Below are 122,927 nucleotides of genomic sequence, written 5' to 3' on the forward strand. Positions count from 1 at the left end.
TACAATTTCTTTCAGGTTTCCAGCTTGATCACAAGACGCATATAGAGACAATTTGTACGATTCTGGCTTAAATATTGACAAAGAACTGATTTTGGTGGAAAATGCCCAACCTGCCTGATGGAACCACATTGCCCCCTAGTGGTCTGCAGTGTGATTAGTTGAACATTTAAATACCAAAGGACTCAGTAAAATGGACAATATATGCAACTAGTAACTTCTAACGATGTCCCTTCGGTATCTATTTGGTATTTGTTTAGTGTCCCCATTGTTAACACAGAAATTAGCATTGTGTAATTCAATATTCATATGTCACGATTTCATAGATATTCATCTGAATTTTGAAAGTCATAATTGTCTTTATCATGTGTGTTATTTTGATGTCTTTATATTACAAGTCTATGTTATATCTTTAATCTGCATATCTTAACAAGCTGTGGTGTTTTCAGAATCACCGAGACAAATGTTCTATGAGATGGGAGTAATGGAGAAACACAGAGTTCTTTGTCTAAATCCAGAAATCCCCCTAGCACAGATCACCTTACACAGACATGCACACAGTTCAAGCATGTCATTGGCTGAAAAAGTAGTGTAAGCCCCGCCTCCGAGAGTCAAAACCCGGAACAGCGGAAAACACAGGCCTCTTGCCCTCTTCCTCTCTTCCCCTCTTGCGCTCGTGTGCTCTGGCTCGCTTCAGGCGTCTGCCCTCCCTTCTTGCCTTTTGTTCCAGAAGGGTTCCAACCCAGAGTTTCAGAAGGAGATTTGAGCAGAAAACAGCTGCTCAGAGACTTTTAGAGATGATATAAGCAGAAGAGAAGAGCTCGCCGGAGTTTGGGAGTTTTCCCATAATCTCAGGAGAGAGCGGAAGGAGGCGTGGATAACGATGCAGCGGACGACCGGAGGAGACCCTCCAGAACCCAGTGAGACCCCGGAGACGAGAAAGAAAGACCCGAACAAAGAAACAGATTGAAATGCTCTGAAGATGCACGTTTTACGTGTTTGTGTTCGTCCCTCGCCATCCACGTCTTTCTACGTCGCACGTCCTAACCTCCGCTGTTTCACGCCATCATCACCTTTTCCTACCAAGAAAGCCAACTCCAAGCAACCTTTTATTAATCTTCTGTGAACTTAAGTTCACTTCATCAGAGAAAGCAGCAACGGACCAACTCTGACACAACGATGGATTTGATCATCCCACAGTAAAGCCCTCGACATCATCGTCCCCGTCTCCCGGTGAAAGAAGCAACTGAGCAGTCCGCTAAAGTCAGCCACCACAGCCAGGAAGGCCCAGAGAGCGGAAGAGAAGTCCCCTCAGACCCCGCGTGGCCGCTGCCGTGGTCCGAACCGGCTAAGCACAGTAAGACCGACCCGTTTTCACCTTAAAGTGGGTTTGATGGATGTCTCGAGGCTTTCACAGAATGATAAATTAATCCGAAATGTCAGTACAGTATTTAGATTCAAATAGTCAGCCAACCCAAACTATTTGAATAAATCCAGTATCTTCCCATTCCCCATATTTTATTTTATATTCACTAAGTGTTTTATATAATCACCCATATTCAATGCATCTCCTGTTTGTTTAAAGGTTCATGTCTAAGATCATATCATTGTAATAAACAGCTCATATATCTATATATATGTTATAATCACAGATTGTGTCGTATGCTTTCTTTACGTAATGTCTGTCCAACCAAACGAGAACTTCACGAAAGTAGCGAGATATGAGACTGATTAGGCTATTAATTGAATATTAATTTAACACCAGGATCGTAAGATTTCGAACAGTTTTCCTACCTGACTGTGACTTAAAATTAAGTCAAAACCTAGGTTGGTGGTGCCCCTGAATTCGAGGTAAGGTTTATTTGAGACTGTAAGAACATCTCATAAATCCTTATATTTAATAGGTATATAAATACCCGGTAACGCTACAGATGTCACATGAATATTTGAAGAAGTCAGCTCTGCTCTTTGGCTCTGGTTCTGGTTCTGGCAGTAAAACATCCACTTCAGTGACTGTCAGTGAGATGTTGGTCCATTCCTCTCTCAGGATGTCCTGTAGTTTATCTCTGAGCTCTGACAGCTGCTGTCACATCCTCAAAGTGCCTCAGAGGACGGATGTTGATGCTGGATGAGTGTGTAGCCCCCCTGAGTGCTGACACTGAGGGGCAGCTGTGCAGAAAGTGGGTGTGATCCTCTGTGTGTGAGAGCTGCTGCAGCTCAGCATCTTTCCTCTTCAGCTCAGTGATCTCCTGCTCCAGCTTCTCTTGAAGCTCTTTGACTCGACTCACTTCACTTTGCTGCTGGGATCTGATCTGCTGCTTCACATCAGAGCTTCTTTTGTGGAGGAGACGGATCAGCTCAGTGAAGATGTTCTCACTGTGCTCCACTGTTTCATCAGCAGACTGATGGATGGCCTCCACCTGCTGCTGAAGCAGCTTCACATCTTTCTCTCTGTCCTGGATTCTTCATTCACCATCTTCTGTGTCTTCTGTGTCACTAAGAACAGCAAATGAAGAAGTAAAGGAAGTAAATCAGATCCTGTATGTGTCCAATGAGTGTGATCCTGACCGTATCCAAACCAGTCAAACTTCTGCTTAGTTCAGCTTAAGTTGAAGGTTTAGTCAGTGGTGTTATTTATTTAGTCATTTACAAATCCTCTGAAAAGCAGATCATAAACCAACTGAAGTTTGGTGGATTAAAGCCTGCTGTTTAAAGCACAGAGCAACGTCACCTCCCAAACCCAACCCTGCCACTGGCTCTAAAGGAGAGGAGCCTGTTAGCGGAGGGCCCTGCTCAGAGTCCTGCTTTAGTGAACTACAGCAACCAAGTAAACCTGCCAGACTTCTGTTGGGATCAGACTGATCTATGAGGGCTTAAAGATTCCATAAAGAGAAACATGCAGCTGGACCTAAATAAAACTTGAGCAGAGAACTTACAGGAGAGGTTTTTAATGTTTTTATGCATCAATCTTTACTTCATTGGCTCCCTCCATGGGATTCAAATTTGGAACATTTTTCTAATAAAAGAAAAAAATGTCAAGGCTCAGAAAGCACCTTTATTATTGTTTTACTCTGTAATATGTAGGATCCATAAACTCATTTATCACCAGCTCTATCAGCATGGAGAGAATCCCCTTTTCTCCCAAAAGATCCCAGGTGCTGCTCCTGAGGTGTTTCTGTAAGTTTATCACACCAGCTGGTGAAATGATATGAGTCCCTCTACAGTTGTTGGAGATATCAGCTGAGATTCAAACTAAAAGACACATTTTGTGTCTGAAACTGTGAGAGACTGTTCAGGTGGGACTGAAAGCAGATTCAGAGGGTTGTGATGTATGTGTTTCCACCCAAATGATCTGATAACTGTCAGAGATGCAGCAGTGCTATGAAATCCACTTTAGAAGCTGCAGTTATTGGACACAATGAAAGCTGAGCATCTCTGTGGCTCAGAGGAAAACTGAGCAACAAATGTTGTCAGTCTAAAGCTGAAATACTAAAGAATACTGCTCCTTATGTGGAACACACCAAACTCCAGAGAAGCTGGAAGCACCACTGCGACTGAACTTGTGACATCATCACAGTTTACGCAACTTCCTCCAACATCTATGTCTCTTGAGGCCTTTACAAAATATATTTCTGACACTGATTTTTCTGATGAAGTGCTTTGTTTTATTGCCACTTAAATGAAGCAAACAATGCCCTTGTTGTTTAAACTGCACCAGCGTTGATTTATCTCTGTAATGTCTTGTGTTCTGTTCTGGGTGTTCATTCATTACAGATTGTCCAAATAGTGAAATCTAAGTGAAAAGAAGCCCTGATTTAAAGCAGAGCTATTCATGATAAATGCTCTTAACCTGTTGTAGTTTCAGTGAATGTGATCAACACTCTGCAGCTGGTGTATTTAAGGTGATTTCTATAGTTTACATAGAATTATTCTATAGTTTATATAACTTACAAATGAGGATATAATGATGCGGCTAACAGCAAAGCTAACAATAAGCTACATAGAAGGAAAAGCATCAGCTAGGCTCTGTCAGAGGTGACAGTGTAGAAACAGAGTGCAGGCATAGAGGGAAGTACAGGTTAAGTGGTAAATTACATTTCTACACCTGAACAGGGACTTGAACCCTGGACCCTCAGATTAAAAGTCTGATGCTCTACCAACTGAGCTATCCAGGCCCTATGAGAGTGTGTCTGAGTGACAGCTGACATCTGAAACACTTCCTGAGTCCAAAGCTGTGACGCTGTTTTCTGAGCAAACGCCTGGTTGATGTGAACTTGTGTTGCAGCCACTGAGCATAAAGAAGAAGGCCTTCATGGAGGGAAACAGGGAGTTAAGGAGGAGTGTGAAGAAAAAAGGAAGAGAGCAAGTCGGTGGGAAACTATCTGCAGCAGAACAGTGTGAGGGATGTGTGGTCAGGAATGGAAAAGCTCACAGGCTTTGGGATAATGTGGGATCAGACAGATGGAAGAGTTCAGACAAACTCAGCATGCTGCTGCCTCCTGCTACAGACCTCACATCCTCCATGTACCAACAGCTTCCCTGTCACACCTCAGCACATCTACATGAAACTATCACATCTATAGGAAACTAAACTATCGCCTCATCTGGATACAAACAAAAGAGATGATTGTGGATTTTAGGAGGAGCAGCAGTCAGCTGAACAGCGTCTCCATCCTCGGTGAAGAGGTGGTTGAGGATTACAGATACCTGAGGGTTCACCTGGACAGCAGACTGGACTGGAAATGCAACACTGAGGCTGTCTACAAGATGGGACATTCAGTAAACTATTCCTATAACTGTATGTATGCTAACTGAGTTGGCATGGGTTGGTGCACTAAACACATGTTACAGAGTTTAATATTTCTGCATCTTTTAGTAAAAACAGGAAAGAATGAGTGTATATTTCCAGCCAAATTCCCAATAAAGCTGCTCTCATCAGCAGTTCAGAATATTTGATCGTTTATATTTATAATTTAATATTTATACATGTAAATAAAATACATAATACTCACAAGAGTTCCTGATTATTATCTATTTATTGACATAACACTGAGATGCTGCACATGTTAGTCCATTGTTGCCAGTTAACTGCAGCCTTGCACCTTTCAGCAGCAGCTGTTACCGCTGAGCAATCAGTTCCCTCTGCACTGAGGATCATATGAAAGCAGCTCCTGCAGCTTCAGGTTAGTGTCACAGGGCTCTGAACTTTGTGTTAGTGCAGTTTGGCAGCAGCAGGTCCCAGGCAAGCTGTAATTATATTGCACCAGAATGAGGTGAGTAACTGCTAGTCTGTCCCAGTGCTTCTAAGTGGTGGCACTGAACCTCTGCTGCCTTAAATGTCAGAGGCAAGCAGAACCTCATTTGGTCGCAGCATTACACTATGAATATGCAGTTAAGCTCAACAGGACTGGGCATGTTAAGGGGAGGTGGTGGTTGGACCCCACTGGTCTCTAAATGTACTCAGAACTTCATATGAGATGTCCCTGTTTCTGCAGGGTTTTGTGGATTTCTTGTGTGCTGATTGGAAGCATCACCTGCATTCCTGCACAAAGCGGTAAGCTGATCCCAATCAAAGCTCAGCAACTAAAAGCAGTTTAAATTGACTCGGGGTGTAAATGGAAGGCTGGTCTTAATTCTTCGTTTCCTCACCCATGTATTCAGTTTATGGACAAGATCTATCTAAGCCAACGTATCAGAAAGCAGCTGGAACCAGTGGTTCTGCAGCACAGCAGCATGGCGCTCAGGGAGGTCAGTCTGGAGCTCCTGGCAGCAATTACCAGTTTGAAGATGGGAGCTGGAGCCTTTCATCTGACACCAGCGGCGAGGACGAGCCAGTCTTCACTCCTGTGACCGACGAGGATCAAGTCTACGCTTACAAATCTCGGTCCCGCTACAACCAGAAGCGTGTGCTGTTCAGCCAGTTCCGCTACAGTAGGGTGACCATACGTCCGTATTTCCCGGGACATGTCTGTATTTCACTTCCTGTCCCGGGCGTCCCGTGAAATACGGACATGTCCCGGGAAATACGGACGTATGGTCACTTTACGCTACAGCCCAACAGAATCTGAGCCAGACCACGGCAAAACATCTCAGCACAAGGTTCAAGTTCAGAGGGGCTTCTGAGGATCTTTCTGGTGAGGCTCATTTTCCTCTGCATGTGTGCTCTCTGTAGCTGCTGGTAGGTGACTGACTTTCTTTGTCTTGCAGATCTGCATATTCTAGAGGCATCGCTGCTGCTGCCGCTTGAATAAATGGCTTTAACTTGAATACCTTGTTGCTCCATCAAATGGCTCCTAGCTGTCTCTGGGTCATCCAGTTGAGGGTTGGAGGGGATAGTTGAGGGCCTGACAGGTTGACATGACTTAATCCTATAAATAAGGTGTTGGCATTAACTTAAGGACAGTTTCTGCTCAAAGGTGAGCTTGTGAAGGTCTTGACGGCTTCAGCTTGGAATGCATTCCCAACTAAAAATGGCTGAAAAGCCAACTGCAGCTCTCTGACAGCAGTGGGTAAAGGTGTGGCCTTGAGCTCTATCAGAAGATTCCACTGCTGCATATTGTGCTGAGGGGGAAACCTTTGAATACTTGTAATGAAGCTTGTGCTGTAAAAATGAAAAGATGTGGCAGCTACTTTAAGGCCACCTTTATAGAAACAAATATTCCCCCCCCTGTTTTCAATATCGTGCACACAACATCGTTTTAAAAAAAAAAAAAAAACTTGTCATTTACAGCAACCCGCATAAATACGCCGTCAAGCACCATAATAACTATGCCAAACCTATTGGCGGCAGTGTAGGGAAAGGAATGAAGCCATGCAAGCCAATCACAAGTCATCCGGAAGGAAATGTCTCCCAACAGTTCCGTCCATAGTGTGTAAGCATACATATGAAAAAGTAGATGAAGTCACATCAGTCGTCCTCATGTGCGGCGAAGTGTTGTACAGTTTCCAATGGTAAAAAAGATTTCCTGTGTCTCTCAGATGTATGCCTACATTTTGAGGAGATTAGCCTTTGAATGAAGCATGTTTTAATTTCTGTATTCCTATAATCTGTTGTGAATCGTGACGTCATCCATGATAATCCTGATCAGCAGTAAACATAAGGCGCTCGCATGACGTTAAGCATTTTCTGGCGCATAATGTGACGTTGAACCTAAAACGCCGTTTCTCCCAGTTGACAAGGCAACACATCGGCGTTATCAGAAATCTCCACTTTGGCCGGAGGTTTTAGAAATAATCGTTTTCTGTGATTAAAAACGGGGTTTTGGTGTAAATGAGAGGCCAAACCGCAGGAAAATATCTGCATCTTCCTATCGTGTAAACGGGGCCTAAGTGGCTTGGGAACAAAATTTATAGGCTCAATGTTGTCACTTACTACCTGGAAGTAAGTTTGGGCAAGCATCTATTTTGTTCTACATTTGGATGCAAGAAGGCGAGCCAGGTGTTGGAATATATTCAGTTAAGTCGTGAGCTGTACAACCACACAGTGCACAAAAGCATTCACTATCCTGTCTGGAACATGAACAAACATGTCTGATTAATACTGGGCATAATGCAACATCAAATGTTCCATCTATATGTGAGAATCAGATGTCTTACCTGGTCGTCCCTACAGCAAGGACACTGCCTGTGGGGACTACTTGCACATAGTGGACATATAATTAAAAGAAAAACTTCTGTGGACTTGTTCCCACACTTTAAGTCACTCACGTTGTTAACCTGCAGGTTGCAGTTTAAATATGAACATGATAAAGTCTGGTCTTTGTTGGATTTTATGAAAGTAATTATGAGGACAGATGATGTGAACTACTGTAACAAATGTTAGTTTTCAGAATTAAAACAACCTGCGGATATAAATATTCTCATTTTCATAAATAAATATAAAGTTCAGGTGTGACAGTCAACATTTTACAGTAAAAAGACTTTCTCAGAAACTTAGACCCATATTAAAAAGGAGCATTATTCAAATAGACACATTTTCCCTTTTAAATGAGTTAAAAATGTAACTTTAACTTCAGTGTATTTTCAGTACAGTTCCACCTCACTGATGGCTGGTAAAGCCTCCACAGTACAAAGAACAGAAAACAGTCGCCTACAGACTATAAAGTGCTCAAATGTCACATTTCCCATGTTGGAAGTTTGCTGTGTCACAGGGAGTCTGTGGGAGTCTTTGGTTGTTCTCACAAGGCAACAAGTTTTCAGGAGGAATGATGGAAATCCACAGAAATCATCAAGACAAATTTGAGAAACACTTCCAGATATGAACAAAATGATGGCACAAGGTGCTTTAAACATTTAACCTCCGTTATGTCCTGTTTAATCAAGTTCATCTGAAATAAATCTAAGATCTCCTCCATATCACTTAATAAAAGAACAGCTCTGCATCATGTTGTCTCACGTTTCTACATCTCAGCTCAGATATTAATCTGAGCTTTAAACATCTCAGAGTGCGCAGAAGGCAGTTAGCGTGACTTTAGGAAGAATACACCCTCTGCTATGTTCCAAACACATCCATGCTTCTAGATCCTCTGGATGAGAGAGCTGCAGAGCTCCTTATTCCTGCCAAGGAGTCAACATTATGTTAGAGTTATTTCCAGAACTCAGCAGGTTAACTTACTAAGACTCCAGTCTTATGTCACGCTGAGCTCACTTTTTTCCCCTTGAAACCCAACTAGCAGCTCCCACTAGTGAAGTGGACAAGTGATGTGTTGGACCCCAATTTCATGACTGTGACGTCTTTGTGACGTATTAGAACCGAGGTTATAACCTGGAGTCCTTCAGACCAAATCTCTGTCACTCCCCTCACACTCCCCAGCCAGAGATTAGGGGCCCACAGTGATCTGCAGGACTTTGGTCCAGATGTTTAACACCGTATCTGACCAAGCGTAATTCACCTTCTGTAAAACATCCCATGTTCATTCCTCACATGTTGCAACAAACCTTTTTAAATGTCAGAAGTGTTCATTTTCAGAGCTGAATTGAATGCAGCACGATCTGACTGGGTCCCAGGTGAGGTTTATGAGTGTAATTAGAGCAGGTAGAGCACCAATATAAAGTCAGCTGCAGCCTCAGATGAGTTACAGCACAAATCTTCTCTCAACAGCAGTCACTAGATTGCTGTTTTTGACCAGTTTTATCTGAATTGTGTTGCTTCTGTTTTGTCTTGTTCAACATGATGTTTAAGGTTTTCTTCAGGTGAGTCTTCATGTTTAATGGTTTAGGTTTTTGTTCTCCTATATACTAAAGTTTCTTTCTTTTCTTTTGAAATCCAAACAGGATTTCCTGGCTTTGTGTCCTGCTCTTCAGTATTGGAACATGTTATCCCCCCCAGAAAAGCAAGTATATCAACGTTTAGGTGCAGTTTATATAAAGGCAGCCAACATGGGAAGTTGTTTAGTCTGGACATGCTCAACCCATGATGTTGGTAGGAATGAGAGGGAAGAGGGTCTGCAACTATATTAATCATGCAGCACCAAATCTCACAATATATTAGACTTCAGGTTTAATGACCCACTTGAACTGCAAATACTCCTTTAGCTTTGTTTTTTGTTACTAAACATATTGGCAGTGACACAGAGGCTACTGACAGCATGACTAACCATGCTGTCATACTTTGCTTCAACTAATTTCTGGGCTCAGGTCAAAACAGTGGCTCCTCTGGCTCTGGTAGTAGCACGTCTGGCTACGGCAGCGTCTCCTCTGGGTCTGGCTATGGCAGCGGCTCCTCTGTCTCTGGGTCTGGCTCCGGCGGCGTCTCCTCTGGGTCTGGCTCTGGCTACGGCAGCGGCTCCTCTGGCTCTGGCTACGGCAGCGGCTCCTCTGGGTCTGGCTACGGCAGCGGCTCCTCTGGGTCTGGCTACGGCAGCGGCTCCTCTGGGTCTAATGCTGGCTTTACTGCGCAGGACGCAGACTTTGCTCGTTTCCTTGCTGCCCTAATGAACTTGAAGATCGACAGTTCTTTCCCACAGTCTGCCTGGACCTCTGACCAGGTCCCTAAGGACACATCTGAGATGCGCACTGTATACCCTTCATCCCACATCGTCCAGTCCAGCAATGGCTACCAACGAGCCCGCGACTCCAGTTCGTACGCCAAATACTCCCAGGATGCTTTTGACCACGCTGATGCCAAGACTGGGTCTAAAGGGCAGAAGTTGTACTAAGGTAAAGCTGGACTAGTGTCTGAAGTATTGAGACTCCTGTATCAATACTGACCCCTTCTGTTTTCTGCAGGTGACTCTCATGGACACTTCCATGGAGATTCCAACATGTGGCTGAACTCTGGCAAAATAAACTTGACCAATAAAATGAGGTCTGTGTATTGAATACTTGATCTCAAGGTTTGTTTTCACTTCATAGCTTTGAGTCTTCACCACACCCACTGAGGCTGACTCTGCTTTTGAAGGGCAAACTGAATACTGCTGCTTTAAATTCCACCACTACATGTTTCCTTCTCCTCATGGTTGCATTGTATTACACAAACCCAGACTAAAATAACTTGAAGCTCAGTACAGTGGCCCTGCTTGACCTTGCACCATGAAGGTGTTTCAGTTAAATCTGCACTCGCTGGCCTTTTCCAAGCTTTAATTGCATGTGACTCGTTAGCCTATGCTACGTAGCCTTGCCCCTCTGCTTGGCACCACTTGGTGTCTTCTGTGTGCCTCATCAGAGCCGTACATCCCTCTTAACCAACTGTCTCGACTTGCCCTCTGTGTGTGCGGCCTTTGTTCATCTCACCTGGGACACCAGCTGGAGGGCTATGACACTGTGCTTCATACAGACTCGGTCCTTAACATGGCATCACATCTTCCCATGTTGGTTTTCATCCTACACAAGACTTAAATATCTCCTCTGCTTTTGTTTTCCTGATTCTACCACATGTGGAAGATGCGTTTTCAAATTCCCTCGAGTGCAAAGCTACATGATCACTTTGCAAAATATAACTCCTTCGATTCAGATCACTTGCTATTAAACTAGCAATAGTTGGCACAATCAAACTTTCAAAGTACTCTCCCACAGTAGGCTCTCAGATATGGCCCTCTAGAAAAGGTCTCCAAACAGTTCTAGCAGAGTCTCAGTGAATGGAAGTGTGGAAATTATTAGACCTTTTGCAGAGTGGACTGGAGAGCTGTCCAGGGTGTACCCTGACTTTCAATTGGCAGCAGGGATCGGCTAAAGCAGAGATACTCATTATGCGGCTCCTCAAGCTTTAATTGGTGGCTCGCACTCGCATAGTAGCTTATAACAATATGGTAACAATAGCAAATTTTGTCAAATAACATACAGCGAATACTGCACAGTATGAAGTATTTTTATTAAGGCTTAATGGTGTTTCCTAAAGGGGGCTCTGTTAAACCTGGCAACGCAGCTCGCTTAAACCACCGTCACACTTGACCGCAGTGCACGCTAGCTCCATTAGCGAGATGCAGGCACAATGGGTCGGTTTTTAGTTAAAAAAGGACTAAACCATGCTCATCTTGAATGTCTCACTATGATTGCAACAAACTACAAATACAACATGAAGAAAGTCAAGGACATGCATGCCAGCTTCCAGTATTGAGTATTAAGGATTCCAGTATTCAGGTAAATGCGGTCTTAATTGAAAATGTATTGGCTGTGTTTCTTTTTTTGTGGGATGTTTTATATGTAGAAATGCATATTTGCAAAAGGGGACTTAGTGTGTTGTCATAAAAGTGGCTCTTCCCTTGATTTTGCTCTGCCAATGTGGCTCTTGTGGAAAAAAATAGTATCACTGGGCTAAAGGCTTCCACTACCCTAAACTGGATTCATTGAGTAAAGTAAATGGATGGTAAGATAGTTCCAGTGAGGAACCTTGGAGTTATTTTTTTACCAGAATTTATCATTCAATGCACATAAAACAGGTTTCTAGGACTGCCTTCTTTCACCTTTGTAATATTGTTAAAATCAGGAACATCCATTCTCAGTGATGCAGTAAAACTGCTCCATGCATTTGTTACTGCAGGATTTGACTACTGTAATTCTTTATTATTGCATTCAGAGGATGCAACATCAGTAAGCATGTTCTGGCACAACCTGCCATTACAGAGTGGAAAGGCAACAAGTTGCCTATTAAAGCACAATAGTAGAGTGGCACAGGGTAGGGTTGTCAAAGAATATTCTACATTTGAATAGGTTTTTAAAAAAAAAAAAAAAAAAAGTGAAAATTAATATTCGAATGTTGAAAAACATCTGCGCAGCCGCCATCTGCCTTGAGTCGGCACACTGCATGACAGGGTCAGGTCACAGGAGTCACATTGTCTGGTAAAGCGTCACTGCTGAAAGTTGATTCACTTGATGGCAGAAAGTTTAGGGCCCAACTTGACTCCAGGCACAAAGAAAGTTATTTTAACCCCCAATATATAAAGGCCCGCCTGAAAATACTTCAGATTTTGGTCAGTTGATGGAAAAATTTAGAAGCCTTGACAGTTGTATACGAGCTACAGTTAGCTTATCAGTCGACCACCAGCAACATGAGGTTACATCTTGAAAATAACATGAAACAAATTGAAGGTTTCAACTTGAATAAACCACCTATATAAGTAGTCAAGTCTGTTAACTTTAGCAAAAAAAAAAAAAAAAAAACCCTAGGCAAGGTCATCATTTGACAAGACTGCTGAAGACAGCACTGGCTGTGGCTCAACTGTAGAAGAATATTTAAGGAGTATCCAGCCAAGTATTTCAAGCACAACGTTTGTTTGGCAAGCCTTCAGGTTTGCTACCGTGCACTCAGCAACCTATAGAAGGGGTTGTGTCTGGCTGCCATGTACAGGTGTAGAGAAATGGCTGTAAAGGATGCTGTAGCTGATCGCTATAGTCAATTGAGCAACTATTTAACACTTCCATAGCAATTCCTCTCAAGATGCAGAGCTTTGAGACGCCATGTTTGAAACCGAAAGCAGAATGTCCGAGTCAAATATGACAGGCGATGCCTGCCATTTACCTTGAACCCAGATGGTGTACACAGGACATTGTTTCCCTTAGTCAATCATTCTGAAGCGAGATCATTTGACAAGATTTTATTCAAAGACTAAAAAGAATCTTGTGCCGTTGGGATTCAGCTTTCCAATCTGAAACAGAACCAGATTAGTTAGAGCATTGAGATAAAGACATTTGCAGGTACCACTCAACATACCCTCTGCACATCATGTTCAGCTCTAGCGGGCACTTGGGAAGAACTTTTTCTGCTGCCCAGAACCATGGCTGTCAGTAATATGCTCCTTCAAGTAGTGGACATCCTGAAAGTAGTCTTTGCCCTTCTCATGCTGCTGGCTGAAGGTGCTGTAGGTTCCAGAGGGGTACAAGCCATACAAAAGCCTGTAGTCAAAGTCAGGAGATCCACCCACACCAAAGCGTGGCACCAGTACGGTTGCGGATCCCGGTCCAGACCCTTGGCGGTCATCCGGGTAGCTGAATTCCTCCGTCTGCTGCTGGTAATTCCCGAGTTCAGCTTCCTTGGTGACACTGGAGGTCTCCCCTGACTGGAGGACAGGGCCAGGTGGTGACAGAGGGGCTGCAGGGAGAACGTCAGTGAGGCTGAGGGCTTGGGCTGACGCATCCTCAAAGACTGAGGGAGCAATAGCCCACTGGGTTTCTGTGTGGAGACATTTCACAATTAGTCCTTTTCACAGCAGAAGTTCTGAAACCACAGAGTCTTAACTAAGCAATATTTGCTTGTGACTACATGAAAACACACAGACACCTTTAGGCTTCCAAACATATTTTGGGCCATCTACACTCCAAGCAGAAGATTTACCTTGTGGTCCAGATTGGGCAGCTCCAGGTTGCAGAGCGCCAGCGTCAGATCCTACATCAACAGGCACATAAGTGACAGTAGAGTATCCTGTTGCAGGCAGGCCAGAGCCCAAGCTGCTCAATGCTGGACCCGTCTGAACAGCCTGTGGGACACCAGAAGCTTGCACAGCCATTTGCACGGGCACAACGGAGCCAGAGCTGCTGAATCTTGGGTCTGCCTGAAGAGCACCTTGGACAAGGCCAGGAGCTTGGACAAAACCGGGAGCTTGGGCAACCAGTTGCGTTGGCACAAATGAGCCATAGCCACTGAATCTTGGGTCTGCCTGAAGAATAGGTTGACTTACACCAGAGGATAGCACAGGTGTCGCCATATAAACGTCACTGGAAGCAGTGTAGGGCACGGTCACCGGGCGGCCAGCGGCTGCTCCCTGGTAAGAGCCAAAATGACCTGCAGCTCTTGTGCCGCTGCTGCTCTGGCCTGCTGATTTTGAACCTGGGTGCATGAGAACAAGTTTAGCAGAAGCTAATTCAAGCAAGCATGTAATGTTTTACCACAACAGATGATAGCACACCTTTAGTGGGAAAACCCCATGTAGCAGCAGTCAACAAGGCAAAGAGGGAAACCCTGAAATTATGTACAACAAAGAGTAAGAATGCAATATAAACTAATGTTTCCAATCAAACAAAAACTGTAAAAGACAGCTTGTGCTTATACCTCAGGAAGAACCCAGCAGCTGTCATGGTGAAAACAAGCTATAAGAGGAAACAGCAAGGGTGAAGGTTTATAAATAATGCCACAGACCAGCCCAGACCAATCAAAGCTTAACGTGCTAACAACAGACAGCTGCTTGTGAGGGACTATCAGGACAGGTGGACGCTGGAGGCTCATCTGGTTGCTCTGGTATCAGCCTCATTGTCTCCTCTCGCCTCCACCCTCCTGTCTGTGCTAAAGGCACTTAGTCACTGCCAAATATTTTACTGTCGTAAAATAGCTCTACCCAAATTTCAGTTAAACGTAGAAGCTGGAAATAACATCCTCGATGTTGAGTTTTTACACCAACCCACTGACACATTTAACAAGTTAACTGAGGCCTGTAGAGTCTGAGATGTAGCTCTTATTGGTCCTTTAAAGGAGACATGTTTTGCCCTTTTTGGTACAATTTCCCGAGGTCTTACTGAAATGTGTGAGACAGGTCAGGAGCTCCTGGTCTTATTGGCCAAGTTTTTCCCCAAAAGTGTATTTTATTTCCTAAACATGATGCTTTTCTAACTTTAACCCAGTACTTTTAATGTTTTACACCTTTCGACCAAGTAGTTTTGGAAAAAAAGCTGAAAAACGAATGAAGGAAACAACGGTCTCACAGCAGTTCAAAGACTGGTGTCAAACACAAGTCCCGTGTTTAGGAGATGGCTGACTATCCTCTGCATCCTTTTTAATCTCCTGACTTGGTCAGTGTTACTTGTTGATAATCCAGCGGTGCAGGATGATGTTTCCTGTTAGTTTTGGCAGAACTGGTGCTCAGCTGCTGGCACAGAGGAATAACTGGCCCAGCAAAGAGCCTCCAACAAATAACCAACCGGCTGATCCAGAACTTCCTGCAGCTAAACAAAGAGAAAACAGAGGTCATTGTCAGCTGTTAAAAATCTGAGCTCAGCTCCAGTCTGTGATGTTAAAAAGCACAAACCAAGCAGGAATCTGGGTGTTATTATGGACTCAGAGCTGAGCTTCAGCAGCCAGATCAGGTCAGTTAGGAAGTCAGCCGACTATCACCTGGAGAATATTTCCAGGATTAAAGGACTTCCTTCCCTGGTTACCTGTCAGATTTTATTACTCATTTTAAAAGCTTTGAATAGTCGGACGGTTGCCTCTGTCTATGAGCTGTGAACTCCTTACTCCCCTGATTGCTGCTCACACGGCCCACTGTTTAATATAACTGACCTGTTCATTAGATGGAAATGAATCCCTGCATACTCCTAAAAATCACTTTATTTTGAGGCTTTTTCTTCTAATTAAAACCCCACTTTCATAATTACTCGGGACTCTTTGTAAAATGCAAATAAAACCAGAAAGATATGATCTTAGAACTATTAAAAAGTTCTATCTAATTAGAAATAGTGCAAGTTCGGTGCCATCTGTTGGTTTCTCTAGCGAGGAAATAGTTTTTGAATTGCTCTGTATGTATGAATTGGATTAATTCTGAATTGAATGAATTGAATTATAATTACAATGAATTGAACTCCAATGGCCTGAATTGGACTTTATTACTGAAGTGCCCTGAGATGACATTTGTTGTAATTGTAATAGTTTATTTTGGCAACATTAAAAAAAACTGACATTATTCTGTCTTGGGAAACACTGCTGGTGGAAAACATGATACTGGCTGCTGAAAAACTGGCAGAAGTGGACCTTCCAACGTGACAGTGACAGGAAGTAATCAGCTGAAGTCGTCCAGAGATTAACAGAGAACACAAATCAACATTCTGGAATCCGGACTTCACTTCCATCCAGAATCTGTGGTTGGAACCACAGACCAGAAGAGACAGAACAGAAGCCTTCTCAAAGTTGTGATGTCATCACTGTAGTGACATCACAATCGATGTCATCTCTGATCTTGTTTGACATCACAAAGTTTATACAGGCCAGACATTTTCACTGCTTTTTCACAGCTGGTCAGGAGTTTATCTGAAGAAACACGTCCAGTTTTTGAAGCATATTTGAAAGTCACAGCAAACGGTTTTCACATCACCTAAAAAAACCTTAATTACTATCTTAAATAATCATTTCAACAATCACTTAGAAACAACGCTTACTTACTATCTTAAAAAGTAATTTTGTTTTTAAGTACTTCAAACAACAAGCTAAATGTTTGCTTTATTCTTTCATCAGTTCAATGAACCATGTGGCGCTGTGGCTTAGTTGGTCAAAATGTATGGGATCAAATAAGGGTCAGAAAGATTTTGTACTTGTGCAATGATGTTCACATGTGTAATAAAGTTTTGAAGTTGTAAAAATATTTTGTGTCTATGTAAAACCGTTTTGTGCATGTGTAACAAAGTTTTGAAGTTGTAAAAACATTTTGTGCATGTGTAAAACTAAATCCGACGGACACACAAATTTCCAACCTTCAAGTACAAGTTTACAAAACTCAAGTTACGAGTACGAATTTTGACCCTGTTTTGACGCCTGAGTGAATAGGCAATCAGCACGTTGCTTACTGACTTGCCAATCAACCCGGTGCCCACCCACGCGCCAACCAACCATCCAATCAAGGAGCAGCAATTTTTGCCGGCCGGGATCTGAGCGCCAACGACACTCAGTGGGCACACGTTGGTACTGATGGAGGAAAAACAGGTCAAACGCTTCTGCTCAGGTAAGTTAATTATAGATATCGGCAATTTCACGATGTAGCAAAAGTTTCTCAATGAGGTAAAGGGAAAACAATATTTTATTTACCAATGTTGTGGACAACAGCCATGACAAATTTTGCACTGTTTTAGGTGCCCTATCTTCCAGACGTGGCAATGACAGACATTGGTCAAACTGGAGTGCAGGTGCCTGAACTGGCATGTCCCTTGAGTATGCAAGAACTGGAACGATTGGATGAACTGTTCAATCCAACTGCACCTTCCTCGTGTTTTGGGGCAGACATATATACTGCAGTAGTAAACTATGTAGAGAGAATTCATGAACTACGACAGGAACCATAAGGTAAGGTTGAGACACTGTTTTGTAGAGAATCTTATCTGTGTACAGTGCCCATAGCCTGGGACCTGTAACACAAACTATCATTACTTCCCCTTCAATGCACATTCTAGCAAATCACTTTACATCCTAATGCACATCTGGTTTTAACAATCCAAAAAAATCATACGAACAATAAATAATTAATTCAAACTTCACATTACCACCATCATCATAGATTGTTTCTCCTGATGATGTCACCAAGGTTATAAAAGTAGGCAGTATGGAGTGCTTCCTCCTTTTGTTCCTGGGCCACAAATTAAACTCAAAGTAACTTGTCTGAAAGAATACATAATTGTATAATGAACTTAATTAAACCAATAAACTTATTGTAAAATATACTTGTATGTTTTGTTTTTTTCATCCACAAAAGCTGATGTATCTGTAACCAAAATAATGCAAGTCAGTATTCAACGTGCTGATTGGCTATTCACTCAGGCGTCAAAACAGGGTCAAAATTCGTACTCGTAACTTGAGTTTCGTAAACTTGTAACTTCAGGGTCGTACTTGAAGGTGGGAAATTTGTGTGTCCGTCGGATTTAGTTTTACACATGCACAAAATGTTTTTACAACTTCAAAACTTTGTTACACATGCACAAACTATTTTTACAACTTCAAAACTTTGTTACACATGCACAAACTATTTTTACAACTTCAAAACTTTGTTACACATGCACAAAATGTTTTTACAACTTCAAAACTTTGTTACACATGCACAAAATGTTTTTACATAGACACAAAATATTTTTACAACTTCAAAACTTTATTACACATGTGAACATCATTGTACAAGTACAAAATCTTTCTGACCCTTATTTGATCCCACAGGAGGTGCCTGTCTTGTAAACAGGAGATCCTGGGTTCAAATCCCAGCAGAGCCTTAAGGTGTTATTATGTACGTCAACATGGTGCCATAGCTGTTTACAGCAGTGCTTCGTGCCGGACTTCCAAAGCAGTCTGTACTTGGAGGCACTTCATCTCATGGCTTTAACTTTTCTTGAGGTACAGAAGATTGAACTGGGACTTAATACAATGTTTTCACATATAGATATAATTTGAATAACATCAAGCCCTGATTTATGCAGAGATCACATGAATATTGGAAATAAATCACAAAAACCACTTCCTGAGGTGGATCCAGTTCCTGCTCTTTATTCTTTCATCAGTTTCATGAACCATGTGGCGCTGTGGCTTAGTTGGTCAAAGTGCCTGTCTCGTAAACAGGAGATCCTGGGTTCAAATCCCAGCAGTGCCTGTGGTCCTTCAAAGCAAGCTATGACTTATCAGCTTTCTACTAAATCCGTTACACTGGTCCACTTAATGAAAGTGCATGTAAATAGCACACAGCTTCTAAAGTCTCATTTCTGCTTTCAGAGTGTAATTTTCCTCCGTTCACATAACAAGTCAAATGGTTAGGGTACAGTACGGTGGAGGTTCTCCTCCTGTCACACTACATAACATCAAAATAAACGTACAAACCGTGAAATAGTCAGAGTTAGAGTAAAAGCTGAGGGCAGGACGTCATTTCCTTGAAATATGTAGCGGAAAATAATGCGCAACAGCATAAAAAAGCCTTGTAAAAACACAGTAAATGACTTGGCGTGTAATAAGTACACCGCTTCATGAGATCTGGCTGTAACTGGTGAAAGTGCCTTCCTCATGAACACCAGGGTCTGACTTGAAAACCCAACAATATCTGCAAGATATGATGAAGTTTTGAACCAATTGGAGGCACTTCTACTCATGGCTTTAACTATTCTTGCGGTACAGAATCACAAAAAACATTTTCTGAGGTGGCTCCAGTTCCTGCTCTTTATTCTTTCATCAGTTTTATGAACCATGTGGCGCTGTGGCTTAGTTGGCCAAAGTGCCTGTCTAGTAAACAGGAGATCCTGGCAATGGCATCATGAGTGTAATTAATAAAACGCTGTTGGTTATAAAAAAGATAATTGATCCAGTCCACATTTTTGTTAATAGTAGGCCATAAGAAAATGGACTCAAACCAGCAGCTATCTGATTTGTGGCTTTGTATTTGTCAGGGACACCTCTGGGAACTCCAATTGCATCAACATGGACACGATCATCAAAACTGCCAGGAATAGAGTGTTTGCGTACTGAGCGGGTGGGTTGAGGAGCAAAAGGGTCAACAGCAATACGGACATTATACACCAACATCACATGGACACACCTACCAGTCCAACTGGCAGGCAAACTGGAATGTAGCTTACTGTGACGGCCACACAGCCAAAACATGTCAGGGACAGGGCGAGTGGAATGCAAAGTGTCATTAAAAATCCAATGAGACGTGGAGGGAGAATCAAATAGGCAATTAGTAAAAATACAATGAAAAGCTACTGAATTCTGAGTACTCCTTCCCCATGTGACAGGGACGGAGTAGTAACATTACACATGTCAGGGGGGACACTGCCCAGGGCATGTCTGCTGAATTCATTTGCAGGTTCAGGTTGGGATTCATAGCAAACTATATAAGTATTTTGTGCTCTAGATAACTTAAACTGTGGCGGTGGTGGAATAATGCGACATTCAGTACTCCAAGGATAATGGTCTCCCTTACTATGATATTTGCCATCCACGCCCTTAAAATAACTTCCTCTCATCAGCCAACAATGTGTCAAACACAGGTGAAAAGTACAATTCATACCATGGAATGGAGACGTTGTCATCTCAGGGGCAACTTCAGGCAGGTACAGCATCACATTACGACTGCCATTAGAGCAGATGGCATAGGCAGTACAAGTTAAAGGATCAACTTCCCCAGGCACTCCTGTAAAAGCAACAGGCTGTGCGTCTTTCATACAAACCACACAACAAGCATCGGTGACAGATTTAACAGAATAATTCGCCAATTGGTACCAAATGTTGCGTGTCCCCATTGTTCTTGTAAAACATTTCTGGACTTGCCACCAGGAGAGGCATCTTTAAGCAGGCTGATCTCAACGTGACTGCCGGGGGACTGAGGAGGTTGGAGAAGGGATCCGTACCGGTTTACTTTTCTTGGAATGGGTACGAACTACCTGCGCCCAGACCAAGTGTCTGGGAACGGCGTCCGCGGGCCTAGAGTCCTGCCCCAGAGTCAGACTCGGACTCGGAGATGGAGACCGAAAGGGCTCCAGATCACGATTACTGTGTAGTCCCTCAAACCGGAGCGAGGGCGAGTAATTTAGCCGACGAGAATGAAGCTCTACGTCGTCAGGTTAGGGAGTTACAGCAGCAATTAAAAGTCCTCAAACATCGTCAGCATTTTGGCATCGAGCGTCTGTCTGCATCAGATGATGACGTGCGGTTTTATACCAGGTTTGCGTCCTACAGGAGTTTCATGGCATTCTGGACATTAATCGAACCTGCTGTGACCCACAAGATGGTGCGCATAACTAGCGCCAAGACAGCCTCTGCCAGCAGCAGCACAGTCCATCACCCAGCAACGGTAAGTGATGACGTAACGTGACGTGATATTAAAAGGTGTAGGCCTTTTTTGTTCATATATTTTTTATTGCTTTCACATAAAAAAAAAAAACATACACACCAAACAGCAATGCATAATGTAAAACGTTACTGAAAACAAACAAACAAACAAAACAACAACACACAAAAACAAAACAAAACGAAAGTTTTCTGATTCATGCTTTGTAATAATAATGTCAATGTCAAGGTAACTAAACAGAGGCCTTTTGTTTTTATATCTCAACAGAAACTGAGACCCACTGACGAGTTTCTTCTTTTCCTGATGTACCTGTCAGTGGGTTTTCCTCCCAGGGATCTTGCAGAGAGGTTCAGCATTCACCGCACTACTGCAAGTGGAATCATCTCCACATGGACTCATTTCCTGTACTGCCTGTTAGGAAGCCAGCGCCAGCGACAGTGAGAGCTCACCTGCCAGTTGAGTTTGCAGCTTTTTCTGACACACAGGCGGTCCTTTATTGTACGGAGATATTTTGTCAGACGCCATCCTCTCTGCTCCTTCAGAGTGAGGTTTTTTCCACATACAAATCTCACACTACATTCAAGGCCTTGATTGGCATGGCACCCCACGGTGCTGTCACCTTTGTGTCCGGACTGTATGCAGGCTCTATGAGTGATCGCAAGATCTTTAAGCAGTCCGGGATTGTAAAGCTGCTGAAGCCAGGTATGGCCATCATGGTGGACAAAGGGTTTGTTGTGGACAACCTTGCTCCTTGTAAGGTGTACCGGCCGGCCTCTCTCAGCAACAAACAACAAATGAGTCGAGAGGATGTCGGACAGACGCAGTCAATTGCATGGCTGAGAGTGCACGTGGAGAGGTGCATAAGGAGAGTGAAAGAGAACAAACTCTTCGACAAGGAGATACCACTGTCTATATGTGGGAACATTGACGAATTGTTCAGTGTGGCCTGCTTCCTGGTCAATTATCAGAATGGGCCGTTAGTGAAGGCATGGGCAACTCAGCAATGAATTGGGAGCACTTTCAATAAGTTCAATCAGCAGTTCTTTTAGTCAGTTCAAATGATCAGTTATTTCAGTCAGTTCAAACCATCAGTTCTTCCAATCAGTTATTGTTCATTTTTAGAAATCTATACAAAACCTGAACTGATCTTTATTGTTTGTTTGTGCAAATCTCTACCAGTGTAGAGGTTGTATTGTTCATTGTTGTAATGAGATGTGTATATCTTTTGAATATGTAATAATAAATTATTCATTCAAAAACAGTCTTGGTGTCATTGTCATCGTTACATTAGCTTCGGGTTTTTCCTGACTTGAAATTAAAATGAAAACGCACAGAGATGACATTACAACATGTAGAATTTACTAAGTAAATATTGAACAACACTTATTCAATAATCCAATATCAACAATCCACATAGATTTTTACACTCGGGCACTCATTTCAATGAGTACAAAAGGTATGGTCTCAGGTCAGTTGTAAGCCTTCATTAGTGACCATTATCACTTCAGGTTTTGTATAGATTTGTAAAGATGAACACCACCACAACCAAACAAGACTGTGCTTGTATAGCTGTGTAAACCTGATTGAATCGTTACCTCTAGTTCCGAAAAGTTTGTACTTTTCAGGGTGCTGAAAATCTACAAATCTAAAGTATCTACAGGACAACTGTCCTAAATGTTATCTACACACAGTACATAGTTACTACTATAAATATCACAGAGAGAGAGAGAGAGAGAGAGAGAGAGAGAGATCTATCAAGCTATACGTGTCTGGCTACTGCTAGCTAGTTAGCGATAGCACCGGAAGGAGTGGATCACACACTCGAGAGAGAGCGGAAGTAGAACGGGAGTAGAGTCTTGCACAGAGCGAATTATTCACAGAGCGAATTGGCTAACAGACGAGCCTGGGACGCAGTGCACGTGAGCAACATGTTTAGTGACAGCAAGTGGACAGTGACAACGGTGAGTTCATACACTAAGAGTGACTTTAGTTTTCTCTTCTGACCATCATGCAGCTATTCATTTAGTCATAGAGAGAAATTGGTTGCATAGTTGAGCATCTAGTGCTAACTAATAGGCTACTAGACGAGCCTGGTGCTCGCGGCGGCTGCGTGGGCCGGAGGACAGAGGACAGCCGCGGTTGTCCTCCTCTGTTCTCCTGGCCTCCGGCTCACAGAGACTCCGCGGAGCACCAGGCTCGGCCCCGTGGCTCACGCTCCTCGGCGACTCCGTCACGAGCCATCGATGGGCTACCGACGGAGAGGCTCCATTATTGATTCAGGGTTGCTAAAAGTTAACCTGGAAAGAAGCACAAGTTCCTTAGACCATTTGATTAAACAAAACAAAGGCCAGACGTGTGGTTGATCACATGAACTTCTGCACAGATTGATCTCTGAAGAGACATCTCCTTCCTCTGACCCATTTCGAAGACTGACCATTTCTAACAAACAAAATATAAGCTTTTTCTTGATCGCCATTACTTAGGTCTGTCTCAGGAGTTGAAGTCCTTCATGAAAATGATGATTTGTAACCGTTGAATGTCAAAGGTGAACACAAGTGTATGTGGTTGTCGTGGCCGAGACGTTAAGGCGATGGATTAGAAATCCATTGGGGTCTCCCCGTGCAGGTTCGAGTCCTGCCGACAACGATAACATTATTGACCCAGGGTTGCTAAAAGTTGACTTAGAAAGAAACATGCATGGGTTCGAATCCCATTCAAGTTGTGTGCTGGTGTGTTGTTTGTTAATTCTGATTCCACTTCTTACAAGCAGGCTTTTCAAACAATGCTTTTGTCGCAATATTTTTATTTGCTTGCACTCGGTTCATTTGGGCGATTGAATCTATCATGAAGAATTTTGAGTGTGACTTCAGGCTAATGTGAAAGAGCTGTCTTTCTTTCAGTTTACATCCACCTTTGCCACATCCAGCTGTTAATCATTTCCTCCACAGAGGACAAAGGAAAGACAACTGGAGAATGTGGGCGTCGATCCCTCTACCTCTCACATGCTAAGCGAGCGCTCTACCATTTGAGCTAATTCCCCTTCGGTTGATGTATTCTTAGCGCTTCCAAATTAACGAACCATTTCCGACAAAACAATCTATTCCTTGATACATCAAAAGGAATAGATCTCACAACTGAAGCTTGTTGGTTTTTCTCAGTGTTTTTCAGAGTGGTTGAATGTATCAAGTAGAGTCTTGCGTTCGATCAGTGAGACGTGGAAAATCCGTAGTGTTTCATGGTTTTGTAGATTCTGTTTTCTTTCCCTTTTTAAACAAATTTGAATTTGCACATTGGTTGGTCTTTATAAGATGACCATTAAGGCCTCTCACCAGAATAGCACCTAAAAGATTTCTGAGGAGTGCGGACATCAATCCCGCCACATTTTGCCTGGAAAGCAAGCCCTTTATAATTTGACATAATTTGCCTTCCACATTTGGGTATATTCTGAAGAGATTGTAATAACCCCAACCTTAAATTTGACTTATCCTAAGTGCAATTGCTTTTGTTTCGCCCAATCTTAAATCAAACAACCTCAAACATCCCTACATGGTACCACATTTAGATAATAATGATTCTATTTTTGTGAAAGGAGGATAAATTCATATCCTCTGCACGCAAGGCCATTGTATCTAATGAGGCTTCAATTTGAGATTGAAATTATACCAGCTGTAGTTTAAGATGGAAATTTTTATGGTCAAACTTATAAGAGAGAGGACGAGGTGGCCGAGAGGTTAAGGCGATGGACTGCATAATTTATATATATATATAAATTATGATAGGCTACAAAAAAGTGATTGTAATTCCTCCAGGTACCGACAGACACAAGTGGTTTCCCAACTGATGCAATTTATTGAATCCATCTTGTTTTAGAATCATAAACACACCGTGAAAACTAAAAAAACAGAGAGGACAACAATTAGCTTGCTTGAAATAAAAGACAGTTGGCAAATAAAACTACTTCTACAACATAAAACCGACAAAATACCTCGTTGGCTGAGTACCACATAAGGAATTAGGCTTTCTTCTTATTTTGCTTGGCTTGCTTCGTTTCTTAAACCCGTGTCCATACTTTTCCTTTTCTTTTACCTTTCGAGATCGCTTCTTCTTGACTTATTGCTACTCAGCACAAGCACAATCTGACATCACAGTGCCCTCTAGTGGCGCTTCGCAAAATAAATATAAAAATACAGAAAACATGTAGAAATAGAAATGTGACAGTTACAGTGATCACAGCCAAATATGACAAAAGATTAGGCTAGCCTTTCATATCTGACAGCTGAACATTGCACATCTACTAACCTTAAAACAAAATAAACGAGAGCAACAACCGTCTTGTTTTTTCTTCTTAAAAGATGTTTTATAATATTTTCATATAATTTGCTGATGGCAATTATAGAATGTGAGTGCTTGTGTTATATTTAAAGCGAGGCTGGGTGTGTCTGTGAATATAGACAACAGTGAGGGTTTTTTTTTAGGTGCTGTACAAGCAAATCATAGCGTCTCTGTACAATGACAGAGACCTTTAGGTAACACTTCACAATACTGACTGTGTATTAGAGTGTACATCCCGTTCACTTATTTCCTACTTTGCCCGGACTTCCAGTGTAGCCTAACTCCTGGCCAATTCCCACCTTCTCCAGTCTTACAGCATAACTCGCCGCCAACTTTTTGCTCATGGCGGTTGTGTATGTATACATGTCAGCGGACAAGCTTCACCCTTATTCCAGGGATTTATTATGTTTGTCTTACAGCCTTGTATGATTGGGAATAAGAATATGTTGAAAAATAGACAAAACAAAGTGTTCCACAGATTTTTCTTATTCATGTTGTTCCTTCATTTAGCTAATACTACTACTGCTTTGATTACCCACTGAAGCCTCTTCCTGTCTGCCTCAGTGCAGGTCCCAGCGGGCTCTCCATACAAGGTCTTCAGCAGTTTGGTGTCTAGATTGTTCAATCTGGACAATGTGGTGGTCCTCCTCACTGTTGGGCCCATGTCAGGATTTCTGGAGATTACAGTAAAATACACCCTGACAAAGCCTACAGTTAAGAGTGAACATGTCAGACCCTGTAATGTGACCTTGCATTTTGCTATTTTGAAGCCAAAATGTTGCAGGTGTGCGGAAAAAGTGGAGTACCATTTTAATGGTTTGAATGTGTTAAAACAAAACAACTCATGTCTGTGTGGCATGTGTTTAACTAATAGAACTAGCACTTGAACCCAAACGCACAACTCAGGAACAAAAGGAATACACAGTAAACAAAATAGTACAAACAACAACAAACACTTTATTCAAAACACATTCTCAACAGAACTATATAACACGCACACACACTGGTAGCAATTCAAACATTCCCTTTCATAACTATAACTAACTAACTAACTAACTAACAGAATAACCACAAAAAGAAACCATCAACAATTATGAACCAAAAAAGAAAATATTTTCAGTTAACTAATCACGTCATCATGTGATTGGCTGTTGCAGAATCAAACGTCTTCAGGCTGCTCTGATTGGCTGTCGCAGGATCGAACGTCTTCAGGCTTCTCTGATTGGCTGTCACAGGATCAAAGATCTTCAGGCTGCTCTGATTGGCTGTCGCAGGATCAAACATCTTCAGGCCGCTCTGATTGGCTGTCGCAGGATCAAAGGTCTTCAGGCTGCTCTGATTGGCTGTCGCAGGATCTAACGTCTTCAGGCTGCTCTGATTGGCTGTCGCAGGATCAAAGGTCTTCAGGCTGATCTGATTGGCTGTCGCAGGATCAAAGGTCTTCAGGCTGATCTGATTGGCTGTCGCAGGATCAAAGGTTTTCAGGCTTCTCTGATTGGCTGTCGCAGGATCAAATGTCTTCAGGCATCTCTGATTGGCTGTCGCAGGATCAAAGGTCTTCAGGCTGATCTGATTGGCTGTCGCAGGATCAAATGTCTTCAGGCTTTTCTGATTGGCTGTCGCAGGTTTAAAGGTCTTCAGGCTGCCCTTATTGGCTGTCGCAGGATCAAAGGTCTTCAGGCTACTCTGATTGGCTGTCGCAGGATTAAAGGTCTTCAGGCTGCTCTGATTGGCTGTCGCAGGATCAAAGGTCTTCAGGCTGCTCTGATTGGCTGTCTCAGGATCTAACGTCTTCAGGCTGCTCTGCTTGGCTGACGCAGGATCAAAGGTCTTCAGGCTGATCTGATTGGCTGTCGCAGGATCAAAGGTCTTCAGGCTACTCTGATTGGCTGTCCGGTCTGGGTACCAAAGTATAATCCGTTTTTCTGTCAAAACGAAAAAACGGAAATACCTGTCCTTTTTCAATTATTTTTTTTAAACCAAAAACAGATTTTTCTGTCTTCCTAAAAAAACAAAAAACCAAAATCAAATAACGGACAAAATTTGGTTTTTGGAAATTACTTTTTTCATTTTTCGTTTCTTACATTCGAACATGACGGCGGGCAGACCGGAAGCGGAAGTAACGCCAAAATAAAAGTAGCGTGCTAATTTAATATCAAACATATTTTCCGCTTTTTATACACCCATTGTAGGTAGTAGACTGCATTTATTTTAGTTAATTGAAACTACAACAGCTGGTTGTTTGGGAGAACGTCATAGGCTATATAAATTCTGATAGGCTACAAAAAAGTGATCACAGCCAAATATGATAAAAGATTAGGCTAGCCTTTCATTTCTGACAGCTGAACATTGCACATCTACTAACCTTAAAAAAAAATAAACGAGAGCAACAACCGTCTTTTTTTTTCTTCTCATAAGATGTTTTATATTATTTTCATATAATTTGCTGATGGCAATTATAGAATGTGAGTGCTTGTGTTATATTGAAAGCGAGGCTGGGTGTGTCTATGAATATAGACAACAGTGAGTTTTTTTTTTTAGGTGCTGTACAAGCAAATCATAGCGTCTCTGTACAATGACAGAGGACTTTAGGTAACACTTCACAATACTGACTGTGTATTAGAGTGTACATTCCGTTCACTTATTTCCTACTTTGCCCGGACTTCCAGTGTAGCCTAACTCCTGGCCAATTCCCACCTTCTCCAGTCTTACAGCATAATTCGCCGTGACACTTACCATGTAATACGCAAAACTACCCCAACTTTTGCTCCGTAGTGTAGCGGTTATCACGTTCGCCTCACACGCGAAAGGTCCTCAGTTCAAAACTGGGCGGAAACATTACTTGGTCCTCCTTTATTTATTTCATCCTTGTGTGAAGATGTATGACTGCACGTTAATGATAGCAACATCAACATATTCATAATTATGGATAGGAGGGGAGCCTCATCTACTATTCTTGACATGTAAAGTACATTTTTGTAGGTTTTTAAAAAGATTTTCTGATGCGATGGTGTGAAACGGACTTTGGCGAATCCTTAGCTGCTGAGCGAAAATGGCAGCCTTCGTTCAAGGAATCGAACCCTGTTCCTCCGCTTGACAGGCGGATTCTAACCTTTGACCATTGAAGAAGATACAGAATGTGTTGCTTGACTGTCGTGCCAATTCTGAGAATACAAGCTGTAAGAGTATCACTGAAAAATTGACAAAAAAAATCACGTTGCTAAAACCCTTTCATTGTCAAGCATTTGCATGACTGAGAGCGTAAATTGACTGTGGAAGGGGTTCCATGGTGTAAAGGTCAGCACTCTGGACTCTGAATCCAGTGATCCGAGTTCAAATCTCGGTGGAACCTTCAGGTGTGTGCTGTCATGGTTGTGTTTTGGAAAGAAGATGAGTTGAGTAGGCTAGTCAGTTGTGAAATTGCACGATTGATCAATTCCAGCTGAGAGGATCTGTGGTATGTGACGTCACACCTCTGTGTTGCTAGTTGAATCTTTTTTGGTTTCCTCTTGCATATTCATTTACGATGATTCTATTTATCCATGCTCTCCCAGAGGAGTGTGTTACAATCCCACTTCTGACTCAATTTGTTGCGAATAAACAAACTCTTTCCGCTAGCAACAAAATTTGGGAAAACTTACCCCATTCTTTGGTTTCCGGAACACTAGTGAATAGGCATGGAGCCAGTTTCCGTAGTGTAGTCGTTATCACATTCGCCTCAAACGAGAAAGGTCCTCAGTTCGAAACTGGGTGGAAACATTACTTCTCCTCCATTATTTATTTCACCCTTGTGTGAAGATGTATGACTGCACGTTAATGATAGCAATATGTACACTCATAACTATGGATAGGAGGGGAGCCTCATCTGCTATTCTTGACATGTAAAGTCAATTTTTGCAGGTTTTTAAAAGATTTTCCGATGCTTTGGTGTGAAACGGACTTTGGCAAACCCAGAGCTGCTGAGCGAAAATGGCAACTTTCCGTCAAGGAATCGAACCCTGTTCCTCCGCTTGACAGGCGGATTCTAACCTTTGACCATTGAAGAAGATACAGAATGTGTTGCTTGACTGTCGTGCCAATTCTGAGAATACAAGCTGTAAGAGTATCACTGAAAAATTGACAAAAAAACACGTTGCTAAAACCATTTCATTGACAAGAATTTGAATGACTGAGAGAGTGAATTGACTGGAAGGGGTTCCATGGTGTAAAGGTCAGCACTCTGGACTCTGAATCCAGTGATCCGAGTTCAAATCTCGGTGGAACCTTCAGGTGTGTGCTGTCATGGTTGTGTTCTGGAAAGAAGATGAGTTGAGTAGGCTAGTCAGTTGTGAAATGACACCAGATTGCACGATTGATCTATTCCAGCTGAGATGATCTGTGGTATGTGACGTCACACCTCTGTGTTGCTAGTTGAATCTTTTTTGGTTTCTTCTTGCATATTCATTTACGATTCTTCTATTTATCCATGCTCTCCCAGAGGAGTGTGTTACAATCCCACTTCTGACTCAATTTGTTGCAACTCCACAATCTCTTTCCGCGAGCAACGAAATTTGGGAAAACTTACCTCATTATTTGGCTTCCAGAACACTCGTGGTGCCAGTTTCTGTAGTGTAGTGGTTATCACGTTCACCTCACACGCGAAAGGTCCTCAGTTTGAAACTGGGGGCAAACATTACTTGCTCTTCCATTATTTATTTCACCCTTGTGTGAAGATGTATGACTGCACGTTAATGATAGCAACATCAACATATTAATAATTATGGATAGGAGGAGAGCCTCATCTGCTATTCTTGACATGTAAAGTCAATTTTTGAGAGTTTTCAAAAGATTTTCTGATGCTATGGTGTGAAACAGACTTTGGCGAATCCCTAGCTGCTGAGCGAAAATGGCAGCCTTCGGTCAAGGAATTGAACCCTGTTCCTCCGCTTGACAGGCGGATTCTAACCTTTGACCATTGAAGAAGATACAGAATGTGTTGCTTGACTGTCGTGCCAATTCTGAGAATACAAGTTGTAAGAGTATCACTGAAAAATTGACAAAAAAACACGTTGCTAAAACCATTTCATGGTCAAGAATTTGAATGAATGAGAGCGTAAATTGACTGTGGAAGGGGTTCCATGGTGTAAAGGTCAGCACTCTGGACTCTGAATCCAGTGATCCGAGTTCAAATCTCGGTGGAACCTTCAGGTGTGTGCTGTCATGGTTGTGTTCTGGAAAGAAGATGAGTTGAGTAGGCTAGTCAGTTGTGAAATTGCACGATTGATCAATTCCAGCTGAGAGGATCTGTGGTATGTGACGTCACACCTCTGTGTTGCTAGTTGAATCTTTTTTGGTTTCTTCTTGCATATTCATTTACGATTCTTCTATTTATCCATGCTCTCCCAGAGGAGTGTGTTACAATCCCACTTCTGACTCAATTTGTTGCAACTCCACAATCTCTTTCCGCGAGCAACGAAATTTGGGAAAACTTACCTCATTATTTGGCTTCCAGAACACTCGTGGTGCCAGTTTCCGTAGTGTAGTGGTTATCACGTTCGCCTCACACGCGAAAGGTCCTCTGTTCGAAACTGGGCGGAAACTTTACTTGCTCCTCCATTATTTATTTCATCCTTGTGTGAAGATGTATGACTGCACGTTAATGATAGCAACATCAACATATTCATAATTATGGATAGGAGGGGAGCCTCATCTGCTATTCTTGACATGTAAAGTCAATTTTTGCAAGTTTTCAAAAGATTTTCTGATGCTATGGTGTGAAACAGACTTTGGCGAATCCCTAGCTGCTGAGCGAAAATGGCAACCTTCGGTCAAGGAATCGAACCCTGTTTCTCCGCTTGACAGGCGGATTCTAACCTTTGACCATTGAAGAAGATACAGAATGTGTTGCTTGACTGTCGTGCCAATTCTGAGAATACAAGTTGTAAGAGTATCACTGAAAAATTGACAAAAAAACATCTTGCTAAAACCATTTCATGGTCAAGAATTTGAATGACTGAGAGCGTAAATTGACTGTGGAAGGGGTTCCATGGTGTAAAGGGCAGCACTCTGGACTCTGAATCCAGTGATCCGAGTTCAAATCTCGGTGGAACCTTCAGGTGTGTGCTGTCATGGTTGTGTTCTGGAAAGAAGATGAGTTGAGTAGGCTAGTCAGTTGTGAAATGACACCAGATTGCACGATTGATCAATTCCAGCTGAGAGGATCTGTGGTATGTGATGTCACACCTCTGTGTTAGTAGTTGAATCTTTTTTGGTTTCTTCTTGCATATTCATTTACTATTCTTCTATTTATCCATGCTCTCCCAGAGGAGTGTGTTACAATCCCACTTCTGACTCAATTTGATTCCATTATCTGTTGTAGAAAAAATGGAAAGATTAGTTAGCTTTTATATTAGGAAGTGGCTAGGTGTTCCTAGATGTTTAAGTACTGTGGCACTGTATGGGAAAGGCATACTCCAGCTCCCAGTATCTAGTCTAGTAGAGGAGTTTAAATGTACTAAAGTTAGGACAGAGCTCCTGTTAGCTGGGAGTAAAGATGTGGTAGTTAGTAAGGTGGTTCCAAACCCAACCAAGGGGAGGAAGTGGAAACCAAGATTGGCAGCTCAGGAGGCAGAAGCAACTCTTAGACATACAGAGATTGTGGGCAATGTGCAAATAGGCCGGGGAGGCTTGGGGCTTGGCCCAGGCAAACTAGTGTGGAGTAGAGCAGGTCCCAAGGAGAAGAGAAAGCTAGTTGTTGAGCAGATTCGTAGACAGGAGGAAATGTTAAGGGGTGCAAAGGCAGTGGCTCAGGCTAAGCAGGGACGGTGGGTGAACTGGGAAGGTGTAGAAAAGAAAAAGCTTAGTTGGAAAGAACTGTGGAGTATGGAGGAAAGGAGTATTAGATTTTTGATAGGGGCAACATATGATGTATTGCCTACTCCCCAGAACCTAAAACTCTGGGTAAATGGAGACCCGTTATGTTCGTTATGTTCAGGTACTGCAACTCTAAAGCATATTTTGTCAGGTTGTAAGGTTAGTCTGTCACAAGGCCGGTATACATGGCGACATGACCAAGTATTAAGAAGTTTAGCTGCAGGTATTGAAGATAAACGAAGGCAGGTAAACTTAGGAGGGTCCAAGGTACAGAGAGTTGCAATTCAGTTTGTTCAACAGGGGGAGAAAGTTAAAAAGACGATAAGGAGGCACGGCAGCTTGGAGGATGCTTGTGATTGGGAGATGCAGGTAGATTTAGGAAATAAGCTTGTTGTTCCCCAGGAAATAGCCTCTACAAACTTAAGGCCTGATATAGTCTTGTGGTCTAGGAGTAGAATGAGAGTCTATTTCATAGAGCTGACTGTTCCTTGGGAGGAATTGGTAGAGGAAGCATATGAAAGGAAAAAGCTTAGATATGTGGAGTTGAGGGCAGAAGCAGAGCAGCGAGGATGGAAGGTTAGAATTTGTCCAGTGGAAGTAGGATGTAGAGGATTTGTTGCAAAGTCTGTTGTCTCATTGTTGAGGGAGCTGGGTGTAACTGGACAGAGTGTGAGAAAAATAGTGCAGGAGGTTTCAGATAAAGCATTACAATCCAGTCAGTGGATTTGGATAAGAAGAAGCAATAGCAGCTGGGGGCCCAGCAGGGGGAGCACTTAGGGTAAACAGACTTTTGAAAAAGTAAAGAAGAAGTTCAAGCTATTTAAAGGCATGGTTGGTAATCCTGTTCAGAAACACATTTTGTAATACTGGGTGAAATGGTCCGTCTGTCCTGAGAGAAATCTATACAAGATGTATTTAGAAAAAGGGACGAAAATAATCAGACCTCTGTGGCAGCTGCAGGACTGAGAAAAAGCTGACCAATCCGAGATCAGCGTCCCGCTGATCTCGGATTGGAGCGCCTACAAAAACCAATCAGATGCCTCTGCTTTCTGCCTACGCCCCCCTCTGTTGGCTCCCTGCTCCGTGTGCGCATGCGGTTCTACCGGCTTTGGATGAAGCACTGACGGAATGGGGAGGGGGGGTGGAGCTTAGAGGAGGGGACACTTTCGAATCTTGCTAGCTCTCTTGCTAGCTCTCTAGGATTACCTACCATAGCTTTAAGTGGTGGGTTTGGCACATGTGATCCTTTTGAAACCAGGCGGCCATTTTGGGTGAGTTGGCTTGGAGTGAGTTGTATGGATTTATTTTTGCTGGTATTTTAGTGATTATAGGACTATTTAAGTGAGTTTGTCTGCTGAATCTGCTAGTGTGTCTTGTCCTTCCTCCACCTCTGGCACCCTCTATATTTTCACTACCCCTACCCGAACCAGGGTTTGAATCCCATTCCTGCTTTTCTTACCTCTTTTATTTCTTCCCCCTACCCGAACCAGGGTTTGCATCCCCACCCCGCTGTGACTGGTGTGCAGTTGGTGAGAGTGAGTTGTATGGATTTGTTTTTGCTGGTATTTTAGTGATTATAGGACTGTTTAGGTGAGGTTGTCTGCTGAATCTGCTAGTGTGTCTTGTCTTTCCTCCACCTCTGGCACTCTCTATATTTTCATTACCCCCTACCCGAACCAGGGTTTGAATCCCATTCCTGCTTTTCTTACCTTTTTTATTTCTCCCCCTACCCGAACCAGGGTTTGCATCCCCACCCCGCTTTAACTGGTGTGCAGTTGGTGAGAGGCTGAGGTAGATTATGGTCGTTGTGGTGTGAGGGGCAGTGTTGGCTGGCATTAGGGGGGTGACTCTGGGACGCCAGTGGTCATTGTCTAGCCTCCTGGAGGTGTCGTGGGCCCAACTAGACGAAACACTGATGAAAGGAGGTTCCCACCTGATGACCCCAATGATATGTTGGTCAGCACTGCTCATTGATCTATATAATACGGAGTGTAGGGAATTATTCACTGAGTCTGGTCCTTTATTTTATTTTATTTTATTTTTTATTTTCTTTAGCACAAGTTTCTTGTGTTTATATTGAATTGTTGTGACTCCACAATCTCTTTCCGCTGGCAACAAAATTTGGGAAAACTTACCTCATTCTTTGGCTTCCGGAACACTCGTGAACAGGTATGGTGCCAGTTTCCGTAGTGTAGTGGTTATCACATTCGCCTAACACGCGAAAGGTCCTCAGTTCGAAACTGGGCGGAAACATTACTTGCTCCTCCTTTATTTATTTCATCCTTGTGTGAAGATGTATGACTGCACGTTAATGATAGCAACATCAACATATTCATAATTATGGATAGGAGGGGAGTTTCATCTGCTATTCTTGACATGTAAAGTCAATTTTTGCAAGTTTTCAAAAGATTTTCTGATGCTATGGTGTGAAACAGACTTTGGCGAATCCCTAGCTGCTGAGCGAAAAGGATACAGGTCGTTTAGGCCATTGGCGTTTAGGCCGCAGTCGTTTAGGACCCCCTGCAGTCGTTTAGGCCAACAGAGGAGTCATTTAGGCTAGGCTACCTGAGCAGCTGAAATCTTTATTACTGTACATTCGTTATTATAAGATATAAGTCAGCTCTACTGGTCTGTCTGGGTAGCCTACATAACTATGGTAAATTATTTAATAACCAACTTTAGTGTGGAAACGTTTTTTTTTTTATTAAATAAATGGTGATTTATAAATTCATAAAATTGTGGAAATAATCATCCGCATTGCCACATTCATTGGACAATAATGCTGTATAATACAAATTCGGTTAGCTTAACAATGCTAAATCGCGATCATGCTAACGAGCAGAAACGGACATTTTAAAGAGTGCAAATACACACCAGGAGCAAGAAAGGTAAGTAATATGTATACATTCATTTCACATCAGTATGAACATAACTTACATCGTCAGTGAGTGCCGCACCGGTGTAAACATGTCGAGTGGTGAACGTGAAGAAAGGAAGAGGAACTGCACAAACCGTCTTCAAAATAAAACGCCCACTTCAAATAATGACGAATGTACAATAATAAAGATTTCAGCTGCAGGTAGCTTGGCCTAAACGACTGCAGGGGGGCCTAAACGACTGCGGCCTAAACGCTAATGGCCTAAACGACCTGCTCCCAGCGAAAATGGCAGCCTTCGGTAAAGGAATCGAACTCTGTTCCTCCGCTTGACAGGCGGATTTTAACCTTTGACCATTGAAAAAGATACAGAATGTGTTGCTTGACTGTCGTGCCAATTCTGAGAATACAAGCTGTAAGAGTATCACTGAAAAATTGACAAAAAAACACGTTGCTAAAACCATTTCATTGTCAAGCATTTGCATGACTGAGAGCGTAAATTGACTGTGGAAGGGGTTCCATGGTGTAAAGGTCAACACTCTGGACTTTGAATCCAGTGATCAGAGTTCAAATCTCGGTGGAACCTTCAGGTGTGTGCTGTCATGGTTGTGTTCTGGAAAGAAGATGAGTTGAGTAGGCTAGTCAGTTGTGAAATGACACCAGAGTGCACGATTGATCAATTCCTGCTGAGAGGATCTGTGGTATGTGACGTCACACCTCTGTGTTAATAGTTGAATCTTTTTTGGTTTCCTCTTGCATATTCATTTACGATGCTTCTATTTATCCATGCTCTCCCACAGGAGTGTGTTACAATCCCACTTCTGACTCAATTTGTTGCAACTCCACAATCTCTTTCCGCGAGTAACAAAATTTGGGAAAACTTACCTCATTCTTTGGCTTCAGGAACACTCGTGAACAGGTATGGTTCCAGTTTCCGTAGTGTAGTGGTTGTCACGTTCGCCTAACACGCGAAAGGTCCTCAGTTCGAAACTAGGCGGAAACATTACTTGCTCCTCCTTTATTTATTTCATCCTTGTGTGAAGATGTATGACTGCACATTAATGATAGCAACATCAACATATTCATAATTATGGATAGGAGGGGAGCCTCATCTGCTATTCTTGATATGTAAAGTCAATTTTTGCAGGTTTTAAAAAGATTTTCCGATGCTGTTGTTTGAAACGGACTTTGGCAAACCCCAAGCTGCTGAGCGAAAATGGCAACCTTCGGTCAAGGAATCGAACCCTGTTCCTCCGCTTGACAGGCGGATTCTAACCTTTGACCATTGAAGAAGATACAGAATGTGTTGCTTGACTGTCGTGCCAATTCTGAGAATACAAGTTGTAAGAGTATCACTGAAAAATTGACAAAAAAAATCACGTTGCTAAAACCATTTCATGGTCAAGCATTTGCATGACTGAGAGCGTAAATTGACTGAGGAAGGGGTTCCATGGTGTAAAGGTCAGCACTCTGGACTCTGAATCCAGTGATCCGAGTTCAAATCTCGGTGGAACCTTCAGGTGTGTGCTGTCATGGTTGTGTTCTGGAAAGAAGATGAGTTGAGTAGGCTAGTCAGTTGTGAAATGACACCAGAGTGCACAATTCCAGCTGAGAGGATCTGTGGTATGTGATGTCACACCTCTGTGTTAATAGTTGAAGCTTTTTTGGTTTCCTCTTGCATATTCATTTACGATGCTGCTATCTATCCATGCTCTCCCAGAGGATTGTGTTACAATCCCACTTCTGACTCGATTTGTTGCGACTCCACAATCTCTTTCCGCGAGCAACAAAATTTGGGAAAACTTACCTCATTCTTTCACTTCAGGAACACTCTTGAACAGATATGGATCCAGTTTCCGTAGTGTAGTGGTTATCACGTTCGCCTAACATGTGAGAGGTCCTCAGTTCGAAACTGGGCGGACACATTACTTGCTCCTCCTTTATTTATTTCATCCTTGTGTGAAGATGTATGACTGCACGTTAATGATAGCAATGGTTCCATGGTGTAAAGGTCAGCACTCTGGACTCTGAATCCAGTGATCCCAGTTCAAATCTCGGTGGAACCTTCAGGTGTGTGCTGTAATGGTTGTGTTCTGGAAAGAAGATGAGTTGAGTAGGCTAGTCAGTTGTGAAATGACACCAGATTGCATGATTGATCAATTCCAGCTGAGAGCCTCTGTGGTATGTGATGTCTCAGGATGTTGTATATCCTGTCCACGTCCAGGACCTGTCGTGCCCTCTTATGCAACCCTGTTTCTGTGAGTTGGTGCTGGCCACAGGCAGGGTTGGGACAGACCACCTTCACCTTCCACAACTTATACGCCATCCAGGCCAGCAGTGGATGCACAAAGAAGCCGTCCGGTGTAGGAGCCTGGTGGTACAGCTGGCTTGGCTTTGGAGGATAATACCAGAGCTTCAGGTTTTGCTGAAGCTCCAGTTTCCCCTGGGGTCCCACCTTCAGGACGCTCTTTGCCATCCATTTGTGATCTGCAGTTGGCAAGCCCTCTTTCCACCGGCGGGGCAGCTGGGGAGTCGCTGAAGCTTCAGGTGTGTCAGTCCTGGGGTCTGCAGTCTTGGCAATGACAAAACAACACATGAACATACTTGATACTTGTAAAAATCACTGCAGATGCTCTATGCTTTATAAAAATCTTAAATGACTTACTGACACAGAAGCACACACTGCTGCAGGAACCGGTACAGCCACCTGAGCAGCTGTCTGAGGGACTGGACCCTGTAACAGCAATGCAAGGAACACACACATTAAAACATTCATTTATTATTCTACACATCTACATAATTATTTAGCTGATGTACTTTTATATTTTAATTTTGTTTTCCAATTCTTAATAATCTGGTATAGAAACACTGTAATAGACTGTATTCAAAGAGGTGTAATTTCTCACTGAGACAGCAATGCTGGCTGCTGAACTGGAGCCTGCTTCAGCAGAGTCTGTGACTTGGCTCTGTAAAGCATTCAGTCATAAGTAACTTGCATTAGAACACAGCTGCATTAATAAAACAGGTTGCTCTTTGATCTCTACTTATCTGGGTTACTTTTTGGGCTCTGCTCAGATCTGGCTTTGCAGCAGCAACATGAGCACCACCAAATCTCTGCTTGCTGAACTGGAAGGAAATAAAAACAAAGGACTGTGTCATTAGAGGACTATATTGTGTAACTATAATCCAGTGAGTCAGACATCCATGGTCAGTTATGAGTGTGTAAGTGTCCAAATACCATTGCCAAATTTAATGATGGCCGCTGCTTCGGTCCTCCTGCTCCCAGAACCTGTCCCACAGCTGGACTCTGCTGCCCCATGGTACTCTGTACCGGACCGGCTGCTGAAGTGCTGCTCTGGGTCAGACCCCCCGCTGCACTCATTGCTGTGTGGGCCCCTGAGCAGCACTCGCTGCTGTTTGCTGTTGGTTAATGGCAGAATAGATTTATCATAATTAGCATGTGTACTAATATGCACACACACACACACACACACACACACCTTCACTGCTGAATATTGAACTGAACTAAATGGTTTTTATTGTTCTTTATGTGGTTCTTTATGTGGATTTTGCCATTTACTGATATATTGATGATTTAAAAGGTTATGTTGGGTCAAGTTTTTGATTCTTGGTTTGTAGAAATTGTAAGTGATCCATAATAACATTTCATTTTCAGATGTCTTGGTGCATGTAAATAGTTTTGTGAAGTGTGATACAGTGACATGGACATATATAACAAGGATAAGTGAAAGGAAGGCTTATTGAGTTTGTTTGTTCAAAATGAGCGATGATAATAAATGTTACAAAACACGAGTAGCTCTCGGCCGTTTTTATTTTGTTAAAGCAGCTCTCAGAGGGAAAAAGGTTGGATACCCCTGCCCTAACCATTTGACTTGTTATGTGAACGGAGGAAAATTACACTCTGAAAGCATAAAATAGGTATAAATGAGACTTTAAAAGCTGTGTGCTATTTATACGCACTTTCATTAAGTGGACCAGTGAAAAGGATTTAGTAGAAAGCTGATAATAAGCTGTTTTCTTTGCTAAGTTATAGAAGGACCACAGGCACTGCTGGGATTTGAACCCAGGATCTCCTGTTTACAAGAGAAGGAACTTTGACCAACTAAGCCACAGCGCCACATGGTTCATAAAACTGATGAAAGAATAAAGAGCAGGAACTGGATCCATTTCAGGAAATGTTTTTGTGATTTATTTCCAATACTCATGTGATCTCTGCATAAATCAGGGCTTGATGTTATTCAAATAATCTCTACATGTGAAAACATTGGATTAAGTCCCAGTTCCATCTTCTGTACCTCAAGAATATTTAAAGCCATGAGATGAAGTGCCTCCAAGTACAGACTGTTTTGGAAGTCCAGCACTGCTGAAGCACTGCTGTACACAGTTATGGCACCATGTTGATGTACATAACAACACCTTAAGGCACTGCTGGGATTTGAACCCAGGATCTCCTGTTTACAAGACAGGCACTTTGACCAACAAAGCCACAGCGCCACATGGCTCATAAAACTGATGAAAGAATAAAGAACAGGAACTGGAACCACCTCAGGAAGTGGTTTTTGTGATTTATTTCTGAAATTCATGTAATCTCTGCATAAATCAAGGCTTGATGTTATTCAAATTATCTCCATATGTGAAAACATTGGATATAGTCCGAGTTCAATCTACTGTAACTCAAGAATAGTTAAAGCCATGAGATGAAGTGCCTCCAAGTACAGACTGTTTTGGAAGTCCAGCACTCCTGAAGCACTGTTCATGATTCTAGGATCTTCCGAGCATCCTCACTGGCACAGAGGTTTGCACAAGGCACAAGAATTTTACTTACCCGAAGGAGTGCACTTTTGAAGTAAGGTGTATGTAGCATAGTCATACTTTTGGTAATCTAATGGAGGCACGTCACCAGACACTTTTTACCGGGGCACGTGCCTCTGTAAACATGCGTTGTGCCCCTGTAATAATTCCCAAATACATCCTTTAGACTACGCTACCACTGATATGTGCCAAGGATGAATAACATAGGCACGATTTTCCCTACTTCAACCACGTAACCTACTTTAGCCAATGCTGCATAGGTCTACCAAAGAGTGAAGTGAGGAGGTTGTATTCGCAGGCATTGGGTGCGTCGCCTGTTCAGCGAATGGACCGTGTGTGACGCGTAGCGCGCGATTTGGAAGTTAAGATGCTGCGGCCCTGCTCGTCATATTTATCAGCGGATAGTAGCCCACACATTTTGCCAATTGAAGCGTAGTAGGCTATATGAACCACTACACACTGATGGGTTGCTGTCATCGTGGTCATGGACATGAGGAAATTCTTACAGAATCAGAAGCAACAAGGAGAACTGAGCATGAAGTGGAGGGAGGTGAGAGATTTGTTTTCTGTTGTGTCGACGCCCACCCCTACCTATAGGCCACTCTAATTTCTTACACCAAATAAACAGTGTCTGGTTCCATGGCACATGAAAAACTCGAGACAATATCCTATTCTGCCAATTATAGCCTATTTACTAAACTACCTTAGGCATTAATAATGGGTAAAATGTGGGTAGGCTAGTTTAAAAGGCTTCTCAATCAGGGGAATAACTTCTCAGACCATATAAGGAACTCTTAACTTAAGATTTTGACTTTTTATTTAGCAATATTCCCTCTTGTAGAAGTATTTATTGACTGTGCCACAGTGAGATTAAAACATGTTTAGTTCCTGGATTGAAATATTGTTCATTATTTTGTATCTGTTGATCTGTTGAAAGTTGTAACACTGTGCATACTGTGTTTTTTAGTAATATTGCCTCTTGTTAAAGGCTTACTTGATTGTTTGATGAGCTACAGAAGGAGGAATTGAAAAGCTAAATGGCTGAACTCAGCTGTTTTTATTTGCTTAGATAGCCTGTAGCTCTGTTAAACCTGTTGAAGTTCGTGCACATTTGAATAAATGTTCTTGTACTTCCAGTACCGGCTCATTTTCTTTATACAGTAAGGTAGAGTTGGTGGAGGGGTTCTGGAACCCAGGTTCAAAGAAGAGCTTTGGGATGTCCTTCAAGAAGCCTGGAGAACTGTTCCTGAAGACTCCTTAAAGAAAGGACAGAAAGCTCGTCTCAGAGGGTTCAGGCTGTGTTGGAGAATAAAGGAGCTCAGACCAAACGTCCACATTCAGTCTTGTTGGAATTATACAAACATATTGTCTTCTCTGCTGTATTTCCATTCATGCTTGCATGTGTTACAATAAATTGCTCCATCTTTTTTCCCATTTTCCTGGCAAAACATAAAGGAATGAGGTGTGTTTTAAGACTTTAGACCACTTTTAGAGGACTTTATAAAAGCACATACTTTATGCTTTACTGAAGAAAGGGATGATATGTATTAGTTCAAGGTGCTCTGTATTTAGTCTGACCCACAACTGGTCACCACAGGACCATCATCTTCAACATCAGTGCTCAGTGACAGCTGCAGAAGTATGTGTAGAAACCTGATCTGTATTTAGACTGTTTCTGTCCAGTCCAGCTCTCTGAGCCGACAACAAAACTCCCTCTGAGTGCTGCCCACAGAGGGAGCGGGACGGCTTCCTGAATCTGTAAACTCCCTCTGAGCGCTGCCCACAGAGGGAGTGGGACGGCTTCCTGAGAGGGAGTGGGACGGCTTCCTGAATCTGTAAACTCCCTCTGAGCGCTGCCCACAGAGGGAGTGGGACGGCTTCCTGAGAGGGAGTGGGACGGCTTCCTGAATCTGTAAACTCCCTCTGAGCGCTGCCCACAGAGGGAGCGGGACGGCTTCCTGAATCTGTAAACTCCCTCTGAGTGCTGCCCGCAGAGGGAGTGGGACGGCTTCCTGAATCTGTAAACTCCCTCTGAGTGCTGCCCGCAGAGGGAGGGCTTCCTGAATCTGTAACCTCCCTCTGAGTGCTGCCCACAGAGGGAGCGGGACGGCTTCCTGAATCTGTAACCTCCCTCTGAGTGCTGCCCACAGAGGGAGCGGGACGGCTTCCTGAATCTGTAAACTCCCTCTGAGCGCTGCCCACAGAGGGAGCGGGACGGCTTCCTGAATCTGTAAACTCCCTCTGAGCGCTGCCCGCAGAGGGAGCGGGACGGCTTCCTGAATCTGTAAACTCCCTCTGAGTGCTGTCCAGAGAGGGAGCGGGACGGCTTCCTGAATCTGTAAACTCCCTCTGAGCGCTGCCCGCAGAGGGAGCGGGACAGCTTCCTGAATCTGTAAACTCCCTCTGAGCGCTGCCCGCAGAGGGAGCGGGACGGCTTCCTGAATCTGTAAACTCCCTCTGAGCGCTGCCCACAGAGGGAGCGGGACGGCTTCCTGAATCTGTAAACTCCCTCTGAGCGCTGCCCGCAGAGGGAGCGGGACGGCTTCCTGAATCTGTAAACTCCCTCTGAGCGCTGCCCGCAGAGGGAGCGGGACGGCTTCCTGAATCTGTAAACTCCCTCTGAGCGCTGCCCACAGAGGGAGCGGGACGGCTTCCTGAATCTGTAAACTCCCTCTGAGCGCTGCTCACAGAGGGAGCGGGACGGCTTCCTGAATCTGTAAACTCCCTCTGAGCGCTGCCCACAGAGGGAGCGGGACGGCTTCCTGAATCTGTAAACTCCCTCTGAGCGCTGCTCACAGAGGGAGCGGGACGGCTTCCTGAATCTGTAAACTCCCTCTGAGCGCTGCTCACAGAGGGAGCGGGACGGCTTCCTGAATCTGTAAACTCCCTCTGAGTGCTGCTCACAGAGGGAGCGGGACGGCTTCCTGAATCTGTAAACTTCCTCTGAGCGCTGCCCACAGAGGGAGTGGGACAGCTTCCTGAATCTGTAAACTTCCTCTTGCCGTGTGGAGCTGCAGAGGCCTGGGGATGATTCTGCAGGAGCTGGACATCCTCTGAGTGAGGAGTCCCAGCAGCAGCAGAGACCTCTGACTGCTCCTCTAACAGCAGCAGATTTTCTGTGTTGGCTGTGTTGGAAGCAGCAGAGACCTGGGACTGATGGTGTTCTGAGCTCGCTGTTACAGCTTCTGGCCTGTTGGCGGGTTCCTCACAACTTTCCTCTTTGCCACTTTCAAAGGAAAATATGTAGAAACCCTCAGACTCATTTTCCACAATCTCTTCATCTACTATGTCACCCCACAGAAGTGCAGGAGAGGATATTCTGCTTTGACTCGTTTTGCTTGTTGTTTTTTAGCGTTTGTCTAAATGACTTTTTAAGTACGTGTTGTTTTTCAGGCGCTTTGTCTTTCAGGCTTTTAGAAACTACAGTGATGTCATGTCCTCTGGTGTCATGTTTCCACTGTGATGTCATGCAAAACTGTGAAGTCATAATCAGTGATGACATCACTTCTTGTGATGTCAGAAGCAGTGGTGCTCTGTTCTCAGTCAGCAGGCATCACGTGTGCTGTTTTGCTCTCTGTTTCAGGTTTCTGATCTGAACTGTAAATAATATGCAACACATGTTCATAGAGCCCAGGCAATGGTGGCAAACATGGGTTGTATGAATGCTGTATGAGATGTAAATGAAAACAGAAGCAGAAGTCCTGGAAGTGTCTTTGAAGCTGTTTTGTATGTTGTCTACACTGACTGTGAAGCAAAAGTAACACAACAGCCACATCTGCAGCTTGTTCTCAGTGTTTACAGCACAATCATTCAGCTGCTTTCATGCATCAACATAATACAGTAATAACAGTGCAGTCATGCTGGTTTCTATTAAGAGCTGCTTACAAGCAGAATGGGATTATTTCTACGTGTCAGCATACAGTGTATAACATGGATTCCAGTAAGAATCTGACTTTGAAAGACAGAATCAACAAGTAAATGATAAAGTGTCTTCCTGTGGATGTTCTCAGATATGTACTGTATGAACACTGTGATCCTTTCCCACATGTCCCAGTATGTCTGATTGTGTTCCAAGTGAGGGTCAGACTGGAGAAAGTGTCATGAAGCTTCCACCCTTAAAAACCCTTAAACAGGCAACGTGCACCAGGAGATACACACTCTTTAACATCCTGTAAGGGGTGTGCTGGGAGGTTTTCACTAATTAAGTTGGCATTTATCAAAAGTCTTGTCTGGTATTAGCATCTAGATCACATGATTTGGTTCAGGCTATCTTTCATCGTTTCGTCAGCCTGATCAGAAAACAAAATTGCCGCCAGTGGTGGAGAACCTTCTTCCTTGGGGGTAAGTAATCATATATTAGTCTACTTATTTTCAATCAAACAACAATTTAAATTCCTAATATTAATTTGTCTAAACATTCTGATGAAGAAAAAATGTTTCAACTGTGTTTGTGGTGCTACTTAGCAGCTTTTGAAATGTATGTATCCCCTGAGATACTTTAACAGATTAGGGGTAGAAATTTGGTCAATGTGCATTATTCAAAATTTTGTTTTGGTCTGGATGGGATTTTGGGAGACTGGGGAGCGATGACAGTTAAGGCGGGAATAGCTATATTGTTGATAGTGATAATGGTCTCCCTATTGGTGTCTTGCATTATACCCATTCTGAGAAGGTGTTTGCTGCAAGTGATGTTCAAACAAACAGTGGAAGAAACCAGGAGGCAGATGACCATGCGAGACCGGGTCTGAGGACCAACGCATGGGAGAGCTGGTCAACGAATGAAGGTTATCAACTGACGGTTCACAAGATTCTTTCTTCGGGTGTGGAACCAAGTATAGCCTGACAGGAAGAAGAGATGCTGAAGATCTCTTTGATTGGGAGTGACGTACTGGCGACCTCTCCTCCCAGAGTTAGCTTAGCAGTTCCAGACCCAGCCGGACAGATGTTCGGCCAGAAGCAGACGACTCCAGAGTACGGGAGATGGGACGGGACTGGAAGAGCGGCATTACATTGCATTTTATTACTATTGTTGTGTGATAATCCATAATTTTATGTATTGTACTTGGTACAAAACTGTGATTAATTCATTTGATGGCGGTGTATTCATTCTATGTGTATTATCAATCAGAACTGATCACTGATATGTCCATTGCCAGTTGTGTTAGTCAACTGTTCGGAGTGCGACCTTTGGTAAAGTGGTCGGTCGCCAAGTGGGGTGGGGCCGTAGGTGAGTTTTCCCAAAATAAGAACATGAGTTACGAAAGTAGCGGCCAGTGGGTTTTTCGCTCCTATGCACTGCGAAGAGTTGACAAGTGTGATGGCAATGTTAAAATTTGTATTGTTGTTGAATTCAGTATTGTTTAATTTCATCATTTAATGATTTAATGTGATTCGGGTACATATATATATTCCTTTTCATTTATTCAATATGTTCCCTTTGACTTAGAATGTAGAATTATTAGAATAATTTAGGACTTCAACTCCTGAGACAGACCTAAGTTATGGCGATCAAGAAAAAGCTTATCTTTTGTTTGTCAGAAATGGTCAGTCTTCGAAATGGGTCAGAGAAAGGAGTCGTGTCTTCAGAGATCAATCTATGCAATAATTCATACGATCAACGACACATCTGGCCTTTGTTTTATTTCATCAAATGGTCTAAGGAACTTGTGCTTCTTTCCTAGTTAACATTTCGCAACCCTGGGTCAATAATGTTATCGTTGTCGGCAGGATTTGAACCTACGCGGGGAGACCCCAATGGATTTCTAATCCATCGCCTTAACCTCTCGGCCAAGACAACGACATACACACTTGTTCACCTTTGACATGCAACGGTTACAAATCATCATCTTCATGATGTACTTCAACTCCTGAGACAGACCTAAGTTATGGCGATCAAGAAAAAGCTTATTTTTTGTTTGTCAGAAATGGTCAGTCTTCGAAATGGGTCAGAGGAAGGAGTTGTGTCTTCAGAGATCAATCTGTGCCGAAGTTCATGTGATCAACGACACGTCTGGCCTTTGTTTTTTTAATCAAACGGTCCAAGGAACTTGTGCTTCTTTCCAGGTTAAATTTTAGCAACCCTGGGTCAATAATGTTATCGTTGTCGGCAGGATTCGAACCTACGCGGGGAGACCCCAATGGATTTCGAATCCATCGCCTTAACCTCTCGGCCACGACAACCACATATACATGTGCGTTCACCCCTTAACATTCAATGCTTACAACTCATCATCTTCTTGAAGGACTTCAACTCCTAAGACAGACCTAAGTTATGGCGATCAAGAAAAAGCTTTTTTGTTTGTTTGTTAGAAATGGTCAGTCTTCGAAGTGGGTCAGAGGAAGGAGCTGTGTCTTCAGAGATCAATCTGTGCAATAATTCATACGATCAACGACACGTCTGGCCTTTGTTTTATTTCATCAAATGGTCTAAGAAACTTGTGCTTCTTTCCAGGTAAACTTTTCACAACCCTGGGTTAATAATGTTACCGTTGTCGGCAAGACTCTAGCCTGCGCAGGGAGACCCCAATGGACTTCTAATCCATCGCCTTAACCTCTCGGCCACGACAACGACAACGACATACACGCTTGTTCATCTTTGACATGCAACGGTTACAACTCATCATTTTCATGAAGTACTTCAACTCCTAAGACAGACCTAAGTTATGGCGATCAAGAAAAAGCTTTTTTTTTGTTTGTTAGAAATGGTCAGTCTTCGAAATCGGTCAGAGGAAGGAGCTGTGTCTTCAGAGATCAATCTGTATATCAATCTGTTCACGTCATCAACGACACGTCTGGCCTTTGTTTTTTTAATCAAACGTTCCAATGAACTTGTGCTTCTTTCCAGGGGCCCGTTGCACAAAAGTAGGATAAGGGATTAAGCGGGGATATGTTGGCTATCCTGGATCAACTTATCCGTGATCCGGTTGCACAAAAGTAGGATAAGGGAAGTGGGATATGTTTGTAAGTTACCATGGAGATTTATTCTGTGAAGCTAGCCTGCTCCAGACCAGGCTAAGTTCCAGGATCTGTTTAATCTCATTCCTTATCTCAGTCAGCGGTCGCCACAATTGGAAACCAATATTTATTCCACTGCCTAGAACATATTGTTAAGACATTTAACTATACTGTAAGGGAAAAATGAATTCATATACATTGTATGAGTGTTACTCTGTATCACCCGGTAATAACTCATTTAAGACACTTGTTTTTCTCTTTTCTCCCTCTTTCAATGAGGGTATTGTGCTCTTATGATTTAACAACTTTAAGGACTTTGACAGGGAAGATGGCACGATACAGAGGTGCCTTGGCTGGAGAAAGGGAGGAAAGATAGACAAAGTCTTGAACATATGAAAGGAGTGACTACGTATTAACCTGTATATTAAATGACTTGTTTTCGCCTAAGAGTCAGAGCAATTCTGAACTCTGTTCTGTGTTGTTCTCTCTTGCAAGATATTATTAAAAGCATCTTATCTCCTCAGAAAATAACTGACTCTGTGCCTTACTAAAATTTCCACAACAATCTCCACTATCATTATTGAAACATTTGTGATCATTAATTACAATAATTTTAGGTGACTGATGATTTTAGATGAATCACCAGATAATTTAGTTTCCCACAGACTACACATAAAGTACATCACCATATAAATATAAATACACATTAGAGAGTACCACGATGTTCCTTTATTGAACAAGCATGAATCAAAGCAAGTAAACCATCAGCTCCTTTCAAAACTGAAGTCACACAGTGCTCTACAAGACAAAAAGCACAGAATCAAAGCATGCAGTTTGAGACAAACTGTTTGTAAAAATGGGCTATACAAATAAAATTGCCTTGCCGATACAGCACAAAAACCTAACAAAAATTCCTCTGCCATTGCAGGCCAAACTTAAATCAACATGCAATATTAATTAAAATAATTTAACACATATTGGTCTCTGACCAGCCGACCACAGTCGTCATCCGGGAAGATGTAGGGAATGTCCCAGTCTATGAGAGCTGGCACTCTGGGGGCCCTCTCCTTTCTCAGGCAGGCCACATTGTGGAGAACAGCACAGGCCACAATGATATCACCTGCCCTGTCTGGGCTGACTCTCAGGTGGGTCAGACACTGAAAGCGTGCCTTCAGTAGGCCAAATGTCATTTCTATCCGGCCCTTGTTCTGGCATGGGCATGGTTGTATGCCAGTTGTGCCTCCAGAGGGTCTGCAATGGGAGTGAGCAGAAAAGGCTGGCAGGCATACCCTCTGTCACCCAGCAATACACCCAGGAATTCACCTGTGAATGCAAAATGTTACCATCCCAACCTCATAAGTAGTGACAGTCTTAACACAGCCATGATGTTAAAAGTGGTTATCAATAGAGGTTCTGTGGCTCACCTTGTGATAGGTGCCGATAGATCTCTGAGTTCCGAAACACTCGGGAGTCGTGGACCGAGCCGGGCCACTTTGCCACAACATTACTGATCAAATAGTCAGCATTGCAGACCATCTGAAATGATAAGATGTTAAACCAATTAATGCACATCACAGGCAATGTACAGTGTTCATTAATTAACTTTATCAAAAGTCATGTTCACCTGTACATTGATGCTGTGGAAGTTTTTCCTGTTCACAAAATCCCCCTCATGGCCACCTGAGGGGGATTTTATTTTGATGTGTGTGCAGTCCACTGCACCAATGACATTGGGGAAACCTGTAATACGATGCAATGAGTATCTTACTCTGAATATTAATATTGTAATTGTAACTGTAATTTTTTATTTTAAATTCTTACCTGCAATCCTATAGAACTCCTCCTTGATGTCACAGAGTCTTCTATGCCCAGGGAAGGAGATGAAGATGCTTGCAAGTCCTTTAATTGCGTTTTTTATTTCACTGCTAAAACAGTACAGGCAATGTGTGGGCAGGCACATTCTTAATAAAAAGTTGCTGCCATGTCCATTTTGGTTGCTTCCTTGCGCTTGACTCAGAGCGCGGATCTCGAAAACACATGAGAAGCTATAGCCTACAGAATCATACGCGGCGGACAGCACAGCTTTATGCCAATTACGCACACAGGCTCCACACGCATCGCGTCTGCAATCATAACTCATCAGGGGAAATCACATTTTGCCAATATTTTAGAGACCCCCCAACATTTCCCAAATCATGTTTTCGGGGGGGTCTCGTGTCAGTTTCAGGGGGTCTCGGATCCCCCGAGTCCCCCGTAGTATTTCCTTTTTGTTTTATTTTCTCCGTCACCTCTTCATATGCTTCCATTAATCATTATTGCTCCGCTGGGGTACCCAGGCTCCGCCCCCGCAGTGACGCAACACCTTCGGCTCTGCTACACTTACTCAGGCAAACTGCTCGTTCAGGTGGATTCGAGTTCCCGAAAAACATGGGAACTCCACCCACTTTTTCGGGAAGCAATCAACTTTGAGCAGCGCCAACGGCCCAGGGTAGAGGCGTGTTCAAGGTAGTGACGTGGTTGAACTGCCACTCAACCCATGGATTGTAAACGGAAGCGCTTCATTCAATATCAACATGGAGCAGCGTCAAGCTTTTGACACTGCTGTAGATGCTGTAATGAAAGTGTTTGACGAGAGATTCTTGTTTAAAATCGAGCAAAGAACAGCCCTTGAATCATTTCTTGACAGGAAAGACGTTTTCGCCTTGCTCCCTACTGGCTTTGGTAAGAGTTTAATCTACCAGTTAGCCCCGCTGGTAGCTAAATCATACGTCAGAGGAAAGAGTGGTGTGATTGGTTTAAGCTTAGGCACAGCCTTTTCTGGCCTCAACCAGTAGCAACCCGAGGGAGGCGGGTTGACCAGGCCATTTCGAATCGTATTCGTTATGGTCTTGGTCAGACCAGAATCTCGAAGAGATTTGAAAGTCTATGTTAATCAGGCTACCGCTGGGGAGAAATACGCCGCCCTTGTTGCCATGGTGAATCAGTGACTCTATGATCGATCGTGGGGTCTATTTAAGAAAGCCGTGTGCAGCACTTATCCAGGATCGCTTTCACCTGGCTTGATGAATCCGTGTCTGCTCATCCTGTAATAAGTAAAAATACAATGAAAAGCTACTGAATTCTGAGTACTACTCCTTCCCCATGTGACAGGGACGGTAACTGAAAAATACGGTTAGCTCTTGGAAGCTCTCACCCGTCTGCACGGTTGGTTAATGTAGCCCTCACCCGTTGTTAGTGGTTAATAAAGGATTCAAACACGCTCCGGGATGTCCAGCAAAAGACAGACGAAGTTGAAGTTGACTTTGAGAATGTTTATGTAGAAGCTTCGTCACCATCTACAAAATCCACACACTGTCACCAACAGAATATCCAAAGTGCATTAATGTGTGTGGTTCTGAAATGAAAATAATAAACATTGCTGAATATCAGATAATAACTTCTGAATATGCAATAATTACAACTTCACCCATATGCACATTTAAATTAGAGCAATGTACAAATAAGGCAAGGCAAGGCAAGGCAATTTTATTTATAGAGCACAATTCATACACAGGGCAATTCAAAGTGCTTTACAGCTACATAAAATCACAAGAAGGCAATAAAACCATTAAAAAGGAATAAAAAAAATAAAAGAAAGAAATTAAAAAAAGAAAGAATATTTAAAACCCATTAAAATAATCATTAATTAATTAAAAAGTGAAGAGTGCAGATAAAATACTTTCAGGTGTCATATGCACAGCTAAATAGAACTGTTTTCAGCCTGGATTTAAACATTATCAGAGCTGAGGCCTGTCTCACATCTTCTGGAAGACTGTTCCAGATTTTAGGGGCATAAAACTGAAACGCAGCCTCACCTTGTTTAGTCCTGACTCTGGGCACCAGCAGGAGACCCCTCCCTGAGGTTCTCAGAGCCCGAGTTGGTTCATATGGCTCTAACATGTCAGAGATGTACTTTGGTGCTTGACCGTGAAGAGACTTGTACACAAGCAGAGCTGTTTTAAAGTCTATTATCTGAGCGACAGGAAGCCAGTGCAGAGACCTGAGCACTGGACTAATATGGTCGTATTTCCTGGTTCTAGTCAGGACTCGAGCAGCAGCGTTCTGGATGTACTGCAGCTGTCTTACAGCCCGTTTAGAGAGCCCAGTGAGCAGGCCGTTACAGTAGTCTAACCTGCTGGAGACAAACGCATGGATCAGTCTCTCTAAGTCTGGTTTAGACACTATTCCTTTGATTCTGGCAATGTTTTTTAGATGGTAAAAAGCTGCTGATGTTACAGATTTAATGTGGCTGTTAAAGTTCAGGTCTGAGTCCAATATTACCCCGAGATTTCTAACTTGATAGTTAGGTTTTAGAGAGAGAGTCTCAAGGTGACTGATAACACTTTCTCTTTGTTTCTGTGGGCCACAGACAATGATTTCAGTTTTGTCTGAGTTTAGCTGGAGGAAATTGTTTTGCATCCACACACTTATCTGTTCGATGCAGCGACACAGTGTATCTACAGGCCCGTGTTCTCCTGCCGTCAGTGACACGTAGATCTGAGTGTCATCTGCATAATTGTGGTAGGACACATTATAGCTGCATATTAGCTGGCCTAGTGGAAGCATGTACAGATTGAACAACAGGGGTCCCAGGATTGACCCCTGGGGAACCCCACAGGTCATAGCCATTTGGTCTGAGAAACAGTCACTGATTTCAACAAAATATTTCCTGTCCTCCAGATAGGACTTGAACCAGTTTAAAGCACGACCAGAGATTCCCACCCAGTCTTCTAACCTCTGTAATAAGATCGCATGGTCAACTGTGTCAAAGGCAGCACTCAGGTCCAGCAGAACTAAGACTGTGACTCTACTTGCATCTGTGTTCAGGCGGATGTCATTTGTCACCTTGATCAGAGCTGTCTCAGTGCTGTGGTGGGGCCTAAAGCCTGATTGGAAAGTATCAAAAGCATTGTTAGACAGGAGAAAGTCACCAAGCTGTTGGTATACAACTTTTTCTAGGACTTTGCCTAAGAATGGCAGGTTTGATATGGGCCGGTAGTTGTTCAGTACTGTGGCATCAAGATTGCTCTTCTTTAGAAAAGGCTTAATGACAGCAGTTTTTAAGGCCTTTGGAAATGTTCCAGTCTGGAGTGAGATGTTGACTAGATGAGCGAGTTGTGGTAACAAACTGCTCAGCACAGACTTTAGGAATCTAGTGGGCAACTCATCAAGGCAGCACGTTGATGAACTCAGACTGCAGATGGTCTCTTCGACTGTTTTGTCAGTAACAGGTGTGAAATGTGTCAGCTCTAGGTGTCCAGCTGGCTGCAGAGTAGTTATTTGTGTTGTGGAAATTATTGCATTTTTAATGCCTTGAACTTTGTCATTAAAGAATATTGCAAACTCATTACACTTAGATGTAGAAATGAGTTCTAAAGGCAGTGAAACTGGAGGGTTTGATAATCTGTCTACTGTAGCAAACAGGACACGAGAGTTGTTACTGCATTTTTTGATGATTTCAGAAAAATAACTCTCCCTTGTTCTACGCAAAGTCTGGTTGAACACACATAGCTTTTCTTTGTAAGTCTCATAATGAACCTGGAGCTTTGACTTGCGCCATTTCCGTTCGGCTCTCCGGCACTCCCTTTTCTGTGCCCTGACCGACTCTTCTTTCCTCCATGGCGCCCTTTGCCTACTTTTAACCATTCTAACCTTGACAGGAGCAATGGTATCCAAAACATTTAAGAGACTTGATGTGTAAGAGTTCAACAGATCATCAACATCAGAAAACAGGGTGTTCTCTAACCTAATCATTTCCATAAACTGTGTCCCTGTTCTGTCATTTATGAGTCTTCCCCAAACAACTGCAGACCCAGCTGGTGTTTTGGGTAAAGTAGATAGGTCGAAGAAAACACAGAAATGATCAGATAAAGCGGCATCAACGACATTCACGTTTGAAATAACAACACCCCTTGAAATGAGCACATCTAGAGTGTGCCCTCTGTTGTGGGTGGGCTCAGTCACATGTTGAGTTAGACCAAACATTTCAAGGACAGCAGTGAGCTCTTTAGCTTCCTTGTTATGCACTACGTCCACATGCACATTCAAGTCCCCTGTTATGACTAAACAGTCAAAAGCAGTGCACACAATTGAAAGTAGTTCAGTAAAATCATCAATAAAACAATTCTGTGGTGGTTTATAAATGGTGATATAAAGTATGGAAGATTGTTTTATCTCCATTTTGAATGACACATACTCAAATGATGAAAAAAACCCAAATGACAACTTGTGGGTGGGTATATCGTCCCTGAACATGGCACAAACACCCCCACCCCTCTGGTTTTCTCGTGTTTCAGACACAAAATTGAAGTGAGGTGGACTAGACTCAATCAGGACTGCATTAGCTGTGTTTTTGTTGAGCCACGTCTCAGTTAAAAACATAAAATCAAGATTGTGAGAGGAAATAAAACTATTAATTAAGAATGATTTGTTACTTAAAGATCTGACATTGAGTACTGCGTGTTTGAGATTAGTTATAGTTGAACTGGATGCTGTGTTCTTGCAAGGGATATGGATAAGATTTCTCTGATTGGACAGTCTGATTGTCCCTCTCTTCACTCCATCCTTGGACCTCTGGTTGAGATGGTGTTTACCAACACAGAGGCCCTTAGTGTCCTAGACAACAGCATTGACGCTGTTGGAAATGACAGCTGTGGGCACCGGTGGTGGGGGCCAAGCTGGGGGGGCTTTGGTCGATGGAGTAGGCTGGGGAGGGAGAGGGGCTCCATGCTTCTTTGAGGATAGAATTCTTGATCTTGCCATGTTTGGCGTGAGAGGAACCATTTTAATCCCTGATTTCACCAAGCTTTCAAGGTGATCAGGAAATCTCCTGGGTGACGGTGGAGAAGAGAACGATGGTGAAACGTCTCTGGAGGGTGTAGATGCAGCAGGTGGGTCCCAGGCCTGTGGTGAGGCCCGTGGTGAAGGCGATGGTGGAGCTGCTGAATCCTGTGTTCGGGATGCTGGAGGTGCTGCTGTGGCTGCTGTGGCTGCTGTGGCTGAATCCTTTGCTGGGTCCTTGGGTGGCGAGGCAGGAGCTCTTCTCTGGCTCGTCTTCTCTCTCTGCGGCAGCACAGGACCCGGTCCTGGTCCTGGTCCTGGTCCTGGCCCTGGCCCCTTCTGATGCCTCAGAGCGTGGAGAAGATTATCCGTCAGTCGTCTCACTCCACCTCTGTTCAGGTGTGGGCCTTTTCTTTGAAAGAGATCATCTCTTTGCCAGAAAAGATTTAAGTTCTCGATGAAATGAGGTCCTCTGGACTCACAGACTTTGGACAGCCATGTGTTCAACTGAAGCAGCCGGCTGAATTTGTTGATCCTCCTGTCGATGTTTGGGAGAGGTCCACTTATGAATGTTGGTATTGTCACTTTTTCAAGACTCTCAAATAGTTTCTCAAAGTCTTTTTTTATGATTTCAGACTGATTCTCTCTGATGTCCACTGCACCCACGTGCACAATCAGCTGTTTCACCCCTTGGTGTTTTGCCAGTACCTCTGGTAGTAATCTTGTGATGTCAGAGACAGTGGCACTTGGATAGCTGCATGTAACCATTCTGTTTATGTTTACATTAGATATGGCTCCGTCTCCAAGCACAAGAGTATCTTTGACATTGACACTCGGCACAGTTTCTCTGTCCATCTGCTGCTTTGTACCGTCTCTCTGTCTGTTACACTCAGTCACACTTGGCTCTGACAGTGGTGAAAATCTGTTTGTTAATTTTATTCCGGGTGATGTTACATATTCTCTGTTGATACCAACAGTTTGACGATTCTTCGGCTTTGCACCAAGTCCATCATACGTGCCTTTACAGAGTCTTGGAAAAGACACAGTATCATTTAGCTTTAAGTTGGAGGTAGCAGTTTTTTCACCCTTTCCTTTGGAAGTAAATGTGGACTTCTTACCACTGGATTCCATTGGGAGCGTTTCATGAAGTCCCATTTCAGTTTCTAAGGCAAAAATCCTTACTTGTAGCGCCCAAATTTCTTGTTGATATATCCGACAGCTTTCACAGGGCATGTTGAAAGGATTGTAGTCGCTGGCTCGTCAGATAAGATGTAAAAAGAATAAAAATGATTTTAAAAAGTCTTGGTTCACTTAAAAGAAAAAGAATAAAATTATATCCAAGACTTGTGGAAAGAAGTAAAATGATTTAAAAGCAAATGAAGCGAAAAGCAGCAGGAGGAAGCAGAGACACGTCTGCACTCTTCAGAAGCAGGAAGCGACTACCTAGTGCCTCTGCTTTGCAGGACTGTTTTTCAGTTGATTACTAACCATAGTCTTCTCAGTCTTTCCTCCGTAGTGGGGGTGATTTAGCGTTACTCATAACTTTTGATAGTCTTTTTGTTTTTCCTCCTTATAGTGGAGCGAGTATTATTTTGATCATTTTTATAGCTATTCTTCTCTTCCATTTTTGGGAGAAGTATATTTAGATAATTCCATAGCCTGTATTTTCTTCTCTCTCGGAGAATTGATCTTCTGCTTTTCAATAAAGCTTGTTATTGGAAAACCTTCTCCCTGCATCTGCGTCCTGAGTTCCTGGGCCTGACAACACTTTCCATAAAGCTTATTGCTGACAGACGCTTCTAAAGTATCTATCTGTTGAGTTGTAAATACATTTTATGATAGTTAGCCCATATATACTCTGTTTTCTTATAAGAGTTTTGAGCAAAGTTGTGCCTTGCTTATTTGTGTGAAGGTGGTAAATTCCACTGTTAGGAATGTGGTCTGGTCCGGCCTGAAACTGAATCCCCCTTCCCTTCTTTTGAGAGCTTTTTGTACACACCCATTTCCGAATAAAATGGAGGAGGCGTGATGGAGAAGCTTCAGAGTGGTTAGGAGATTGTAAGGAGCTGTCTCCTCACCAGCTCTCCTCAGGAGTAAAAATCCTTGACGTCTCTCTCTCTATCTTTATGAATTTCTAGGTATTTGAACGTGACACTATCCATAGATTATGACATTAAAAACCAAACAAGTTTAACAATACTGTACATCCATGTAGGCCTATTTATTAAACATTAATGTACCTGTAACCTGTGATGAATCATTCATAATACACTAACAACGGTATGCACTAGCCTATCAACTGACTAAGAACGTACACTCATGCAACTTTCATGAGACAACTAAAGGAAAAAAAAGAATATGGACAGAAATAATGACAGAAATAACAAACCATATTCATAATATGATTTTGAACTTAAATGGGAAAATATAAGTTTGATCCAGCTTAAATAGGTAGCCCCTATGGGCAGTATTGGTCGGTTAGAGAAGTTGTTTATTTGATGTTATATCTAATATTGCAGAACATCAAAGCCTGTGGAAGAGAGAAGTGTTTGAGGCCCTGGACCTGGTGCGCTCGGTGGTGGAGCGGCGTTTTGATCAGGAGGGACTCCGCGGAGCTGCAGGGCGAGAGCAGGCAGTTCAGGGGAAACGAGTGGATGTGGGTTCCCCGGAACTGACCCCCTTTCCACGAGAGCGGCTAAGCCTTGAGCTGGACATACTGAGGGATGTGTGTGGGGGTCCATCCTGCAAACCTTGCAGCACCAACCCCGCTCCATGCTGTCAGAGGTGGAGAAGCTCATTAGGCTTTCTCTGGCCCCGCCCATATCTGTGGCGGCATCCGAGCGCTCTTTCTCAGCCTGAAAACCTGGCTGCGCAACACCATGACGCAGGAGAGACTAAGGCTAGGCGTCCACTATTCCGGCACGTCAATTTAACTCGCCGGATTGGATGCCTAGTTGTCGCCGTGTTGCTACTACAGTGGGTGTGTGGGGCGTGTAGAATGGCTCCGGGGGAAAGTAAATAACTTGTGATTTTAACCAACCGAAGTTTCTCCCTCTAAAAATTTGAGTTTTGGAGGGAAATTAATGTGTATAAATCGTCAGCAATGGAACATTATTTCATATTGTACCATGGATCCGGATCTCCGAGCGAGGAGAGCTGCTGCTGCTGCTGCTGCTGCGACACAGGAGAACACATGATCTACTGTCATTGGATAACGCACTCCGTTTGCCGTGGCAAATTTGCATAAAGTCCGGCCGAGCCCAACTTTTTGACGTGCCGCAGGTCCGCCGCTTGCCGTGCCGGAATCCCAGCATGCTTTGCGAGCACGGCGACAACGATCGGCCGGATTTCATTGAAAATGAACTGAATGCGTTGGATACGGCTTGACGTGCCGGAATAGTGGACGCCTACCGTAACACATTTGGCCATTATGAACGCTCACAGCGACCTTATGGATGAAAGCCATGTCTCGACCCTGCTTAGAATTTTCATTAGTAGGTCAACTGAGAGAAGGTCCACTTTTGGAAATGTATGAGTCATGAGCGCAGACTTTTCTTTTTTCATTTGTGGTGTATTTTATGCTGTTATGTTCCTTAAATGGCTTGATTTAGTTATCAAATTTTTATTTTCTGAACAATAAAGATGCCGTGTTCATACATTGTATTTCTGTTATAACTGCATGTTATTATAAAATAACTTCAAATCAAATCCTCAATCATTGATAAGTGTGCGTGCTTCCGCCGCCCCTCCCAACAAAAACCCCGCCGCCCCAAACAGAACAGTTCCAACATCTATGGTGTCAACTGTTTGCTCTCTCCCAACGTCTCAGCTGATGGAAACATCCCTCACACACATAGTAAACTCACTCAGTTACTCGTATAAGAAACACACAGAAAAACATGTTGCCCTGAACTCGGTGCCCTGCACTTGCTCGCTTGCTTGAGTGAGGAGGTGCTACGGTGGCCCTGAAGTGCCAATCACAACGGCAAAAGAGAAAGCGACAACGGCAAATTAAAAATTCATTAAAATTTATATGGAGGAACAAAAACCACTATATTAAAAAAATCTGTAATAATGAACTGATACGATAATGGTGGCCTTAGCTTTTTAGACTTTTACACTTTAAATAATACTTTCAAAATAAATCGGCTTAAACAATTTATCAAGAACACATCTTCAATTTGGAACTTCATACCGAATTTAATTTTCTCTAAATTAGGAGGCCTAAATTTCTTTTGACTTTGTAATTATAATGTAGAAAAAATCCCCTCAAAACTATCCTACTTTCATAAACAGATGCTTCTTTCTTGGTCATTGATCTACAAACATAAATTTTCCCCACATAGATACTACATATGGAACAATAGTGGTATGAAGTTCCAAATTTAAAAAGGGTTCTTGATAAATTGTTTAAGCCAATTTATTTTGAAAACATTAATACCACCTCAAACCAACTGGGTTATGTGTCGCACACGGAGCAAGACACCTGAGCTCAGCCACTCTGCTGGGAAATAATATGGGCACAGAGCGCAAAAAGAGCGAGATGAGGAGGTAACTGGGCTATTTAGTCCATCCCACCTGCAGTAAATGGCTACACCGGTGTGCAATTCTGTCCCCCCCCCGTCCTATATTAAATTTGGGATTTTTTTTACAGGCTACGTCAAATGCAAAACTAGTCCCTGTTTGACTTTTTGGAACTTGTCCTTTCTGAGGACAAAGTTAAATGTATGAGGATCAAAGCCAACAATGGCCTGGGACATCTCAGCATATCCAGGATCAGCAACATGGAGACTGAGAGCCAAACAGAAACAGAGGTGTGTGCCAACCAATCAGCAGCAGCCCAAGCTGGTTAACTTCCTGGTGTCTGTGTGGCACACGGTGATGGTCAGATGTTACATGCAGGCCGCAGAGAGAAGAGAAAAAAGCTTACAGCACCTGGTATTCCCAAGCGGACTCCCATCCAAGTACTAACCAGGCCCGACCCTGCTTGGCTTCCGAGATCGGACGAGATCGGGCGTGTTCAGGGCGGTGTGGCCGTAAGCCACAGTCCCTGTGACAAATATATGTTATATAGGTGCTGGAACCATACGTTTCCCCTATTTTTACCAGAGAGCTGGCTTGAGAGGCTGCTGTTGAGCCTGCACGTTGACTTCCCTGATGTGATTGTTCTCTGCAGCTGAAAATGGGACTCTCAGATAACTTAGTGTCTGTCAAAAGCCTCTGTTCCCTGTGTGTAGTTTTGTGTCCGTTGTCATATAGAGAAACCAGGGAAGCTCAATCCCACGACATGCTCATAAACTGCGTCTTCTCTAAACAGTATAGTTCTATTTTACAAGTCGGAATACAATAACAGATTCTGTTTCAGAATCTATAAAGAGCTGGTTTGTGATTCCATTGCTGGCTTACGGCCACACCACCCTGAACACGCCTGATCTCGTCAGATCTCAGAAGCCAAGCAGAGTCGGGCCTGGTTAGTACTTGGATGGGAGACCGCCTGGGAATACCAGGTGCTGTAAGCCTTTTGGCTTCTCCAGGCGCATTCAGTTTGGCTACGTCAAATGCAAAACTAGTCCCTGTTTGACTTTTTGGAACTTGTCCTTTCTGAGGACAAAGTTAAATGTATGAGGATCAAAGCCAACAATGGCCTGGGACATCTCAGCAGATCCAGGATCAGCAACATGGAGACTGAGAGCCAAACAGAAACAGAGGTGTCTGCCAACCAATCAGCAGCAGCCCAAGCTGGTTAACTTCCTGGTGTCTGTGTGGCACACGGTGATGGTCAGATGTTACATGCAGGCCGCAGAGAGAAGAGAAAAAAGCTTACAGCACCTGGTATTCCCAAGCGGCCTCCCATCCAAGTACTAACCAGGCCCGACCCTGCTTGGCTTCCGAGATCGGAAGAGATCGGGCGAGATCGGGCGTGTTCAGGGCGGTGTGGCCGTAAGCCACAGTCCCTGTGACAAATATATGTTATATAGGTGCTGGAACCATACGTTTCCCCTATTTTTACCAGAGAGCTGGCTTGAGAGGCTGCTGTTGAGCCTGCACGTTGACTTCCCTGATGTGATTGTTCTCTGCAGCTGAAAATGGGACTCTCAGATAACTTAGTGTCTGTCAAAAGCCTCTGTTCCCTGTGTGTAGTTTTGTGTCCGTTGTCATATGGAGAAACCAGGGAAGCTCAATCCCACGACATGCTCATAAACTGCGTCTTCTCTAAACAGTATAGTTCTATTTTACAAGTCGGAATACAATAACAGATTCTGTTTCAGAATCTATAAAGAGCTGGTTTGTGATTCCATTGCTGGCTTACGGCCACACCACCCTGAACATGCCTGATCTCGTCAGATCTCAGAAGCCGAGCAGAGTTGGGCCTGGTTAGTACTTGGATGGGAGACCGCCTGGGAATACCAGGTGCTGTAAGCCTTTTGGCTTCTCCAGGCTCATGCAGTTTGGCTACGTCAAATGCAAAACTAGTCCCTGTTTGACTTTTTGGAACTTGTCCTTTCTGAGGACAAAGTTAAATGTATGAGGATCAAAGCCAACAATGGCCTGGGACATCTCAGCAGATCCAGGATCAGCAACATGGAGACTGAGAGCCAAACAGAAACAGAGGTGTCTGCCAACCAATCAGCAGCAGCCCAAGCTGGTTAACTTCCTGGTGTCTGTGTGGCACACGGTGATGGTCAGATGTTACATGCAGGCCGCAGAGAGAAGAGAAAAAAGCTTACAGCACCTGGTATTCCCAAGCGGTCTCCCATCCAAGTACTAACCAGGCCCGACCCTGCTTGGCTTCCGAGATCGGACGAGATCGGGCGTGTTCAGGGCGGTGTGGCCGTAAGCCACAGTCCCTGTGACAAATATATGTTATATAGGTGCTGGAACCATACGTTTCCCCTATTTTTACCAGAGAGCTGGCTTGAGAGGCTGCTGTTGAGCCTGCACGTTGACTTCCCTGATGTGATTGTTCTCTGCAGCTGAAAATGGGACTCTCAGATAACTTAGTGTCTGTCAAAAGCCTCTGTTCCCTGTGTGTAGTTTTGTGTCCGTTGTCATATAGAGAAACCAGGGAAGCTCAATCCCACGACATGCTCATAAACTGCGTCTTCTCTAAACAGTATAGTTCTATTTTACAAGTCGGAATACAATAACAGATTCTGTTTCAGAATCTATAAAGAGCTGGTTTGTGATTCCATTGCTGGCTTACGGCCACACCACCCTGAACACGCCTGATCTCGTCAGATCTCAGAAGCCAAGCAGAGTCGGGCCTGGTTAGTACTTGGATGGGAGACCGCCTGGGAATACCAGGTGCTGTAAGCCTTTTGGCTTCTCCAGGCGCATGCAGTTTGGCTACGTCAAATGCAAAACTAGTCCCTGTTTGACTTTTTGGAACTTGTCCTTTCTGAGGACAAAGTTAAATGTATGAGGATCAAAGCCAACAATGGCCTGGGACATCTCAGCAGATCCAGGATCAGCAACATGGAGACTGAGAGCCAAACAGAAACAGAGGTGTCTGCCAACCAATCAGCAGCAGCCCAAGCTGGTTAACTTCCTGGTGTCTGTGTGGCACACGGTGATGGTCAGATGTTACATGCAGGCCGCAGAGAGAAGAGAAAAAAGCTTACAGCACCTGGTATTCCCAAGCGGTCTCCCATCCAAGTACCAACCAGGCCCGACCCTGCTTGGCTTCCGAGATCGGACGAGACCGGGCGTGTTCAGGGCGGTGTGGCCGTAAGCCACAGTCCCTGTGACAAATATATGTTATATAGGTGCTCGAACCATACGTTTCCCCTATTTTTACCAGAGAGCTGGCTTGAGAGGCTGCTGTTGAGCCTGCACGTTGACTTCCCTGATGTGATTGTTCTCTGCAGCTGAAAATGGGACTCTCAGATAACTTAGTGTCTGTCAAAAGCCTCTGTTCCCTGTGTGTAGTTTTGTGTCCGTTGTCATATAGAGAAACCAGGGAAGCTCAATCCCACGACATGCTCATAAACTGCGTCTTCTCTAAACAGTATAGTTCTATTTTACAAGTCGGAATACAATAACAGATTCTGTTTCAGAATCTATAAAGAGCTGGTTTGTGATTCCATTGCTGGCTTACGGCCACACCACCCTGAACACGCCTGATCTCGTCAGATCTCAGAAGCCAAGCAGAGTCGGGCCTGGTTAGTACTTGGATGGGAGACCGCCTGGGAATACCAGGTGCTGTAAGCCTTTTGGCTTCTCCAGGCGCATGCAGTTTGGCTACGTCAAATGCAAAACTAGTCCCTGTTTGACTTTTTGGAACTTGTCCTTTCTGAGGACAAAGTTAAATGTATGAGGATCAAAGCCAACAATGGCCTGGGACATCTCAGCAGATCCAGGATCAGCAACATGGAGACTGAGAGCCAAAACCAAACAGAGGTGTGTGCCAACCAATCAGCAGCAGCCCAAGCTGGTTAACTTCCTGGTGTCTGTGTGGCACACGGTGATGGTCAGATGTTACATGCAGGCCGCAGAGAGAAGAGAAAAAAGCTTACAGCACCTGGTATTCCCAAGCGGTCTCCCATCCAAGTACTAACCAGGCCCGACCCTGCTTGGCTTCCGAGATCGGACGAGATCGGGCGTGTTCAGGGCGGTGTGGCCGTAAGCCACAGTCCCTGTGACAAATATATGTTATATAGGTGCTGGAACCATACGTTTCCCCTATTTTTACCAGAGAGCTGGCTTGAGAGGCTGCTGTTGAGCCTGCACGTTGACTTCCCTGATGTGATTGTTCTCTGCAGCTGAAAATGGGACTCTCAGATAACTTAGTGTCTGTCAAAAGCCTCTGTTCCCTGTGTGTAGTTTTGTGTCCGTTGTCATATAGAGAAACCAGGGAAGCTCAATCCCACGACATGCTCATAAACTGCGTCTTCTCTAAACAGTATAGTTCTATTTTACAAGTCGGAATACAATAACAGATTCTGTTTCAGAATCTATAAAGAGCTGGTTTGTGATTCCATTGCTGGCTTACGGCCACACCACCCTGAACACGCCTGATCTCGTCAGATCTCAGAAGCCAAGCAGAGTCGGGCCTGGTTAGTACTTGGATGGGAGACCGCCTGGGAATACCAGGTGCTGTAAGCCTTTTGGCTTCTCCAGGCTCATGCAGTTTGGCTACGTCAAATGCAAAACTAGTCCCTGTTTGACTTTTTGGAACTTGTCCTTTCTGAGGACAAAGTTAAATGTATGAGGATCAAAGCCAACAATGGCCTGGGACATCTCAGCAGATCCAGGATCAGCAACATGGAGACTGAGAGCCAAACAGAAACAGAGGTGTCTGCCAACCAATCAGCAGCAGCCCAAGCTGGTTAACTTCCTGGTGTCTGTGTGGCACACGGTGATGGTCAGATGTTACATGCAGGCCGCAGAGAGAAGAGAAAAAAGCTTACAGCACCTGGTATTCCCAAGCGGTCTCCCATCCAAGTACTAACCAGGCCCGACCCTGCTTGGCTTCCGAGATCGGACGAGATCGGGCGTGTTCAGGGCGGTGTGGCCGTAAGCCACAATCCCTGTGACAAATATATGTTATATAGGTGCTGGAACCATACGTTTCCCCTATTTTTACCAGAGAGCTGGCTTGAGAGGCTGCTGTTGAGCCTGCACGTTGACTTCCCTGATGTGATTGTTCTCTGCAGCTGAAAATGGGACTCTCAGATAACTTAGTGTCTGTCAAAAGCCTCTGTTCCCTGTGTGTAGTTTTGTGTCCGTTGTCATATAGAGAAACCAGGGAAGCTCGATCCCACGACATGCTCATAAACTGCGTCTTCTCTAAACAGTATAGTTCTATTTTACAAGTCGGAATACAATAACAGATTCTGTTTCAGAATCTATAAAGAGCTGGTTTGTGATTCCATTGCTGGCTTACGGCCACACCACCCTGAACACGCCTGATCTCGTCAGATCTCAGAAGCCAAGCAGAGTCGAGCCTGGTTAGTACTTGGATGGGAGACCGCCTGGGAATACCAGGTGCTGTAAGCCTTTTGGCTTCTCCAGGCGCATGCAGTTTGGCTACGTCAAATGCAAAACTAGTCCCTGTTTGACTTTTTGGAACTTGTCCTTTCTGAGGACAAAGTTAAATGTATGAGGATCAAAGCCAACAATGGCCTGGGACATCTCAGCAGATCCAGGATCAGCAACATGGAGACTGAGAGCCAAACAGAAACAGAGGTGTCTGCCAACCAATCAGCAGCAGCCCAAGCTGGTTAACTTCCTGGTGTCTGTGTGGCACACGGTGATGGTCAGATGTTACATGCAGGCCGCAGAGAGAAGAGAAAAAAGCTTACAGCACCTGGTATTCCCAAGCGGTCTCCCATCCAAGTACTAACCAGGCCCGACCCTGCTTGGCTTCCGAGATCGGACGAGATCGGGCGTGTTCAGGGCGGTGTGGCCATAAGCCACAGTCCCTGTGACAAATATATGTTATATAGGTGCTGGAACCATACGTTTCCCCTATTTTTACCAAAGAGCTGGCTTGAGAGGCTGCTGTTGAGCCTGCACGTTGACTTCCCTGATGTGATTGTTCTCTGCAGCTGAAAATGGGACTCTCAGATAACTTAGTGTCTGTCAAAAGCCTCTGTTCCCTGTGTGTAGTTTTGTGTCCGTTGTCATATAGAGAAACCAGGGAAGCTCGATCCCACGACATGCTCATAAACTGCGTCTTCTCTAAACAGTATAGTTCTATTTTACAAGTCGGAATACAATAACAGATTCTGTTTCAGAATCTATAAAGAGCTGGTTTGTGATCCCATTGCTGGCTTACGGCCACACCACCCTGAACACGCCTGATCTCGTCAGATCTCAGAAGCCAAGCAGAGTCGGGTCTGGTTAGTACTTGGATGGGAGACCGCCTGGGAATACCAGGTGCTGTAAGCCTTTTGGCTTCTCCAGGCGCATTCAGTTTGGCTACGTCAAATGCAAAACTAGTCCCTGTTTGACTTTTTGGAACTTGTCCTTTCTGAGGACAAAGTTAAATGTATGAGGATCAAAGCCAACAATGGCCTGGGACATCTCAGCAGATCCAGGATCAGCAACATGGAGACTGAGAGCCAAACAGAAACAGAGGTGTCTGCCAACCAATCAGCAGCAGCCCAAGCTGGTTAACTTCCTGGTGTCTGTGTGGCACACGGTGATGGTCAGATGTTACATGCAGGCCGCAGAGAGAAGAGAAAAAAGCTTACAGCACCTGGTATTCCCAAGCGGTCTCCCATCCAAGTACTAACCAGGCCCGACCCTGCTTGGCTTCCGAGATCGGACGAGATCGGGCGTGTTCAGGGCGGTGTGGCCGTAAGCCACAGTCCCTGTGACAAATATATGTTATATAGGTGCTGGAACCATACGTTTCCCCTATTTTTACCAGAGAGCTGGCTTGAGAGGCTGCTGTTGAGCCTGCACGTTGACTTCCCTGATGTGATTGTTCTCTGCAGCTGAAAATGGGACTCTCAGATAACTTAGTGTCTGTCAAAAGCCTCTGTTCCCTGTGTGTAGTTTTGTGTCCGTTGTCATATAGAGAAACCAGGGAAGCTCAATCCCACGACATGCTCATAAACTGCGTCTTCTCTAAACAGTATAGTTCTATTTTACAAGTCGGAATACAATAACAGATTCTGTTTCAGAATCTATAAAGAGCTGGTTTGTGATTCCATTGCTGGCTTACGGCCACACCACCCTGAACACGCCTGATCTCGTCAGATCTCAGAAGCCAAGCAGAGTCGGGCCTGGTTAGTACTTGGATGGGAGACCGCCTGGGAATACCAGGTGCTGTAAGCCTTTTGGCTTCTCCAGGTGCATGCAGTTTGGCTACGTCAAATGCAAAACTAGTCCCTGTTTGACTTTTTGGAACTTGTCCTTTCTGAGGACAAAGTTAAATGTATGAGGATCAAAGCCAACAATGGCCTGGGACATCTCAGCAGATCCAGGATCAGCAACATGGAGACTGAGAGCCAAACAGAAACAGAGGTGTCTGCCAACCAATCAGCAGCAGCCCAAGCTGGTTAACTTCCTGGTGTCTGTGTGGCACACGGTGATGGTCAGATGTTACATGCAGGCCGCAGAGAGAAGAGAAAAAAGCTTACAGCACCTGGTATTCCCAAGCGGTCTCCCATCCAAGTACTAACCAGGCCCGACCCTGCTTGGCTTCCGAGATCGGACGAGATCGGGCGTGTTCAGGGCGGTGTGGCCGTAAGCCACAGTCCCTGTGACAAATATATGTTATATAGGTGCTGGAACCATACGTTTCCCCTATTTTTACCAGAGAGCTGGCTTGAGAGGCTGCTGTTGAGCCTGCACGTTGACTTCCCTGATGTGATTGTTCTCTGCAGCTGAAAATGGGACTCTCAGATAACTTAGTGTCTGTCAAAAGCCTCTGTTCCCTGTGTGTAGTTTTGTGTCCGTTGTCATATAGAGAAACCAGGGAAGCTCGATCCCACGACATGCTCATAAACTGCGTCTTCTCTAAACAGTATAGTTCTATTTTACAAGTCGGAATACAATAACAGATTCTGTTTCAGAATCTATAAAGAGCTGGTTTGTGATTCCATTGCTGGCTTACGGCCACACCACCCTGAACATGCCTGATCTCGTCAGATCTCAGAAGCCAAGCAGAGTCGGGTCTGGTTAGTACTTGGATGGGAGACCGCCTGGGAATACCAGGTGCTGTAAGCCTTTTGGCTTCTCCAGGCGCATTCAGTTTGGCTACGTCAAATGCAAAACTAGTCCCTGTTTGACTTTTTGGAACTTGTCCTTTCTGAGGACAAAGTTAAATGTATGAGGATCAAAGCCAACAATGGCCTGGGACATCTCAGCAGATCCAGGATCAGCAACATGGAGACTGAGAGCCAAACAGAAACAGAGGTGTCTGCCAACCAATCAGCAGCAGCCCAAGCTGGTTAACTTCCTGGTGTCTGTGTGGCACACGGTGATGGTCAGATGTTACATGCAGGCCGCAGAGAGAAGAGAAAAAAGCTTACAGCACCTGGTATTCCCAAGCGGTCTCCCATCCAAGTACTAACCAGGCCCGACCCTGCTTGGCTTCCGAGATCGGACGAGATCGGGCGTGTTCAGGGCGGTGTGGCCGTAAGCCACAGTCCCTGTGACAAATATATGTTATATAGGTGCTGGAACCATACGTTTCCCCTATTTTTACCAGAGAGCTGGCTTGAGAGGCTGCTGTTGAGCCTGCACGTTGACTTCCCTGATGTGATTGTTCTCTGCAGCTGAAAATGGGACTCTCAGATAACTTAGTGTCTGTCAAAAGCCTCTGTTCCCTGTGTGTAGTTTTGTGTCCGTTGTCATATAGAGAAACCAGGGAAGCTCAATCCCACGACATGCTCATAAACTGCGTCTTCTCTAAACAGTATAGTTCTATTTTACAAGTCGGAATACAATAACAGATTCTGTTTCAGAATCTATAAAGAGCTGGTTTGTGATTCCATTGCTGGCTTACGGCCACACCACCCTGAACACGCCTGATCTCGTCAGATCTCAGAAGCCAAGCAGAGTCGGGCCTGGTTAGTACTTGGATGGGAGACCGCCTGGGAATACCAGGTGCTGTAAGCCTTTTGGCTTCTCCAGGCGCATGCAGTTTGGCTACGTCAAATGCAAAACTAGTCCCTGTTTGACTTTTTGGAACTTGTCCTTTCTGAGGACAAAGTTAAATGTATGAGGATCAAAGCCAACAATGGCCTGGGACATCTCAGCAGATCCAGGATCAGCAACATGGAGACTGAGAGCCAAACAGAAACAGAGGTGTCTGCCAACCAATCAGCAGCAGCCCAAGCTGGTTAACTTCCTGGTGTCTGTGTGGCACACGGTGATGGTCAGATGTTACATGCAGGCCGCAGAGAGAAGAGAAAAAAGCTTACAGCACCTGGTATTCCCAAGCGGTCTCCCATCCAAGTACCAACCAGGCCCGACCCTGCTTGGCTTCCGAGATCGGACGAGACCGGGCGTGTTCAGGGCGGTGTGGCCGTAAGCCACAGTCCCTGTGACAAATATATGTTATATAGGTGCTCGAACCATACGTTTCCCCTATTTTTACCAGAGAGCTGGCTTGAGAGGCTGCTGTTGAGCCTGCACGTTGACTTCCCTGATGTGATTGTTCTCTGCAGCTGAAAATGGGACTCTCAGATAACTTAGTGTCTGTCAAAAGCCTCTGTTCCCTGTGTGTAGTTTTGTGTCCGTTGTCATATAGAGAAACCAGGGAAGCTCAATCCCACGACATGCTCATAAACTGCGTCTTCTCTAAACAGTATAGTTCTATTTTACAAGTCGGAATACAATAACAGATTCTGTTTCAGAATCTATAAAGAGCTGGTTTGTGATTCCATTGCTGGCTTACGGCCACACCACCCTGAACACGCCTGATCTCGTCAGATCTCAGAAGCCAAGCAGAGTCGGGCCTGGTTAGTACTTGGATGGGAGACCGCCTGGGAATACCAGGTGCTGTAAGCCTTTTGGCTTCTCCAGGCGCATGCAGTTTGGCTACGTCAAATGCAAAACTAGTCCCTGTTTGACTTTTTGGAACTTGTCCTTTCTGAGGACAAAGTTAAATGTATGAGGATCAAAGCCAACAATGGCCTGGGACATCTCAGCAGATCCAGGATCAGCAACATGGAGACTGAGAGCCAAAACCAAACAGAGGTGTGTGCCAACCAATCAGCAGCAGCCCAAGCTGGTTAACTTCCTGGTGTCTGTGTGGCACACGGTGATGGTCAGATGTTACATGCAGGCCGCAGAGAGAAGAGAAAAAAGCTTACAGCACCTGGTATTCCCAAGCGGTCTCCCATCCAAGTACTAACCAGGCCCGACCCTGCTTGGCTTCCGAGATCGGACGAGATCGGGCGTGTTCAGGGCGGTGTGGCCGTAAGCCACAGTCCCTGTGACAAATATATGTTATATAGGTGCTGGAACCATACGTTTCCCCTATTTTTACCAGAGAGCTGGCTTGAGAGGCTGCTGTTGAGCCTGCACGTTGACTTCCCTGATGTGATTGTTCTCTGCAGCTGAAAATGGGACTCTCAGATAACTTAGTGTCTGTCAAAAGCCTCTGTTCCCTGTGTGTAGTTTTGTGTCCGTTGTCATATAGAGAAACCAGGGAAGCTCAATCCCACGACATGCTCATAAACTGCGTCTTCTCTAAACAGTATAGTTCTATTTTACAAGTCGGAATACAATAACAGATTCTGTTTCAGAATCTATAAAGAGCTGGTTTGTGATTCCATTGCTGGCTTACGGCCACACCACCCTGAACACGCCTGATCTCGTCAGATCTCAGAAGCCAAGCAGAGTCGGGCCTGGTTAGTACTTGGATGGGAGACGGCCTGGGAATACCAGGTGCTGTAAGCCTTTTGGCTTCTCCAGGCGCATGCAGTTTGGCTACGTCAAATGCAAAACTAGTCCCTGTTTGACTTTTTGGAACTTGTCCTTTCTGAGGACAAAGTTAAATGTATGAGGATCAAAGCCAACAATGGCCTGGGACATCTCAGCAGATCCAGGATCAGCAACATGGAGACTGAGAGCCAAACAGAAACAGAGGTGTCTGCCAACCAATCAGCAGCAGCCCAAGCTGGTTAACTTCCTGGTGTCTGTGTGGCACACGGTGATGGTCAGATGTTACATGCAGGCCGCAGAGAGAAGAGAAAAAAGCTTACAGCACCTGGTATTCCCAAGCGGTCTCCCATCCAAGTACTAACCAGGCCCGACCCTGCTTGGCTTCCGAGATCGGACGAGATCGGGCGTGTTCAGGGCGGTGTGGCCGTAAGCCACAGTCCCTGTGACAAATATATGTTATATAGGTGCTGGAACCATACGTTTCCCCTATTTTTACCAGAGAGCTGGCTTGAGAGGCTGCTGTTGAGCCTGCACGTTGACTTCCCTGATGTGATTGTTCTCTGCAGCTGAAAATGGGACTCTCAGATAACTTAGTGTCTGTCAAAAGCCTCTGTTCCCTGTGTGTAGTTTTGTGTCCGTTGTCATATAGAGAAACCAGGGAAGCTCAATCCCACGACATGCTCATAAACTGCGTCTTCTCTAAACAGTATAGTTCTATTTTACAAGTCGGAATACAATAACAGATTCTGTTTCAGAATCTATAAAGAGCTGGTTTGTGATTCCATTGCTGGCTTACGGCCACACCACCCTGAACACGCCTGATCTCGTCAGATCTCAGAAGCCAAGCAGAGTCGGGCCTGGTTAGTACTTGGATGGGAGACCGCCTGGGAATACCAGGTGCTGTAAGCCTTTTGGCTTCTCCAGGCTCATGCAGTTTGGCTACGTCAAATGCAAAACTAGTCCCTGTTTGACTTTTTGGAACTTGTCCTTTCTGAGGACAAAGTTAAATGTATGAGGATCAAAGCCAACAATGGCCTGGGACATCTCAGCAGATCCAGGATCAGCAACATGGAGACTGAGAGCCAAACAGAAACAGAGGTGTCTGCCAACCAATCAGCAGCAGCCCAAGCTGGTTAACTTCCTGGTGTCTGTGTGGCACACGGTGATGGTCAGATGTTACATGCAGGCCGCAGAGAGAAGAGAAAAAAGCTTACAGCACCTGGTATTCCCAAGCGGTCTCCCATCCAAGTACTAACCAGGCCCGACCCTGCTTGGCTTCCGAGATCGGACGAGATCGGGCGTGTTCAGGGCGGTGTGGCCGTAAGCCACAATCCCTGTGACAAATATATGTTATATAGGTGCTGGAACCATACGTTTCCCCTATTTTTACCAGAGAGCTGGCTTGAGAGGCTGCTGTTGAGCCTGCACGTTGACTTCCCTGATGTGATTGTTCTCTGCAGCTGAAAATGGGACTCTCAGATAACTTAGTGTCTGTCAAAAGCCTCTGTTCCCTGTGTGTAGTTTTGTGTCCGTTGTCATATAGAGAAACCAGGGAAGCTCGATCCCACGACATGCTCATAAACTGCGTCTTCTCTAAACAGTATAGTTCTATTTTACAAGTCGGAATACAATAACAGATTCTGTTTCAGAATCTATAAAGAGCTGGTTTGTGATTCCATTGCTGGCTTACGGCCACACCACCCTGAACACGCCTGATCTCGTCAGATCTCAGAAGCCAAGCAGAGTCGAGCCTGGTTAGTACTTGGATGGGAGACCGCCTGGGAATACCAGGTGCTGTAAGCCTTTTGGCTTCTCCAGGCGCATGCAGTTTGGCTACGTCAAATGCAAAACTAGTCCCTGTTTGACTTTTTGGAACTTGTCCTTTCTGAGGACAAAGTTAAATGTATGAGGATCAAAGCCAACAATGGCCTGGGACATCTCAGCAGATCCAGGATCAGCAACATGGAGACTGAGAGCCAAACAGAAACAGAGGTGTCTGCCAACCAATCAGCAGCAGCCCAAGCTGGTTAACTTCCTGGTGTCTGTGTGGCACACGGTGATGGTCAGATGTTACATGCAGGCCGCAGAGAGAAGAGAAAAAAGCTTACAGCACCTGGTATTCCCAAGCGGTCTCCCATCCAAGTACTAACCAGGCCCGACCCTGCTTGGCTTCCGAGATCGGACGAGATCGGGCGTGTTCAGGGCGGTGTGGCCGTAAGCCACAGTCCCTGTGACAAATATATGTTATATAGGTGCTGGAACCATACGTTTCCCCTATTTTTACCAGAGAGCTGGCTTGAGAGGCTGCTGTTGAGCCTGCACGTTGACTTCCCTGATGTGATTGTTCTCTGCAGCTGAAAATGGGACTCTCAGATAACTTAGTGTCTGTCAAAAGCCTCTGTTCCCTGTGTGTAGTTTTGTGTCCGTTGTCATATAGAGAAACCAGGGAAGCTCGATCCCACGACATGCTCATAAACTGCGTCTTCTCTAAACAGTATAGTTCTATTTTACAAGTCGGAATACAATAACAGATTCTGTTTCAGAATCTATAAAGAGCTGGTTTGTGATTCCATTGCTGGCTTACGGCCACACCACCCTGAACATGCCTGATCTCGTCAGATCTCAGAAGCCAAGCAGAGTCGGGTCTGGTTAGTACTTGGATGGGAGACCGCCTGGGAATACCAGGTGCTGTAAGCCTTTTGGCTTCTCCAGGCGCATTCAGTTTGGCTACGTCAAATGCAAAACTAGTCCCTGTTTGACTTTTTGGAACTTGTCCTTTCTGAGGACAAAGTTAAATGTATGAGGATCAAAGCCAACAATGGCCTGGGACATCTCAGCAGATCCAGGATCAGCAACATGGAGACTGAGAGCCAAACAGAAACAGAGGTGTCTGCCAACCAATCAGCAGCAGCCCAAGCTGGTTAACTTCCTGGTGTCTGTGTGGCACACGGTGATGGTCAGATGTTACATGCAGGCCGCAGAGAGAAGAGAAAAAAGCTTACAGCACCTGGTATTCCCAAGCGGTCTCCCATCCAAGTACTAACCAGGCCCGACCCTGCTTGGCTTCCGAGATCGGACGAGATCGGGCGTGTTCAGGGCGGTGTGGCCGTAAGCCACAGTCCCTGTGACAAATATATGTTATATAGGTGCTGGAACCATACGTTTCCCCTATTTTTACCAGAGAGCTGGCTTGAGAGGCTGCTGTTGAGCCTGCACGTTGACTTCCCTGATGTGATTGTTCTCTGCAGCTGAAAATGGGACTCTCAGATAACTTAGTGTCTGTCAAAAGCCTCTGTTCCCTGTGTGTAGTTTTGTGTCCGTTGTCATATAGAGAAACCAGGGAAGCTCAATCCCACGACATGCTCATAAACTGCGTCTTCTCTAAACAGTATAGTTCTATTTTACAAGTCGGAATACAATAACAGATTCTGTTTCAGAATCTATAAAGAGCTGGTTTGTGATTCCATTGCTGGCTTACGGCCACACCACCCTGAACACGCCTGATCTCGTCAGATCTCAGAAGCCAAGCAGAGTCGGGCCTGGTTAGTACTTGGATGGGAGACCGCCTGGGAATACCAGGTGCTGTAAGCCTTTTGGCTTCTCCAGGCGCATGCAGTTTGGCTACGTCAAATGCAAAACTAGTCCCTGTTTGACTTTTTGGAACTTGTCCTTTCTGAGGACAAAGTTAAATGTATGAGGATCAAAGCCAACAATGGCCTGGGACATCTCAGCAGATCCAGGATCAGCAACATGGAGACTGAGAGCCAAACAGAAACAGAGGTGTCTGCCAACCAATCAGCAGCAGCCCAAGCTGGTTAACTTCCTGGTGTCTGTGTGGCACACGGTGATGGTCAGATGTTACATGCAGGCCGCAGAGAGAAGAGAAAAAAGCTTACAGCACCTGGTATTCCCAAGCGGTCTCCCATCCAAGTACCAACCAGGCCCGACCCTGCTTGGCTTCCGAGATCGGACGAGACCGGGCGTGTTCAGGGCGGTGTGGCCGTAAGCCACAGTCCCTGTGACAAATATATGTTATATAGGTGCTCGAACCATACGTTTCCCCTATTTTTACCAGAGAGCTGGCTTGAGAGGCTGCTGTTGAGCCTGCACGTTGACTTCCCTGATGTGATTGTTCTCTGCAGCTGAAAATGGGACTCTCAGATAACTTAGTGTCTGTCAAAAGCCTCTGTTCCCTGTGTGTAGTTTTGTGTCCGTTGTCATATAGAGAAACCAGGGAAGCTCGATCCCACGACATGCTCATAAACTGCGTCTTCTCTAAACAGTATAGTTCTATTTTACAAGTCGGAATACAATAACAGATTCTGTTTCAGAATCTATAAAGAGCTGGTTTGTGATTCCATTGCTGGCTTACGGCCACACCACCCTGAACACGCCTGATCTCGTCAGATCTCAGAAGCCAAGCAGAGTCGGGCCTGGTTAGTACTTGGATGGGAGACCGCCTGGGAATACCAGGTGCTGTAAGCCTTTTGGCTTCTCCAGGCGCATGCAGTTTGGCTACGTCAAATGCAAAACTAGTCCCTGTTTGACTTTTTGGAACTTGTCCTTTCTGAGGACAAAGTTAAATGTATGAGGATCAAAGCCAACAATGGCCTGGGACATCTCAGCAGATCCAGGATCAGCAACATGGAGACTGAGAGCCAAAACCAAACAGAGGTGTGTGCCAACCAATCAGCAGCAGCCCAAGCTGGTTAACTTCCTGGTGTCTGTGTGGCACACGGTGATGGTCAGATGTTACATGCAGGCCGCAGAGAGAAGAGAAAAAAGCTTACAGCACCTGGTATTCCCAAGCGGTCTCCCATCCAAGTACTAACCAGGCCCGACCCTGCTTGGCTTCCGAGATCGGACGAGATCGGGCGTGTTCAGGGCGGTGTGGCCGTAAGCCACAGTCCCTGTGACAAATATATGTTATATAGGTGCTGGAACCATACGTTTCCCCTATTTTTACCAGAGAGCTGGCTTGAGAGGCTGCTGTTGAGCCTGCACGTTGACTTCCCTGATGTGATTGTTCTCTGCAGCTGAAAATGGGACTCTCAGATAACTTAGTGTCTGTCAAAAGCCTCTGTTCCCTGTGTGTAGTTTTGTGTCCGTTGTCATATAGAGAAACCAGGGAAGCTCAATCCCACGACATGCTCATAAACTGCGTCTTCTCTAAACAGTATAGTTCTATTTTACAAGTCGGAATACAATAACAGATTCTGTTTCAGAATCTATAAAGAGCTGGTTTGTGATTCCATTGCTGGCTTACGGCCACACCACCCTGAACACGCCTGATCTCGTCAGATCTCAGAAGCCAAGCAGAGTCGGGCCTGGTTAGTACTTGGATGGGAGACGGCCTGGGAATACCAGGTGCTGTAAGCCTTTTGGCTTCTCCAGGCGCATGCAGTTTGGCTACGTCAAATGCAAAACTAGTCCCTGTTTGACTTTTTGGAACTTGTCCTTTCTGAGGACAAAGTTAAATGTATGAGGATCAAAGCCAACAATGGCCTGGGACATCTCAGCAGATCCAGGATCAGCAACATGGAGACTGAGAGCCAAACAGAAACAGAGGTGTCTGCCAACCAATCAGCAGCAGCCCAAGCTGGTTAACTTCCTGGTGTCTGTGTGGCACACGGTGATGGTCAGATGTTACATGCAGGCCGCAGAGAGAAGAGAAAAAAGCTTACAGCACCTGGTATTCCCAAGCGGTCTCCCATCCAAGTACTAACCAGGCCCGACCCTGCTTGGCTTCCGAGATCGGACGAGATCGGGCGTGTTCAGGGCGGTGTGGCCGTAAGCCACAGTCCCTGTGACAAATATATGTTATATAGGTGCTGGAACCATACGTTTCCCCTATTTTTACCAGAGAGCTGGCTTGAGAGGCTGCTGTTGAGCCTGCACGTTGACTTCCCTGATGTGATTGTTCTCTGCAGCTGAAAATGGGACTCTCAGATAACTTAGTGTCTGTCAAAAGCCTCTGTTCCCTGTGTGTAGTTTTGTGTCCGTTGTCATATAGAGAAACCAGGGAAGCTCAATCCCACGACATGCTCATAAACTGCGTCTTCTCTAAACAGTATAGTTCTATTTTACAAGTCGGAATACAATAACAGATTCTGTTTCAGAATCTATAAAGAGCTGGTTTGTGATTCCATTGCTGGCTTACGGCCACACCACCCTGAACACGCCTGATCTCGTCAGATCTCAGAAGCCAAGCAGAGTCGGGCCTGGTTAGTACTTGGATGGGAGACCGCCTGGGAATACCAGGTGCTGTAAGCCTTTTGGCTTCTCCAGGCTCATGCAGTTTGGCTACGTCAAATGCAAAACTAGTCCCTGTTTGACTTTTTGGAACTTGTCCTTTCTGAGGACAAAGTTAAATGTATGAGGATCAAAGCCAACAATGGCCTGGGACATCTCAGCAGATCCAGGATCAGCAACATGGAGACTGAGAGCCAAACAGAAACAGAGGTGTCTGCCAACCAATCAGCAGCAGCCCAAGCTGGTTAACTTCCTGGTGTCTGTGTGGCACACGGTGATGGTCAGATGTTACATGCAGGCCGCAGAGAGAAGAGAAAAAAGCTTACAGCACCTGGTATTCCCAAGCGGTCTCCCATCCAAGTACTAACCAGGCCCGACCCTGCTTGGCTTCCGAGATCGGACGAGATCGGGCGTGTTCAGGGCGGTGTGGCCGTAAGCCACAATCCCTGTGACAAATATATGTTATATAGGTGCTGGAACCATACGTTTCCCCTATTTTTACCAGAGAGCTGGCTTGAGAGGCTGCTGTTGAGCCTGCACGTTGACTTCCCTGATGTGATTGTTCTCTGCAGCTGAAAATGGGACTCTCAGATAACTTAGTGTCTGTCAAAAGCCTCTGTTCCCTGTGTGTAGTTTTGTGTCCGTTGTCATATAGAGAAACCAGGGAAGCTCGATCCCACGACATGCTCATAAACTGCGTCTTCTCTAAACAGTATAGTTCTATTTTACAAGTCGGAATACAATAACAGATTCTGTTTCAGAATCTATAAAGAGCTGGTTTGTGATTCCATTGCTGGCTTACGGCCACACCACCCTGAACACGCCTGATCTCGTCAGATCTCAGAAGCCAAGCAGAGTCGAGCCTGGTTAGTACTTGGATGGGAGACCGCCTGGGAATACCAGGTGCTGTAAGCCTTTTGGCTTCTCCAGGCGCATGCAGTTTGGCTACGTCAAATGCAAAACTAGTCCCTGTTTGACTTTTTGGAACTTGTCCTTTCTGAGGACAAAGTTAAATGTATGAGGATCAAAGCCAACAATGGCCTGGGACATCTCAGCAGATCCAGGATCAGCAACATGGAGACTGAGAGCCAAACAGAAACAGAGGTGTCTGCCAACCAATCAGCAGCAGCCCAAGCTGGTTAACTTCCTGGTGTCTGTGTGGCACACGGTGATGGTCAGATGTTACATGCAGGCCGCAGAGAGAAGAGAAAAAAGCTTACAGCACCTGGTATTCCCAAGCGGTCTCCCATCCAAGTACTAACCAGGCCCGACCCTGCTTGGCTTCCGAGATCGGACGAGATCGGGCGTGTTCAGGGCGGTGTGGCCATAAGCCACAGTCCCTGTGACAAATATATGTTATATAGGTGCTGGAACCATACGTTTCCCCTATTTTTACCAAAGAGCTGGCTTGAGAGGCTGCTGTTGAGCCTGCACGTTGACTTCCCTGATGTGATTGTTCTCTGCAGCTGAAAATGGGACTCTCAGATAACTTAGTGTCTGTCAAAAGCCTCTGTTCCCTGTGTGTAGTTTTGTGTCCGTTGTCATATAGAGAAACCAGGGAAGCTCGATCCCACGACATGCTCATAAACTGCGTCTTCTCTAAACAGTATAGTTCTATTTTACAAGTCGGAATACAATAACAGATTCTGTTTCAGAATCTATAAAGAGCTGGTTTGTGATCCCATTGCTGGCTTACGGCCACACCACCCTGAACACGCCTGATCTCGTCAGATCTCAGAAGCCAAGCAGAGTCGGGTCTGGTTAGTACTTGGATGGGAGACCGCCTGGGAATACCAGGTGCTGTAAGCCTTTTGGCTTCTCCAGGCGCATTCAGTTTGGCTACGTCAAATGCAAAACTAGTCCCTGTTTGACTTTTTGGAACTTGTCCTTTCTGAGGACAAAGTTAAATGTATGAGGATCAAAGCCAACAATGGCCTGGGACATCTCAGCAGATCCAGGATCAGCAACATGGAGACTGAGAGCCAAACAGAAACAGAGGTGTCTGCCAACCAATCAGCAGCAGCCCAAGCTGGTTAACTTCCTGGTGTCTGTGTGGCACACGGTGATGGTCAGATGTTACATGCAGGCCGCAGAGAGAAGAGAAAAAAGCTTACAGCACCTGGTATTCCCAAGCGGTCTCCCATCCAAGTACTAACCAGGCCCGACCCTGCTTGGCTTCCGAGATCGGACGAGATCGGGCGTGTTCAGGGCGGTGTGGCCGTAAGCCACAGTCCCTGTGACAAATATATGTTATATAGGTGCTGGAACCATACGTTTCCCCTATTTTTACCAGAGAGCTGGCTTGAGAGGCTGCTGTTGAGCCTGCACGTTGACTTCCCTGATGTGATTGTTCTCTGCAGCTGAAAATGGGACTCTCAGATAACTTAGTGTCTGTCAAAAGCCTCTGTTCCCTGTGTGTAGTTTTGTGTCCGTTGTCATATAGAGAAACCAGGGAAGCTCAATCCCACGACATGCTCATAAACTGCGTCTTCTCTAAACAGTATAGTTCTATTTTACAAGTCGGAATACAATAACAGATTCTGTTTCAGAATCTATAAAGAGCTGGTTTGTGATTCCATTGCTGGCTTACGGCCACACCACCCTGAACACGCCTGATCTCGTCAGATCTCAGAAGCCAAGCAGAGTCGGGCCTGGTTAGTACTTGGATGGGAGACCGCCTGGGAATACCAGGTGCTGTAAGCCTTTTGGCTTCTCCAGGTGCATGCAGTTTGGCTACGTCAAATGCAAAACTAGTCCCTGTTTGACTTTTTGGAACTTGTCCTTTCTGAGGACAAAGTTAAATGTATGAGGATCAAAGCCAACAATGGCCTGGGACATCTCAGCAGATCCAGGATCAGCAACATGGAGACTGAGAGCCAAACAGAAACAGAGGTGTCTGCCAACCAATCAGCAGCAGCCCAAGCTGGTTAACTTCCTGGTGTCTGTGTGGCACACGGTGATGGTCAGATGTTACATGCAGGCCGCAGAGAGAAGAGAAAAAAGCTTACAGCACCTGGTATTCCCAAGCGGTCTCCCATCCAAGTACTAACCAGGCCCGACCCTGCTTGGCTTCCGAGATCGGACGAGATCGGGCGTGTTCAGGGCGGTGTGGCCGTAAGCCACAGTCCCTGTGACAAATATATGTTATATAGGTGCTGGAACCATACGTTTCCCCTATTTTTACCAGAGAGCTGGCTTGAGAGGCTGCTGTTGAGCCTGCACGTTGACTTCCCTGATGTGATTGTTCTCTGCAGCTGAAAATGGGACTCTCAGATAACTTAGTGTCTGTCAAAAGCCTCTGTTCCCTGTGTGTAGTTTTGTGTCCGTTGTCATATAGAGAAACCAGGGAAGCTCGATCCCACGACATGCTCATAAACTGCGTCTTCTCTAAACAGTATAGTTCTATTTTACAAGTCGGAATACAATAACAGATTCTGTTTCAGAATCTATAAAGAGCTGGTTTGTGATTCCATTGCTGGCTTACGGCCACACCACCCTGAACATGCCTGATCTCGTCAGATCTCAGAAGCCAAGCAGAGTCGGGTCTGGTTAGTACTTGGATGGGAGACCGCCTGGGAATACCAGGTGCTGTAAGCCTTTTGGCTTCTCCAGGCGCATTCAGTTTGGCTACGTCAAATGCAAAACTAGTCCCTGTTTGACTTTTTGGAACTTGTCCTTTCTGAGGACAAAGTTAAATGTATGAGGATCAAAGCCAACAATGGCCTGGGACATCTCAGCAGATCCAGGATCAGCAACATGGAGACTGAGAGCCAAACAGAAACAGAGGTGTCTGCCAACCAATCAGCAGCAGCCCAAGCTGGTTAACTTCCTGGTGTCTGTGTGGCACACGGTGATGGTCAGATGTTACATGCAGGCCGCAGAGAGAAGAGAAAAAAGCTTACAGCACCTGGTATTCCCAAGCGGTCTCCCATCCAAGTACTAACCAGGCCCGACCCTGCTTGGCTTCCGAGATCGGACGAGATCGGGCGTGTTCAGGGCGGTGTGGCCGTAAGCCACAGTCCCTCTGACAAATATATGTTATATAGGTGCTGGAACCATACGTTTCCCCTATTTTTACCAGAGAGCTGGCTTGAGAGGCTGCTGTTGAGCCTGCACGTTGACTTCCCTGATGTGATTGTTCTCTGCAGCTGAAAATGGGACTCTCAGATAACTGTCTGTCAAGCTCCTCTGTTCCCTGTGTGTAGTTTTGTGTCCGTTGTCATATAGAGAAACCAGGGAAGCTCGATCCCACGACATGCTCATAAACTGCGTCTTCTCTAAACAGTATAGTTCTATTTTACAAGTCGGAATACAATAACAGATTCTGTTTCAGAATCTATAAAGAGCTGGTTTGTTATTCCATTGCTGGCTTACGGCCACACCACCCTGAACACGCCTGATCTCGTCAGATCTCAGAAGCCAAGCAGAGTCGGGCCTGGTTAGTACTTGGATGGGAGACCGCCTGGGAATACCAGGTGCTGTAAGCCTTTTGGCTTCTCCAGGCGCATTCAGTTTGGCTACGTCAAATGCAAAACTAGTCCCTGTTTGACTTTTTGGAACTTGTCCTTTCTGAGGACAAAGTTAAATGTATGAGGATCAAAGCCAACAATGGCCTGGGACATCTCAGCAGATCCAGGATCAGCAACATGGAGACTGAGAGCCAAACAGAAACAGAGGTGTCTGCCAACCAATCAGCAGCAGCCCAAGCTGGTTAACTTCCTGGTGTCTGTGTGGCACACGGTGATGGTCAGATGTTACATGCAGGCCGCAGAGAGAAGAGAAAAAAGCTTACAGCACCTGGTATTCCCAAGCGGTCTCCCATCCAAGTACTAACCAGGCCCTACCCTGCTTGGCTTCCAAGATCGGACGAGATCGGGCGTGTTCAGGGCGGTGTGGCCGTAAGCCACAGTCCCTCTGACAAATATATGTTATATAGGTGCTGGAACCATACGTTTCCCCTATTTTTACCAGAGAGCTGGCTTGAGAGGCTGCTGTTGAGCCTGCACGTTGACTTCCCTGATGTGATTGTTCTCTGCAGCTGAAAATGGGACTCTCAGATAACTTAGTGTCTGTCAAAAGCCTCTGTTCCCTGTGTGTAGTTTTGTGTCCGTTGTCATATAGAGAAACCAGGGAAGCTCGATCCCACGACATGCTCATAAACTGCGTCTTCTCTAAACAGTATAGTTCTATTTTACAAGTCGGAATACAATAACAGATTCTGTTTCAGAATCTATAAAGAGCTGGTTTGTGATTCCATTGCTGGCTTACGGCCACACCACCCTGAACACGCCTGATCTCGTCAGATCTCAGAAGCCAAGCAGAGTCGGGCCTGGTTAGTACTTGGATGGGAGACCGCCTGGGAATACCAGGTGCTGTAAGCCTTTTGGCTTCTCCAGGCGCATGCAGTTTGGCTACGTCAAATGCAAAACTAGTCCCTGTTTGACTTTTTGGAACTTGTCCTTTCTGAGGACAAAGTTAAATGTATGAGGATCAAAGCCAACAATGGCCTGGGACATCTCAGCAGATCCAGGATCAGCAACATGGAGACTGAGAGCCAAACAGAAACAGAGGTGTCTGCCAACCAATCAGCAGCAGCCCAAGCTGGTTAACTTCCTGGTGTCTGTGTGGCACACGGTGATGGTCAGATGTTACATGCAGGCCGCAGAGAGAAGAGAAAAAAGCTTACAGCACCTGGTATTCCCAAGCGGTCTCCCATCCAAGTACTAACCAGGCCCGACCCTGCTTGGCTTCCGAGATCGGACGAGATCGGGCGTGTTCAGGGCGGTGTGGCCATAAGCCACAGTCCCTGTGACAAATATATGTTATATAGGTGCTGGAACCATACGTTTCCCCTATTTTTACCAGAGAGCTGGCTTGAGAGGCTGCTGTTGAGCCTGCACGTTGACTTCCCTGATGTGATTGTTCTCTGCAGCTGAAAATGGGACTCTCAGATAACTGTCTGTCAAGCTCCTCTGTTCCCTGTGTGTAGTTTTGTGTCCGTTGTCATATAGAGAAACCAGGGAAGCTCAATCCCACGACATGCTCATAAACTGCGTCTTCTCTAAACAGTATAGTTCTATTTTACAAGTCGGAATACAATAACAGATTCTGTTTCAGAATCTATAAAGAGCTGGTTTGTGATTCCATTGCTGGCTTACGGCCACACCACCCTGAACACGCCTGATCTCGTCAGATCTCAGAAGCCAAGCAGAGTCGGCTCTGGTTAGTACTTGGATGGGAGACCGCCTGGGAATACCAGGTGCTGTAAGCCTTTTGGCTTCTCCAGGCGCATTCAGTTTGGCTACGTCAAATGCAAAACTAGTCCCTGTTTGACTTTTTGGAACTTGTCCTTTCTGAGGACAAAGTTAAATGTATGAGGATCAAAGCCAACAATGGCCTGGGACATCTCAGCAGATCCAGGATCAGCAACATGGAGACTGAGAGCCAAACAGAAACAGAGGTGTCTGCCAACCAATCAGCAGCAGCCCAAGCTGGTTAACTTCCTGGTGTCTGTGTGGCACACGGTGATGGTCAGATGTTACATCCAGGCCGCAGAGAGAAGAGAAAAAAGCTTACAGCACCTGGTATTCCCAAGCGGTCTCCCATCCAAGTACTAACCAGGCCCGACCCTGCTTGGCTTCCGAGATCGGACGAGATCGGGCGTGTTCAGTGCGGTGTGGCCGTAAGCCACAGTCCCTCTGACAAATATATGTTATATAGGTGCTGGAACCATACGTTTCCCCTATTTTTACCAGAGAGCTGGCTTGAGAGGCTGCTGTTGAGCCTGCACGTTGACTTCCCTGATGTGATTGTTCTCTGCAGCTGAAAATGGGACTCTCAGATAACTTAGTGTCTGTCAAAAGCCTCTGTTCCCTGTGTGTAGTTTTGTGTCCGTTGTCATATAGAGAAACCAGGGAAGCTCAATCCCACGACATGCTCATAAACTGCGTCTTCTCTAAACAGTATAGTTCTATTTTACAAGTCGGAATACAATAACAGATTCTGTTTCAGAATCTATAAAGAGCTGGTTTGTGATTCCATTGCTGGCTTACGGCCACACCACCCTGAACACGCCTGATCTCGTCAGATCTCAGAAGCCAAGCAGAGTCGGGCCTGGTTAGTACTTGGATGGGAGACCGCCTGGGAATACCAGGTGCTGTAAGCCTTTTGGCTTCTCCAGGCGCATGCAGTTTGGCTACGTCAAATGCAAAACTAGTCCCTGTTTGACTTTTTGGAACTTGTCCTTTCTGAGGACAAAGTTAAATGTATGAGGATCAAAGCCAACAATGGCCTGGGACATCTCAGCAGATCCAGGATCAGCAACATGGAGACTGAGAGCCAAACAGAAACAGAGGTGTCTGCCAACCAATCAGCAGCAGCCCAAGCTGGTTAACTTCCTGGTGTCTGTGTGGCACACGGTGATGGTCAGATGTTACATGCAGGCCGCAGAGAGAAGAGAAAAAAGCTTACAGCACCTGGTATTCCCAAGCGGTCTCCCATCCAAGTACTAACCAGGCCCGACCCTGCTTGGCTTCCGAGATCGGACGAGATCGGGCGTGTTCAGGGCGGTGTGGCCGTAAGCCACAGTCCCTGTGACAAATATATGTTATATAGGTGCTGGAACCATACGTTTCCCCTATTTTTACCAGAGAGCTGGCTTGAGAGGCTGCTGTTGAGCCTGCACGTTGACTTCCCTGATGTGATTGTTCTCTGCAGCTGAAAATGGGACTCTCAGATAACTTAGTGTCTGTCAAAAGCCTCTGTTCCCTGTGTGTAGTTTTGTGTCCGTTGTCATATAGAGAAACCAGGGAAGCTCGATCCCACGACATGCTCATAAACTGCGTCTTCTCTAAACAGTATAGTTCTATTTTACAAGTCGGAATACAATAACAGATTCTGTTTCAGAATCTATAAAGAGCTGGTTTGTGATTCCATTGCTGGCTTACGGCCACACCACCCTGAACACGCCTGATCTCGTCAGATCTCAGAAGCCAAGCAGAGTCGGGTCTGGTTAGTACTTGGATGGGAGACCGCCTGGGAATACCAGGTGCTGTAAGCCTTTTGGCTTCTCCAGGCGCATTCAGTTTGGCTACGTCAAATGCAAAACTAGTCCCTGTTTGACTTTTTGGAACTTGTCCTTTCTGAGGACAAAGTTAAATGTATGAGGATCAAAGCCAACAATGGCCTGGGACATCTCAGCAGATCCAGGATCAGCAACATGGAGACTGAGAGCCAAACAGAAAAAGAGGTGTCTGCCAACCAATCAGCAGCAGCCCAAGCTGGTTAACTTCCTGGTGTCTGTGTGGCACACGGTGATGGTCAGATGTTACATGCAGGCCGCAGAGAGAAGAGAAAAAAGCTTACAGCACCTGGTATTCCCAAGCGGTCTCCCATCCAAGTACTAACCAGGCCCGACCCTGCTTGGCTTCCGAGATCGGACGAGATCGGGCGTGTTCAGGGCGGTGTGGCCGTAAGCCACAGTCCCTGTGACAAATATATGTTATATAGGTGCTGGAACCATACGTTTCCCCTATTTTTACCAGAGAGCTGGCTTGAGAGGCTGCTGTTGAGCCTGCACGTTGACTTCCCTGATGTGATTGTTCTCTGCAGCTGAAAATGGGACTCTCAGATAACTGTCTGTCAAGCTCCTCTGTTCCCTGTGTGTAGTTTTGTGTCCGTTGTCATATAGAGAAACCAGGGAAGCTCGATCCCACGACATGCTCATAAACTGCGTCTTCTCTAAACAGTATAGTTCTATTTTACAAGTCGGAATACAATAACAGATTCTGTTTCAGAATCTATAAAGAGCTGGTTTGTGATTCCATTGCTGGCTTACGGCCACACCACCCTGAACACGCCTGATCTCGTCAGATCTCAGAAGCCAAGCAGAGTCGGGTCTGGTTAGTACTTGGATGGGAGACCGCCTGGGAATACCAGGTGCTGTAAGCCTTTTGGCTTCTCCAGGCGCATGCAGTTTGGCTACGTCAAATGCAAAACTAGTCCCTGTTTGACTTTTTGGAACTTGTCCTTTCTGAGGACAAAGTTAAATGTATGAGGATCAAAGCCAACAATGGCCTGGGACATCTCAGCAGATCCAGGATCAGCAACATGGAGACTGAGAGCCAAACAGAAACAGAGGTGTCTGCCAACCAATCAGCAGCAGCCCAAGCTGGTTAACTTCCTGGTGTCTGTGTGGCACACGGTGATGGTCAGATGTTACATGCAGGCCGCAGAGAGAAGAGAAAAAAGCTTACAGCACCTGGTATTCCCAAGCGGTCTCCCATCCAAGTACTAACCAGGCCCGACCCTGCTTGGCTTCCGAGATCGGACGAGATCGGGCGTGTTCAGGGCGGTGTGGCCATAAGCCACAGTCCCTGTGACAAATATATGTTATATAGGTGCTGGAACCATACGTTTCCCCTATTTTTACCAGAGAGCTGGCTTGAGAGGCTGCTGTTGAGCCTGCACGTTGACTTCCCTGATGTGATTGTTCTCTGCAGCTGAAAATGGGACTCTCAGATAACTGTCTGTCAAGCTCCTCTGTTCCCTGTGTGTAGTTTTGTGTCCGTTGTCATGTAGAGAAACCAGGGAAGCTCGATCCCACGACATGCTCATAAACTGCGTCTTCTCTAAACAGTATAGTTCTATTTTACAAGTCGGAATACAATAACAGATTCTGTTTCAGAATCTATAAAGAGCTGGTTTGTGATTCCATTGCTGGCTTACGGCCACACCACCCTGAACACGCCTGATCTCGTCAGATCTCAGAAGCCAAGCAGAGTTGGGTCTGGTTAGTACTTGGATGGGAGACCGCCTGGGAATACCAGGTGCTGTAAGCCTTTTGGCTTCTCCAGGCGCATTCAGTTTGGCTACGTCAAATGCAAAACTAGTCCCTGTTTGACTTTTTGGAACTTGTCCTTTCTGAGGACAAAGTTAAATGTATGAGGATCAAAGCCAACAATGGCCTGGGACATCTCAGCAGATCCAGGATCAGCAACATGGAGACTGAGAGCCAAACAGAAACAGAGGTGTCTGCCAACCAATCAGCAGCAGCCCAAGCTGGTTAACTTCCTGGTGTCTGTGTGGCACACGGTGATGGTCAGATGTTACATCCAGGCCGCAGAGAGAAGAGAAAAAAGCTTACAGCACCTGGTATTCCCAAGCGGTCTCCCATCCAAGTACTAACCAGGCCCGACCCTGCTTGGCTTCCGAGATCGGACGAGATCGGGCGTGTTCAGGGCGGTGTGGCCGTAAGCCACAGTCCCTGTGACAAATATATGTTATATAGGTGCTGGAACCATACGTTTCCCCTATTTTTACCAGAGAGCTGGCTTGAGAGGCTGCTGTTGAGCCTGCACGTTGACTTCCCTGATGTGATTGTTCTCTGCAGCTGAAAATGGGACTCTCAGATAACTTAGTGTCTGTCAAAAGCCTCTGTTCCCTGTGTGTAGTTTTGTGTCCGTTGTCATATAGAGAAACCAGGGAAGCTCGATCCCACGACATGCTCATAAACTGCGTCTTCTCTAAACAGTATAGTTCTATTTTACAAGTCGGAATACAATAACAGATTCTGTTTCAGAATCTATAAAGAGCTGGTTTGTGATTCCATTGCTGGCTTACGGCCACACCACCCTGAACACGCCTGATCTCGTCAGATCTCAGAAGCCAAGCAGAGTCGGGTCTGGTTAGTACTTGGATGGGAGACCGCCTGGGAATACCAGGTGCTGTAAGCCTTTTGGCTTCTCCAGGCGCATTCAGTTTGGCTACGTCAAATGCAAAACTAGTCCCTGTTTGACTTTTTGGAACTTTTCCTTTCTGAGGACAAAGTTAAATGTATGAGGATCAAAGCCAACAATGGCCTGGGACATCTCAGCAGATCCAGGATCAGCAACATGGAGACTGAGAGCCAAACAGAAACAGAGGTGTCTGCCAACCAATCAGCAGCAGCCCAAGCTGGTTAACTTCCTGGTGTCTGTGTGGCACACGGTGATGGTCAGATGTTACATGCAGGCCGCAGAGAGAAGAGAAAAAAGCTTACAGCACCTGGTATTCCCAAGCGGTCACCCATCCAAGTACTAACCAGGCCCGACCCTGCTTGGCTTCCGAGATCGGACGAGATCGGGCGTGTTCAGGGCGGTGTGGCCCTAAGCCACAGTCCCTGTGACAAATATATGTTATATAGGTGCTGGAACCATACGTTTCCCCTATTTTTACCAGAGAGCTGGCTTGAGAGGCTGCTGTTGAGCCTGCACGTTGACTTCCCTGATGTGATTGTTCTCTGCAGCTGAAAATGGGACTCTCAGATAACTGTCTGTCAAGCTCCTCTGTTCCCTGTGTGTAGTTTTGTGTCCGTTGTCATATAGAGAAACCAGGGAAGCTCGATCCCACGACATGCTCATAAACTGCGTCTTCTCTAAACAGTATAGTTCTATTTTACAAGTCGGAATACAATAACAGATTCTGTTTCAGAATCTATAAAGAGCTGGTTTGTGATTCCATTGCTGGCTTACGGCCACACCACCCTGAACACGCCTGATCTCGTCAGATCTCAGAAGCCAAGCAGAGTCGGGTCTGGTTAGTACTTGGATGGGAGACCGCCTGGGAATACCAGGTGCTGTAAGCCTTTTGGCTTCTCCAGGCGCATTCAGTTTGGCTACGTCAAATGCAAAACTAGTCCCTGTTTGACTTTTTGGAACTTGTCCTTTCTGAGGACAAAGTTAAATGTATGAGGATCAAAGCCAACAATGGCCTGGGACATCTCAGCAGATCCAGGATCAGCAACATGGAGACTGAGAGCCAAACAGAAACAGAGGTGTCTGCCAACCAATCAGCAGCAGCCCAAGCTGGTTAACTTCCTGGTGTCTGTGTGGCACACGGTGATGGTCAGATGTTACATCCAGGCCGCAGAGAGAAGAGAAAAAAGCTTACAGTACCTGGTATTCCCAAGCGGTCTCCCATCCAAGTACTAACCAGGCCCGACCCTGCTTGGCTTCCGAGATCGGACGAGATCGGGCGTGTTCAGGGCGGTGTGGCCGTAAGCCACAGTCCCTGTGACAAATATATGTTATATAGGTGCTGGAACCATACGTTTCCCCTATTTTTACCAGAGAGCTGGCTTGAGAGGCTGCTGTTGAGCCTGCACGTTGACTTCCCTGATGTGATTGTTCTCTGCAGCTGAAAATGGGACTCTCAGATAACTTAGTGTCTGTCAAAAGCCTCTGTTCCCTGTGTGTAGTTTTGTGTCCGTTGTCATATAGAGAAACCAGGGAAGCTCAATCCCACGACATGCTCATAAACTGCGTCTTCTCTAAACAGTATAGTTCTATTTTACAAGTCGGAATACAATAACAGATTCTGTTTCAGAATCTATAAAGAGCTGGTTTGTGATTCCATTGCTGGCTTACGGCCACACCACCCTGAACACGCCTGATCTCGTCAGATCTCAGAAGCCAAGCAGAGTCGGGCCTGGTTAGTACTTGGATGGGAGACCGCCTGGGAATACCAGGTGCTGTAAGCCTTTTGGCTTCTCCAGGCGCATGCAGTTTGGCTACGTCAAATGCAAAACTAGTCCCTGTTTGACTTTTTGGAACTTGTCCTTTCTGAGGACAAAGTTAAATGTATGAGGATCAAAGCCAACAATGGCCTGGGACATCTCAGCAGATCCAGGATCAGCAACATGGAGACTGAGAGCCAAACAGAAACAGAGGTGTCTGCCAACCAATCAGCAGCAGCCCAAGCTGGTTAACTTCCTGGTGTCTGTGTGGCACACGGTGATGGTCAGATGTTACATGCAGGCCGCAGAGAGAAGAGAAAAAAGCTTACAGCACCTGGTATTCCCAAGCGGTCTCCCATCCAAGTACTAACCAGGCCCGACCCTGCTTGGCTTCCGAGATCGGACGAGATCGGGCGTGTTCAGGGCGGTGTGGCCGTAAGCCACAGTCCCTGTGACAAATATATGTTATATAGGTGCTGGAACCATACGTTTCCCCTATTTTTACCAGAGAGCTGGCTTGAGAGGCTGCTGTTGAGCCTGCACGTTGACTTCCCTGATGTGATTGTTCTCTGCAGCTGAAAATGGGACTCTCAGATAACTTAGTGTCTGTCAAAAGCCTCTGTTCCCTGTGTGTAGTTTTGTGTCCGTTGTCATATAGAGAAACCAGGGAAGCTCAATCCCACGACATGCTCATAAACTGCGTCTTCTCTAAACAGTATAGTTCTATTTTACAAGTCGGAATACAATAACAGATTCTGTTTCAGAATCTATAAAGAGCTGGTTTGTGATTCCATTGCTGGCTTACGGCCACACCACCCTGAACACGCCTGATCTCGTCAGATCTCAGAAGCCAAGCAGAGTCGGGCCTGGTTAGTACTTGGATGGGAGACCGCCTGGGAATACCAGGTGCTGTAAGCCTTTTGGCTTCTCCAGGCGCATGCAGTTTGGCTACGTCAAATGCAAAACTAGTCCCTGTTTGACTTTTTGGAACTTGTCCTTTCTGAGGACAAAGTTAAATGTATGAGGATCAAAGCCAACAATGGCCTGGGACATCTCAGCAGATCCAGGATCAGCAACATGGAGACTGAGAGCCAAACAGAAACAGAGGTGTCTGCCAACCAATCAGCAGCAGCCCAAGCTGGTTAACTTCCTGGTGTCTGTGTGGCACACGGTGATGGTCAGATGTTACATGCAGGCCGCAGAGAGAAGAGAAAAAAGCTTACAGCACCTGGTATTCCCAAGCGGTCTCCCATCCAAGTACTAACCAGGCCCGACCCTGCTTGGCTTCCGAGATCGGACGAGATCGGGCGTGTTCAGGGCGGTGTGGCCATAAGCCACAGTCCCTGTGACAAATATATGTTATATAGGTGCTGGAACCATACGTTTCCCCTATTTTTACCAGAGAGCTGGCTTGAGAGGCTGCTGTTGAGCCTGCACGTTGACTTCCCTGATGTGATTGTTCTCTGCAGCTGAAAATGGGACTCTCAGATAACTTAGTGTCTGTCAAAAGCCTCTGTTCCCTGTGTGTAGTTTTGTGTCCGTTGTCATATAGAGAAACCAGGGAAGCTCGATCCCACGACATGCTCATAAACTGCGTCTTCTCTAAACAGTATAGTTCTATTTTACAAGTCGGAATACAATAACAGATTCTGTTTCAGAATCTATAAAGAGCTGGTTTGTGATTCCATTGCTGGCTTACGGCCACACCACCCTGAACACGCCTGATCTCGTCAGATCTCAGAAGCCAAGCAGAGTCGGGCCTGGTTAGTACTTGGATGGGAGACCGCCTGGGAATACCAGGTGCTGTAAGCCTTTTGGCTTCTCCAGGCGCATTCAGTTTGGCTACGTCAAATGCAAAACTAGTCCCTGTTTGACTTTTTGGAACTTGTCCTTTCTGAGGACAAAGTTAAATGTATGAGGATCAAAGCCAACAATGGCCTGGGACATCTCAGCAGATCCAGGATCAGCAACATGGAGACTGAGAGCCAAACAGAAACAGAGGTGTCTGCCAACCAATCAGCAGCAGCCCAAGCTGGTTAACTTCCTGGTGTCTGTGTGGCACACGGTGATGGTCAGATGTTACATGCAGGCCGCAGAGAGAAGAGAAAAAAGCTTACAGCACCTGGTATTCCCAAGCGGTCTCCCATCCAAGTACTAACCAGGCCCGACCCTGCTTGGCTTCCGAGATCGGACGAGATCGGGCGTGTTCAGGGCAGTGTGGCCGTAAGCCACAGTCCCTGTGACAAATATATGTTATATAGGTGCTGGAACCATACGTTTCCCCTATTTTTACCAGAGAGCTGGCTTGAGAGGCTGCTGTTGAGCCTGCACGTTGACTTCCCTGATGTGATTGTTCTCTGCAGCTGAAAATGGGACTCTCAGATAACTGTCTGTCAAGCTCCTCTGTTCCCTGTGTGTAGTTTTGTGTCCGTTGTCATATAGAGAAACCAGGGAAGCTCGATCCCACGACATGCTCATAAACTGCGTCTTCTCTAAACAGTATAGTTCTATTTTACAAGTCGGAATACAATAACAGATTCTGTTTCAGAATCTATAAAGAGCTGGTTTGTGATTCCATTGCTGGCTTACGGCCACACCACCCTGAACACGCCTGATCTCGTCAGATCTCAGAAGCCAAGCAGAGTCGGGCCTGGTTAGTACTTGGATGGGAGACCGCCTGGGAATACCAGGTGCTGTAAGCCTTTTGGCTTCTCCAGGCGCATTCAGTTTGGCTACGTCAAATGCAAAACTAGTCCCTGTTTGACTTTTTGGAACTTGTCCTTTCTGAGGACAAAGTTAAATGTATGAGGATCAAAGCCAACAATGGCCTGGGACATCTCAGCAGATCCAGGATCAGCAACATGGAGACTGAGAGCCAAACAGAAACAGAGGTGTCTGCCAACCAATCAGCAGCAGCCCAAGCTGGTTAACTTCCTGGTGTCTGTGTGGCACACGGTGATGGTCAGATGTTACATGCAGGCCGCAGAGAGAAGAGAAAAAAGCTTACAGCACCTGGTATTCCCAAGCGGTCTCCCATCCAAGTACTAACCAGGCCCGACCCTGCTTGGCTTCCGAGATCGGACGAGATCGGGCGTGTTCAGGGCGGTGTGGCCGTAAGCCACAGTCCCTGTGACAAATATATGTTATATAGGTGCTGGAACCATACGTTTCCCCTATTTTTACCAGAGAGCTGGCTTGAGAGGCTGCTGTTGAGCCTGCACGTTGACTTCCCTGATGTGATTGTTCTCTGCAGCTGAAAATGGGACTCTCAGATAACTTAGTGTCTGTCAAAAGCCTCTGTTCCCTGTGTGTAGTTTTGTGTCCGTTGTCATATAGAGAAACCAGGGAAGCTCGATCCCACGACATGCTCATAAACTGCGTCTTCTCTAAACAGTATAGTTCTATTTTACAAGTCGGAATACAATAACAGATTCTGTTTCAGAATCTATAAAGAGCTGGTTTGTGATTCCATTGCTGGCTTACGGCCACACCACCCTGAACACGCCTGATCTCGTCAGATCTCAGAAGCCAAGCAGAGTCGGGCCTGGTTAGTACTTGGATGGGAGACCGCCTGGGAATACCAGGTGCTGTAAGCCTTTTGGCTTCTCCAGGCGCATGCAGTTTGGCTACGTCAAATGCAAAACTAGTCCCTGTTTGACTTTTTGGAACTAGTCCTTTCTGAGGACAAAGTTAAATGTATGAGGATCAAAGCCAACAATGGCCTGGGACATCTCAGCAGATCCAGGATCAGCAACATGGAGACTGAGAGCCAAACAGAAACAGAGGTGTCTGCCAACCAATCAGCAGCAGCCCAAGCTGGTTAACTTCCTGGTGTCTGTGTGGCACACGGTGATGGTCAGATGTTACATGCAGGCCGCAGAGAGAAGAGAAAAAAGCTTACAGCACCTGGTATTCCCAAGCGGTCTCCCATCCAAGTACTAACCAGGCCCGACCCTGCTTGGCTTCCGAGATCGGACGAGATCGGGCGTGTTCAGGGCGGTGTGGCCGTAAGCCACAGTCCCTGTGACAAATATATGTTATATAGGTGCTGGAACCATACGTTTCCCCTATTTTTACCAGAGAGCTGGCTTGAGAGGCTGCTGTTGAGCCTGCACGTTGACTTCCCTGATGTGATTGTTCTCTGCAGCTGAAAATGGGACTCTCAGATAACTGTCTGTCAAGCTCCTCTGTTCCCTGTGTGTAGTTTTGTGTCCGTTGTCATATAGAGAAACCAGGGAAGCTCGATCCCACGACATGCTCATAAACTGCGTCTTCTCTAAACAGTATAGTTTTATTTTACAAGTCGGAATACAATAACAGATTCTGTTTCAGAATCTATAAAGAGCTGGTTTGTGATTCCATTGCTGGCTTACGGCCACACCACCCTGAACACGCCTGATCTCGTCAGATCTCAGAAGCCAAGCAGAGTCGGGCCTGGTTAGTACTTGGATGGGAGACCGCCTGGGAATACCAGGTGCTGTAAGCCTTTTGGCTTCTCCAGGCGCATTCAGTTTGGCTACGTCAAATGCAAAACTAGTCCCTGTTTGACTTTTTGGAACTTGTCCTTTCTGAGGACAAAGTTAAATGTATGAGGATCAAAGCCAACAATGGCCTGGGACATCTCAGCAGATCCAGGATCAGCAACATGGAGACTGAGAGCCAAACAGAAACAGAGGTGTCTGCCAACCAATCAGCAGCAGCCCAAGCTGGTTAACTTCCTGGTGTCTGTGTGGCACACGGTGATGGTCAGATGTTACATGCAGGCCGCAGAGAGAAGAGAAAAAAGCTTACAGCACCTGGTATTCCCAAGCGGTCTCCCATCCAAGTACTAACCAGGCCCGACCCTGCTTGGCTTCCGAGATCGGACGAGATCGGGCGTGTTCAGGGCGGTGTGGCCGTAAGCCACAGTCCCTGTGACAAATATATGTTATATAGGTGCTGGAACCATACGTTTCCCCTATTGTTACCAGAGAGCTGGCTTGAGAGGCTGCTGTTGAGCCTGCACGTTGACTTCCCTGATGTGATTGTTCTCTGCAGCTGAAAATGGGACTCTCAGATAACTTAGTGTCTGTCAAAAGCCTCTGTTCCCTGTGTGTAGTTTTGTGTCCGTTGTCATATAGAGAAACCAGGGAAGCTCGATCCCACGACATGCTCATAAACTGCGTCTTCTCTAAACAGTATAGTTCTATTTTACAAGTCGGAATACAATAACAGATTCTGTTTCAGAATCTATAAAGAGCTGGTTTGTGATTCCATTGCTGGCTTACGGCCACACCACCCTGAACACGCCTGATCTCGTCAGATCTCAGAAGCCAAGCAGAGTCGGGCCTGGTTAGTACTTGGATGGGAGACCGCCTGGGAACGGCTCATGACCCCCCCAAGTCCCTATTGCTCAACCTGGGATCGATCATAAAAGGATCAAAAGGAAGGACGCCCCCTGGTGTTCACTCGCCTAAACTTTTATTTACAGAGATGTTATGCATGTATGAGGGCTGGATGATTGAAATCTACTTGGCTGCTGAATGTTGTTTGTATTATTTGCAGTTTGAGTTGATGTAGACTGATGAGATTATGTTATTACTGTGTTAATGTTATGTTTTCCCATACAAATTAGGTGTTACATCTTTAATTATGTGCTAATTTGCATACATTTCAGATGTAGAAATCTGAAAATGTGATAAAGTCAGGTTAAAGATTGTTGCTATAAAAAATATTGCTTGTAAGGAACAAGCCTGGGAGGTTTCATGTAGATATTTGATACTTAAATGTTCTATCCTATTTACCTGTAGTACATTGCCTGTATTATTAGGCTTATGCCTATGTTGTTGTGGTAATTAGGAGGCTTCAAACCCATTTTTGAGCCTGGCATACAGCATACAACCTTGAATACCCCTTCAAATGTTGTATAGCTCATTTTCTGAAATCCTGCCAATTGGGGGAAAGTGAAAACTTGCAGTAACACCTTTTTTCAGCAACAGAGATATGCAAACACCAGCAAATAAGTGTACAAACAATTCATTTTATTAATGGCAGAGTCAGATAAAGCACCAGATGTTTCTCTGCTCACAATATAAACAAAAATACATATATTCTCATCCAACAAATGTGCAATAGTGCAAGAAAATATTCTTATATGTAGTATTATTATTATATCACATTCTATTCTATTGGAAGGCCATCATTTCCTCGTCTGAACATCTGGCATACAACTCTTTTTTTGCCACTCCTGACAGCCTGTACTAAGAGCACCATGTCGTCCTTGTTGTAGGCCAGCACTGCACCTGCCAAGGCACTCATGGGCGCCCCATACTTGGAAAGGCTCTGTTGGATCCCAGCAGGATCACAGCAGGATCACAGCAGGATCCCAGCAGGATCCCAGCAGGATCCCAGCGGTGCTGCCGGTGGCACACAGCACCCTTCTGCACCCAGTGTCTGAACAGAGTCTCCAGGAAGGAGGAACCGCTGTCACTGAAATGATAGCAAGATTTTATACAGCATGTGTTCCTTGTAAAAAGATGTGATTTAATGTTAACTGTTTCATCTGTCAGTTAAATTGTTGATTTCATTATCAGTTATTTGGAATTGTTCTTAAACTTACCGACAACAGTTGTTGTCTGCATATCAAGCATAACAAGGCGCTATGCATCCCATGCAGCAGTCACACACTAAATCTGGTTGTGTCAGATGCTGCCAAGTCTTCAGTGTTGTCCATGTCCTTTTTTGGTGTGCTGCAACGACTGTACAACCTATTCAGTTCTTCTGTGCAACGCTGGGCAATTTTGAAGCAGCATGTGAAGCAGCTCACCCTTAAGCCACTTTCAGGGACGAGATGGGAGGCCCGAATTGACAGTGTGAAAGTAGTGCGGTACCAGCTACCTGAAATACTAGACGCACTGTCAGCACTGCAGACATCTGCTACAGAGAAGGGGGACTCAGAGACCATGTCCTCAGCAAAAAGCTTACATGGTGAGCTTAAAACATGGTCCTTTCTTCTGTGCACAATAATCTGGTACAACGTTTTGTATCAGGTTAACCATGTGAGCAAGCTCCTCCAGAGCCCGGATGTTTCAATGCAAACACTGAAAAAAGAAACCGAGGGAGTGACAGAGTACCTAGAAGATTTCAGGGAAAATGGACTAGCATCAAGCCAAACGGATGCAATGGAGATTGCAGAAGATCTGGAAATTAAGAGGAAATTACCTGAGAAAAGGCAGCGGAAAAAGAAAAGGCAGTTCCTGTACGAGAGTACAGACGAAACACAATCGACCCCAGAAGAGGCCTTCAGAAGGGAATTCTTCCTGCCTTTGATTGACACTGCCATTACAAGCTTGACAGACAGATTTTCCAGACTGGAAGGTGTGTATGCCCTGTATGACTTTCTGTTCACGGTTGATAACATGAGGGACACAATCAAGAGTAGAAAACTGCATGAGAGATGCAAGAAAGTGGAACAAACCCTCCATGATGTTGATGCAGACGACTTGGCATTGGAAATCAACTCTGCTGTCCACACCTTTCCAGATGATGTATCCAGGTGCCCATTTAAAATGCTGGACTACATATACAGTGAGAAGCTGTTGGACCTGTACAGCAATTTAAGCATTGCACTGCGCTTACTTCTGACCCTTCCTGTCTCTGTTGCCTCCGGAGAGAGGAGCTTTTCATCTCTGAAGCGCATAAAGAACTACATGAGGTCGACCATGACCCAAGAGAGGCTCTCTGGACTGGCACTCATGTCAATTGAGAGTGACGTCCGCAGGTCTTTGGACTTGGAGGGGATTGTGTCTGCATTTGCTGAGGCCAAGGTCCGCAAGCAGCAGTTTTAATCATTTTGGCTGTGTGTGTGTGTGGTTTGTCATTCCCTTTTAAAATGAGCCACAAAAAAAATAAAGACTACTTTCCAGAGTATGTTTGACCTCTTTTGTGATTAAAATGCACGAAATTGCATGTAGGAAATACAAAATTTTCTGGGGGAGGACCCCCAGACCCCACGTAAAAAAGAAAGCCCTAGGGCCTCCAACAACCCCTTTGCCTAGGGCCCCCAAAATCCTAGAAACGGGCCTGCGTATAACGCAGCCAAGAAATCACAAGTTTGTTTAGGAGTATGTACCTTTAAGAGGTCAGTGTTGAAATCACCACAGATCACAAGTGTTTTATTATCTGCTATAATTGTCTGTTCCAACGCTTCAGGCTTGTGCCTCTTGTTTAAAACTTAATAACAATTGCAGGCTTGGATTTGTTATCCTTTCATGCAAAAGTGCAGCAAGCTGATATCTGTTGATTTTCAAGATGAATGTTCTTACTTGCCTTGAAGTGAACCACTTGTTCATTTACATCCTCCACTCAACCTGATAGCCATTAAATACTGTGTCTTCTGAGCAGGTTTGGTGGTTCAACAACAAAACAAATGTAATGAAGTTTTAAAACTGCAGCGAAAGAGATGGAATAAATGGAGATCTGACACATTACGAACTACAGGACAGTTAGGATTAGCTGTTGTTTGCATGGAGATAAAACAGGTTTTAAAGGTGTTGCAGCTAACATTCAGAAACACTTGGTGTAACTCCAGAGCACCAGAGCCTCTGACCAAAAGAGAAGCTAATATAAACTTATTTACCTGAAGAACTTCAGCAGCTCATAAGGCACTTTATCTGGAGAGTGGGTGGCTCTGGTCTTATCTGGCTCTTTGCTAGAGGCCTTTTAGGCCAGAGGATGTGAGCTCTTAGGATTACCATGACCTGGATGAGTGAGAATCTTCATCAACATGCTGTGTGTGCTGATGCTAACTGTAAAGATGTGAAGCTCAGACAGGAGAGCTGCTTGTTGTATGAGGACACAGTGTGTGTCTTATATGGAGGTGGAAGCCTGGCTCAAATATAGAAATCATTTCTTTGTATGTTCCCGATTTAAATGTGTCCTCTCAGTGGCTGTGAAGTACTGTCAGTAATACTGAGCGGGACTCTGCATTTATGGAGATGTGTCTCCCCCTGGTGGCGAGTAGAGGAACTGCATGATGTCAGTTTGATGAAGCGTTCAACTGAAGGAGGAAGTGAAAGTCTTCCAGTGGTTCCTGCAGAATCCTGACTCACTGGATGGTTTCCTGCCATGAAAAAGCTCCGTCTGCAGAAGACGAGCAGAACGGAGCCAGCGGGCCTGATGCTGCAGATGTGCTGAACACCACAGATGCAATGGTTGGGACAAAGATGGTTGGAGAGAAGACACAGAGGAGTGAAGGCCAGCTGTAGAAAGAAAAGCACCTCCAGATCTGCTGTCTGATGCTGATATCAGTGAAAATGGGCTTCTTCTTCTCCTGTCTGATGATGTGCTCAGTAATTTCAGTGATACATCCCTCAGGTTCAGCCTTTGTTGGTCTGGTGAACACCTTTACTTTCTCTCACAGCCTGCTGTGTTTTTCACTGACTGATTCCATCTGAGTTATGAAGGCAAAACAGGAAACTATGAAAAGATGAGAAAAACATCTGGATTGTACTGATGTGTGTGTGTCCCGTTACTTTAGAAAGACTGAACTTATAAAGGTTCCCATGGTGACCATGTGTTCTGATAGTGTTGTATGAGTTTTATAAACTCTGAGGTGTCAAACAGAAGCTGTGAACATTACAAGTGTCACTGCTGCCTCCAGAACCACTTCCGCTACACCGGCTTCAGGAGCCAGTAGGAACTTTGTCCGTCTCTGACGTCATAAGTAATAACCAATGGGAGAGCAGCTGAGCATTTGGAACAAGCCCCGCCCCCTCGCTGGCTGCTTCTGCTGGGGTGAAGCACAGAGATAAATCCTCGTTCCCTCTGTTAAAGGGGAACTCCGGGGCATTTGAAGCGTGTTTCCATTGCTAGAGGTTGTCAAATAATGATAGTATGACACAGAGAGGTGCGTATCTGCGCTCCCTGTGTGGAGATCGCTCTGTCCGCACAGCATGTCATGCGAGGCTAATACGTGGTGGCTAAGGGGCAAGCGCTAACCCTTCCACGTAAAACAACAACTTGCACACAGCAGAAACGTCACACCACTTTATAACCCATCCGACATTACAACAATACATGCCCAGTAATATTGTTGTAATGTTTTAAATACTTGAACGCAGTTTTTCTAGAGAATATAATTGTTTTGTATATGGGATTATTCTCCATTGACTCTTTTGGGCTTTCACATGCGCGAGCCTACAACCAGCCGGTGAGTTATATGCTGTTTATAAAGTTGTTTTGTAACGTCCCCATGCCAGTAATGTGAGAACCATGCATATGGTTTTGATGGTAAGGCTTGTGACTTTATTGTCGGATGGGTTATAAAGTGGCGTGACGTTTCTGCAGTGTGCAAGTTGTTGTTTTACGTGGAAGGGTTAGCGCTTGCCCCTTAGCCACCACGTATTAGCCTCGCATGACATGCTGTGCGGACAGAGCAATGTCCACACAGGGAGCGCAGATACGCACCTCTCTGTGTCATACCATCATTATTTGACAACCTCTAGCAATGGAAACACGCTTCAAATGCCCCGGAGTTCCCCTTTAAAGACACCTTTATGCCCACTGAATCCAGTCTGAGGAGAACTCTGAAATGTTTCAGCTAACAGGAAAGCCCCCCCCCACTCCCCTCAGTATTAATTAGTATCTCCAATCTAATTAAATAAAAATAAAAAACGAGCACAGACCGCTCAGTCAATGGCATGTACCCATAGAAAAAATACACACACAACACACAACCTGACTATCGGCTAACAACCATGATCAGTAACCCACACAAACCCAGACACATAAAGGCGGCCAGCAATCGGATAAACCAATGAAGTGAATCAATCCTGTGAAAGAATGAAAACAAGTGACTGAAACCTGCACTCACCCATTATGAAGTTAACTCTGCCAGCCCCATAATCTTGCCCCTGCTCAGCCAACTCCTTGACGTCGGGTATGTTGGTAACGTTACGGCGGCTAGCATTAGCAACAAGGCTGCTAGGCTTGCTAAATCGGTAAGCATTAGGCTACAGAAGAAAGCTAGTCTTTTTAGCTACATCATATTATCATCTTTCTTCTCGGCTATAACCTTTGTTTACGGCCACTGGCCCTAACCTGACGCGTTAGCTTAGCTGTCAAATCACCGGAAGTTTTCACCGGAAGTACTGGGGCACACACGAAAGCTCTCTCCAGACATATCTTTCTTTCTTTCCGCCCAGATGAAATTTAATGCCACTCTTCAAAAATCAGAGAAATTTAAGACATTTTAAGACCTTAAAAAACGTATTTTTTATTTAAGACTTTTAGATCGTGTCCCCTCATGCACTGCAGTGTTTGAGGCAATCTCCGGTCAAACATCAAAGTGAACCCAGGGGGGGGCACACAAGCGTGGATGGGGGGGCAATGCCCCCGAGTGCCCCCCCGTGGCGCCGGCGCTGGTTCCAGATCAAATCCCACCTCTCTCCATCTGTGGCGAGAGGAGCAGGAGACATAACATTAGTGTCCATGTGCAGCCGGCGCAGAGGCGAGGGCCAAGGGACCGTCTACAAAGTGCAACACCTGCTCCAGAAATATTCAATAACTCCGCTCTAACGAGTCTTAATGCTACTAAAATCACTGCAGACATCAACGGCCTCCCGTTGGTTCCACAAACACAGCTTGTGCTTCATTTGGTCCGTGTGTGTGAGTGTGAGTATGTTGTTCTGAACAATTGACCAACATCTGTATTCCAGACTGTGGTGTCACCTCAGGAGACTCTGATATCCTGCTGCTTATACTACAACAGGTGTGTGCAGCAGGAACAGGGAAAGGATGGATGAGATCTTTATGATATGATGGAGGTTGGAGCTTCAACAAGAAGATGAGAAAAGTCTTTATATTTCCACATTTATTTTCTTCATCTTTGACAGATCTGTCCTTTTTGTGGCAGTTCAGTAAAATTATGGAGTTTCTGCAGTCCGGGAGGCCAAACTGACATCATGCAGTTTATATTTACACCACAAGAGGGTAAAAAAGTCTCCTTCCGTCCCAGTTCCAGCAGATATTAGTTACATTAGAGCTGAACTGAACATGGATCAGTAACATTTATTCAGTCCTGATCATCAGTGTTTGTCCAGTTATGGTAACAAAGACAAACTGAACACATGTGGCACCATTAAAGATGATTTACAGCCCTTAAATGAACTCTCCGTCTCCTCTGTAACTGATGAGTTCAACATGTTGAAGAGCTGTTTGAACCAACTCTGAACTCATTCATTCATTCATTCATTCATTCATTCATTCATTCATTCATTCATTCATTCATATCGTCTCACACTTTGATGGAAACGTGTCCCACAAAGAAAAGTGATCATTCATTTCTTTAGATCTAAAATAATCAGTGTTGATAATCTGAGGCTCTTTTGTACAAATCTAACATGTTTTTAATCCTATAAATGATGTGATCATGTGACCGGCACTAAATCAGCTGTCTTCAGATCAGAGGTTATCGTTTTATTTGAATAAAATACTTTATAAAGAATCATTTCAGATGTAGAATATCTAAGTTACACAAAGAGCAGAGAGACCTCGATAAAATGACAAACTGACTTTTCAACAACATTTCTTCTTCTTTTATGGAGACTCAGAATGTGTCCAAAGCTTTGCTGGACTTTCTTTAAAAAGTGATCCATCAGCTATATTCCATCAGCTATATTCCACATCTGCTGAATACAGAAAGTTTGGACGTGTTTGTGGCTGCTGCTGCTGTCCCAGCCATGATGTGTCCACACTGGGTGTTGTGTTCAGAAAGAAGGATCAGAAATGAGGACAGAAATGAGTGGATCTGAGGTGGAGGCCAGAGGCAGCTGGGAACAGAGGGACAGCAACACGCTCCTGGACACAACTGATACATGTTATAGAAACAAGAGTTAAAAAAAAAAGATAAGAATGCTCAGTGAGAGCAGCCAAACAACATATTTCCTCTGAGTGAGGAGTCCCAGCTGCAGCAGAGACCTGGGATTGTTCTTTTTCCAACAGTTGCTGGGTTCCTCATAACTTTCCTTACTGCCAAAAGTAATGGGACACGTGTAGAAACCCTCGGGCAACTCGTCGTCTGCCATGTCACAATACTGAAGTGGAGGAGATGATTTCTTGGTTTGACTCATTTTGCTTGTTGTTTTTAAGAACTTAAAATCAAAATGACTTTTTAAGATAGTAAGTAAGCATTGTTTCTAAGTGCTTGTTAAAATGACTATTTAAGATAGTAGTTAAGTGTTTTTTAGGCGATGTGAAAACCGTTTGCTGTGACTTTCAAATCTGCTTCAAAAACTGGACGTGTTTCTTCAGATAAACTCCTGACCAGCTGTGAAAAAGCAGTGAAAATGTCTGGCCTGTATAAACTTTGTGATGTCAAACAAGATCAGAGATGACATCGATTGTGACGTCCTCTTTGATTTTACATGGACATGGAGAGGAGAGGACGCTGGGGTGTGTCTGTTCGCCGCTTCTCCTTTCTGTGTTTTCCGTGTTTTCATACTGTGTTTTCATCCAATTTCATTCTATTTTGCTCCTGTCTAAGTAGCCAGTCTAAAATAGTCTAAAATAGTCTAAAATTTTAGGACCTCTGGATCTCATTATTTTTGACCATCTACTACCTACCGATGGTGTACCTGCCTGCTACCGGCTACCTGGAGTTGTCGACAACGTCCTGGGGGAGCTCTGCGCCCGGGAACCGCTTATCTCACCATCACCAGCGGATAGCTTCTTCTCTGTGTCCGCGGCAAGCCGATCCTCGGGATTGCCCCCCCTGCCCATCTCCATCTTTGGGATCCCTGTACAACAAGACCACCTGCAAATCGACACCAACAGGCAGGTGGCTAGTGCTGGCGTTGCTGTGGCTAGCGGCTAGTGTGGCAAGACAACGTCTCCCCTTGGACAGCATGAGACTCACTTATTCCGCCGCTCAACTTCTCCGAATCAAATCCACAATCTCCCCTGGATATAAAATCCCCCTCGCCATCAAAGAACTCGGACTCCTGTGCCGGCCTCGCTATGTGCACAGAAGCTGTCGGAAAAGGTTTGTTTACTACCAGCGGGATGAGCCATGTATTCCTTCCATATGGACGCCTGTCGCACATCTTACACGTCACCGGAGCGCTGCCGTCTCCGGCTGTAGTCCGTGCCGTAGTCTCGCTGGAAACACCGCGAGACTGTCACGCACCAAGCAGGACACAAAACGGGGAGCTGATTACAGCATACTCCGCCCTCTTCAGCGACACACCACCTCAACAAATATCAAAGTTGAACTTTTAAACACACAGTCCCTGAACAACAAATCCTCCTTCATTCAGGATCACATCGCTGACAAACAAATTGACTTTATGTGCCTTACAGAGACATGGCAACAACCGGAAGACTATTCTGCCTTGAATGAAGCCTGTCCTCCTGGCTATAGCTACCTGGAAAAAGCCCGCTGCACTGGCCGTGGTGGTGGCTTAGCCGTGGTATACCGAAGCAATTTTGATTTGTCTACCCTGCCCCTGCCTGCATATTCCTCATTCGAATGCCTTGCATTTAAATGCAACCCCCCCGGCTCATTCACAATACTCCTAGTCTATAGGCCCCCTAAACCTAACTCAGCTTTCATCCCAGAGATACATGACCTTCTCACTACACTCTGCACAACCTCAGCTAATATTATAATACTTGGTGACTTTAACATCCATGTCGACACTCCCTCCTGCCACCTTGCTGCTGAGTTTTTGCATCTCCTTGACTGCCTCACCCTGACACAACATGTTGTTGTCCCAACACACATCTGGGGGCACACTCTGGACCTAGTCATCACCAACTCCACTCTCATAAGCAACCTTTTGGTGTCCGATCTGGGCGTGTCTGACCACAAGGTCATCTCAATGGAGCTTCCAATATTGTTTCCCGCTGACAAACCCAAACGCCAGATCAGCTTCAGGAACTTTAAAAATATCGACCCAGATTCCCTAACCTTTGACCTACAGCAACTCTCTTCTGTTCATTTTCAAACAGACACTGACTCTGTAAATTTCTACAACGCATCACTGAGCAGCCTCCTGGATCTCCATGCCCCTGTCAAAACTAGAACAGTCACCTTCCCCCACTCAGCCCCCTGGTACACCAGCGAGGTGCAGGCAATGAAGAGAGCAGGATGTGTCCTCGAACGGCGTATCAAAGCTTCAGACCTCACAGTGCACAAATTAGCCTATCGGGAACATCAGAAGGCCTGCTCAAAATCCCTCATCGATGCACGGTCTCACTTCTACTCAAGACTCATCAATAATAACCCTGGAAACTCCAAAAGACTTTTCTCCACTGTTCATAACCTTCTCAAACCTCATATCCCCCCGAAACTGGACACCACACAGGAGCAGTGCAATAAATTCATCTCCTTCTTCAAGACAAAGGTAAATAACATCCGTTCCATCCTCTCCACCCCCTCTGCCCCCCCAACCCCAACTTACAGCCCTCAGCTTGGGATGGTCCAGCCTCTCTGCTGCTTCATGAGCATCACACAGTGTGAGGTTGAGGAAATCATGAGGAAGATGAAACTCTCTACCTGTGCCTTGGATCCTTTTCCCTCAGCCTTGATTAAAACTCACACCTCTGCCATTAGCCCCATGGTTACTAAAATCATAAACTACTCCCTTCAATCTGGCCACATCCCATCAGCCCTGAAGGTTGCCGTCATGAAACCACTCCTTAAAAAACCCAGCCTCAACCCGGAAGTGCTTGCCAACTACAGACCAATTTCAAACCTTCCATTCCTCTCAAAAGTGTTGGAAAAGGTAGTTGCTGCCCAACTTCATGACCATCTCAAACCAAACAACATGTTTGAAAAATTTCAGTATGGTTTCCGCCCTGGCCACAGCACTGAAACTGCTCTGGCCAGGTTCACTAATGACTTACTGATGTCAGCTGATGCTGGCTCACCATCCCTGCTCATTCTCCTTGACCTCACTGCAGCCTTTGATACGGTTGACCACCACATCCTCCTTCACCGCCTACACTCCACCATCGGACTCTCTGACTCAACTCTAAACTGGTTCACCTCCTATCTCACCAACAGAACTGAATACGTCTCCCTGGGAGAAGCCAAGTCTGACACTCTCCCTGTCTCCTGTGGTGTCCCCCAAGGGTCAGTCCTTGGCCCCACCCTTTTCACTATATACATGCTTCCCCTTGGCCGTGTCATCAGCCGGCATGGAATATCTTTCCATTGCTATGTTGATGACACCCAACTTTATTTTAAAATCAACCCAGTATCCTCTGTAACTCTACCCTCGTCCACACTCACCATCTGCCTGGAGGAGATAAAGGCGTGGATGAAGGAAAACTTTCTGCAGCTAAACAGTTCAAAAATTGAAGCAATTCTCATTGGCACCCCACATCAGACCCGGTCATCCTCCATTACCAGTATCACCTTCGCCGGCCACAACATCCACCTTTCCTCATCAGTCACCAACCTCGGAGTAATAATGGACCCTCACTTGACCTACGACCTCCACATCAAACAGCTTTGCAAAAACTCTTTTTACCACATTAGAAACATTGCAAAACTCCGCCCATCACTCTCTCTCCCAGATGCAGAAAAACTTGTCCACGCCTTTGTCTCCACCAGGCTGGACTACTGTAACGCCCTTCTCATCAGGGTCCCAAATAAAAACATTCAGAAGCTCCAATACATCCAAAACTGTGCTGCCCGGATCCTCACAAGGACAAGAAAATTCGAGCACATCACACCTGTCCTCAAATCCCTCCACTGGCTTCCTGTTTCCCTCAGGATCACATACAAGATTTCGTTACTGACCCACCAGTGCCTCCATGGTACTGCCCCAACCTACCTGAAGGAGCTACTCACCCCTCTACCCTCTCCACGACACCTCCGCTCCGGTCAGGCAAACCTCCTCCAGATCCCAAGGACCAAGCTCCGAACCATGGGAGACAGAGCCTTTTGCCACGCCGCTCCCTGTCTTTGGAATGCTCTCCCTGACCACCTGAGAGCTCCACTGACCCTGGACACTTTTAAAAAAGGCCTAAAAACCTACCTTTTTAAAAAAGCCTTTGATTAGGCCATTTTATTATTATAATTTTTTTCTCTGGAGACGCTCGCTCTCCATGTTCATATTTTTAATGTAGCACTTTGAGACTGTTCATTCAGTGTAAAGTGCTCTACAAATAAAATTTATTATTATTATTATTATTATTATTACTACAGTGATGACATCACAACTTTGTGAAGGCTTCTGTTCTGTCTCTTCTGGTCTGTGGTTCCAACCACAGATTCTGGATGGAAGTGAAGTCTGGATTCCAGAATGTTGATTTGTGTTCTCTGTTAATCTCTGGACGGCTTCAGCTGATTACTTCCTGTCACTGTCCCGTTGGAAGGTCCACTTCTGCCAGTTTTTCAGCAGCCAGTATCATGTTTTCCACCAGCAGTGTTTTCCAAGACAGAATAATGTCAGTTTGTTTCAAATGTTGCCAAAATAAACTATTACAATTACAACAAATGTCATCTCAGGGCACTTCAGTAATAAAGTCCAATTCAAGCCAATTAGAGTTCAGTTCATTGTAATTATAATCCAATTAATTCAATTCAAAATGAATCCAATTCATTCATACAGAGCAATTCAAAAAATATTTCCTAGCTAAGGAAACCAACAGATGGCACCGAACTTGCACCATTTCTACTTAGATAGAACTTTTTAATAGTTCTAAGATCATATCTTTCTGATTTTATTTGCATTTTACAAAGAGTCCCGAGTAATTATGAAAGTGAGGTTTTAATTTGAAGAAAAAGCCTCAAAATAAAGTGATTTTTAGGAGTATGCAGGGAATCATTTCCATCTAATGAACAGTTCAGTTATATTAAACAATGGTTCGGATCTTTGCCGTTTCATCCTGGTTAGTGGATCTCACGCTCGCTCGCCCCTGGCATCCCTCCTTCTGCTTAGTGCATCTTAAATCAGGTTATCAGTGCTGGACTTGGAGTGACACCCTCCACGCATTGTGAGGAGCTTCCTGGCCTTGATGTCAGTGGCCTCCATCTTTTTCTTTGGCCAGATTATTAAACCATTGGGATACCTGAAGACTTGACAGGGTGTGTGTTGTTGACTCAGACTTTGTTTTTCCCCTATTCAGCTGACTCTCCAGGACCTGCCTTACTTTTTGTAGGAACTTAACACATGACTTGTGGTAAGAAAGAATTTCCCCAACCTGAATTGCTGACCAATGTTGGTGAAATCACACAATAATAGAGCAGAGCAAAAGCTGAATACCGGATTTACATGTGTGACATGGATGCATTCATAAAAGCTCACAAGAAACTTTCATTTTAAAATTGTGCAGGTTTTAATGAGCAATAATCAACAATTTGATACAGGGTGTTCTCTCATTCACCTTGATTAGTTCTAAAGGCATTACAGAGGAGCTGTTCCTCCTAAAGACAATACATCTCTTTATTGCATAGTGTAAAGTTTGAAACATGTAAGTCCGCTTAAAGGGAACTAACAGAGGAGGAAAAAGGACGCAGCACTTTGTGGTTCATCTGCAGGAAAATACATTTGACTATGGCTGAAATTTATTCTGCAAACCATGCCAATCTAGGTGATTTTCCACAAAGCTTTCTTTCTAGCATTTGGTGTCCAACAGCCTGATATCGCTCAACCATGGGCGGCTCCACACAGTAAACGTGCACTGGTAAGGCTGAAAGAGACATTCAGAACACAATTAATGGGACTGAGATTACATTAATAATGGTACAGATATTGATAGATTTAGAATAAAATTAGACAACTCAACGGTATGACCGCTCAACACGAGGTCTGCTCTAGTGACAGAATACATGGGAATTACTCTTCCAAGAGCTCAAGTCTGAGCCTCTTTATGAGGTCATTTACCTGTGCATTCACCGGGCTTGAGGTGAGGTTACACTCTTCTAGCCTGGGAATTCCCATGCTGCTTTGCGCTCGATTTCATTCTCACTGCAAAGTCAGCCTGGAAACCACCGCCCTTATTTTTGCCAGAGTTTGGGAACCAATCACAGAACGGGGGGGGGCAGCAAGACGATGACGACGTCCATGCGCTACACCGAGGCTTGTAGAGTGTTAATCCAACATGACAGCGGGCACAACGTTTCCGTTCAATGCAGCCTTAGAAAGTGTTTCGGAGTAGATTCACCCTGGGGTCATTTGAACCGTGACATCCAGCCAAGTAGCCCACCCCAAGTTTTTCCGATATTGGCTGAACACATCAGCTGAGTTACTGAGTTATCCCGAATAGCTTAGTACAAGCGCTAACGGACCCTGGCAGTATCTCCAAAATTACCACACTAAAATCACATGTCATGACACCAAACTTCTACAGTAGTACAAATATGGTCTGTACTCACAAAACGATGCATTTGGAAGTTTGTACATAGTCCAGGAGTTTATTATTATCATCAACACAAGCCTGATAGCTTTTCTGCTGCTAAAGCTACGTCGACGTCACTTCTGGGAGCTTCAAAGTAAGATGAGGGTTGATCTACTACTGTAGACAACAAAGCAAGGCTGCTCAATTTCTCCATTATTAAAATAAATTCACAACTCTACAACATAAAAATTCATGTAGAATATAGCATATAGGCCTACTTTGTTGTCAATTTAAGTAGCTTAGAGCGCGAGTTTACTTTTATTTTCCATTTTTTTCTTCTTCCTCGTCGAATTTCTGTCGTCATCTGGTATAAGTGATACAATTGGCTATGAATTGCGCGCAAAGCAGCATGGGAAGAACCTGACCTCATTTGATAGACATTCGTAGCGCCCAATAAACGGCTCTAGGCATTCGTAAACCACGCCTCAAATACGAGAAAATGCACACCTAGTTCCCAGACCACCATCTCATCGAGATGTGGACACGTCAGCCAGGCTAACACTCTTCATTGACAGCGTCCTTTCTGCAGCCGTTTTTTACCAGTTTCACAGTTATGACGTAATTCGTCCCAGCAACCACCTGTAAGGAGAAGTAGACACACAGAAATGCAGAATATGTCACAATTCATTAATGAGGCACTACAGTGATACTATGGTGGATTTCAAGTCAAATATGCGTGGCCAAGTGTGACTTTAGATGTCTGGGTGGGGTGACCGAGCCAAACTGTTACGTAACCCCTGACAACCAGTCAAGATGAACGGGCATGTTTAACTAAATATGGATAAAAATGGCATACCTTTGGCTATTTTATAAAATACGGTAGTTGAGCAAAAAGCCTTAAGGAGCTGCACTGACTGCACGTCTAACTGTGTTTGACATTCTTTGATTCATGTGGGAAACACTCTGTTAAATCAAAAATACATCCACAGTTCAAAGCGGGACCTACCTGGGACTGAGCCCTGACCACCTCTGCCACATTGTGGAGGTAAATGTCGTTGGAGCGTCTGTTGTGTTGGACCACGGCGAAGTTCAGAGCATATTTGAACTCTTCGTCGTTGATATCTGCGTCGCTAAAGCCCCCCAGAATATTGCTCCACACAACGGCAAAAACGGCCGCAAGAAGGGGGAAAACAAGAGTCCACTGCATCGTTCTGCGGGTAAAACTTTACAGACACTAAACACCAAACAACAGGAACAACTAAATCACACCCGACGACGGCGCAGTTTTTATTGAAAACAACGACGTCACGGCGGCTCGGCACGCGGGAGTGGTGTGTCTCACAGCCAATCACCAATGTCTGCAACAGATGACAGGTGTCGTGCCAAAAAGTTATTGTCTGCCAGAATCTGATTCCCAGCCGCGGGAGCGCGCACAGCAGCCCATTGAGCGGTAGCGCAAAAGCGTCTGCTTTTCTCTGAGTTAAACGGTACACACAACTGCATTCTAATGTAATTATAGCAAAAGCACGTGTCTTCAAAGAACAACGTTTGTTGTTCCGTAATTATTACAACTGTGGCCAAAAGAAGTGCATTTTGTAGCAGACAGACAATCACTTTTTGGCACAACCGGCAGAGAGTTCCCCCCCCCCCCCCCCCCCCCCCTCCCTTTTCTTTCTGCACCTTTTCCCGGTTGGATCACTCATATTTGGCGTTTTGACTGAGGTTAAGTTTGGAAACACCAGCTCGAGACCCAACAAACACGTCAAGCGTGACAGCGAAGGTACGTCTAAACGCACCGTAACAAAAACTGTGGAAGCACTGTTTAGGAGATTAAACTTTTCCCAACCTCTGTCCTATTAGAGCGGGTCAAAAGTCACCCGTGAGCTCTCACATTGCTTTGAACGGCACGATGCAGAGGCTCCAGCTTTTGAAGTAAGAAGTGTTTTTACTAGTCATACTCAACTTTTAGAGCGACTTAAACAGATGTAATGGCACACAATGAGATTTTTCCTAAATAGTACCCCCCCTCCACACTCTGCAGGGACACTTTCTTTGGCCTGGACGTTGTGCAACAACAGCTTCTAATCGGGTCTGCTGTGGCAGCAGGGGGAATACTGGCTTATGCAGTGCACAGGAGGAGCAGGCCGAAAACGATCCCTTTGGGGAAGGGTGGTGGGGATCAGGAGAAAAGCCACAGTCAGAGGATGATAAAATATATCCATTTACAGTGCACACCTCAGATAAAGAGATCGAGGTGGTTTTACGTTTAAACTAACTTGATTACCTTTTAGATATGACAATAGAAAGTCTCTAATTCTGCCATGTGAAGCAGTCGGCACTTGTTTTTTTTTTTTTTTTTTGTTCTAACAGGACCTCCATGAGCGCATTGACAGAACCCGCTACAGCGACCCTTTAGAAGACATCTGCTTCCAGTATGGATTCAACTCCACTTATCTCAAGAAAGTGGTGTCCTATTGGAGGACTGGAAAAAGCAGGTGGCGGTGCTTAACAAATATCCACACTTCAAAACCAAAATCGAAGGTGAAGCTCCTTGAGGAATAAACCAAAAAAAGTTTCATGTTAAGAATTGGCCAAGAATGGCCCCACATGTTTTTCTGCCTTTGTTGTGGTGCAGGACTGGACGTGCACTTCATCCATGTACGCCCACCTTCCAGTGGGAATCAGAGGGTTCTGCCATTCATGCATGTTCACGGCTGGCCAGGCTCCTTTTATGAGTTCTACAGGATCCTACCACTTCTGACACAAAACCATGATAGCGTAGCGTTTGAGGTCATAATCCCATCTCTCCCTGGCTACGGCTTCTCAGAAGCCCCTCATAAAAAAGGTAGATCATTCTAAATAAATGTAAACACCTCTCAGCTTGGACTACGGTCAAATGAGTAATAAAATCTGACAGGTTATGTGCTGGAAGAGCCAAACTGAGGCCAGTTGTATGTTCATGGTCATGGCGTCCCTGAGTTTGTGGACTCCTGAGTTACTTTAGGAAGCTTGGATCCTCCCTGATTCATTTACAATTTATAGAATAAGACGTACTTCTTGCAGTTGTGACACATCATATCTTGACTGAAAGATTGTCAGTCAGCATTGTATTTTCATCCCAGTAACTGGATCTAAACAGGAGGAACTGATGCTTGTGCTGCCGTGTTTCAGGTGCAGAGGAGAGTGGGGTCCACACAGCTGAGTCTGAGTATTTGGTTGTAAAAAAGAACTATAACAAATATCAGCAGATTAGATTTGAGCTGTTTTGGGTAAATTGTCTCATCTTGGTCATATATTAATAATGGCATTAATACCATGACTGAGTGTGTGACTGACTATATAAACTTCTGTGTGGACAACACCATCCCCACCAGAACAGTGAGATGCTTCCCTAATAACAAACCCTGGATCACCAGTGAGCCGAAGGAACTATTGAACAGGAAAAAAAGAGCCTTTAGGGAGCGAGACAGGGAGTTACTGAGGAGTATACAGAAGCAGCTCAAAGTCAAGATCAGAGAGAGCAAGGAGGTGTATAGAAAGAAGGTTGAGAGTAAACTGCAGAGGAACAATATCAGAAATGTGTGGTCAGGAATGAAGAAGATCACAGGCCTCAAGCAGAGGGAGGATCAGATGGATGGAAGTCTGGACAGAGCAAATGAGCTGAACACATTCTTTAACAGGTTCAGTTCAGGAACAAGCTCACCATCCTCCCCTCCTGTTCCCAGCCAAAGAGACATCCCACCCTCCTCTGACCCACAGCTTTCCTGTAACATCTCCACCTCCACCTCAGTCATGGATTCTTCTGCTTCCACTAGTTTGTCTTCAACCCAATCAGGAGATGCTGCTGTCCCCTTTGCCTCCCCCTCCCACTTTTCTGTTTCTAGAAGTCAGGTGAAGAGGCAGTTGGAGAGACTGAACCGGAACAAGGCTGTAGGTCCAGATGGTGTCAGCCCCCGAGTCCTGAAGGCCTGTGCAGAGCAGCTCTGTGGAATTCTGCAACACCTTTTCAACCTTAGCTTGACCCAAGAGAAGGTACCACTGTTGTGGAAGACATCCTGTCTGGTTCCGGTACCAAAGAAAACTCATCCTTCAGACATCAATGACTACAGACCTGTTGCCCTGACATCCCACATCATGAAGGTCCTGGAGAGACTCCTGTTGACCCACCTGTGTAAGCAAACCAGCACATATCAGGACCCCCTGCAGTTTGCTTATCGCCATGGAGTTGGAGTTGAAGACGCTATCATACACCTGCTTCAACAAACCCACTGTCATCTGGACAAAGCAGGCAGCACTGTGAGGATCATGTTCTTTGATTTCTCCAGTGCATTTAACACAATCCAGCCTGATCTGCTTCGTCTGAAACTCCAGAAGACTCAGGTGGAGGCCTCAACAATCACCTGGATTAATGACTACCTGACAAACAGACCACAGTTTGTCAGACTGAAGAATTGTGTGTCTAACCAGGTGATCAGCAGCACAGGAGCACCACAGGGGACTGTACTCTCACCATTCCTTTTCACTCTGTACACTTCAGACTTCCAGTACAAGTCAGACTCCTGTCATCTACAGAAATATTCAGATGACTCTGCAGTTGTCGGGTGTATCAGAGATGGACCAGAAGCTGAGTACAGAGAGCTGGTGGACCACTTTGTGGCATGGTGTGGGAACAATCATCTCATCTTGAATGTTAACAAAACAAAGGAGATGATTGTAGATTTCAGGAGAAACAGGGTCAGATCAAACCCTGTTTCCATCATGGGAGAAGAAGTGGAGGTGGTTGAGGAATATAAATACCTTGGTGTTCATGTGGACAACAGACTGGACTGGAGACACAACAGTGAAGCCATCTACAAGAAAGGACAGAGCAGACTGTACTTCTTGAGGAAGCTAAGGTCCTTCAAGGTTTGCAACAAGATGTTGCAGATCTTCTACAAGTCTGTTGTTGAGAGCGTCATTTCCTCTTGCGTCATCTGTTGGGGCAGCAGCATCAGAACCAGGGACCTAAAAAGACTCAACAACTTGATAAGGTAGGCTGGTTCTGTTCTGGGGACGACTGTGGAATCTGGAGACAATAATGCAAAGAAGGATTTTGCATAAAATCAAGAGAATTATGGACAACCCTGAACATCCTCTCCGTGAGACTGTTATCGGAAAACAGAGTCTCTTCAGTCAAAGGCTTCTTCAGTTTGGATGCAAAACTGACCGCTACAGGAAATCTTTCCTGCCCACAGCCATCAGCATCTATAATAACTCCTTGATTTAATTGAGCTACATCAACATTTAATTTCCCTCTGGGATAAATAAAGTATTTTTGAATTTGAATTTGAATTGAATTTGAATTAACTTTACAAAATGCAAAGAAGCAGCAAACTGTGTGTGGAAGGACAGTGAAGCTATGAAGCATAGGAAGCACACGTGGTTCTGCTTAATATAGCCGTTTCATTTCCTCTGCAGAGGGCCGAAAGAAGCGTGACGTCCCAAACTGGGCCATGACCTCCTCTGACTCCTTCGGCCGGGTGGAGGAGCTCAGAAAACATGCCGGCTGCGACCGGATCGAGGATCTGGACAGAATCTTTTGGGCTCGCTTTCCCTCCGCAGACGGACTCGGATACGGAGTCCGTGACCCGGAAGAGTAGAAACACAAACGGGAGCTTCAGTTTGTGTAGGTTCGATGCACAAGTACCGAGGTGTTTTTCAGTGGACCTCCACCAACAGAGATGAGAGATTCAGCAGACTGATGATGCTAAACAGATGGCTCAAAGACATGTGTGCTGCTCATTCAATGAACTTTATTGACAATTTCAACATCTTTTGGGGACGCAGGCACCTCTTTAAGGCAGATGGATTTCACCTTAACAAGTCAGGAGTTCAGTTGCTAAGCTCCAACATTTTTTACTCTCTGCGTCACACACCAGCAGCCCCTATCAAGGACGAGACAGGACAAAATGATCCAAAAGGACAGATAGGACAATGCTCTGGTGAGGGCGCTGAGACAAGGACTGACCATGGAGGACAGCAGATCCAGAAAGTACCTGCAACGTCATCAGCCTCACCCCAAGATAAGGAGTCTTCACCAGCCCCGGCAGTCCAACAGGTGGAGTCTCCCCCAGCCCCAGTGGGAAACCCCCAGCGTTCGCCCCCCCCCGGACCCCACCCAGCCCCCAGCACTCTCCACTCAGTCTGGAGTGGCTCACTTCTGGAGCTTTCTCAATATTAGAATACCATTGACACCACACCAAAATCCCATATTCTTCCCCCCTAACATCCCACCTCATCCAGCCCCTCCCATTCCACCACGTCCATCACGTTGGAAACAGCCCTCAAACAGAAGTGACCAAGCCCCCCCACCTCCTCTGAATCATCATATCTGTGAGTCTGTCTGATATGTGCCGGGTCCAGGCTGTAATACTGATATCAAGAATGCTCTTCCCCAGATAAAGTCAGGGCCCTATGGAGTTCAGACAGCCTTTTCAATCCCTGTGATGACAGGAAACAGAAAAGTGGTCAAACTGGTGAGAAATAAAAAAGGTTCAGATAAATCTACCAATCTATTGAATATAGTGTGTCAACCCCGAAACGCACCAGTATCACCTGTTGTCTCCACGAGATTAGCCTTACCCAATATCAGATCACTAGCCAACAAATCCCTCTTAGTAAATTCAATTCAATTCAATTCATTTTTATTTATATAGCGCCAAATACAACAAATGTCATCTCAAGGCACTTAGATAGTAAGTCCAATTCAAGCCAATTGGAATTCAATTAATTAATAATAATCATAATTCATAAAATAATCCAATTCGTTCATATAGAGCCAATTCAAAAACAATTTCCTTGCTAAGAAAACCAACAGATTGCACTGAAAACTTTTTGTTTTTCGGTCCAATCTCCCGGCCTGAGCGTGCCTGAGGCGACTGTGGAGAGAAACGACTCCCTATTAACAGGAAGAAACCTCTGGCAGAACCAGACTCAGGAAAGGTGGCCATCCGCCTCGACCAGCTGGGGTTTGAGAAGACAGAAAGGGGGGGAGGGCCGCAGCGGCGGCGGCACTGTAACACCATTCAAAGGATATCTGTTGGAACAGGGAAACACGAGTTAATGACCACAATAATATCACATATACATAAAGAGAGTAAAGTGAGGAAAGGTGTGACAGATGAGGCCCCCCAGCAGTCTAGTCTAGTCTAAATGACGTGATCATGACCTATAATCTAGACTTTTTATTTCTTAGTGAAACATGGCTGACTGAATGTAGCTGTGATACCATTCTCAATGAGGCAGCACCAACAAATTTCAGTTTTATCATTAAGTGTCGAAGTGGTAAGAAGGGTGGGGGAGTGACCGCCATTTTTAAATCAGTCTTTCAGTGCAAAGAAATTTTACTTGGTGATTTTAGCTCGTTTGAATATCTCTGTTTTTTAGTAAAGGGAGATCCAAAAGTTATCTTCCTAATCATTTATAGACCACCAAGATACCCAGGAACTTTCTTTGATGAGTTTGCTGAACTGCTGTCAGTTATCTGCACTGATTATAACTTTTTGACACTACTTGACACTTTTGGCCTCCATCAATATGTGAATGGACCCACACATACTCGAGGCCACACACTGGATCTGGTTATCTCTAAAGGTGTTGACGTTTCTTCTGTTGATATCAAGGACTCAGCGCTCTCTGATCATTTCTGTGTGTTCTCTGACTTACAGTTAACTCCAAACATTCAGTTAATCCATGTGTCTGTTAGAAAAAGGTACATAAATGAGAATACCAGTGCTAAGTTTATGGAAGTTATAGCTATGTCATCAACTGCGAGTGCAGAGACAGTTGATGAACTCTTAGATAACTTTAACTTGAAAATCTCAAATGTCATGGATACTATTGCACCTGTTAAAAATAAGATGATCTTGAGCAGAAAGCGAACACCATGGAGGAACACTATGATGGTAAAGGCCTTGAAAACAGAATGCAGGAAAGCAGAGCGTAAATGGCGAAAAACTAAACTTCAAATTCACCATGACCTCTACAAACAAAGTCTTTGTAATTTTAACAAAGCGGCGTATGGAGACAGTCATCTGGAGACAGTGCGAGATATATCTGTGTGTCATCTGCATAGCTGTGGTAGTTGACTTTAGAGTTCTTCAGAATTTGACCCAGAGGCAGCATGTATAGAGTGAACAGAAGGGGTCCAAGAACTGACCCCTGAGGAACTCCACATGTCATAGCCACTCGATCAGATTGATTGCTTCCAATGGTCACAAAATAACTCCGCTCCTCCAAGTAGGACCTGAACCATTCTAGGATTGTCCCGCTGAGTCCTGCCCAGGTTTCCAACCTGTTCAGCAGTATACTGTGATCCACAGTGTCAAATGCAGCGCTGAGATCCAACAATACCAGAACTGACACCTTGCCTGAGTCAGTGTTCAACCTTATGTCATTTAACACTTTAATAAGAGCCGTTTCTGTACTGTGGTGAGGTCGGAAGCCTGACTGAAATTTGTCAAGGAGTCCACTGGAGTTCAAGATGTTACTGAGTTGATTAAAAAACACTTTCTCAACAATCTTGGCTATAAAAGGAATATTTGAGATGGGTCTGTAGTTGGTTAAAATGGAAGCATCCAATGTTGTCTTTTTTAGGAGTGGCTTGATGGCAGCTAATTTTAAGGGTTTAGGAAACGTGCCTGATTGAAGTGAGCAGTTTATTATTTGCTGGAAATCTGTTTGGACAGAGTTTACAATAGTTTTAAAGAAGTCAGATGGCATTGTGTCAAGACAGGATGTTGATGGTTTAAGATGCTGGACTGTTTCTTCTATGGTTTTTTGGTCAACTGTATTGAATTCTGACATCATAGTTGATTGATTCCTAGGTGGTTTTAAGGATTGCGCCATTTTATTAATTTTGCTGATTTATGTTGCCTTATAGATTTGATTTTTTCATTGAAAAAACAAGCAAATTCATTGCATTTTTCTGTGGAACAGAGTTCTGAAACTATCTGTTTTGGGGGGGTTATCAGCTTATTAACCATAGCAATCAGAGCACGAGTGTTGTTGATGTTCTTATTAATCATTTCAGATAAGTGTTGCTGTCTAGCCCGGAGTAACCCGTGGTTGAAATTACAAAGACTTTGTTTGTAGAGGTCATGGTGAATTTGAAGTTTAGTTTTTCGCCATTTACGCTCTGCTTTCCTGCATTCTGTTTTCAAGGCCTTTACCATCATAGTGTTCCTCCATGGTGTTCGCTTTCTGCTCAAGATCATCTTATTTCTAACAGGTGCAATAGTATCCATGACATTTGAGATTTGAATGGTATCACAGCTACATTCAGTCAGCCACGTTTCACTAAGAAATAAAAAGTCTAGACCATAGGTCATGATCATGTCTTTTACTAAGAGGGATTTGTTGGCTAGTGATCTGATATTGAGTAGGGCTAATCTCGTGGAGACAACATGTGATACTGGTGCGTTTCGTGGTTGACACACTATATTCAATAGATTGGTAGATTTATCTGAACCTTTTTTATTTCTCACCAGTTTGACCACTTTTCTGTTACCTGTCATCACAGGGATTGAAAAGGCTGTCTGAACTCCATAGGGCCCTGACTTTATCTGGGGAAGAGCATTCTTGATATCAGTATTACAGCCTGGACCCGGCACATATCAGTCAGACTCACAGATATGATGATTCAGAGGAGGTGGGGGGGCTTGGTCACTTCTGTTTGAGGGTTGTTTCCAACGTGATGGACGTGGTGGAATGGGAGGGGCTGGATGAGGTGGGATGTTAGGGGGGATTCCCACTGGGGGTTTCCCACTGGGGCTGGGGGAGACTCCACCTGTTGGGCTGTTGGGGCTGGTGAAGACTCCTTATCTTGGGGTGAGGCTGATGACGTTGCAGGTTAGCCTGATTAACATAGACTTTCAAATCTCTTCGAGATTCTGGTCTGACCAAGACCATAACGAATACGATTCGAAATGGCCTGGTCAACCCGCCTCCCTCGGGTTGCTACTGGTTGTGGCCAGAAAAGGCTGTGCCTAAGCTTAAGCCAATCACACCACTCTTTCCTCTGACATATGATTTAGCTACCAGCGGGGCTAACTGGTAGATTAAACTCTTACCAAAGCCAGTAGGGAGCAAGGCGAAAACGTCTTTCCTGTCAAGAAATGATTCAAGGGCTGTTCTTTGCTCGATTTTTAACGAGAATCTCCCGTCGAACGCTTTCATTACAGCATCTACAGCAGTGTCAAAAGCTTGACGCTGCTCCATGTTGATATTGAATGAAGCACTTCCGTGTACAATCCATGGGTTGAGTGGCAGTTCAACCACGTCACTACCTTGAACACGCCTCTACCCTGGGCCGTTGGCGCTGCTCAAAGTTGATTGCTTCCCGACAAAGTGGGTGGAGTTCCCATTTTTCGGGAACTCGAATCCACCTGAATGAGCAGTTTGCCTGAGTAAGTGTAGCAGAGCCGAAGGTGTTGCGTGAAATCCATCTGCCTTAAAGTGGTGCCTGCCTCCCCAAAAGATGTTGAAATTGTCAATAAAGTTCATTGAATGAGCAGCACACATATCTTTGAGCCATCTGTTTAGCATCATCAGTCTGCTGAATCTCTCATCTCCTTTCCAAAAAGTTGGTGGAGGTCCACTGAAAAACACCTCGGTACTTGTGCATCGAACCTTCACAAACTGGAGCTCCTGTTTGCGCTTCTACTCTTCCGGGTCACGGCCAGATCCTGGATCCGGTCGCAGCCGGCATGTTTTCTGAGCTCCTCCACCCGGCCGAAGGACTCAGAGGAGGTCATGGCCCAGTTTGGGACGCCACGCTTCTGTCGGCCCTCTGCAGAGGAAATGAAACGGCTTTAAGCAGAACCACGTGTGCTTCCTATGTTTCATAGCTTCACTGTCCTTCCACACACAGTTTGCTTCCTAAAGTAACTCAGGAGTCCACAAACTCAGGGACGCCATGACCATGAACATACAACTGGCCTCAGTTTGGCTCTTCCAGCACATAACCTGTCAGATTTTATTACTCATTTGACCGTAGTCCAAGCTGAGAGGCGTTTACATTTATTTAGAATGATCTACCTTTTTTATGAGGGGCTTCTGAGAAGCCGTAGCCAGGGAGAGATGGGATTATGACCTCAAACGCTACGCTATCATGGTTTTGTGTCAGAAGTGGTAGGATCCTGTAGAACTCATAAAAGGAGCCTGGCCAGCCGTGAACATGCATGAATGGCAGAACCCTATGATTCCCACTGGAAGGTGGGCGTACATGGATGAAGTGCACGTCCAGTCCTGCACCCCAACAAAGGCAGAAAAACATGTGGGGCCATTCTTGGCCAATTCTTAACTTGAAACTTTTTTTGGTTTATTCCTCAAGGAGCTTCACCTTCGATTTTGGTTTTGAAGTGTGGATATTTGTTAAGCACCGCCACCTGCTTTTTCCAGTCCTCCAATAGGACACCACTTTCTTGAGATAAGTGGAGTTGAATCCATACTGGAAGCAGCTGTCTTCTAAAGGGTCGCTGTAGCGGGTTCTGTCAATGCGCTCATGGAGGTCCTGTTAGAACAACAAAAAAAAAAAAACAAGTGCCGACTGCTTCACATGGCAGAATTAGAGACTTTCTATTGTCATATCTAAAAGGTAATCAAGTTAGTTTAAACGTAAAAGCACCTCGATCTCTTTATCTGAGGTGTGCACTGTAAATGGATATATTTTATCATCCTCTGACTGTGGCTTTTCTCCTGATCCCCACCACCCTTCCCCAAAGGGATAGTTTTCGGCCTGCTCCTCCTGTGCACTGCATAAGCCAGTATTCCCCCTGCTGCCACAGCAGACCCGATTAGAAGCTGTTGTTGCACAACGTCCAGGCCAAGGAAAGTGTCCCTGCAGAGTGTGGAGGGGGGGTACTATTTAGGAAAAATCTCATTGTGTGCCATTACATCTGTTTAAGTCGCTCTAAAAGTTGAGTATGACTAGTAAAAACACTTCTTACTTCAAAAGCTGGAGCCTCTGCATCGTGCCGTTCAAAGCAATGTGAGAGCTCACGGGTGACTTTTGACCCGCTCTAATAGGACAGAGGTTGGGAAAAGTTTAATCTCCTAAACAGTGCTTCCACAGTTCTTGTTACGGTGCGTTTAGACGTACCTTCGCTGTCACGCTTGACGTGTCTGTTGGGTCTCGAGTTGGTGTTTCCGAACCTAACCTCAGTCAAAACGCCAAATATGAGTGATCCAACCGGGAAAAGGTGCAGAAAGAAAAGGGGGGGGGGGTCTCTCTGCCGGTTGTGCCAAAAAGTGATTGTCTGTCTGCTACAAAATGCACTTCTTTTGGCCACAGTTGTAATAATTACGGAACAACAAACGTTGTTCTTTGAAGACACGTGCTTTTGCTATAATTACATTAGAATGCAGTTGTGTGTATCTCCATATTATGACCGTTTAACTCAGAGAAAAGCAGACGCTTTTGCGCTACCGCTCAATGGGCTGTTGTGCGCGCTCCCGCGGCCGGGAATCAGATTCTGGCAGACAATAACTTTTTGGCACGACACCTGTCATCTGTTGCAGACATTGGTGATTGGCTGTGAGACACACCACTCCCGCGTGCCGAGCCGCCGTGACGTCGTTGTTTTCAATAAAAACTGCGCCGTCGTCGGGTGTGATTTAGTTGTTCCTGTTGTTTGGTGTTTAGTGTCCATAAAGTTTTACCCGCAGAAAGATGCAGTGGACTCTTGTTTTCCCCCTTCTTGCGGCCGTTTTTGCCGTTGTGTGGAGCGATATTCTGGGGGGCTTTAGCGACGCAGATATCAACGACGAAGAGTTCAAATATGCTCTGAACTTCGCCGTGGTTCAACACAACAGACGCTCCAACGACATGTACCTCCACAAAGTGGCAGAGGTGGTCAGGGCTCAGTCCCAGGTAGGTCCCGCTTTGAACTGTGGATGTATTTTTGATTTAACAGAGTGTTTCCCACATGAATCAAAGAATGTCAAACACAGTTAGACGTGCAGTCAGTGCAGCTCCTTAAAGGAGCGTATTTTATAAAATAGCCAAAGGTATGCCATTTTTATCCATATTTAGTTAAACATGCCCGTTCATCTTGACTGGTTGTCAGGGGTTACGTAACAGTTTGGCTCGGTCACCCCACCCAGACATCTAAAGTCACACTTGGCCACGCATATTTGACTTGAAATCCACCAGAGTATCACTGTAGTGCCTCATTAATGAATTGTGACACATTCTGCATTTCTGTGTGTCTACTTCTCCTTACAGGTGGTTGAAGGGACGAATTACGTCATAACTGTGAAACTGGTAAAAACCGGCTGCAGAAAGGACGCTGTCAAAGAAGAGTGTAACCTCACCTCAAGCCCGGTGAATGCACAGGTAAATGACCTCATAAAGAGGCTCAGACTTGAGCTCTTGGAAGAGTAATTCCCATGTATTCTGTCACTAGAGCAGACCTCGTGTTGAGCGGTCATACCGTTGAGTTGTCTAATTGTATTCTAAATCTATCAATATCTGTACCATTATTAATGCAATCTCAGTCCCATTAAATGTGTTCTGAATGTCTCTTTCAGCCTTACCAGTGCACGTTTACTGTGTGGAGCCGCCCAGGGTTGAGCGATATCAGGCTGTTGGACACCAAATGCTAGAAAGAAAGCTTTGTGGAAAATCACCTAGATTGGCATGGTTTGCAGAATAAATTTCAGCCATAGTCAATGGCAGTGCAGATGAACCACAAAGTGCTGCATCCTTTTTCCTCCTTTGTTAGTTCCCTGTAAGCGGACTAACATGTTTCAAACTTTACACTATGCAATAAAGAGATGTATTGTCTTTAGGAGGAACAGCTCCTCTGTAATGCCTTTAGAAATAATCAAGGTGAATGAGAGAACACCCTGTATCAAATTGTTGATTATTGCTCATTAAAACATGCACAATTTCAAAATGAAAGTTTCTTGTGAGCTTTAATGAATGCATCCATGTCACATATGTAAATCCGGTATTCAGCTTTTGCTCTGCTCTATTATTGTGTGATTTCACCAACATTGGTCAGCAATTCAGGTTGGGGAAATTCTTTCTTACCACAAGTCATGTGTTAAGTTCCTACAAAAAGTAAGGCAGGTCCTGGAGAGTCAGCTGAATAGGGCAAAAACAAAGTCTGAGTCAACAACACACACCCTGTCAAGTCTTCAGGTATCCCAATGGTTTATTAATCTGGCCAAAGAAAAAAATGGAGGCCACTGACATCAAGGCCAGGAAGCTCCTCACAATGCGTGGAGGGTGTCACTCCAAGTCCAGCACTGATAACCTGATTTAAGATGCACTAAGCAGAAGGAGGGATGCCAGGGGCGAGCGAGCGTGAGATCCACTAACCAGGATGAAACGGCAAAGATCCGGACCATTGTTTAATATAACTTAACTGTTCATCAGATGGAAATGATTCCCTGCATACTCCTAAAAATCACTTTATTTTGAGGCTTTTTCTTCAAATTAAAACCCCACTTTCATAATTACTCGGGACTCTTTGTAAAATGCAAATAAAACCAGAAAGATATGATCTTAGAACTACTAAAAAGTTATATCTAATTAGAAATAGTGCAAGTTCGGTGCCATCTGTTGGTTTCCTTAGCGAGGAAATAGTTTTTGAATTGCTCTGTATGAATGAATTGGATTCATTCTGAATTGAATTAATTATATTATAATTACAATGAATTAAACTCAAATTGGCCTGAATTGGACTTTATTACTGAAGTGCCCTGAGATGACGTTTGTTGTAATTGTAATAGTTTATTTTGGCAACATTTTAAACAAACTGACATTATTCTGTCTTGGAAAACACTGCTGGTGGAAAACATGATACTGGCTGCTGAAAAACTGGCAGAAGTGGACCTTCCAACGTGACAGTGACAGGAAGTAATCAGCTGAAGTCGTCCAGAGATTAACAGAGAACACAAATCAACATTCTGGAATCCGGACTTCACTTCCATCCAGAATCTGTGGTTGGAACCACAGACCAGAAGAGACAGAACAGAAGCCTTCACAAAGCTGTGATGTCATCACTGTAGTGACATCACAAGCGATGTCATCTCTGATCTTGTTTGACATCACAAAGTTTATACAGGCCAGACATTTTCACTGCTTTTTCACAGTTGGTCAGGAGTTTATCTGAAGAAACACGTCCAGTTTTTGAAGCATATTTGAAAGTCACAGCAAACAGTTTTCACATCGCCTAAAAAACACTTACTTAATAAATTAAATAGTCATTTTGATTTTAAGTACTTACAAACAACAAGCAAAATGAGTCAAACCAAGAAACCATCTCCTCCACTTCAGTGGTGTGACATGGCAGACGACGATTTGCCCGAGGGTTTCTACACGTGTCCCATTACTTTTGGCAGTAAGGAAAGTTATGAGGAACCCACCAGCTGTTGGAAAAAGAACAATCCCAGATCTCTGCTGCAGCTGGGACTCCTCACTCAGAGGAAATATGTTGTTTGGCTGCTCTCACTGAGCATTCTTATCTTTTTTTTTAACTCTTGTTTCTATAACATGTATCAGTTGTGTCCAGGAGCGTGTTGCTGTCCCTCTGTTCCCAGCTGCCTCTGGCCTCCACCTCAGATCCACTCATTTCTGTCCTCATTTCTGATCCTTCTTTCTGAACACAACACACAGTGTGGACACATCATGGCTGGGACAGCAGCAGCAGCCACAAACACGTCCAAACTTTCTGTATTCAGCAGATGTGGAATATAGCTGATGGAATATAGCTGATGTATCACTTTTTAAAGAAAGTCCACCAAAACTTTGGACACATTCTGAGTCTCCACAAAAGAAGAAGAAATGTTGTTGAAAAGTCAGTTTGTCATTTTATCGAGGTCTCTCTGCTCTTTGTGTAACTTA

The 122,927-nt window shown here is 44.9% G+C and overlaps 2 protein-coding genes, 90 non-coding genes and 3 pseudogenes across 92 annotated transcripts; 50 read left to right on the forward strand and 45 right to left on the reverse strand.

Annotated features, from left to right (window-relative positions):
- Nucleotides 1-4,099: 4,099 nt before the first annotated feature.
- On the reverse strand, nt 4,100-4,172 carry trnak-uuu (transfer RNA lysine (anticodon UUU)). The gene has a single exon. It is a non-coding gene; the product is annotated as a tRNA-Lys (tRNA).
- A 14,515-nt stretch (nt 4,173-18,687) lies between these two features.
- trnat-cgu (transfer RNA threonine (anticodon CGU)) lies at nt 18,688-18,761 on the forward strand. Its single transcript has one exon. It is a non-coding gene; the product is annotated as a tRNA-Thr (tRNA).
- A 4,751-nt stretch (nt 18,762-23,512) lies between these two features.
- trnas-aga (transfer RNA serine (anticodon AGA)) lies at nt 23,513-23,594 on the forward strand. The gene has a single exon. It is a non-coding gene; the product is annotated as a tRNA-Ser (tRNA).
- Nucleotides 23,595-28,046: 4,452 nt separating this feature from the next.
- trnav-cac (transfer RNA valine (anticodon CAC)) lies at nt 28,047-28,118 on the forward strand. Its single transcript has one exon. It is a non-coding gene; the product is annotated as a tRNA-Val (tRNA).
- A 442-nt stretch (nt 28,119-28,560) lies between these two features.
- Nucleotides 28,561-28,632, forward strand: trnaq-cug (transfer RNA glutamine (anticodon CUG)). Its single transcript has one exon. It is a non-coding gene; the product is annotated as a tRNA-Gln (tRNA).
- An 841-nt stretch (nt 28,633-29,473) lies between these two features.
- trnaq-cug (transfer RNA glutamine (anticodon CUG)) lies at nt 29,474-29,545 on the forward strand. Its single transcript has one exon. It is a non-coding gene; the product is annotated as a tRNA-Gln (tRNA).
- An 846-nt stretch (nt 29,546-30,391) lies between these two features.
- On the forward strand, nt 30,392-30,463 carry trnaq-cug (transfer RNA glutamine (anticodon CUG)). The gene has a single exon. It is a non-coding gene; the product is annotated as a tRNA-Gln (tRNA).
- A 324-nt stretch (nt 30,464-30,787) lies between these two features.
- trnav-cac (transfer RNA valine (anticodon CAC)) lies at nt 30,788-30,860 on the forward strand. The gene has a single exon. It is a non-coding gene; the product is annotated as a tRNA-Val (tRNA).
- A 3,452-nt stretch (nt 30,861-34,312) lies between these two features.
- Nucleotides 34,313-34,385, forward strand: trnav-aac (transfer RNA valine (anticodon AAC)). The gene has a single exon. It is a non-coding gene; the product is annotated as a tRNA-Val (tRNA).
- A 1,136-nt stretch (nt 34,386-35,521) lies between these two features.
- Nucleotides 35,522-35,593, forward strand: trnaq-uug (transfer RNA glutamine (anticodon UUG)). The gene has a single exon. It is a non-coding gene; the product is annotated as a tRNA-Gln (tRNA).
- An 858-nt stretch (nt 35,594-36,451) lies between these two features.
- On the forward strand, nt 36,452-36,523 carry trnaq-cug (transfer RNA glutamine (anticodon CUG)). Its single transcript has one exon. It is a non-coding gene; the product is annotated as a tRNA-Gln (tRNA).
- Nucleotides 36,524-39,070: 2,547 nt separating this feature from the next.
- On the reverse strand, nt 39,071-39,145 carry trnat-ugu (transfer RNA threonine (anticodon UGU)). Its single transcript has one exon. It is a non-coding gene; the product is annotated as a tRNA-Thr (tRNA).
- Nucleotides 39,146-39,448: 303 nt separating this feature from the next.
- On the reverse strand, nt 39,449-39,522 carry trnat-ugu (transfer RNA threonine (anticodon UGU)). The gene has a single exon. It is a non-coding gene; the product is annotated as a tRNA-Thr (tRNA).
- A 6,416-nt stretch (nt 39,523-45,938) lies between these two features.
- trnas-cga (transfer RNA serine (anticodon CGA)) lies at nt 45,939-46,020 on the reverse strand. Its single transcript has one exon. It is a non-coding gene; the product is annotated as a tRNA-Ser (tRNA).
- A 12,516-nt stretch (nt 46,021-58,536) lies between these two features.
- LOC142392376 (5S ribosomal RNA) lies at nt 58,537-58,655 on the reverse strand. The gene has a single exon (XR_012771031.1). It is a non-coding gene; the product is annotated as a 5S ribosomal RNA (ribosomal RNA).
- A 358-nt stretch (nt 58,656-59,013) lies between these two features.
- Nucleotides 59,014-59,132, forward strand: LOC142392900 (5S ribosomal RNA). Its single transcript, XR_012771530.1, has one exon. It is a non-coding gene; the product is annotated as a 5S ribosomal RNA (ribosomal RNA).
- Nucleotides 59,133-59,430: 298 nt separating this feature from the next.
- Nucleotides 59,431-59,559, reverse strand: LOC142393539 (5S ribosomal RNA; annotated as a pseudogene).
- Nucleotides 59,560-59,917: 358 nt separating this feature from the next.
- On the forward strand, nt 59,918-60,036 carry LOC142393466 (5S ribosomal RNA). The gene has a single exon (XR_012772070.1). It is a non-coding gene; the product is annotated as a 5S ribosomal RNA (ribosomal RNA).
- Nucleotides 60,037-60,334: 298 nt separating this feature from the next.
- Nucleotides 60,335-60,453, reverse strand: LOC142391979 (5S ribosomal RNA). The gene has a single exon (XR_012770654.1). It is a non-coding gene; the product is annotated as a 5S ribosomal RNA (ribosomal RNA).
- Nucleotides 60,454-60,811: 358 nt separating this feature from the next.
- On the forward strand, nt 60,812-60,930 carry LOC142392901 (5S ribosomal RNA). Its single transcript, XR_012771531.1, has one exon. It is a non-coding gene; the product is annotated as a 5S ribosomal RNA (ribosomal RNA).
- A 298-nt stretch (nt 60,931-61,228) lies between these two features.
- On the reverse strand, nt 61,229-61,347 carry LOC142393158 (5S ribosomal RNA). Its single transcript, XR_012771777.1, has one exon. It is a non-coding gene; the product is annotated as a 5S ribosomal RNA (ribosomal RNA).
- Nucleotides 61,348-61,705: 358 nt separating this feature from the next.
- LOC142392902 (5S ribosomal RNA) lies at nt 61,706-61,824 on the forward strand. Its single transcript, XR_012771532.1, has one exon. It is a non-coding gene; the product is annotated as a 5S ribosomal RNA (ribosomal RNA).
- A 298-nt stretch (nt 61,825-62,122) lies between these two features.
- LOC142391980 (5S ribosomal RNA) lies at nt 62,123-62,241 on the reverse strand. Its single transcript, XR_012770655.1, has one exon. It is a non-coding gene; the product is annotated as a 5S ribosomal RNA (ribosomal RNA).
- A 358-nt stretch (nt 62,242-62,599) lies between these two features.
- On the forward strand, nt 62,600-62,718 carry LOC142392903 (5S ribosomal RNA). The gene has a single exon (XR_012771533.1). It is a non-coding gene; the product is annotated as a 5S ribosomal RNA (ribosomal RNA).
- Nucleotides 62,719-63,016: 298 nt separating this feature from the next.
- On the reverse strand, nt 63,017-63,135 carry LOC142391981 (5S ribosomal RNA). Its single transcript, XR_012770656.1, has one exon. It is a non-coding gene; the product is annotated as a 5S ribosomal RNA (ribosomal RNA).
- A 358-nt stretch (nt 63,136-63,493) lies between these two features.
- Nucleotides 63,494-63,612, forward strand: LOC142393417 (5S ribosomal RNA). Its single transcript, XR_012772022.1, has one exon. It is a non-coding gene; the product is annotated as a 5S ribosomal RNA (ribosomal RNA).
- Nucleotides 63,613-63,910: 298 nt separating this feature from the next.
- Nucleotides 63,911-64,029, reverse strand: LOC142392158 (5S ribosomal RNA). Its single transcript, XR_012770825.1, has one exon. It is a non-coding gene; the product is annotated as a 5S ribosomal RNA (ribosomal RNA).
- Nucleotides 64,030-64,387: 358 nt separating this feature from the next.
- LOC142393239 (5S ribosomal RNA) lies at nt 64,388-64,506 on the forward strand. Its single transcript, XR_012771853.1, has one exon. It is a non-coding gene; the product is annotated as a 5S ribosomal RNA (ribosomal RNA).
- A 298-nt stretch (nt 64,507-64,804) lies between these two features.
- Nucleotides 64,805-64,923, reverse strand: LOC142391982 (5S ribosomal RNA). The gene has a single exon (XR_012770657.1). It is a non-coding gene; the product is annotated as a 5S ribosomal RNA (ribosomal RNA).
- Nucleotides 64,924-65,281: 358 nt separating this feature from the next.
- Nucleotides 65,282-65,400, forward strand: LOC142392904 (5S ribosomal RNA). The gene has a single exon (XR_012771534.1). It is a non-coding gene; the product is annotated as a 5S ribosomal RNA (ribosomal RNA).
- A 298-nt stretch (nt 65,401-65,698) lies between these two features.
- Nucleotides 65,699-65,817, reverse strand: LOC142391983 (5S ribosomal RNA). Its single transcript, XR_012770658.1, has one exon. It is a non-coding gene; the product is annotated as a 5S ribosomal RNA (ribosomal RNA).
- Nucleotides 65,818-66,175: 358 nt separating this feature from the next.
- LOC142393436 (5S ribosomal RNA) lies at nt 66,176-66,294 on the forward strand. Its single transcript, XR_012772041.1, has one exon. It is a non-coding gene; the product is annotated as a 5S ribosomal RNA (ribosomal RNA).
- Nucleotides 66,295-66,592: 298 nt separating this feature from the next.
- On the reverse strand, nt 66,593-66,711 carry LOC142391984 (5S ribosomal RNA). Its single transcript, XR_012770659.1, has one exon. It is a non-coding gene; the product is annotated as a 5S ribosomal RNA (ribosomal RNA).
- Nucleotides 66,712-67,069: 358 nt separating this feature from the next.
- Nucleotides 67,070-67,188, forward strand: LOC142392905 (5S ribosomal RNA). The gene has a single exon (XR_012771535.1). It is a non-coding gene; the product is annotated as a 5S ribosomal RNA (ribosomal RNA).
- A 298-nt stretch (nt 67,189-67,486) lies between these two features.
- Nucleotides 67,487-67,605, reverse strand: LOC142393159 (5S ribosomal RNA). Its single transcript, XR_012771778.1, has one exon. It is a non-coding gene; the product is annotated as a 5S ribosomal RNA (ribosomal RNA).
- A 358-nt stretch (nt 67,606-67,963) lies between these two features.
- On the forward strand, nt 67,964-68,082 carry LOC142392906 (5S ribosomal RNA). The gene has a single exon (XR_012771536.1). It is a non-coding gene; the product is annotated as a 5S ribosomal RNA (ribosomal RNA).
- Nucleotides 68,083-68,380: 298 nt separating this feature from the next.
- LOC142391986 (5S ribosomal RNA) lies at nt 68,381-68,499 on the reverse strand. Its single transcript, XR_012770661.1, has one exon. It is a non-coding gene; the product is annotated as a 5S ribosomal RNA (ribosomal RNA).
- A 358-nt stretch (nt 68,500-68,857) lies between these two features.
- Nucleotides 68,858-68,976, forward strand: LOC142393448 (5S ribosomal RNA). The gene has a single exon (XR_012772053.1). It is a non-coding gene; the product is annotated as a 5S ribosomal RNA (ribosomal RNA).
- Nucleotides 68,977-69,274: 298 nt separating this feature from the next.
- On the reverse strand, nt 69,275-69,393 carry LOC142391987 (5S ribosomal RNA). Its single transcript, XR_012770662.1, has one exon. It is a non-coding gene; the product is annotated as a 5S ribosomal RNA (ribosomal RNA).
- Nucleotides 69,394-69,751: 358 nt separating this feature from the next.
- Nucleotides 69,752-69,870, forward strand: LOC142392908 (5S ribosomal RNA). Its single transcript, XR_012771538.1, has one exon. It is a non-coding gene; the product is annotated as a 5S ribosomal RNA (ribosomal RNA).
- A 298-nt stretch (nt 69,871-70,168) lies between these two features.
- Nucleotides 70,169-70,287, reverse strand: LOC142391988 (5S ribosomal RNA). Its single transcript, XR_012770663.1, has one exon. It is a non-coding gene; the product is annotated as a 5S ribosomal RNA (ribosomal RNA).
- A 358-nt stretch (nt 70,288-70,645) lies between these two features.
- Nucleotides 70,646-70,764, forward strand: LOC142393418 (5S ribosomal RNA). Its single transcript, XR_012772023.1, has one exon. It is a non-coding gene; the product is annotated as a 5S ribosomal RNA (ribosomal RNA).
- Nucleotides 70,765-71,062: 298 nt separating this feature from the next.
- On the reverse strand, nt 71,063-71,181 carry LOC142391990 (5S ribosomal RNA). The gene has a single exon (XR_012770664.1). It is a non-coding gene; the product is annotated as a 5S ribosomal RNA (ribosomal RNA).
- A 358-nt stretch (nt 71,182-71,539) lies between these two features.
- Nucleotides 71,540-71,658, forward strand: LOC142393437 (5S ribosomal RNA). Its single transcript, XR_012772042.1, has one exon. It is a non-coding gene; the product is annotated as a 5S ribosomal RNA (ribosomal RNA).
- A 298-nt stretch (nt 71,659-71,956) lies between these two features.
- LOC142391991 (5S ribosomal RNA) lies at nt 71,957-72,075 on the reverse strand. The gene has a single exon (XR_012770665.1). It is a non-coding gene; the product is annotated as a 5S ribosomal RNA (ribosomal RNA).
- A 358-nt stretch (nt 72,076-72,433) lies between these two features.
- Nucleotides 72,434-72,552, forward strand: LOC142392909 (5S ribosomal RNA). Its single transcript, XR_012771539.1, has one exon. It is a non-coding gene; the product is annotated as a 5S ribosomal RNA (ribosomal RNA).
- A 298-nt stretch (nt 72,553-72,850) lies between these two features.
- Nucleotides 72,851-72,969, reverse strand: LOC142393160 (5S ribosomal RNA). Its single transcript, XR_012771779.1, has one exon. It is a non-coding gene; the product is annotated as a 5S ribosomal RNA (ribosomal RNA).
- Nucleotides 72,970-73,327: 358 nt separating this feature from the next.
- Nucleotides 73,328-73,446, forward strand: LOC142392910 (5S ribosomal RNA). The gene has a single exon (XR_012771540.1). It is a non-coding gene; the product is annotated as a 5S ribosomal RNA (ribosomal RNA).
- A 298-nt stretch (nt 73,447-73,744) lies between these two features.
- Nucleotides 73,745-73,863, reverse strand: LOC142391992 (5S ribosomal RNA). The gene has a single exon (XR_012770666.1). It is a non-coding gene; the product is annotated as a 5S ribosomal RNA (ribosomal RNA).
- Nucleotides 73,864-74,221: 358 nt separating this feature from the next.
- Nucleotides 74,222-74,340, forward strand: LOC142393449 (5S ribosomal RNA). The gene has a single exon (XR_012772054.1). It is a non-coding gene; the product is annotated as a 5S ribosomal RNA (ribosomal RNA).
- A 298-nt stretch (nt 74,341-74,638) lies between these two features.
- LOC142391993 (5S ribosomal RNA) lies at nt 74,639-74,757 on the reverse strand. The gene has a single exon (XR_012770667.1). It is a non-coding gene; the product is annotated as a 5S ribosomal RNA (ribosomal RNA).
- A 358-nt stretch (nt 74,758-75,115) lies between these two features.
- Nucleotides 75,116-75,234, forward strand: LOC142392911 (5S ribosomal RNA). The gene has a single exon (XR_012771541.1). It is a non-coding gene; the product is annotated as a 5S ribosomal RNA (ribosomal RNA).
- A 298-nt stretch (nt 75,235-75,532) lies between these two features.
- LOC142391994 (5S ribosomal RNA) lies at nt 75,533-75,651 on the reverse strand. Its single transcript, XR_012770668.1, has one exon. It is a non-coding gene; the product is annotated as a 5S ribosomal RNA (ribosomal RNA).
- Nucleotides 75,652-76,009: 358 nt separating this feature from the next.
- On the forward strand, nt 76,010-76,128 carry LOC142393419 (5S ribosomal RNA). Its single transcript, XR_012772024.1, has one exon. It is a non-coding gene; the product is annotated as a 5S ribosomal RNA (ribosomal RNA).
- A 298-nt stretch (nt 76,129-76,426) lies between these two features.
- Nucleotides 76,427-76,545, reverse strand: LOC142392159 (5S ribosomal RNA). The gene has a single exon (XR_012770826.1). It is a non-coding gene; the product is annotated as a 5S ribosomal RNA (ribosomal RNA).
- A 358-nt stretch (nt 76,546-76,903) lies between these two features.
- LOC142393240 (5S ribosomal RNA) lies at nt 76,904-77,022 on the forward strand. The gene has a single exon (XR_012771854.1). It is a non-coding gene; the product is annotated as a 5S ribosomal RNA (ribosomal RNA).
- A 298-nt stretch (nt 77,023-77,320) lies between these two features.
- LOC142391995 (5S ribosomal RNA) lies at nt 77,321-77,439 on the reverse strand. Its single transcript, XR_012770669.1, has one exon. It is a non-coding gene; the product is annotated as a 5S ribosomal RNA (ribosomal RNA).
- A 358-nt stretch (nt 77,440-77,797) lies between these two features.
- Nucleotides 77,798-77,916, forward strand: LOC142392912 (5S ribosomal RNA). Its single transcript, XR_012771542.1, has one exon. It is a non-coding gene; the product is annotated as a 5S ribosomal RNA (ribosomal RNA).
- A 298-nt stretch (nt 77,917-78,214) lies between these two features.
- On the reverse strand, nt 78,215-78,333 carry LOC142391996 (5S ribosomal RNA). The gene has a single exon (XR_012770670.1). It is a non-coding gene; the product is annotated as a 5S ribosomal RNA (ribosomal RNA).
- Nucleotides 78,334-78,691: 358 nt separating this feature from the next.
- Nucleotides 78,692-78,810, forward strand: LOC142393438 (5S ribosomal RNA). The gene has a single exon (XR_012772043.1). It is a non-coding gene; the product is annotated as a 5S ribosomal RNA (ribosomal RNA).
- Nucleotides 78,811-79,108: 298 nt separating this feature from the next.
- On the reverse strand, nt 79,109-79,227 carry LOC142391998 (5S ribosomal RNA). The gene has a single exon (XR_012770672.1). It is a non-coding gene; the product is annotated as a 5S ribosomal RNA (ribosomal RNA).
- A 354-nt stretch (nt 79,228-79,581) lies between these two features.
- LOC142392913 (5S ribosomal RNA) lies at nt 79,582-79,700 on the forward strand. Its single transcript, XR_012771543.1, has one exon. It is a non-coding gene; the product is annotated as a 5S ribosomal RNA (ribosomal RNA).
- Nucleotides 79,701-79,998: 298 nt separating this feature from the next.
- LOC142392571 (5S ribosomal RNA) lies at nt 79,999-80,117 on the reverse strand. Its single transcript, XR_012771216.1, has one exon. It is a non-coding gene; the product is annotated as a 5S ribosomal RNA (ribosomal RNA).
- Nucleotides 80,118-80,475: 358 nt separating this feature from the next.
- On the forward strand, nt 80,476-80,594 carry LOC142392915 (5S ribosomal RNA). Its single transcript, XR_012771544.1, has one exon. It is a non-coding gene; the product is annotated as a 5S ribosomal RNA (ribosomal RNA).
- A 298-nt stretch (nt 80,595-80,892) lies between these two features.
- On the reverse strand, nt 80,893-81,011 carry LOC142392161 (5S ribosomal RNA). Its single transcript, XR_012770828.1, has one exon. It is a non-coding gene; the product is annotated as a 5S ribosomal RNA (ribosomal RNA).
- A 354-nt stretch (nt 81,012-81,365) lies between these two features.
- On the forward strand, nt 81,366-81,484 carry LOC142393503 (5S ribosomal RNA). The gene has a single exon (XR_012772102.1). It is a non-coding gene; the product is annotated as a 5S ribosomal RNA (ribosomal RNA).
- Nucleotides 81,485-81,782: 298 nt separating this feature from the next.
- Nucleotides 81,783-81,901, reverse strand: LOC142393008 (5S ribosomal RNA). The gene has a single exon (XR_012771633.1). It is a non-coding gene; the product is annotated as a 5S ribosomal RNA (ribosomal RNA).
- A 358-nt stretch (nt 81,902-82,259) lies between these two features.
- LOC142392916 (5S ribosomal RNA) lies at nt 82,260-82,378 on the forward strand. The gene has a single exon (XR_012771545.1). It is a non-coding gene; the product is annotated as a 5S ribosomal RNA (ribosomal RNA).
- A 298-nt stretch (nt 82,379-82,676) lies between these two features.
- Nucleotides 82,677-82,795, reverse strand: LOC142391999 (5S ribosomal RNA). Its single transcript, XR_012770673.1, has one exon. It is a non-coding gene; the product is annotated as a 5S ribosomal RNA (ribosomal RNA).
- Nucleotides 82,796-83,153: 358 nt separating this feature from the next.
- On the forward strand, nt 83,154-83,272 carry LOC142393241 (5S ribosomal RNA). The gene has a single exon (XR_012771855.1). It is a non-coding gene; the product is annotated as a 5S ribosomal RNA (ribosomal RNA).
- Nucleotides 83,273-83,570: 298 nt separating this feature from the next.
- On the reverse strand, nt 83,571-83,689 carry LOC142392000 (5S ribosomal RNA). The gene has a single exon (XR_012770674.1). It is a non-coding gene; the product is annotated as a 5S ribosomal RNA (ribosomal RNA).
- A 354-nt stretch (nt 83,690-84,043) lies between these two features.
- LOC142393242 (5S ribosomal RNA) lies at nt 84,044-84,162 on the forward strand. The gene has a single exon (XR_012771856.1). It is a non-coding gene; the product is annotated as a 5S ribosomal RNA (ribosomal RNA).
- Nucleotides 84,163-84,460: 298 nt separating this feature from the next.
- On the reverse strand, nt 84,461-84,579 carry LOC142392162 (5S ribosomal RNA). Its single transcript, XR_012770829.1, has one exon. It is a non-coding gene; the product is annotated as a 5S ribosomal RNA (ribosomal RNA).
- Nucleotides 84,580-84,933: 354 nt separating this feature from the next.
- On the forward strand, nt 84,934-85,052 carry LOC142393148 (5S ribosomal RNA). Its single transcript, XR_012771767.1, has one exon. It is a non-coding gene; the product is annotated as a 5S ribosomal RNA (ribosomal RNA).
- A 298-nt stretch (nt 85,053-85,350) lies between these two features.
- Nucleotides 85,351-85,469, reverse strand: LOC142392001 (5S ribosomal RNA). Its single transcript, XR_012770675.1, has one exon. It is a non-coding gene; the product is annotated as a 5S ribosomal RNA (ribosomal RNA).
- Nucleotides 85,470-85,827: 358 nt separating this feature from the next.
- Nucleotides 85,828-85,946, forward strand: LOC142393243 (5S ribosomal RNA). The gene has a single exon (XR_012771857.1). It is a non-coding gene; the product is annotated as a 5S ribosomal RNA (ribosomal RNA).
- Nucleotides 85,947-86,244: 298 nt separating this feature from the next.
- LOC142392569 (5S ribosomal RNA) lies at nt 86,245-86,363 on the reverse strand. The gene has a single exon (XR_012771214.1). It is a non-coding gene; the product is annotated as a 5S ribosomal RNA (ribosomal RNA).
- A 354-nt stretch (nt 86,364-86,717) lies between these two features.
- On the forward strand, nt 86,718-86,836 carry LOC142393244 (5S ribosomal RNA). Its single transcript, XR_012771858.1, has one exon. It is a non-coding gene; the product is annotated as a 5S ribosomal RNA (ribosomal RNA).
- A 298-nt stretch (nt 86,837-87,134) lies between these two features.
- LOC142392573 (5S ribosomal RNA) lies at nt 87,135-87,253 on the reverse strand. Its single transcript, XR_012771218.1, has one exon. It is a non-coding gene; the product is annotated as a 5S ribosomal RNA (ribosomal RNA).
- A 358-nt stretch (nt 87,254-87,611) lies between these two features.
- On the forward strand, nt 87,612-87,730 carry LOC142392917 (5S ribosomal RNA). Its single transcript, XR_012771546.1, has one exon. It is a non-coding gene; the product is annotated as a 5S ribosomal RNA (ribosomal RNA).
- A 298-nt stretch (nt 87,731-88,028) lies between these two features.
- On the reverse strand, nt 88,029-88,147 carry LOC142392002 (5S ribosomal RNA). The gene has a single exon (XR_012770676.1). It is a non-coding gene; the product is annotated as a 5S ribosomal RNA (ribosomal RNA).
- A 358-nt stretch (nt 88,148-88,505) lies between these two features.
- On the forward strand, nt 88,506-88,624 carry LOC142392918 (5S ribosomal RNA). Its single transcript, XR_012771547.1, has one exon. It is a non-coding gene; the product is annotated as a 5S ribosomal RNA (ribosomal RNA).
- Nucleotides 88,625-88,922: 298 nt separating this feature from the next.
- Nucleotides 88,923-89,041, reverse strand: LOC142392163 (5S ribosomal RNA). The gene has a single exon (XR_012770830.1). It is a non-coding gene; the product is annotated as a 5S ribosomal RNA (ribosomal RNA).
- A 358-nt stretch (nt 89,042-89,399) lies between these two features.
- LOC142392920 (5S ribosomal RNA) lies at nt 89,400-89,518 on the forward strand. Its single transcript, XR_012771549.1, has one exon. It is a non-coding gene; the product is annotated as a 5S ribosomal RNA (ribosomal RNA).
- A 298-nt stretch (nt 89,519-89,816) lies between these two features.
- On the reverse strand, nt 89,817-89,935 carry LOC142392522 (5S ribosomal RNA). Its single transcript, XR_012771168.1, has one exon. It is a non-coding gene; the product is annotated as a 5S ribosomal RNA (ribosomal RNA).
- A 354-nt stretch (nt 89,936-90,289) lies between these two features.
- LOC142392921 (5S ribosomal RNA) lies at nt 90,290-90,408 on the forward strand. The gene has a single exon (XR_012771550.1). It is a non-coding gene; the product is annotated as a 5S ribosomal RNA (ribosomal RNA).
- Nucleotides 90,409-90,706: 298 nt separating this feature from the next.
- Nucleotides 90,707-90,825, reverse strand: LOC142392003 (5S ribosomal RNA). The gene has a single exon (XR_012770677.1). It is a non-coding gene; the product is annotated as a 5S ribosomal RNA (ribosomal RNA).
- A 358-nt stretch (nt 90,826-91,183) lies between these two features.
- LOC142392922 (5S ribosomal RNA) lies at nt 91,184-91,302 on the forward strand. Its single transcript, XR_012771551.1, has one exon. It is a non-coding gene; the product is annotated as a 5S ribosomal RNA (ribosomal RNA).
- A 298-nt stretch (nt 91,303-91,600) lies between these two features.
- On the reverse strand, nt 91,601-91,719 carry LOC142392004 (5S ribosomal RNA). Its single transcript, XR_012770678.1, has one exon. It is a non-coding gene; the product is annotated as a 5S ribosomal RNA (ribosomal RNA).
- Nucleotides 91,720-92,073: 354 nt separating this feature from the next.
- Nucleotides 92,074-92,192, forward strand: LOC142392923 (5S ribosomal RNA). The gene has a single exon (XR_012771552.1). It is a non-coding gene; the product is annotated as a 5S ribosomal RNA (ribosomal RNA).
- Nucleotides 92,193-92,490: 298 nt separating this feature from the next.
- Nucleotides 92,491-92,609, reverse strand: LOC142392006 (5S ribosomal RNA). The gene has a single exon (XR_012770679.1). It is a non-coding gene; the product is annotated as a 5S ribosomal RNA (ribosomal RNA).
- Nucleotides 92,610-106,009: 13,400 nt separating this feature from the next.
- LOC142391238 (cystatin-C-like) lies at nt 106,010-108,421 on the reverse strand. Its single transcript, XM_075477012.1, has 4 exons — nt 108,042-108,421; nt 107,598-107,674; nt 106,582-106,624; nt 106,010-106,387 (listed from the first exon to the last, which is right to left on the reverse strand). Exons 1-4 carry the CDS (start codon nt 108,240-108,242, stop codon nt 106,313-106,315), a joined length of 396 nt encoding a protein of 131 aa, XP_075333127.1. The 5' UTR covers nt 108,243-108,421; the 3' UTR covers nt 106,010-106,312.
- A 374-nt stretch (nt 108,422-108,795) lies between these two features.
- Nucleotides 108,796-112,674, forward strand: LOC142391239 (epoxide hydrolase 1-like; annotated as a pseudogene).
- A 5,396-nt stretch (nt 112,675-118,070) lies between these two features.
- LOC142391240 (epoxide hydrolase 1-like) lies at nt 118,071-119,045 on the reverse strand (annotated as a pseudogene).
- A 629-nt stretch (nt 119,046-119,674) lies between these two features.
- Nucleotides 119,675-120,740, forward strand: LOC142391894 (cystatin-C-like). Its single transcript, XM_075478080.1, has 3 exons — nt 119,675-119,945; nt 120,300-120,410; nt 120,605-120,740. Exons 1-3 carry the CDS (start codon nt 119,745-119,747, stop codon nt 120,677-120,679), a joined length of 387 nt encoding a protein of 128 aa, XP_075334195.1. The 5' UTR covers nt 119,675-119,744; the 3' UTR covers nt 120,680-120,740.
- The last annotated feature ends 2,187 nt before the right edge of the window (nt 120,741-122,927 follow it).

Source organism: Odontesthes bonariensis, chromosome 11 (genome assembly GCF_027942865.1).
Source record: "Odontesthes bonariensis isolate fOdoBon6 chromosome 11, fOdoBon6.hap1, whole genome shotgun sequence".
Classification (NCBI taxonomy): domain Eukaryota; kingdom Metazoa; phylum Chordata; class Actinopteri; order Atheriniformes; family Atherinopsidae; genus Odontesthes; species Odontesthes bonariensis.

Bases quoted from the DNA above. Each gene is read 5' to 3' on its own strand.
- LOC142391894 (XM_075478080.1), top strand. From the start codon at position 119,745: ATGCAGTGGACTCTTGTTTTCCCCCTTCTTGCGGCCGTTTTTGCCGTT. The intron at 119,946-120,299 runs GTAGGTCCCGCT...TTCTCCTTACAG, and splicing joins TGGTCAGGGCTCAGTCCCAG to GTGGTTGAAGGGACGAATTA. The intron at 120,411-120,604 runs GTAAATGACCTC...TGTCTCTTTCAG, and splicing joins CAAGCCCGGTGAATGCACAG to CCTTACCAGTGCACGTTTAC.
- LOC142391238 (XM_075477012.1), bottom strand. From the start codon at position 108,242: ATGCAGTGGACTCTTGTTTTCCCCCTTCTTGCGGCCGTTTTTGCCGTT. The intron at 106,625-107,597 runs GTGTTAGCCTGG...GGGAATTCCCAG, and splicing joins AAGGACGCTGTCAATGAAGA to GCTAGAAGAGTGTAACCTCA. The intron at 106,388-106,581 runs GTAAATGACCTC...TGTCTCTTTCAG, and splicing joins CAAGCCCGGTGAATGCACAG to CCTTACCAGTGCACGTTTAC.